The sequence below is a fragment of the Talpa occidentalis genome, unplaced genomic scaffold, assembly GCF_014898055.3.
Source record: "Talpa occidentalis isolate TD23 unplaced genomic scaffold, MPIMG_talOcc4v2.1 talOcc4.7, whole genome shotgun sequence".
NCBI lineage: Eukaryota > Metazoa > Chordata > Mammalia > Eulipotyphla > Talpidae > Talpa > Talpa occidentalis.
Genome location: NW_023605083.1, coordinates 102,813,917 through 102,920,234, shown reverse-complemented (window position 1 = coordinate 102,920,234; position 106,318 = coordinate 102,813,917). Strand labels below are relative to the sequence as shown.

General features: G+C 44.6%; 5 protein-coding genes across 12 annotated transcripts; 1 reads left to right on the top strand and 4 right to left on the bottom strand.

Moving 5' to 3' along the window:
- The first annotated feature begins 4,495 nt into the window (after window positions 1-4,495).
- Window positions 4,496-13,300, top strand: LOC119232540 (putative serine protease 47). Its single transcript, XM_037494586.2, has 6 exons — window positions 4,496-4,704; window positions 4,835-4,855; window positions 5,568-5,754; window positions 7,128-7,405; window positions 9,211-9,374; window positions 12,788-13,300. Exons 1-6 carry the CDS (start codon window positions 4,533-4,535, stop codon window positions 13,079-13,081), a joined length of 1,116 nt encoding a protein of 371 aa, XP_037350483.1. The 5' UTR covers window positions 4,496-4,532; the 3' UTR covers window positions 13,082-13,300.
- Window positions 13,301-15,059: 1,759 nt separating this feature from the next.
- Window positions 15,060-22,788, bottom strand: LOC119231531 (NUT family member 2G-like). Its single transcript, XM_054688937.1, has 8 exons — window positions 22,757-22,788; window positions 21,850-21,959; window positions 19,975-20,686; window positions 18,313-18,441; window positions 17,773-17,912; window positions 17,039-17,325; window positions 16,298-16,414; window positions 15,060-15,939 (listed from the first exon to the last, which is right to left on the bottom strand). Exons 2-8 carry the CDS (start codon window positions 21,860-21,862, stop codon window positions 15,184-15,186), a joined length of 2,154 nt encoding a protein of 717 aa, XP_054544912.1. The 5' UTR covers window positions 21,863-21,959; window positions 22,757-22,788; the 3' UTR covers window positions 15,060-15,183.
- Window positions 22,789-27,188: 4,400 nt separating this feature from the next.
- LOC119232488 (zinc finger protein 169) lies at window positions 27,189-82,006 on the bottom strand. 6 transcript variants are annotated; one of them, XM_054689584.1, is made up of 6 exons: window positions 60,057-60,104; window positions 55,215-55,303; window positions 51,673-51,799; window positions 51,123-51,218; window positions 43,755-43,839; window positions 27,189-27,883 (listed from the first exon to the last, which is right to left on the bottom strand). In XM_054689584.1, exons 2-5 carry the CDS (start codon window positions 55,263-55,265, stop codon window positions 43,802-43,804), a joined length of 312 nt encoding a protein of 103 aa, XP_054545559.1. In that variant the 5' UTR covers window positions 55,266-55,303; window positions 60,057-60,104; the 3' UTR covers window positions 27,189-27,883; window positions 43,755-43,801. The 6 variants fall into 6 exon arrangements, with proteins under 6 accessions (XP_054545559.1, XP_054545558.1, XP_054545556.1 ...); XM_054689583.1 differs by lacking the exon at window positions 27,189-27,883 and adding an exon at window positions 38,677-38,716; XM_054689581.1 differs by lacking the exons at window positions 27,189-27,883; window positions 60,057-60,104 and adding exons at window positions 38,680-38,719; window positions 81,931-82,006.
- ZNF169 (zinc finger protein 169) lies at window positions 36,172-38,675 on the bottom strand. Its single transcript, XM_054688613.1, has 2 exons — window positions 37,645-38,675; window positions 36,172-36,181 (listed from the first exon to the last, which is right to left on the bottom strand). The coding sequence occupies exons 1-2, from the start codon at window positions 38,640-38,642 to the stop codon at window positions 36,172-36,174; spliced, it is 1,008 nt and encodes a 335-aa protein (XP_054544588.1). The 5' UTR covers window positions 38,643-38,675.
- A 3,950-nt stretch (window positions 82,007-85,956) lies between the features above and the next one.
- On the bottom strand, window positions 85,957-102,216 carry LOC119232278 (tripartite motif-containing protein 54). Of its 3 annotated transcripts, none has more exons than XM_037494251.1 (4): window positions 102,020-102,216; window positions 97,166-97,324; window positions 94,816-94,986; window positions 85,957-86,686 (listed from the first exon to the last, which is right to left on the bottom strand). In XM_037494251.1, the coding sequence occupies exons 1-4, from the start codon at window positions 102,191-102,193 to the stop codon at window positions 86,057-86,059; spliced, it is 1,134 nt and encodes a 377-aa protein (XP_037350148.1). In that variant the 5' UTR covers window positions 102,194-102,216; the 3' UTR covers window positions 85,957-86,056. The 3 variants fall into 3 exon arrangements, with proteins under 3 accessions (XP_037350148.1, XP_037350149.1, XP_037350150.1); XM_037494252.1 differs by having other exon boundaries at window positions 94,882-94,986; XM_037494253.2 differs by lacking the exon at window positions 102,020-102,216 and adding an exon at window positions 101,746-101,976.
- Window positions 102,217-106,318: the final 4,102 nt, after the last annotated feature.

The following is a 106,318-nucleotide window of genomic DNA, read 5'->3' as shown; positions in this document are numbered from 1 at the left end:
CTAGATTGAGCACCCTGAGGCTTCTGTTGTCCTCCTGGGGTGCAGACACAGACCCATATCAGAGAGGGGCCCTAACCCAGGTCAGGAGTTAAGCTGGCAGGAGACCCCTGCTGTTTCAGCACTGCCCTGAGCCCCCCTCCCTGTACCCAATTCCCCTCATAGGACATGCACCCACCTCTCCTGCCTCTTCCTTGAAGCTTCCATCCCCAACAGCAATGTTCAAATTTGTGGGGACATGCTATTATATGCAGGGTACACAGCTGAAAGGGAACTGCTAAGATAAGGAGATCTTTCCCTGTTAAAGAGTCATAGACCTGGAAATGTAAAGCAAATAACATGTTTGCTTCCTTAATAAGCATATCTAAACAAGGTCTGGGAGCCTGCTAGGCTGATTGATCTCCATTCCCCTTTTCCTGTGTCAAGGGTTTGTATACTAACTAACCAACTTTATCAATGTAAGGTGGTTGTGTATAAAAGAAACTTTGTCTCTAGACCATTGCTCAGACCTTATGGGACTACCCAGGTCTGAGACCTCGTGCATGAGTAATAAAGCTTCTCCTGACCTCACCCTTCCTGAAGTACCACTTGTTCTTCCCCTGCCTGGGTAAAAGGCTAGAATTTATTTCTGCAACACAGCCACCTGCCAAATGATATGTGCTGTTTTGAGTCACAATAATTCTCAGAAATTTGTCACCCACGCTTTCAGAGTCAAAAAACTCATTATGGTTAGAGTCAATTATTTTCCTCTCTGTGGTATTTGTAGGGATGCTTTCGTGGAAATATTTCACTAGGAAAGGTCCTTTTGAATAGCAGCACCCAGAGAAAGGAGGCTAAAAACTAGGTCTGGCCATAACATGGAATCAGAATATTTTCACCTTCATTTTATAAAATAATTTCAGTGGGTCCTTTGTATGTTATGATGCGTTATTTCCTGTAAGTAACTGCTTGGTTGATTTCCAATAATATAATTTTGGGCTAAAAGCGTTTGGTGTAAGCTGAGACCTGAGAGTCTTGTGATCAAAGTCAGATATAAAAACCCAGCTAGAGAATCCATTTTGTTCTTGGTGCTCACTTGCCGGAGTTGTCCATTCCCATCCTGATCTATGGTCATTTGTTTCTGATCCTGGTCAAGTGCCTGAGCCTGGTTCCAGCCCAGGTGGCAATGGTGCTTCAACTTTATGTCAGTTATCTTCTGGGAGGTCCAGTTCAGAACAAGGGTGCTTTTTTTTAAAATAGGAAATGTTAACAAATGACAAGAACCTGCTCTGGTTCTTTCTAGTGGGGTTGGAGGGAGTCCTTGACCTAGTGGTGTTTTCAAAACACAGCGTTTCCTGGTTGGTGGTCATGACGTTTGATGCCTTCATTTCTGGGAGCGTATGGTGGAAGGAATCTCTTACCTATTTGGCATTATTAATGAGAGTTTTAATAAATTCCTGTTAGTAAGAGGTGATACTACCTTTGAGAGGACTGGTTTCTAGGTCCCTTCAATTAAATGCCTAGACTTTCTATTAATTATTTCAAAAGGAAACAATGGGTGTTTGTTAAAATACAAAGATCTGGTTTTATTATCATCCCAATATTTCTTTAACTGGAATTATGCCAACACAATTATTGTAAACCTTTATCATTCAAACAGTAAACCATCCCACGTGAATAATATTCATATGTTACAGCTAATTTTAGAACTAAATTAAGGATTTCAAGCACACTACTTAAAACACAAATCTCACTTTTTCAAGTCTTCATTTAACTAATTTTCTTCATCTTTAAATTTAAAAAATGCATGTGCATCTACATCATTAAAAGTATGTATGAATGTATGTATATCAACTTATCACCTTAGATTCCTGAAAAGGACTGAAATGTTCTCTAAGATCTAAAGATTATTGCCCACTACAGAGTCACATTTTTTTTAGCATTTATTTATTTATGCATACAAGAACTGGTGTAGGCCAGAGGTGTGGGGGGTGAGAGGATTCACCAGAGACAGAGTAGGGAGCAGAACAGGCGCATCTACTGAAATACACTGCTGAGGGGAGCAGTGGGTGAGACAGGAGAGGTCTGCTGCACCATGTGGGTCAGCTCCCTGGCCTGGGATCTAACTCATGCTGGCAATACTTTGATAGTGCTGTTTCTTTAACCCTTGCATCACCCAGGAGGCCCCAGAGTCACATTTGACACCATTATGACTTCCTTCTCTTGCACTTTGTTAGCACTTTGTTTCCTTAGAGTAAAAAAAAAAAAATTAATTTTAAACAATGTTTCAAATAAAAAGTTATTAAAAACATTATACAGGACATTTAAATTGGGGAATTTCATAGAATTTCCCTACCATATTAATTCCTATTCAAATATAACATCAAGAAGGCTTAGTATTTACTTTTCATCAGACCATGTTTTCTATTTAATTTAATACATCAAATAAACCCAATTTATTTAATATTTATCTTTTCAGAAGTAGCAAGAACAATTCTCTTGAGATCATTACAGGGGACCTTCTGGAAAAATCTTAAAGTTTGTTTTAAGTCAAAAAGATAATATTATTATTAACTTGATTTTGGGAAGTTTGTCGAATATTTCAAAATATTTTAAATGCTTACATAGGTTAATATAAATAATACTTAATTTTTCATTTAATGAAAGCGACAAAAAATTCAAAAGTATATATAAAAATTCCATGACTACAAACAAAACCTATTTCCAGAGCAAGAAGATTGGCTAACTTAAGCATTTAAGGATCTGATAAAAATGACATGAAATGAAGTTTAATCACACACAAATCCTTGCTTTAAGGTAGCCTACTTAAACAATTCACAATGTTTTCAAAAGCAGAGCACAGTTCATGAATACTTTTGTCTTTTTTGCAGAGGAAAAATAAGTAAAGTTTGGTTTTATGTGAGTATAGGATTGATATCAAAGTTTAATTACAAATCCTATAACAATTCATGTGATTTTACTTAGCTTAACCCCATATAAAGTTCCTTTCTTAAGTTTCCTTCCCCATAAGCCACTGCTGCTTTCCCAGACATTTATGACTTGCTATATTCATTTAGTTTTTTGCCCTATAGTTCATTCACTTTGGAAAAAAAATGACTGTTGTCTTTTCCTTTATCAAGAGAAAGCCCATGTCCTTTATCCTGTCTTATACAGAAATAGTCTCCGGCTCTCCTTGACTGCTTTCCATTTACATTCATTTGCTTTCATTCTTTAGAATCCTTAATTTCTAATGAAAGCTTGAAAGTCAAGGGAGATTCTCTAGTAATTTATATATTTTGACAGACTCTGTCTTAATTTTTTTCTCTCTTCCTTCCATTTCTTGGGCAGTGTCTTGGTTGTCCCCCGGGTGGCTACATGCGGGAGACTGAATGGTGCTGCAACTTCCAGAAACAGAGGAAAAGTGCATGCTTTCCTAGGAGTATCAGGATATATTTTTCTATTATCATAAATCTAGGATAACTGGTATTAAAATGTTTCTCTTTCCCAGGGATTTTTACCTCTCAGCCTCTTAATCAAACTTTTGTTTTAAGTGCTTGGACCTTAATTTATAGCTTGTATTTTCTCAACTTTGCAGAATGGTATGTAAGGTCTCCAATCTTTTAACTCTTGTTTCAGCTAAAACTCAAGCTTAATCTCTAAATGGGCACCCACCATCACTTGAATTGCCCACAGTAGAGGCCAGTCCACTAAGACAGTCATTTTCCCTCCCTGCCATAGGGAAACTGAGAGACTGTATCTTGGATAGCTGCAAGATGAGTAGTTTTGCATATCATTCCCACCAAATCGTAAAGCTTTATAGAGGCTTTGCTATATTCAGGCCTGTATGCTCTCCAGAAAGTCAAAACAACATATTATATACTTTCTCCAAGGTTGTATCCTTAAATTAACTTCTGAGAATACACATTTTAGGGGAGGGGAACGAGAAGCCTTAGATTGTCTGAGTTCAGCTTGTAGGTCAAATAGGCAGTCAACTTCCTTTGATTGCTTTTCCCGGCACAAGCTGGATTGAACATTTTTTCCTTATTTAATGAATCTTTTTAATGGTTCATTAAACCATTAAATAATTCTCCCATGAATTATCGTTTCATACTCCTTCCCATTTTTCTATGCATAATCTACATTTCCCCCCTAATTAATTCGCAGAAACATTTGATTGCCTTTTGGTCTCACTGTGCTCAGGCCGAGTCTGGCAGGGCATGGTTGAGGTCAGGAGCAGGTGGAGGAGAAGTCAAGGCTGGGGTCGGGGTACGGTTAGACTGGGGTCAGATATGGGGTCAGCGTGGCCTTGGAGGGGGGGTAGGATGGTGGGAGGGTGAGGGTTGTTAGTCCAGGGTTGGGGTCAAGGTGGGGTAGTGTGAGGTCCAGATTCCGTGTCAGAGACGAGTAAGGCAAGGTAGACGCTAGGGCCTGGGAGGGGTCTGAGGTTAGGTTGGGATGGGTCGCGGCACCGATTCTGGGAGGAGTCAGGGGCGGGGCCGGCCTCGGGAGGGGGGTCGAGGTCGGGCGGGGCCAGGCTTGTTTCAGCGACCCTGACAATGGGCACCAAGGCGCAGACCCACCTAGACTGCGGCCTAGGCGAAATGGGGTTCTTGCTCTGGCTGCTGCTTCCCGTAATGCTACCTGGGCCCCGGAGTGTGGAGACCTTGACCGCCGCTGTGGGCGTGGACCGTGGAACAACCGAATTGCCAACCGTGGCCAGGGCTGCCGGTGCGCAGCGGTTGGTCCCAGGAGCCACAGGACCCAGCCGGATCGTAGGGTGGGATGGGTCGGGGCTGTTACCTGAGGTCCCAGAAACTGACTTCCATTTTCTCTCTGCCCTCCTTTCCCAACCGGGCAGTCAGAGACCAACTCAACAGAGGTGAGTCTCAGGCCCCCAGTCTGGGGTGGCTTGTGGGTGGTGGGGCACTGCCCCAGGACTTGGCTGGGGGCCTAGGTGGAGGAGAGCAGGCTGCATGAGGGCCCTGAGTGGGGCCCAGAGGATACATCCCCCTTCCTGAGCTGGGAAGCACAGACCAGACCAGGATGCTCCCCTCTCAGGTTGTCTGGACCCAACTGCCCTCCCAGGTGTGACCCTACAGCGGGCTGTCTTTATTAGCCACCCCCACTCTTTTAGAAGTGGAGTCCCCTGAGTCTGAGAGGGGAGTGGCTCTCCCCAGGTCACACAGCACCACAAACCCCCTCCTGAGACACCAGGGTGCGGTGCAGGGCACAGCTACTTCGAAGCCATGGTCTAGAGCATAAGCATGGTGCCCCTGAGGCCCACAGAGTAGGAGAAGAGGTGTGCAGTTTCTGGGTTCAGGTCTGCATCTGTGAGGGGCCCTGCCCTTGGCAGGCTCCCCAGGAGTGGGTTTCCCTGAGGATGCCGCTGTGGTGGCTGTGCCACAGACCCCTGGGCCTCATCCTTGCAGGGCTTCTCCTGGGCTCTGCCACCAGTCTCCTGCGGCAGCCAACGCATGCAGTCTGGCATCTCTGTCACTTGTTGAGGTCACTTGAGCCTTGACATTCCCATTGGTGAAGTGAAGGGCTTTCCCGGAAATGGCATTTGGGGGTATCACTGGTGTCTATCGCAGGTGGAACCAGGGGTGTCTCTGAAGTGTGTGGGAGGCCCAACGTGATGGGGAAGATCTACGGAGGCCAGGACGTGGTAGCTGGCCAGTGGCCGTGGCAGGCCAGTGTGCTGTACCAGGGCTCGCATCTCTGTGGAGCAGTCCTCATCGAGTCCCGCTGGCTGCTTTCCACAGCTCACTGCTTTGTCAAGTGAGTCCTTCCTGAGTTCCCTGCAGAGGGGCTGGTAGGGGAGAAGGGGGAGGGGAGAAGAAAAAAAGGGTGAAGGGTATCCCACACCACTCCTTGAGGCTTTGCTCTGGGGCAGTTCTTCAGCTTCCAAGTGCATGTCATTCTGCCTTTGACTTGTGTCCTCCCCACCTGGATCGTCCTCCCTGCTCACGTGCTCAGATCCTCCTCATCCTCCACCCTCACTCCTGTTGTCCCCTAACACAGACCTGAGAGATTGACAGTGTCCATCTTGGCCACTAAGTGATATAGACCGACTCTTTGCTCCTACCTCAGACCAAAGGTGGGCAAAGGTCCTCACTGTTCCAGCATTGCTGGGTGTCAGACTCTGGACAGGGGCCTGGAACTGCTCCCACAGCCAGCTACCGGTGATGCTTCTCATCACTTCTGCAAAACTATACCCCAGGGAGGACCTGGTACCTGAGTGCTAAGGTACATGGAGAGTGGTGTGGGTCTCCTTGACCTGGGAGAGCCTAACTTCTCTGATGCCCCTGGGCCTGGCCCAGTGCCAAGTTCCTGAACAGACAAGGAGAGGTCCTCAGGGAACAAGGGAACTGGAGCTTGGGTGCTGACTGACTCAGAGTCAGAACCCCGTCAGGGACTCCGTGCTGCACTCCACGTACACATCTGTGGCATCAGGAGTGGTGATGCCCCAGCCTGCTGAGTCACAGCCTGTCAGGAGACAAGGCCCACAGTGAGAGAGAAGGATGAATCTTGAGGGAGGGAGAGGCCGAGGGTCTGTGCACCAGTTGGCCTGGCACAGCAGCGGGGGGCTTGCGGAAGGGAAGGGTTAGCACCTGGGGAGTTTGGGGAGGGTTGTACAGGTGGATGAGCCATGAGTACAATGCCAGAAACGTGGGATGTTTCATCCCTCATGTTTAGGTAACAGGACAACCTGCATCCATTCATTCATTCAAATCTTTTATGGATGCTTATAGGCAAGTGGGTGCTTATAAGCCATCGTGATTGGAAGGCATGGAAAGAAAAGGGGGTGGGAAAGGTGGTTTGAACCAGAGGGTGGACCATGGGGAGCCCTGGGAAGGGCCAGGCTTGAGCTGGGTGGAGCCAGTGCTCCTGTGTGCACAGTCAGAAGGCCAGGATTCATAGGCTCTTGCAGCCCTTGAATCCCCACTCCTTCAACTCTGGGGTGTGATGGGGAAGCCAAATGTGCTGACATGAGTAGAACAGCATCTAGCCTCAAGAAAGAAGGGTTATAAAGGGGGAAACTGGGTGGGGTGAAGGGCTCCAGAGCGGTGTGCGTGGTCAGGTGAGGATGTGGGGCAGGGGGAGCGCAGGTCTCACTCAGCCAAAGGCCATAGCTGCCCTTCTTCCTCCAGCAAGTCCCAGGCACTGAAGGACTACTGGGTGGTGCTGGGCAGCACAAAGCTCTTCCAGCCAACCGAGCACACGCAGAAGATGGCCGTGAGTGGCATTATCATCCACCCAGACTTTGAGAAGCATCACGCTTTTGGGAGTGACATAGCCATGTTGCAACTGTATCTGCCCGTGAACTTCACTTCTTATGTGGTCCCTGCCTGCCTCCCAGCCCCCGGCATGCCGCTGCCCAGTAATGTGTCCTGTTGGATCACTGGTTGGGGGATGCTCACCGAGAACAGTGAGTGACTGGGAGAGGCTGGCGGTGAAGTTGGTCATGGAGGAAGGGGGAGGGAAAAGGGAGATCCCTGGGCCTTGGCACCCTGAGTCTCACTTCCAGAGACCTGGACCATTCTGGGTCAAAGTCTCTGAAATGTGTGATTCTGATGCTTCAGGGTTCCCTGCATCCAAGATTCTGAAAATCTGGGAAGCTCTGACTTTGGGCATCAAGAATCTAGGTACTTAGAGACTGCTTGATTCTTGATTCCAAGGTGTGAATCAGCCAGGGATCTGAGATAACTCGATTTAATAGAACAGTCATGCTTGGGACCTGGCCTTTCCCACACCACTGCCAAACTCCCTGGTTTCCCACCGCCAAGGAAGGGGCCTAGACAAAGTGGAAAAAAAGTACTTTATGGCTTCTGTCTCTGAGCCTACAGGATCCAGTTAGAGTAATGATGACTTGAGAGCCTCTTAACTCCGTAAACTCGCTTTGTTTCCTCCTGCAGGTCTCCTGTCTGTTCAGCTTGTTAGGTGAACTTAACAATACAGGGAAAACAGAGGAACAAAATTTGTGTTTTTTTGAGATTGTAAGAGAAGAAATATAGCCAAGACTCTGAAAGACAGTGTTTATTAGAGAAAGGAGTGCTTTTAGTTTGGGGAAGTGCTTATGGCATAGTGTTAAGGAAAAGGGAACATGTCATTATTTGTAGGATCGTAACTTGGTGTGGTGTTTCTCAACAGAGCTGCAACAGGCATTTTGGGCAGATCACTTTTTTCAGCCCTGCATGGCATTAGCCCCCGTCCCTCAGCTTCTGCCGCATCTGCCCACTTCCCATACACACCTTCCAAGCCACAAGCCCCCTTCCTGCCTTGAACGTGCCACGGCAGCCTTACCTCAAGGCCTTTGTGACTTTGCTGCCTTATCTTCCTGGGTCTCTCCCCAGCTAATCTCTGCACGACTCATTTCTTCTTTACTTTTATAACTTACTCATTCTCTGAGAAGTTTTACTTAATCATGTGAGCAAAGATAGGCACTCCCTGCTATCACATATCCTGGACTCATTTCCTTCGGACCACTTACTAGATCAAAATAATTATATTTCTTTAGTTACCTTGTCTCCTCAAACTAAAAATATTGCCCTTTATCAGTGTCTTAAAGAGCGTAGCAGAGGACGGATGAGTGATTGGCTGAGAACATGGATGGGGAGGGCAGCTCAAGGCTGAATGGGTGGGTGGAAGGGGAAGTGAGGAGCAGGGTGGTGGGAGGTGGGCATATTGCAGGGTGGCTGGATGTATTGACTGGCAGAGAGGAGGATAGGTAGGTGAATGATGCAGGGGTGGGTGGAGACATGGCTAAAAGTTGGGTGGGTGGGTGGTTGGATGATGGATGGAAGGGCACATGGGTGGCACACTGGGAGACAGGGGTGGATGGATGGAGGAATGGGTGCATGGAAGAACAGGTAAAGGCCAATGGCAGCTGGATGGCGAGTGGACAGGATGGTTCATGAAAGGATAGAGAAGCATGTAGTAAGCCCCAGTGAATGGTATGTATGGTGGGATTTGCCTTTTATCTTTGTAGAGTAGGAGAGGTGTGGTCTATTGCTATGGGAGAGGTGGAAGGAATAGGGTGAGCTCGGGGAAGTTTGAGGAAAAGGAGAGAAGCATCTTAGGGGTGGGTAGAACACCAAAGCAGCGCTGAGAGCTCTGCTGTGCTAACAAAAGCCTGTGCTGGGGACAGTGGTGAGTATGGGGCAGAGTGGGAAGCTGGGTGGCCTGGGGCTCCTGGCCAGCCTGTGCTGTCACTGGTCTCCCTTATCCCCACAGCACCCATGTCCCTGCCCTTCCATCTCCAGGAGGGTAAGGTGAACCTCATGGAGAATAAGTTGTGTAATATGCTATATGGTCAAAGAGTTAACAAAGACAACGACCTTGTGTATGACGAAATGCTGTGTGCCGGGGACTTCTCGACAGGGAAAGCCATCTGCCAAGTAAGTGAGGCCATTTCTGTTCTTTCCTGGCCCGTTTTGGGGCCTCAGTTTCTGTGGGAGAGGCCATATTATCTCTACTGTCTCTGTGGAGGCCCCTGGATCATCACTCTGCAGGGTTCCAGGGGCTCCATCCCAGGGCTCTAACAGACACTGCTCTACTGTGCTCCCCTTCTGGTGGCCTTTTCACCTTCTCCTCATTCTCAGTGCAGGCTTCTGAGACCCCCCTCATGGGATTATTGAAAGGAGGGTAGAGTAGGTTGAACTGTGTCCCCTGAATTCATGTCCATTGGGAACCTCAGAATGTGACCTTATTTGGAAATAGGGTCCTTGCAGATGTACTTAGTGAAAGATTAAAGATGAGAGTCAGCTGGATTTATGGTGGGCCCTAAATCCAACAGCTGGTGTTCTTATCGGAGGGAAAGACATAGAGATACTTGATCTCAGACTTCTGGCCTCTAGACCAAGAGGGAATCTATTTCCATTGTTTTTCTTTTCTTTGAAGATTTATTTTATTTATACAAGAGCTGGAGTACAGGCCAGAGGCAAGGGGGTGAGAGGATTCACCAGAGACAGAGTGGGGAACAGAACAGGCAGACTGACTGAAATACACTGCTGAGGGGAGCAGCGGGCGAGTCAGGAGGGGTCTGCTGCGCCATGTGGGTAGCTCCCTGGCCGGATAGGAATTGAACCCACGCCGCAGAGGCTGCAGACATCTTCACAGTGCTGCGCTTAACCCGCTGCACCACCGGGGAGGCCCCATTTCTGTTGTTTTCCCAAGCCCCCCAGTTTGTGCAGACACATATGACAGCCTCAGGAAACACACACAGGAGGATGAGATGCCCTTGGCCCATGGGAGGGCTCATGATGGTTCACTCCTCCCCGAGAGTGGCTGGCCAGAGGGAGGAAGCTGTCCCACTGCTTTCCTGGGAGCAAGGAGACCAGGTTTCCTGGTCCCCATCAGTAGCCAGTGGTGTGTGCTTTCTGACTGTCCTGTCCATCCTGCTCACAGTCAGCAGCTCCCAGATGAAGAGCAAAGGGCTCAGCTCCCGAGTCCCCACCCAATGTCTCCTCCACCCCCCTTCCAGCCTAGTCCTCAGTGCCTTGCCCTGCCGAGGCCATGGCTGTGGAGCTCAGGGCTTGCCCTTTGCCTGCCTGCCAGCCTGCTGACATCACAGCGCCCCCGGATGGCACTCCTCCTCCAGCTTGTCCCCAGGCTCAGGACACCCCTGAGCTGGCCCTTGAGAGTCCCAGCACACCCCTCCATCCTCTTTAACCTCTCAGTCACCACAGCTTGTCTATGAGATGCCACGTGCCTGCTCTGGCCCCACACTCCACACAGTGCTCTCTTCTCACCCAGAAGCGCCTTTCCCTGAGAGGGGCACCCAGACACCACTGTGAGGGGAGATGGACCCCAGAGGAAGTCAGCTCAGAATGTGGGACATGATAGACCCAGCTCCTTATTTGTTGGTTCTGTGACTTTACCTCAGCTTCCTCACTGAGCAAATGGGATTGAAAATGGTCTCCTCTTCATAATGTTGCTGTGGGAAATGAGCATGTGCCTGGCATTTAGTAGGTGCTTAAAGTGTGTTGGCTTCTTCCCCTGACCAGGTTTGGCTGCTGCTATCTAATATGGGCCTGTCTTAGACCCATCCTCTCACCCAGGGTGGAACTCATTGTCCTGACCCCTCCCCCCACACACACAAACACACAATTTGTTCTCACTCTATATTAGTGCAAACTGCAGCTAACTTGTCATGAGCTATGTTAGTGTTAGGGTTTCATCTGCCTTCTCAGAGTTTCCCAAAGGCCAGGGGCTTGTTAGAGGCCTACCTGTCTTCTCCCAGATAGGCTGATAACCCACGGTGATTCCAGTGAAAACACAGTTCATCTGTGTGAATTGCTGAGGCCTGGAGTGGACAGGGGCCACTGTCCCAGACAAGGACCAGGCCTCCCCTGGACTTGAGGACCTAGGGATTGATGCAGATTGGGAAAACCAAATACATTCCACTAGGAAGGGCTGAAACTACCATGATGCAGTTCCACTCTCCAAGAAGGCCCCAGCTATGAGCTTCCCAGGGCAGCTGTGACAAATCATGCCCTACTGGGTGGCCAAACGACAGAAATGCATATCTTTCCTTTCTGGAGGTCAGAAGTCTAAAATCAAGGTGTGTGCAAGGCTGGTTCCTCAGGGAGGCTCCAGAGGAGAATGTCTATTTTTTCTAGCTTCCAGAGACCACCTGCTTTCTTGGCTACTGGTCCCTTCTTCTGTCATCAAATTGTGTCAGGCCAGCTTTGCTTCCATCATCACATCTCCTTCTCTGACCTGACCCTACTGTCTCCTCTTCCCACACAAGTCTCCGTGGGGGGTTGGGGGGACAGATCCAAACCCCACTTCCTGTCTGTGCCCCCTCATTCACCACCAGTCTATGCTCTTCCTCCCACCTCCAGCACGTCCCTCCTTCCCTTGCCTGCCCTTACCACTCCCTCTGTTCCAGCACTGCAAAGTCAGGTTCTGTGTCCTGATTTGAGTCCCAGCTCAGGAAAAACTTCTGCTGCCCATGATGAGGCACTGATACTTCCCTGACATGCCCTGTCACTTATAGGACTTGTCTGCATGTGTCACATCTGAGATGGGCTTCTCGTCTTGTTTAGAAGTACCATGAGCGATGGAACTTGTGTTTTCATCCCTGTGTTTCTAAAGAAAGCCAAGGCTGGCTCTAGGATGCTTGGTGTGTTCTTTGGAGGGGTGGGTGGAGGAGCAAGCATTGCAACAGCCCCTTCTCCCCTGTTTTCCTAGGAGGAGATGCTCCTTTTGGCCAATGAAGTGCAAGGATATGTGCTCTGATAGCATTTCAGGATTCTGGTAGCTCCCAGGATCTTTCTTGGGGCCCCACATGCTCCCTGAGCAATGAGGGCTATCTTCACAAGGCCTGGATGTGGGCATTTTTGGAAGATGCTCACCCAAGCAGCTGAGAGCAAAACTGAGGCTTAGATGAATGAGAAAGGAAGGGACCCCAGTGGAAATGTGCTACAGCTCGGGGCCGCTGCAGGAGCCGGGTCTGCAGCAGCTTCAGCTGGCCACCTCCTCACAGAGGCTGAGGCCTCTTATGTCCTGCCCTCCCTTCCTGGCCTTGGGCAGTGCGTTCTTAGGCCAACGGCTCCTCCCTGGGCTGAGGGGCAGAGGCTGGTTCTGTTGATAGATTTAGATCTATGATTTTCCTGAAGGTCAGCTCTGATGTTCTTGAAACATGAAACTGCCTGCTGATGAGACTGGGAGGGCTGCAGCTGGAAGCTAATGTCTGTATGTTCACAGTCACTGGGGCACCAGACAAGAGACTCACCAGTCCCACCCAGCAACTTGGTGTTCTCAGAGATGCTTCAGTCACCCACACTAATTCTCCTGTCTTTCCTAGGGTGATTCTGGTGGGCCCCTGGTTTGCAACCTCCCCAGAGCCTGGGTTCTGGTGGGGCTGGCCAGCTGGGGCTTGAGCTGCCAGCACCCCGTCTACCCCAGCATCTTCACCAGGGTCGCGTACTTCACTGACTGGATCAACAAGACCCAGAGGCTCACTCCTCTTCCTGACCCCTCAGCTGCTCCTCCACCATATAAGCCTCTGCACGCTGCCAGCTCCCCCAGGCCCCAAACTGCCCGCAGGCCTCCACAGCTCTGGTTCCCAATGCTGTTGGTGTTCAGGGCCCTGAAGTGACCCACAAGTGCACTGCTCCTGCACTCTGCCTCAGGCCCTCGTGTCCTCACCAGAATGTTCCACACCTCCCCTCTGCCCATTCTCATCATCTTTCCACGGCCCCTTCTCTGTGGCTTTTCTGTCCATTAGCTCCAACTGCAAATAAGCCTGAAAAAAAAACAAAAAAAAAATTAAATAATAACTTGCCTCATGACAAGTGAGCTGCATTTTTGTGCTACTGTAGAGAGAGAAAGTAAACCATGGAGGCAGTTGGGGGAGGCAGTTCCACCCTGGGTGAGAGGACAGGTCTACCTCAGATAGTGGCAGCCAAACCTGGCCAGGGAGTAGAAGCTAACATGCTTTAAATGCATGCACAAAAAACTCGTACCAGGACACAATAAAAGACAAAGCATTTTAAAATGGGCAAAGAGTAAAAAGAGGTACAGATGGCCAAAACACACATGAAAATGTTGCACATAAAACATTAGGGAACTACAATCCCAAACTACAGTCAGGTGCTCCTTAGAAGCCCTTGGACCACTATTATAAAAAAGACAGATGATTGTAAGTATTGACCAGAGTGTGCAGAGAAATTGAACTCTCTGCCCTGCTAGTGGAAATACACACCATGTTTCCCTGCTTTGGAAACAGTCTGGCAGTTCCTGAAAAATCTAAACACACTTTCTGCATGACCCAACAATTTCACTCCCAGAATATAGCCATGAGAAATGAAAACATACATTCCCACAAAAACTTGTACAGAAACACTTATAACAGATTTATTCTTTTTTTTAAACTTTATTTATTATTATTAATTTTTTTTTTTTGTGGGACCCTCGCCGGCGGCCGGGGAAAGAACCGGCGCTGCAGAGGCTGTGGGCAGCCTCGCAGCCCAGCACTCAACTGCTGCGCCACCAGGGGAGGCCCCTAAACTTTTTTTAAAGATTTATTTATTTATACAAGAACTGGGGTACAGCTTAGAGGTGTGGGAGGGTGAGAGAATTCACCAGAGACAGAGTGGGGAGCAGAACTGACAGACCGAAGACATGCTGAGGAGAGCAGTGGGCGAGATAGAAGAGGTCTGCGGTGCCATGTGGGAATCTCCCTGGCCGGCTGGGAATTGAACCTGTGCTGCAGAGGCTGCAGACAGCTTCACAGCACTACGCTCAACCCTCTGAGACACTAGGGAGACCCAACAGATTTATTCTTAATAGGAAGTAGAAACAACCAAATGCCAATTGATAAATGGATGTAATAGATTGTAACTGTAAACTACAGTTATGGGCTAATGTGGATGGGCCTTGGAAACATTTCTAGTGGCAGAAGACAGACATAAAAGGCCATATTTCATTTGATTCCATTCCCATGAATAGAATATGGAAATCTACAGAGGCTGAAAAAAAAGTAGTGGTTGCTTAAGGCTGGGGAGCAGGGGGAACTATGTGGCTTCCTTTTTGAAATATTAAATATTAAAAAATGTATTGTGGCAGGTTCTAAATTCTATGAATATGACAAAATCCATAAAATTGTACACTGGGTAAATTCCATGCAATGTGAATATCATAATAAGCTTAATAAAGGTTATATTTTTAAAATGGTCTAAGGCAAATACAACAAAATGTTGACATTGCAAACACCTAGGGGCTGGTGATGGATGCAGAAGTGATCAAGCAGTCTCCCTCAGATTTAGATGATCATCAGACAGCTCCTCAGATACACAACTCTCACAACACACACAGCCCCTGAGACGCCCATTGCCTGCTCATCTCGGGTCCTTCTCCAAGAAGCAAGAGTAAGAACAGCAGCCCAAGAGCATATTCCAAAAAACTCTTTATTTACAATTTACATCCAATGTCCTAAAGGTGCTTCTCATACCTCCCACCCACCCACATCCATACCCTCCCCCCAGGCCCTACCCTCCCTCCCTTGCTGTCCCAGACACACCCACCCCCCAACCCCAGACCCCCAACCCATCCCTCCCCATCCCACCCTTCCGGTCCAAGGACAGCTAGTTAATAACTGAGATGAGGAGGAGTCCCCGAGGATCCTCCACTGGGGAGAGCAAGGACAAAGTCAGAGCCCCCACCCCTGGGGGGAAACATGAAGGGGCCTCCTGCTGCTCCCTACTGGCTGCAATGGCGCTTCCTCCTGTGCCCTGTGAAAAGAGGAGCACACCTTCTCTTCCAAGGAATTGAGGGGCCAAGCAGCTCCAGTGGCGAGGCTGGCCTCCCAGACACCCCCGGGTCAGCCCCTGGGAGGGGGCTCTTGTTGGCAGGAGCTGGGCCCACACACAGAGGGCGCTTCCTAGACTTGGCCCCACGAGGCCCAGCTGGATTGAGGCCCCGCCTCTGAGGACAGGGGAACTGGCTTGCCTGCTGACCACCAGAGCCAGTAGTGGAGGCAGGGCCAGGACTCTGGGGGAGCCCCCAGGGCAGCAGGCTGTGCTGAGAGGCCAGGAGGAAGGCCAGACTGGGGAGCTCCTCCTCATCCTCCTCACTGGACCCATCCGCTGGCACATGAATCCCCCTGACTGCAGAGGTCTGCCCCAGGACGCAGGAGTCTCCACTGCCCAATCTAGAGGAAGCACATTTCTGAATCTGTGGGGGACAGGCGGGGTGTCCAGCCCGAACTGGAGGGGGCTCTTGCTGTCCCGAGGAGAAGGCAGCGGTGCGAGGCCTGGACAGGCCAATGTCCACTTGGCTGGCTCTTGGAGGGGCCTTACAGTCAGGGTTCCCGGGGCGCCCGTCACCACTGGCCCTTGGCTGGGAGCCAGGTCCGTCAGACTTGGGGGACTTTGAGTCCACTTTGGGCGCACAGTGGCTTGGGACGTCCAGCACGGCCCCTTCCTCCTTCAGAGCCAAGAGCCGCTTCTCGACCAGCTGGGAGAGAGAGGGCACAGTGACTGGGTCTGCAGAGCAGGACAGGACAGGCCCAGGGCGGGGGTGCATGGCACTTGAGAGGAACGGGGGGTGACCTACTGACTCATCTCAGAGATGGCAGCAATGCCATGCTCTGCACCTTCTCCCCAGCTATGTGTCCTCCCCCAACTCCAGTTCCCACAGGCTCCTTCTCAGTCCTACCCTGTACCCCCAAAATGGGCAAGCCACTATCATGCCTCTCAGGCAGAGGAGGGATGCACAGAGCAACACAGGGCTCCTGTTCTGGAGATCTCCCCTACCTGGATGCAGAGGGTGCCTGGTCCCCTGGCTCCCCTAGAGTGCCTTGCCCCCTGCTCACCTGTGCCAGGGTCAGTCCTTCCTCCTGCTCCAGCTCCGCAGCGAGGGCTGACAGATCCAGCTCTGGCTCTGGGGAAAGCAGCTCTTGCAGGAAGCGGGGGTGAATGACCGCCTCCACCTGGGACAGAAGGAAGAGGGGCTGAGCGTGCTTCAGGGGCACCTGTGAGCAAAACTGAGCTGCAAGAGTGGAGAGGAGAGACCCTTCCACCCTCGTGCACAAGGCAGGATGCTTCAGACCATCATGGCTGCAGGTACACACACGTACAAACACAGGCACACACACACCAGACACACAACTGGGCACATGGATGGACACAGGTAGACACAAGTGAGCATGTGAGTGCACACATGCATGCATTCACATGCACATGGACACACACACCAATTCCTGGGTCAAGAAGGAGTACACACGTAGGTACACATGTCTGCACATCAACACACGGGGACACGCGTGCACCCATTTGCACATAGAGAAACACCCATGCACACACATATGCACACACACACACAGCCCACACTCACAATGCACACGTAAGCACACACAAGGAAGATGGAATCACGTGCACACACACACGCAGGGTGACACATACCCACAGTGAATATGTACACCCTGCACACTGACACAGACAGGCAGGTGAGGACCGAGGAAGAGAACTTAATTCCAAAGGCCTGGGGAGAACCCACATCTGGTCCTGGCAGAACCCTGGAAGCTTCCAGGACCCAGAGCTCTGGGGCAGCCCACCTTGGTGACAAAGTGTTGGTCGGAGCACAGCTTGTCAATGTAGCTCAGGAGCCCCGGGTCAGGGTAGTTTCCCTCCTCGTCTTCCTGCTGCTCCTTCTCCGCCTCAACGCATTCTCCCAGGGGTTCCCCCGAGAGGAGCCCCAGCAGAGCGTCCATGATGTCCACATACTCGTTCACGGCCTCAGGGGGGATCTCCTTGGGTGCCTTGGCCTCACGGGGCCGCAGGGGGCGGTGTGGCCGCTGGCGGGCGGCCTGGGCCCTGGCACCGGCCTTCCTGGGGCCACATGCTGAGGCAGGAAGCAAGAAGGAAGGGAGCATGAGGGCCTCATCCCCATCCCAATGCATGGCCAGGGCACAGGGCGGGGCAACAGTAGCCCGCACAGCTACTGCTGGGTCAGGACACCGAAGCCCACACGCCACAGGGGGAGAAAGGGGAGGAGAGCATCCCGGAGGGTCGGTGGGAGGATGTGAGGCCACAGCTTCCAGGGGCTCCTCACGGCCCTCTTCCTGGGTGAATTTGTGATGGGCCTTGGGGCGGAAGGGGGAGAGTCCTGAAGCAGGGGAAGGGCCCTGGCACAAAGGGCAGCTGAGCCTGATATCCAGGGACGGCTCTGGGTGAAAGAGCCAGCGCGCCCCGCAACCACCACCTGGCACTGAAGGGACCCCCATGGGACAGGGCTTTCCTCAGCCGTGGCCTCTGGCCATCAGCTCCTGAGGTAACAGGGGTGCCATACCTGGCTGCTGAGCCAGCGGTGGGGGTGGGGGGCCCCGACTCTCAGGCTGGGGTGGGGCAGGAGTTGGCAGGTACCGCACCCCCATCGTGCTCTGTAAGTTCTGCATCTGCATCTCCTCCTCTGCTTCAAATTCCATGAACCTGGTGAGTGGGAGGCGCAGCCATGCTGAGAGGGCCCAGGCGGAGCCCACATGGGCCAAGGGGCAGCGGGAATGGGGAGGCTCTGCTGGCACCGTCACGGCCACTCACTGAGGAGACGGGGCCCGGGGGCTGGACAACAGGCCCTGCGCACCCCCAAGCAAAGGGCTACCGTACAGCCCCAGTTGTCATGTCAAGGTTTGGGGGCCGGGGTCGGGGGTGAGTGTGGGGGCTGAGTGGGAGGAGGAGCCCAGCACACAGGGCAGGGAGAAGTTTGGGATGAAGGAAGAGCCCCGGGGCTGTGGGCCCCTCGCCCCGCAGCCTCGTCCTCCGTTGTCCCTGAGGAGCTCGTCTCAAGCCGCCCCTGGTCTGCACCCAGCCTCGGCCTGTCGCCCCGACTCACTTGGCCGCCATCTCGTAGTAGATCATCCTGTCAAAGTTGCTCTTGGCTTGCCACTCCCGCACGGCTCTCCACAGGCCCTCCTCCAGCGTCATGGTGGGCTTCAGGCGGGACAGCGACCGAAGCACAGGGCTGCAAGGAACGGGTTAGTCGGTGTCTGCAGCGCACCTCCAGCCCTGCCCCCGGCACACGCCTGCCCACCACTTCCTGCCTCACCCCTTCCCTCCTCCTGACATGCAGGTCCAGCCCCAGGAGGCCCTTCTGCAGTAGTTGGCCTCTGGGACTCCCTGTGGGTCACTAAGTTACTTTGGCTTATGAAGTGAGGTCTGTGTCCCACCAAGTGACATGTGAGGCATCTGAGCCCCCAGGAGAGGGTGCTGGACAGCGGGGCTATGGCAGGTGGCTAGGAGGAGGGGTCTTGAGGTGGGGGGGGCTCCGCTTTGCCATTACTCTGCTTAGAGAAGACTGCAGAACGCCCTTTCTACCATGGGAGGACACGGTGGAAAGGTGACCACCTGCAAGGCAGTAAGAGCCCACCCAGGGCCAAATCTGTCAGCACCTGATCCCACACTTGCCAGTGTCAGAGAAAACGGACCCTGTCATTAAAGCCGCTGATCCTGCCGGCCGGGTATAATAGCCAGAGCCCTCAGACACCGCACACAGTGGCTGGGAACAGGGTTCAAACAGCCTCGGAGCCCCTGAGTGTGAGGGGCAGGGCCAAACACAGGGCCCGGGCAGCTGGCCTACCCTGGGCTGCCTGTCCACGGAGAAGAGATTTGCTCAAGTACCCAAAGCCTTTGCTCCAGGAGGAGAGGCCGCTTCTCCAGGGCGTGCACGCAGCCAGCAGCTGGATGCAGGGTAAGACACTGCCCTCGGGCTGGGACTCCTCCAGGAGATGCACTGGGGACCCCAGGCCATGCTAACATGGCTCTGCAGCCTAAGTGGGCAGGATGAAGCCGATGGGGTGGGAGAGGTGAGGCCTGGGTATGTGTAGGGTAAGTAAATGATATCAGGCTTTTCTGCCCTCCTGCCGTTAGGATTGATGATGGAACCCTGTGGTCCCGAATGCATGCCTGATGGCGGGCACCTGGCGTAGGGTGTGGGCATGCATGGGGGGATTCACCTGGGCGCATACTGCTCTTTTAAGGGAGGTGTCACGGGGACACCAGCAGAAGTGGAACCACGAGTAGAGCAGAGAAGCAGAGACCACCAGAGAACACTGGAGAGCCCAGAGTAAAGACTTTCTAGGGGCTGGGAAGCCTGCCAGTCTCCCAGCCCCCCAGCTTCCCTGCCTGCTGTGTACCTGGTAAATCCCAAAAAAAGCCTGAAAAGCCACCAACGGCTCCAGGACTCCTCCTTTACCCTGTCTGTCCGGGTCATAGAGAGCGTGCTCCCTGGCCCTTTCTGCCCCTTACAGTATGGAAAGCCCACGTCCTAGCTACAGTTGTGACTGCTCATAACAGATCAGGCTCAACTGGAAGCTCACGTCACTTCTCTTCTAGAGTTGGGGCATCAGCTGGGGGAGCTCTTTGTTCAAGATGAACCTTCCATCATAACCACTGCTATCATTTCAAGAGTGGGCCTCAGGCCAGACATCTGCTGACTCATAGATTAGCCCCAAGGATCCCTGTGCACAAGCCCTGGGCAGTGCCTGTGCTGACTCACATGAGGAAGCAGGAGAGGGCTTCCGTGTCCGGACTCTGAGGAAGGTGCATCCGGGCCAGGGCCTTGAAGCGCTGCCACCGCCGGAAGTTCTCGTAAACGCTCTTGGCATTGCAGGAGTCATCAGCTGAGGCATTGTTCTGGGTGGCGGCTGGCCCAGCCTCCCTGGAAGCCCCTTGTGGCTCTGGCCCAGTGTTCACTGGGAGCATGATGGGGGCCAGCTGGGCAGCGGGCGGTGGAGCGTGAGGAGGCAGGCCTAGGGCCCAGCCTCCATTGCCAGCCTGCGTGCCCACAACAACTGGGCTGGGCACAATGGTCTCAGCTGTAGAGGCTGCCACGAATAGGGGTGCAGGATAGCCAGCTGCCCCACAGAGGGTTCCTGGAGCACTCCAGGTGACAGGTGCTGATGAAACGACGAAGGTCTGAGTCTGGGGGGGCACCACTGGCCCTGCCTCGGACCTGACTTGCAGAAGAACATTGCAAGCCCCTGCCTCCTGGGGGCCAGGGCCAGGCGCTCCCACCACCAAAGGTGGCCTGGGGAAAGCTGACATCACCAGAGGGTTGGCAGGAGGGAAGACTGGGGTCATGAATGGGGGTGGGGGTGGCTCCCAAGGTGTCAGGTGAGGGAGGCCTGGAGTGGCAAGGGGCAGGGGATTGAAAGGAAGCATGGAGGGGCCAGGGTTGATGGTCAAATCCAGTCCCAGCATTGGAGACGCTGTGGAGAAAAGGAGAAGGGTGATGCAGGAGGCAGCCCTGGCAGGCAACATGATGCCACCTTTTTCCTGCAGGCCTGAGGCACTAGCGATGAACAAGGCCACTGAGCAGGAAAACATGCAGTGTGCACGTGTCCTCAAGTGTACATGGTCTGTGTCAGCCTGAATTAGTCGCCCGGGGACTTGCTCCCTGTTCACCAACACATGACCCCTGCATGCTGAGAAACAGCCTCCCTACATCCCTGGTCTGGCTGCCCCCCATGTCCCACTGCAGTCTCAGTTCTGAGCACATCTATTTGAGGGAAGCAGCCCCTTGTGGGTCACTAACTGATAGGGTCATATTATAGCTACAGAAAAGTCTCTTTCTGGGCTTTTCACCACCCCCCACTTAAAAGGAGTCAGCCTGCACACTCTTGCCAGGGGATCATCTGTCCCTCTGTGTGAAGCAGTGATGGACAATATTCCCACAAACAGGAAACAAGGGCTGTGGGCCACAATCAGGGGCTGGACAAAGGAAGGAAGTCAGAAGTAGTTTGCACAAAGGAGAACGACCCAGAGCAACTCGGGAGTCAGGCCCTACTGGTTGCACTCAACTGGCTGCCTCAGCCCCGTTGAATCCCAGACAACAGCACCAGGACTGAAAGGGAAGTGCATTTGGGCTCCAAAGAGCACAGCCCTGGCCCTGGCAGCTGCAGTGAACTCAGCCTGGCTCTGGAGAGGACATTTCATCGCCACCTTGGTCCCACAAGGGACTCACTAACAGTTTCCGAGCTTCGCCCCACCTCCCCATTACCCACTTGAGATCCACTTCACCACATTTCAAAGTCCTTAGGAAAATAAGGTGGGCCATTCCCGGGAGCCGAGTAATCAACACGGGGCTCAGCTTGCCCCCTTGACCTTCTCTGTGCCCCAGAAGAAGTCCCACGACTGCCCGTGAACATGTGACAAAGTGGCTTGTCCCCCTCAGAAAGCACCAGGGTGCCTGCTGCCTTCCTTTCTCCATACCCAGGGTGTTCTCCTGAGCCACCTGGGCCCACGGACTCTCCAGCTCCCGCTACTCCATCCAAACTACACGTCCCCAGCAGCAGAGTCACATCTGCATCTCAAGAATTGGAAGGGTGTTTGGGCCTCTGAACTCCCCCCTCCTCCAAACCCACAGACTGACCTCCAGAAGCCATCTCCACGGGCTTGGGTGCAGACCACAGCGGCCTGGCAGCCTCCACAATGACCTATGTCAGGTGCAACACGCAGAGACTGAGCTGGTTCCAACAGATGCTAAGTTGAAGTGGGACAAGTTTGAATTTAAACCTGGTTAGAATGTTGGAGTCAAGACATTCCGCAGTGGGGGAGGGGCCTGACCAGGTGGGCCTGGGAGGGGTGAGGTCTTGGGGGAACATTCCATGAAGGGCTCTGGCAGGAAGACAGAACCAGAACTCCTTTTGAAAGTATTCAGTGGCAATACAGTTGGCATGGGTGACCTTTAGGAAATGGAGGCACCGTTTTTTCACATTCCCAGCATAAGGTTTTACTAGTTATTTCTTTACTTCTGCTCTTATCCAGCAATATAGCTTTGTGTCCCCCAAACCACTCTGCTTACACCTGCAATAGCTATTCCCTATTTATCTGAGATTTGCATTGGACTGGTTTGCAGTATTTTGTCTGGCAGCACTACCAAGAAAACGTAACATATTGACCTATTGAACATATTGAACATATTGAACTAAACAGTTAATTACTCACCCTTGCAGAATGAGAACTTGGAGTAAAGTCATGCAAGTGTGCAACTGGGGTAAACCACCTGTTTGCTAACAATTGGACATGCACACAAAACCTGAATCTTTGGGTGTAATAGACTTTGTTGGAGTCTATGCAGCTGAGTTCTGGGCCTACTGTGGTAGGCACAGAAATAAGGCAGAAAATCTCTTTCCCTAAGTTCAATGGCCTAACACCTTAGAGCCTTCCTTGATTTGTCTAAGTGTTAAAGATCCCTAACCGTGGATGTGCTCCCTAGAGAAACAAGGATTCTCACCACCAATGTCCAAGTCCCAATGCACGACCCTCCTCCCACTTACCTTCTCATGACCATCTGAGCCTGGAAATCCTCATTGGCTGCCCAATTTCCAGTCTTCATTTCACACACTTGTTCTTTAGAATCCAGCCTCATCATCACACAAAGTCTCACCTGCATGAATTCCTGGTCATGCCTTAGCTTGGTTTCTGCCTTAGCTTCTCTGCCTGATGCAGTGGGTGTAGAGTTCTGACTGATGGTTCAGAGTTGGGAAGGAAAGAGAGGTTTAGAAGGACTCTTCTAACCTGTGAATATTCACTGATAATGTCTTTTGCTTGTGCTTAAGATTTTCTTGTTCTTTGGGAAGAAATGACAATTTGAATCATAAGGACAAATTGTATGAAAATTAAACAGTAGCTGAATTGAATAAATTGGCAGTAAATTGGAGGTAAGGTCCATACTACTTCCCATTTTGCCCAGGTTTTGCAAGAAAGTAATAGCTGAATCTGCACAATTTCCACGTGATTTCTATGTTTTCCCTGAACTCTCAAAGTGCAAGTTCCAGTGACTATTTGCACTGAGTAGTTCCAGAGTGCTTGACTGTCCCTCTGAAGGCTCTGACCTCCACAGTGACTTCCCATAGGAACGTCTGCTTTCTCTGTAGCATGGAAGTGTTTTCACGTACATGTCTGTTTTGAATATCTCTGCAGTTACTTTGTGCAGACAGTACCTTGAGGTGAGAGCTATACAAGGAAAATCATGGTGAACTTTATTTCCAAAATCACTGTTGTGGACTGAATAATCAACTGCAGAGTCTTCATGAGGGGAAACATTAGAAACTTAAGTAACTTCAATAAATAAGTTCTTATGGAAGGGTGGTGAGTCCAAATACTATGCACAAGCATTCCAGAAAGGATGGCTTCCTTGTTTGGCCCTCCATTTGTTATATCAGGTGATTCTTTATTTCCAAGTTTCTAATAGTTTTAATATAAGATTGGAATGACTCCCTTCAGAGTCATTGAGATAAAAACTGCATGGTGGGAAAATTGATCGCAGATGCAATTCTTTTGTATCACATCTAAATCCACACCCTAGAAGGAGAGATAATTAGATTAGCTTTAAAGTTATTTGGGTTGTGCAGCCAATAAAGGGAGTAGGTAAAAGTCTTTCACATTATGATGGCCATGCCTGCAGAAAGCCTCTGTGCAGGCATTGACTGATGGAGAAAATCTCTTTGGACATAGATCACATGCCTCAGAAGACCATGTCCAATCACAGAATGGCAAGATACTGTGTTTGTGTCTTGTGGAGTTTGCAGTCTGGGCATCTGGAGGTTCTTGGTGGTGTTAGATGTCAGGGGTCTTTAGAGTAATCTTGTGGAATGAGAAATGAAACTAAACTTGCATTGGCCTAAGATACAGAGAGGATGTGATGATTGTGGAGTTTCTTTGGGAAGCATCACAAACTCAAGTCCTAAATTGATTTTGCTATGACATGCTTTCCTAAATTACAAAAAAATAGCAGGGCTGAGGGACTGAAAGTGTGCCCAAAATCCTTGCTAGGTCTGAAATAGCCCAGACTGTCAAATCTTCGTTAAAGTTATAATTAAATTTATAATTAAAAACCTTATAAAGATCTATGAATCAACAACTATGGAAAAAGTCCAAGCATTCGATAAATGCAGTCAGAATGATAGTGTAGTGCACTAATTGCATTTCAAAAAGCTCTGGAAATGCACTCAGGGCAAAGCACTTCTTAGATTGTTTGCCAGATCGACAATTCTCTGCCAGAATTTTTTTTTAATTAATTCATTTATTTATACAAGCACTGGGTACTGTCAGAAGCGCGGGAGGGTGAAAGAATTCACCAGAGACAGAGCGGGGAGCAGAGCAGGCAGACTGAGGAAATACACTGCTAAGGGGAGCAGCGGGCGCGGCAGGAGAGGTCTGCGCGCCACGTGGGACCCTCGCCGGCGGCCGGGGATCGAACTGGCGCTACAGAGGCTGAGGACAGCTTCACAGCCCAGCGCTCAACCGCTGCGCCACCGGGGAGGCTCCGGAACTGTTCTTTAATGGAAACTTCAGAAATGGCCGGGAAAAGCACACGCCGTTTTGAAAGGCATGAACAAGAATCCAGGAAATGCACTGCAAAAGGGTTTGCACGCATCTGCCCCAATTTGCTTCAGGGTAAAGCTCTGCAAAACATTCCCCGGTGTCACATGAGCGCGTGAAGTGCACGCTTGTCATTAAAATCGTGAGTGCTGCTTCCACTCGCGCTGGCTCTAAGGAGTACGGCCAGCAGGAAAGTTCTGGGGGTAACTGGCGCTGGCGCCTGCGGAGCTGCCACGACGCCCCGGGGCGCCCTGGCTTTCCTCCCCTGCAAGGGCACCTGGGACTGTTCCCCGCCTGCCCCGCGCCGCAAGCACGTGCCCGCCCGCGGGGGGCGGAGCTGTGGAGCCCGAAACGTCATCACCCAACGGCTCCCAGCGTCCGTTGCGGCTGTTTAGTGCGTGAGACGCGCATGCGCGCTACCGGGGGCGCGGCCACAACGGCCCTTCTTTGGGGGCGGGGCCTGGCAAGATGGCCGCCTCGTCGGTTGTGTCAATGTGGAGGTAATGGGCGCGCGGAGTGTCTGGCTCTTAGGTGTGCCGCTCTGTGCCTGTTGTTTTTATGTCAGATTTCTTGTACTCTGTCTGTGTGGGGACACCCCACCAGTGTTTGTGTGCACCCCCGTAGCTCGGTTGGGGGGCTTTGATACCCCCGGTGGGCACCCACCTCACTCCAGGGGCACTTTGGTTCAAGGATGCTTGTCCAAGGGGCTTAAATGATACCTGGGTTAAAACAAGTCTTGGTGTGTTTGTGCTTTCTGAATAATGTAAAAAGCCAGAGGGGAGTACTTCCAGATTTCAAATCATTACCTCTTCCCAATGTAGACACTCAGGTTATTGTAAATGAGTGACTCTACATATGTCCTTCCTCACAGTTTTTTTCTTAATAACATAAAATCATCAACCATTGGGCCTCCCCGGTGGCGCAGCGGTTGAGCGCTGCGCTGTGAAGCTGTCTGCAGCCTCTGCAGCGCCGGTTCGATCCCCGGCTGGCCAGGGAGATTCCCATATGGCGTGGCAGACCTCTCCTGCCTCGCCCGCTGCTCCCCTCAGCAGTGTACTTCAGTCCTTCTGCCTGTTCTGGTGAATTCTCTCTGTCTGCCTCTGTCTCTGGTGAATTCTCTCACCCTCCCGTGCCTCTGTCCTGTACCCCAGTGCTTGTGTAAATAAATAAATCTTTAAAAAAAAAATCAGCAGCCATTATGTCCTAACTGCGCTCTCTTCTCAGTGAGGCAGCAACTTTGCTCAATCCCATCGTAATCAGGCGTTAATCATGCTCTGGTGTTACCAAATGATAATGGAATTGCATAAATGTGTGGGCTGTAGATCCAAGAGCAGCTGAATCAACAAAAAACGTTAAGAATTGTGTAGATGAAATTTACAATGGAGAGATAAAGAATGTATTTTATTATCCATCAATTACGTGTCAATCAGTGGTGATATGGTTAAAATTAATTCTGTATGTTTATGTGTATTTTTATATCCTACTTTCTTCAGAGTGAGGTGGCTCAGGTGGTTAAGTCTTTGCTAGCACAACACTGTCTGTTCACTTGGGGCTTTGGAGGTTTTGTGTTTGTATTCTGTGAAGTCACTGTGAGGGTGTGTTTGTAGTGTGAGCTACATATATGTGTGCTCACAGGCTTGTGCGGTTCAGTAAGTTTTATGGTTGTTTTTATAGATGACAGTTGTTAGTTGTTGTGTGTATCTATAAACCTAAGTTGTATATGCATATGTGTGGATCTCCTGGAGATTGTGATACTCACGGCAGGGTTATTTTGGAAATGTCATGATTTGGCAGACACATGAAATGTGTTTATGTGAATTCCTCATTTGGGGCTTATTTGTGTATTTAATTAGTAGTGGGAATATGATGAGTGTATTTGTATAGGTGGAAATGCCTGTGTGGATACTTGTGGTTAACTGGTAGTCATGAGTGTGTTTTTGTTATTGGAGTTGAGTTATTCAGAGGGTCTGAGTTGTAATTTAAATTTACTTTTGAATTTGAGGTTATGCATTTGTTATCTAGGCCTTTGCAAGATGTTTGTCTGTGCATGTTTTCCCCAGAATTTTGGAAGTTTGTGTGTAATGTGGTTTGGCAGGGTTAGCTGCATGTGTACATTGGCATTGTTGGGGGAAGTCCTAGTGGTATAGGGTTGTTTATTTTGTATGTTTTCAAAATGTACTCAGGGCATGCTGTATGTGTTTTATGTATGTATGTATTTTATATTTTAAAAGGACAGGTTTATTAGGAACAGAAGAAAAAGGCACCTGCAAAGTCACCTGTGGGTACAAGAGCAGCTTTATTTCCTTTGGTGATTTTCAGTAATTGTTAATTGCATTTGCTTTTTTTTTTTTTTTTATAATATTTATTTATTTAATATATGCACTTGGTACAGTCAGAAGCTCAGGAGGGTGAGAGAATTCACCAGAGCCAGAGCGGGGAACAGAACAGGCAGACCAACGAAATACTGCTGAGGGGAGCAGTGGGTGCGGCAGGAGAGGTCTGCCTGCTGTGTGGGACCCTCGCCAGCGGCTGGGGATCGAACTGGTGCTGTAGAGGCTGTCTGCAGCTTCGCATCCCAGCGCTCAACCGCTGTGCCACCAGGGGAGGCCCAATATGCATTTGCTTTTGTAAAACCCCATTTTATGGAAATTATGGTATGTGTAGGTCAGTGGCTTTTATGGAGTGGAATTTATAGGAATCTGTATTTTGGACAATGGTGAGGTTGTTTTAGTGTATTTGAGAGTGTGGATTATGTATATGTAGGTGGTGTGAGCTGTATGTACTGGGGGATATAGAGTAAATGTTCTCATAATTGTAATGTGCTGGGAATCATAGGTATTAATGGTTTGTGGTGAGAATCATATATTGAATTTGTGTGTGTATACAAGGAACATGGAAAATTGGATAAAAATTTATAGGGTATATTTGCATTTTCAGTAATGGGTTATTAGTGTCAAAGATTCAGACTAAAGTAAAACCAATCAATCATCAAAGTACTGTGGACTGAAAGAATAATCCTTGTCAGAGCGGTCTCCCCTCTGTAAAACTGCTGAGCTGGCCCCTGCAGATGCTTGAAGTCACTAAAAAGAAAAAAAAACATATAAATACAACTTTTACTGTGAAGTACATGCAGCCCAATCAACACACCTAGACCCATTCCCCCAATTGTCATGTTTTGACATGCAGAAGGAGATGAGCTGCACAGCTCTGTCTTCATGTCTGCAAACCACACTCAAGAGTAGAAAAAAATTTTCTAATCCCAGGTCTTCTGCTATTCCCACCCCACAGAGAGATAAAATCTGACTGCAGAATAAGAGCAATTTTGATTATACATTCCTTTTTCCTGGAACCAGAATATAACCAGATGTCTCCTTTACCTGTGCATGGAAGAAGTATGTATCTCCTCCTGGGCATGTAGCCCAGCTGCACAAAACTCATATAACAGACCAGAACATGTAGACTAGCACTCAGAGACTATCTAGTGCTGCATCCTGGGGTTGAATCCTCAGTTTGCTCTGACTAATCTCTTTAATAAACTTAAACATTAGTAAAAGAGTTTTGTGCACTCCAAAAGGACAGTTTGCAAACTGGGAGAAACCATCCAAAACATGGGATGAGGCTTTGGTGTAGATTGTTATAAAGTAGATTATATCATAAGGAAGCAGCATTCTTCATAGTGATTGGTAATATTAGAAGTTTCTTAAATGATAGTGAATTCATTAGTGGTTACCTCATATCAATTGTGGAAACAAATACTTGCTTATGATTTCCAGAGAAATGAAGAAATGCCCCAGATGAAGTTAGTCTTGACCTAGCAAAATAAGCTCAATTAAGCTTTCTTTTCTATGACTAGACTGGTTTTGTCTGCTCAGGAATTAAGACTAGTCTTCATTTTTTAAATTATTTATTGAAGTAATATTGGGTGTGTAACATAGGTTTCAGATGTACAGATAAATATCAATGTCTGTATAAATTACTTTGTTTATCAACAAAAGTATAGTCTGTACATCACCATACAATTGACCCCCCCTTTTTTTTAAAGATTTATTTTTTTTATTTATGCATATAAGAACTGGGATGTAGGTCAGAGGTACAGGGCATGAGAGGATTCAGCAGAGACAGAGTGGGGAGCAGAACAGGCAGATCTACTGAAATACACTGCTGAGGGGAGCAGTGAGTGAGACAGGAGAGGTCTGTTTCGCCATGTGGGTAGCTCCCTGGCTGGATATCGAACTCATGCTACAGTGGCTGATGATAGCTTGATAGCACTGAGACTTTAAACCCTGTGTCACCAGGGAGGCCTCAGTTGACCCCTTTTACATAATTTACCATTTCCCGTCTCCTTTCCCTTTTGGTAACCACTATTAAGATCTTGTAGTCTTTTGTGTCTAGAAGATGTGCCCTGGACACGAATGAAATGAAATCAGTTCTGCATGTTGTGTTCTCCGTGAACCCACGCTGATGACTAAAAGTCACTCCGTGATTTCTAAAATGCCAACCAACCACCTATTTAATAATACATTCTAGCGATAACCAAAATAATAAGGTCAACAGAACTCTAGCAGCAAATAAGTATATAACTTGACCATCTCGAATATTCTTAAAACCTCTCAAGTGTTGTCAATGGTAAGAGAAGTCACTACTGCAAGTACCTTTCATAGGCTGGGATAAGATTCATTGGGATCTAAATACCAAAAAATCACCTACAAGGGGTAGAAGTGCTCCTGCTAACTCATCGCAGACCTTCTATGCACATATTTTCTTTTCATGGTTGATATGTACTGCTCAGGCAGCCCCAATGAACAAGCAGCAGCTCCAATAAGTGAGTCATCATTACCTCTCCTTTGAAACATAGTGAAAACTACTTCCTCTGCCTGAACTGTGCCCCTCTCTCTACCCAGGTCCCCGCTCTGTCTGGCTAATCCATAGGCATCACTCCAGATGCAGCACATGTGCCCCATCAGCTGTGTGAGCAGCTGCTTTCATCTGTGTTAGAGGCTTTTCTCTGGAATTGTGCAGCTCACGTTTTCCCTACATCACAGAACTTATGAACCGTACTGGAATCATCCTTTTCTTGCATGTATTCTCGGCTGACGGCATGCAATTTGAGGGCAGGAACCAACACTTATGCTCTTTGTCATATGCACTAGTATATAATATAATCCCCGGCATGTGTGACATTACGAAAATTGGCTCTGGAAAACCTCCCACAATGCAGAATCAACCTGATTTTAAAAAGCCAAGGTAATAATCATAGATGTAACTGCTGATTTAATCACACGGATGAATAATATTCATTTTGGGGGTATATTTTAACGTTTCACTAATTGTATGGTTATTAAATGCTTATACATAATGATATAATAACTGAATGGATATATTAATGCATAAAATAATTTTAATATTTTCAATAATGAACTTTGAAAATGATTTTGATAGCTAATAGAGGGGAATTTGTGAAGTTAATCACAGTGCATCAATAAAATAGGATGCATGTATATGCAGACTTTTTGAAAAAAAAAAAAAAAAAAAAGATCTTGTAGTCTAAGAGTTTTTGTTTTGTTGGTTCACTGTTTCTTCACCTGAATGAAGTAATATGTTATTTGTCTTTCTCCATTTGACTTATTTCACTTAGTATCATACTTTGTGTTGTTGCAAATGGAAAAATTTCATTTTTTTAATAGCTTAATAGTATTCCATTGTGTATATATACCACATCTTCTTTATCCACTCATCCTTTGATGGGCACCTTGGGTTGTAACCAACTCCTAGATATTGTGAATAATGCTGCAGTGAACATGGGGATGCATATACCTCTATGGTTTAGTGTTTTCATATTCCTCAGATAAATACCCAGCATGGGAATACTTGGATTATACAGTATTTCTTTTTTTTTTTTTCCAGAAACTCCATATGACTATTTTCCATTTGGCTTCTCTAATCCATTTGTTTTCTATTTTAACAATCATTTCCACCCTTTTGGTCATTTTCTGAGACTGAGAGTATGAGCAGCCAGAATACTGTTATCCTGTTACCACATATTTGTTTCCTTTAACTGAATTGGCAGACCAGAGGGCCATGTAGTCACTTTTCATCTTTTATGTCATTGTTTATTTCATCCAATAATTTAATCTCCTGATGGATACTGTTTGATGTGTGACTGGTTGCTGACAAGCATCTAAAGCCCTTGAGAGTATACAATACACTAAAGAGGTTGCATGATGACTATAAAAAGAATAACCAGGTCTTGAAAAATGTCCCAGAGCAGACTGCCAGGAGCCAAGATTTAAATGATCAAACCAAGTAAGTCATAGTTAGATTCAGGTGTTATTGTTGTAAGTCAGTCTACAATTTTTTTAGTTATTTGCACAGGCATAACATGATGTATTAACAAACACATTCTCAAGATTACTTAGAACAGGGTGATTATGAGGCTATTTTATGAGGCAGTTTTGCAGGAGAGCTTCAACCTAAGTTAGGCCTCTGGATAACTGAAGTGAGCAATTAGGTAAATTAATGAGAAACATCTATGAAAACAACAGAAAAACAATGGTTAATTGTTGAACATATTACAAATTCAGTTTCTGAGTTTGGAGAGTAGCCAATTGAGAAAATTTCTAGATTTGAGTTCAAAGCATTTTTGGTGGAATGCAGAAGAGGCACTTTCAATCTGGTGCATTTTCCTGGTTTGTTATTTGACTGTCTTGGATTTATGTTATCAGGTATTCTGTTGAATTTTTCTGAGTGGCCCGTACAGCAATAGGTATGGAAGCTGTCCCTACGTGGTCTGTTGTGGTGATTTTCTTAAGTTTTCAAGTAGATAAAACCTTAAAGACAATTAACAGGACTAGATTCTGATAATACATTATAGTTTTCAATTGAAATACAGCATTTTTTTTAAGCCATCTTTTTTTTTAAAGTCACTTTTTCACAGTATTTACAGTGAAACTCACTGATTTGTGATATAAATCTAGTTTATTACACTTGGCTTATTTACATAGATATAGTGAGAAAATGCTTCTATGCATATTCTCAAGCATGAATTTAAATCAAAGCTTCTGTGAGTGGTTTTATTTACTCCATAAAGACAACCTTCATTCTTTAAAGTTGTCTGGTAATAAAGAATCACAGATTAGACATTTAAAGTCTCCTTAGGCTCAGAAGCCAAGTTTAAAAAAAAATCCATTTATAATTGCTTAAAAAAGAATTAAATACCTCAGAATCAACTGAGAGTTTAGTGTGCGTTCCACTATACAGTCATGCACAGTGACATTTTGGTCAAAACAGACCACACATATGATGGTGGCCCCCAAATTCCTATTGCCAGTGAGACTGAAGCCATCAGAAAATCATGGCAGCAGCTTCATAATTTGTGACATTTGCATAATATGCATAAAAATGAAATTGTACAAGGATACATTTCTCAGAACATACCCTCATTGTTAAACAACACATGACTATGTAATGAGTCATTTTTCTCTTGCACCTTTCAAAACTATTTGTCCTTGATTTTTGACAAGTTGATCATACTGTATCGGGGTGTAGTCATCTTTCCATTGGTCCTATCTAGCAGTCTTGACTACCATGAATCTCAGTGACTCACTCTTTCCTAAGATTTGGGAAATTTTTATTTCCTAAGTAAATATTATGCCCTATTCTCCCTTCCCCTTATGGGACTCCAATAATACATACAGTGGTTCTCTTGATATGGCCCATAAAACCTGTAGGCTATTTCCATATTAATTGTTTCCTTTTTCTCCTTAACTGGATAATTTCAAATGTTCCATTTTGTAGTTCACAGAATTTTCTGCTTGATGGAACTACATTGCATTTTTCATTTCATTCACTGTAATCTTTAGCTCCAGAATTTTTTTTTTTTTTTTTTTTTTTACAGTTAGTCTCCCTCCCTTTTGGAACCTATTCATAAATTGCTTTCATCCATTTGATATTTTGTTTATTTGTGTCCTCTTTTAGCTTGATGAGTTCCTTTAAAACAATTATTTTAAATTCTTTGGCAGGTGATTATCCTTGGATAATCACTTCCTTTAGGCAAGTAATTGGAAATTTATGATTCTTTGGTGAAGTCATTACTTCCTTGGTTTTTCATGTTCCATGTAGCCTTGCATCGATGACTGTACATTTGAAGTAGTTACCTCCTCCAGACTTTATGGACTAGTTTTGGTTAGGAAGGATCTTCATATTTAGGTGAGTGTAAGTGCTATGATTGGGTGAGACATTATTGCTTTAGATGCAGGGTGGCACAGCAGTGGTTCTGGCCCCAAGGTATACAGCTTTGTCCGCTCAATCATTATCAATGACTGCAGGTGTCCATGGTGATGGCATGAACTACTGGCATCCTTCTCCTCTCCTTTTCTCCTGCATGAGATGCATGAGTAGTGGCATGGGGGTTTGGGGCACAGGAATGCACAGTAGTACCAGGGGGATACTGGTACTGTGTTGAGATTCACAGCATTGGTTTCTGTTTCAGAGGAGCATGGTGCAGTAGACTCTGGGCAGCTTTATCAACTGTCATCATCCGTGAAGGTTGCTCTGGTCCTCAGTGGTAAAATGGGCAGGTGTCCATGGCATCAGTAAGGGCCACTGAAATCTTCAGTAAGGAAGGCTGTTCTGGTCTCCTCCCTCCCGGCAGAGGGAAATTACTGCCAAGGGGCTCTTACTGAGGAAGTAACTGTGCTGGCTTAGAGGTTGATGTGACACAGGTAAAATGCTCCCTTCACTTTTCTGTGCAGCTATCCGTGGCTTTTCCTGCCTCATTCTTTTTCTCAGCTACATTTTACTCCATTGTGTTTACATATCAGCTTACTCAATTTCCTATGTTTAATCATTCAAGCAATTTTCAGTATTTTGCAACTATAAATAATGCTGAAAAAAATAACCATGTGTATGTGTATATTCACACACAAGTTGCAAGTGAATCTGCGGCATAGTCTCTTAAAAGTGATTGTTTGCAACAGGTATAATCTTATTAAATATTGTCAGATTCTCCTCTATAGGTTTTAAACCATTTTGCATTCCCACCAGCAATGTATGAAAATGTTTTGTGCAGCCTGATCAAGATAAAAAATTCTCTTAGCTTTTTAACTTTTGCCAGAGTGATGAGAAATAGTATCTTCATGTAATTGTGATTTGTGTTTCTCTTACCATGAGTGAAGTTGAACTTTTTTTTTTCATTTGTTTATACCTCTTTTGGTAAACAGATCTGTCTTTTGCCCATGTTTCCTAGAACTTCTGGCCTTTTTCCCTTTGTTTTTGAAAGTTCTTAAAAAATGGGGGAAGAGAAACCCTTTATGTGTAAAATAATGTGTTACTTTTATTCCATTTATTTTTTGATATCACTTGTGGTATTTTTGCTGTGCAAGTTTTAAAATTATTATATACTAAACTTTAATTGTCTCTGGATTTTAAGCCAGGGAAGTCCCTGGGTCTGGGGAGAATGACCAGTAGTGTCCATTTGGTGAAGACACTATGGCCAGACTAGGGCTGGATATTTTTCAGGCACTGAGACATTTAGACCCTGGAGACTAGTGTTAGAAGCAGTGGCTAAAGGGTCAGTCCCTTGGACTGCTTATAAAGGTGGGCGCTCCAGAACTTAGTCCCTGAATGAAGGACTAAAGGGCTGTGGCTGCAACCCCTGAGACTTGGGTTAGATCACTGGCACACGTGTGGGAGTAGCTTATAGGACGGGGCCTCAGGATACAGGGATTGATACTGAGAGATGCCTGTTTAGGAGGCCAAGTATGTGACACAGGACTCTTATTTGGCTGTTGAAGTACTCTGGAGGATGTGAGGATGAAGGCTATTATGTCACTTTCCCCGCACTCAAGACAAGAGTTCCAGAATGTATACAGTAACTCCCCACAAGGTTGAATAGTTTGGGCTCTTGAGGGATGAATAAGTGAGGTACAGATACAGGTGTGCAGCTTTTATAAAGTTTATTAAAATAAAAGGTCATAAAATATAGACTGCAACTTAAAAAGAAAACTTCCATAAACCAACTCTTATGAACACTGAAATAAAGCAATGTTATTTTTCTCCATTCCATTTCAGGAAAGTGGAACATTTCCTACTGATTTCTGCCATCTTCTTATTCACGAGGAATGGAAAATCTTAATACCCCTTAATGACATGAATTCGTGGGCAGATATGAATTGTGGGTGGCCAAAGGTGAGTGTTATAAACTGAATCCCTCCCCCCAAAGCCATAGGAGGAAGCCCTAACTCTAAAATGACAGTATTTGGATACAGAACTTATAGAGGTAATTAAGGTTAAATAGTGTCATAAGGGTAAAGCCATAATCCCACAGGGCTGGTGTCCTTACAAGAGTAAATCTTGAGTGCTTGCTTGCTGGCTGTCTCTTGCACAGGTACAGAAGAAAGGTCATGTGAGGAATTGCAGGGCCCCAGAATCTCATCCTTGTTCGTTACCTTCCTGTTGTTGAGTTCCCAGGCTAACAGGGACACACAGTACCCCAGCCAGCCAATCACCAGTGAGAAACAGACCATCCACCCTGCCTCCCTGCCCTGACACTCAACCCTATAATGCCAGAACCCTCGCCATTCTCAGAGCAACAAGTATGGTTCATGGCAATTGCTGCCCCTTCCCCATAGTGCGATCCATAGTAAACATTCCTCACTTGAGCCCTATTATTGGCTCTTTTAAAATGTGTGCGGGATTAATTGGTGGAAGCCAGGCAAAGACCCTTTTTGGAATCAGTAACAAGGACATTGTGAGAAGGAGCCAATTGTCTGTAAGCCAAGGAACGAGGGTTCAATAGAAGATTTTGCCAAGTCTTAGACTCCAGTCTTCAAAACTATGTGGAAATTAATTTCTATTGTTTAAATCATTTAGTTGCTGGTAACCCTAGCAAGCAAATACAACTTTGTATTTCACTATTATAATACCTAAAAATGTAAAAGCAGCTTTGAAACTATGTGATTGACAAAATCTTGAAGAGTTTTGGGGCACTTGTTTAAAAAAAGCCTTAAATAAATAAATAAATAAATAAATAAATAAATAAAGCCTAGCTTGCCTTGAAGAGGCAGCTCGATTGGTAGAAATACGGACATTAAGTGATTCTCATGTGGCCTCAGATGGGATGAGAAACTTGTTACCAGAAACTGGAGGAACGGCAATCTTTTTCAAAAAGTGGCAAAGAACTTCGCCAAACTGTGTGCTAATGTTTTACAGAAGATAGAACTTGTGATAGTGTTTAGCTGAGTAGATTTCTAGGCACAATGTTGAAGGTCGGAACAGTTTAGCATGCCAGTCTATGTTGCAAAATTGAGAACACACCGATAGTGTGGCTGGACAACTATTTGGTAAAAGAATGGTTTGTAAATCAACCATCTCAGCAGAAACTGCCAGGGTAAAATAAAGACAGGCTGTCGGATCTCTGGGATTCTTGTGTTATCCATCAAGAAAAGGAAAGAGTGACCCCAGATGAACCAGAGATCAGGTAGGTCTGCCATTTCCTCAGCAGGCCCAAAGTAGTAATAAAAATTCAGGAGACCTGTATGTGTCTTCCACCGCCACCACTCCATTAGGGCCAGAGTGCACAGCATCCAACCAGTAATTATTCTCAAGCCTTAAAATCTAAGAATGCCTTGCTGAGTTTTACACCTGCTTGGGAGTCATCAATTCTTTCTTCCTTCCACTTTTGGAATGGGAATGTGAATTCTGTGTTTGTCCTATCATTGTCTCTTAGAAGCAGATAAATGGTTCATTGTTTATGGCTGGAGAGTTTTGCTTTGCTTAAGGATGAATAGTACCTCTAGTCTTATCCACACTTGATTTAGATGGTATTTAGATATTTTGAATATACAGTCAATGCTGGAATAGATCAAGACTTTTCAGGATGTTAAGTAGGGGTGAGGTGGTGGTGGTGAATGTATTTTGTGTGTGAGAACATGAATTAGGGGAGTCCAGAGAGCTGAGTGTGATGGACTAAATTTATTCCCCCAAATTCCTATGTGGAAGCCAGAACCCACAACATGACCTTTATTTGGTGAAAGGATCTTTAAAGATAACTGTTGAGTCATAAAGTTAGGGCTCTAACCCAGTATGTCTGGTGTCCTTGTAGGAAGAAGGAGAGACACTAGAAAACACATACAAGCCAAAAAAAATGTCTATTCTTTCAGTCACCAAGTCATGGTATTTTGTTTTGGTAGCCCTAGCAAATTAAAAGTTATTGCTAATACAGAAAGTAAACTATGAATCAACTATCTTATAATCACTGAAAGAAAGCAATATTTTTTCCCCATTGCATTTGAAGGAAGTGGAACATTTCCTAGTGATTTCTGACATCTTCACACTCGGGGAAAAGGAAAGGTCAGGAGAACAGCTCTCGTGGCAGAAGCTGATGGCCAGATTTGGTCCTCCTATGTCTGTGGAGGTGAGACTTCTGGCTGAAGCCACGACCACACTCCCTACACACATATGGTTTCTCTCCTGAGTGGGTCCGCTGGTGTCTGATGAGGGCTGACTTAAACCCAAAGCCACGTCCACACTCACCACACACACATGGCCTCTCTCCTGAGTATGGCCTCTGTTCAGAGGTGAGGTGTGACTTCTTGCCAGCTCCTCGCTCACACGCTCCATATACATCAGCTTCCTCCTCCCCTGAGTGTGTCCTCTGGTGTCTAGTGAGGAGTGACTTGAAGCCAAAGGTACGTCCACACCGAGGACACAGGTAAGGTCTCTCCCCTGTGTGGGTTCTCTGGTGTCTGATGAAGGTGACCTTCTGACCAAAGCCACGCCCACACTCAGGACACACATAAGGTTTCTCCCCTGTGTGTGTCCTTTGGTGTCCCATGAGGGAGACCTTCTGGCTAAAGCCACGTCCACACTCAGGACACACATAAGGTTTTCCCCTGTGTGTGTCCTCTGGTGCCTGACCAGGGTAACCTTCTGGCGAAAGCCATGCCCACAGTCAGGACAGATATAAGACTTCTCCCCTGAGTGTGTGACCTGGTGACTGAGGAGTAGTGACTGCTGCCTGAAGCCACGCCCACACTCAAGGCACAAGAAGGGCCTCTCACCTGAATGTGAGCTCTGGTGTTGGAGGAGCGATGCCTTCTGGCAAAAGCCTCTCCCACAGTCAGGACACACAAAGGGCTTCTCTTTCATGTGTGTCCTCTTGTGCAAGATGAGGGCAATCTTCTGGCGAAAGCTTCGCCCACACTCCAGACACAGAAATGGTCTCTCCCCAGAGTGTATCCTCTTGTGGTTAGTGAGCGAGGATGTATACCTGAAGTGTCGCCCACACTCCGTACACATGTACGGCTTCTCCCCAGAGTGTTTCCTCTGGTGTATGTTGAGAGAGGACTTCCGGCCAAAGCCTCGTCCACACTCCTTACAAATGTAAGGCTTCTCCCCTGTGTGCGTCCTCTGGTGCTTGATGAGGTCTGACCTCTGGCAGAAGCCTCTGCCACATTCAGGGCATACATGATGCTTCTGGAGGCTACCAAGGCTTGATTTTGTGCTAAGTTCTAATCCATATTTTCCACATATGACTGCTTCTGACTCTGAGATGTGTACTCCTGACAATAATGTGTCTGACTCCTGAAGGCTCATCCTCTGGGCTGGATCGTGATCTGTTCCTCCATCTCTGTTGCCTTCCACCCAGTCTACTTGCTGACCTTGAGATGGGCTGAAGAATGCCCTTGAAGTCCAACGCAGCTGCAGCCTCCTGAACAAGGTATCAAGTCCTTCTCTCTTTCCACCTTCTTCTTTTTCACTTGAGCAGTTTGCAGCTTCTAGTAAGAAGCGACTTTCTGCAGATGAGCTTGGGAAGATCTGAGGGGAGTGACAGCACAGCATATATTGTCTGAGGAACCGTTGACTTGAAAAAGTCGCTGGGCAGGAGAGATGGGGCTGGAATTCTGTCCTTGGTTCTGCTGGAGAAAAATTCTGGGTCAGATTCACCAGAAGTACTTTGTGGGTGGTAACACTTATCCAGTAATAATTCTAGATATTCACACAACAAAGACTTTCTTTAGAAATCTACCTTCCATTGCATAGTACTACATGAAATATACTTTTACTGCAACAGAAAATCTCCATGATGAGCCAACTCTAAATACCAGCCCCCATCTCTCCCCCCTCCAAAAAAAATAGTTTTAAGAAAGTATCACAGGGAGAAGGGTTCAAGATGGTACAGGAAGATTCTGGGTTCACCTCCTCTCAAGTCCACATCAAATATACAGCTACATATGCAACAATTCCCTATGAAAAGGATCTGAGAACAAGCTGACAAAAGGACAAGGGACAAAAGGACCCATCAAAACAAGTAGGAAATGCAGGCCTCCCCGGTGGCGCAGCGGTTGAGTACTGGGTTGTGAAGCTGCCCACAGCCTCTGTAGCGCTGGTTCAATCCCCGGCTGCTCCCCGGCCACTGGAGGAGGGTCCCACATGGCGCACAGACCTCTCCTGCCGCCCGCTGCTCCCCTCAGCAGTGTACTTCGGTCCTTCTGCCTGTTCTGCTCCCCGCTCTGGCTCTGGTGAATTCTCTCACCCTCCCACGCTTCTGACTGTACCCAGTGCTTGTATAAATAAATAAAAATAAATCTTAAAAAAAAAAAAAATTAGTAGGAAAGGCAAAGACTTGGTTTCACCAAGAAAGCCTACCCCTGACATGGTGACCTACAATTAGGAGGAATCTCAAATATGAAGCTTCTCCCTGAGGAGTGAGAGGTTCATGCCCACATTAAATGCCCCTTAGGGCCTGTGGTGGAGAGAGAGGCCTCAAAAAACATCTAATTTCGGGGCTTCCACTAGGACACCCATGAGGCAGTGAGTAATAGATAGAGACTCCACTTTTAAAAGCACATTCTCACAGACTCGTTTATGCTGGCACCTAGTACAAAAGTAGCAATGTGAAGAGTGCCTAATCATTCATATAGGAGACACATGAGTTAAAGTGTCTGCCAGGGGACAGAGTCTGTTTTAATTTTCTCTGGGATGGAGAGACTTGCAGATGCTCTCTTTGAACTTTCACCCCACCTTAGCTGTAGCTGCCAGTACTATCATAAGACACTGGCTATCTTATGCCCCTCTGCCCTGTGCAAGTCTAGGCCCCACTGAAGCCAGAGGAGTTCTTGTGGAACACAGGTTGGGGACAATATATTTGCCTTCTCCCCTTGGTTTAGCTACAGCTCACCTTTACCTCCATAAAGAAGCTTATATACCTGCTTGGGAGTGCTGATTCTTAAAACTACAAGAGAATACCTCCATACTGCCTGGTCTGGAGGCCAGCAGGATTTATAACTATAGCCCTACAGGAGGTTCTGGCTTCCACTCAGGCTGACACCTAAGTGCTGAAAGAGACTCCTCCACTTGGAACACAAACAGGTCTTAGCACACACTCAACAATGGGGAGCTATCAAAAATAAAGCAGGCTGCATAGACAACCACAAAGGTACAAGAAACAGCCAACAGGTAGGGCAAAGCTGAATGATAAGGTTCAATACCTACAAAAGGTCCCACAAGTAGTAGTTGTTTTGCCTAACACATAGAAACAGAGTTTCAAGTAAAATGAGGAAACAGAGTATGTTCCACATGAAAGATCATGATAAACCTCAGAAAAAGACTTTAATGAACAGAGATAACTGATCACTTGATACGAATTTCAACTTAATATTCAAAAGGATGCCTATGACTATAGATCAGTGAAACAGAATAGAAAGCCCAGAAGTAAACCCACACATAATGTTTAATTTATGACAAAGGAAGCAAGAATTACTATACAATAGAAAAAGGACAGTCTCTTCAATAAATGGTATTGATAAAACTAGACAGCCACATGTTAAAGTATGAAACTGGACAACTACCTTATACCACACACCAAAAAAAAAAAAAACCTCACAATGGAATAAAGACTTAAATGTGAGACTTGAAACCATAAAACTTCTAGAAGAAAACATAACTGGTAAGCTCCCTGACATCAGTGTAAGCATTATTTATTTTTTTGATGACTCCAAAAGCAAGAGAAATAAAAGCAAAAAAATAAACAAATGGGACTACATCAAACTAAAAAACTTCTGCACAGAGTTTTTCTTTGCACAACAAAAAAAGACCACCTGCTAACCAGGAGAAGCTGTATCTAATAAAAGTATTGTGCGCGTGTGTGTGTGTGTGTCCTAAAATTTAACTGGAAATACAGAGGACTTACATTATACAAAACAAAACAATCTTGGGAAAAGAGGGGGAGGGAAAGGACTTAGACTGTCTAACTTTAAGCTTTCCTATGATTTTGCAGTAACAGATAGTGTGGCTTGATTTAAGAATATACATATTCATTGTTGGGTTTTCAACAATAAAAAAATCCAATGAGAGAAAGGCAAGTCTTTTCTAAAGTAAACAGTGCTAAAGCCACTGAGTATAAAAGAAAAATAAACATTGATCCCACTTCAAACCATAGAAAAAGGTTAATTCAAGATGGATGGTAGTGTAAAAACTAAAACAGATTATCTTTATACCTACAAAAATTAGAGAAAAATTTTCCTTCCTCAGAATTAAACATCTGTTCATCAAGTTATTGCTAAAAAAAATGAACACAATAGTTGTATATTATGAGAAACAATTTGTAAAATGTATATATAAAACTGGTATTTAGGATTAATAACTCATAGAATTCAGTAAAAAAACAACTCAGTAAAAAATAAGATACGAAGATGGCGCATACGATCAATTGCACATCAAAAGTGCTTAACATTACTAACCATCATAGAAATAGAAATCAAAACCCCCATTAGGTACCACAATGTCTCCATCACAACACACACCAGGAAAAATGTCAGAGGATATGAGTCAATAGGGACTCTCATATATTGTTCATGGAAGTGAAAAATAGTATAATGTCTTTGGAAAAGAACTTTCTTATAAAAACTACACATACAGGGTTGAACAGTATCCCACCAAAATTCATGTTTACCTGGAAGAGTAAATGTGGCTTTTTTAAATAGGGCCTCTGTGGATGTGACCAAGTTAAAATGAGGTCATAATGAATTAGGTTGAGCCTTAATCCAATAAACTGGTATCCTTACAAATAGAGGGAAATTTGGATATAGAGACAAAGTAGGAAGAAGGCTAGGTGACCATAGAGGCAGAGGCAAGAGTGACACAGCTACGAACCAAGGAATGCTAAATATTACCAGCAACCACCAGAAGCTAGAAGAGAGGCAAGGAACAATTTTCTCTCAGAATCAGCAGAAGGAACCAACCCTGCTGACAGGCTGATTCTGGACTTCTGGCCTCTGAACTGAGGGAGAATAAAATTGTTATTTCAATCCTCTCAGTTTTGGTAATTTGTTACAACAACCCTAAGTTATTTATCCAAAGGAAATGAAAATATATGTTTACCAAAAAAAAAAAAAAAAAAAGCAAAACAAGAAACCCAGCATGTTAATAGCTTTTCCAAAATAACTGTAACTGGAAGCCGTCAAGGTATCTATCAGGAAAAATGAGAAAATGGGTAAACAGTTGCACCATCATATGATGGAATGCTAGTGAGCATAAAACAAAAGACTACTGATGTAAATGAAGCCCCACACAAAGAGTACATAAATGTGACCCCATTCATGTAATACTGTGCAGCAGAAGGCAAAATTAATCTGCAGTGAAATAAAATCAGGCCAGTGGTACCTCTGAGGAATAGAAGCATTGTTTACTGAAATGGGTCACAAGGTAAATATTAGGGATGATAGTAATGTTCTTAAGTTCTGACTGTAGAGATGTATATGCATTATATGAAGTCACCTTTAAGTAAATTCCATGTAATAAAAATATTTTAAAACTCTAGATGACACCCATTACACCTTTGGCTAACCATTATTTATGGAGCCTGCCCAACTGAGAGGAACTGCCAGTTGTGTTTCAGTCATAAGAGCTCAGGTGAGGCCCACTAACTGGTTCATCTCCTTCCTCCATCCCACTCTGGTGTTTGCGCCATTTCAGTTCAATATGATTTTCAACTTTATGATGGTGCAAACGCATTTATACATAGTCAGTAGGAGCTGTAGTTTAAATTTTGGTCTTTCCCAAGACTAGTGACAAACAGTACAGTACTCTCTCATGATGCTGGGCAGTGACAGCCACAGCACCCAGTCAGCCATGTTGATTATGAGAGTAACAAGAAAATCACAGGTTCAACTATCATGTTCAGCAGGTTATGTGTATTAAATACAGTAAATACTTACAGTATTTTCAACTTATGATGTGTTTATCAGGTTATAACACTATCGTAAGTTGAGGAAGATTAGTTAGAGCCTAAAATTGTAAACACCCCAATGTTCTTGAATATGTAAATGAGTTCACAAACTGTGGTACAATCACACATAGAATACTACACATAGAATACTACAATAAAAGGAATGAGGTGTCAATACCTGCAACATTTTGGAAGGATCTCAAAGGGAATTAGATTGAATTATAAAAGGCAATCCCAAAAGGTAACAATCTTTTTATATAACATTCTCAAAATAACAAAATTAGAGAGATGGAGAAAAGATGAGTGTTTGCAGAAGGAAGAGGAAAGGAGGGGAGGAGTTGGCTGTGGCTTATAAAGGGCAGTATAAGGGATCCCTGTTATAGAACTCTTCTGTAACTTTGAATGATGGTAGTTACATGAGTCTACATCAGTAAAATTTCATGAACATAATAAACATATACACAAAAGAATGAAAATAAAACTGGTGAAATCTGTGTAAGGTCAGTACTCGGTAGTAAGAGAAAAAATAGCTTAACATTACCAACAACAAAATAAACAATTCATATTAAAAGACTAAAAAAGAAAAACATATAACCATCTTAAAAGAAGCTAAAAGCCATTTGACAGACTCCAACATCCATTTCCAATAAAAACTCATCAAACAAGGAACAGAAGTTTGTCAAGCTGATAAAGAACAGCTATTAAAAAAAAAAAAAAAAACTTACACTTAGGAGGAAAGCATTCCCCATAAGATCAGGAAGGATGTCCATTCTCACCATTTAAATTCATCATTGCACTGGATGTTCTTGCCTGTGCAATGAGGCAAGAAAAATAAATTAAAGACATACTGAAGGGAAAGGAGTAACTATACTTATTCACAAATACATGATCAACTAAGTAGTATATCTTATAGAATTTATAAAAAACATACTAAAACTAAGAAGTTTTGCAAGATTACCAGATGTAAGATCACTACATATAAATTAGTTGTATTTTTTTTAAAGATTTATTTATTTATGCATACAAGAGCTGGGGTGTAGGCCAGAGGTGGGGGGGGGTGGTGATGAGAGGATTCACCAGACACAGAGTGGGGAACAGGCAGATTGACTGAAGTACACTGCTGAGGGGAGCAGCAGGCAAGACAGGAGAGGTCTGCTGTGCCATGTGGGTCAGCTTCCTGGCTGGGGATCGAACTCATGCTGCAGTGGCTGTAGATAGCTTCATAGTGCTGAGACTTAACCCCTTGTGCCACCAAGGAGGACCAAATGAGTTGTATTTCTATGTACTATCAACAAAAATGAAAACTGAAATTTAGAAACTGGTGAAATAGTATCAAAAAATTAAGTACAGAGGTACAAATTTCATAAGAGGTGATCCCAAAAGTTAACAATCTTTTGTTGTTGCCTTTAATGACCTTATATGTTAACACAAGAGGTACACAATATTTGTATACTATAAACTACAAAACTGCTGACAAAAATTAAAGAAGTCTCATATAGAGAAAAAGATACTGAGTTTATACATTAGGTGACAATAATGTTCACATGTAAGTTCTTTTCAAATTGATACAGAATCTACTTAATATCAATCAGAACATGTGTGTGTATGTGTGTGAGAGAGAGAACTGCCAAGCTGATTCTAAACTCCATATGAAAGTGCAAGGAATCTAAAATATTGAAGGACTTATACTGAGTTCCAGACTTACTGTAAAGCTATAGCCATCAAGACTATGATATTAACAGTGAGAGACAAAGATAGGATTGGAAAAAAATAGAATTCACATATAGACCCATACACACACGGTCAGGTAATCTGATTTACCACAAAGCTGCATAAGTAATTCAGCAAAGAAAGAGTTATCTTCTCAACAAATATTGTTGAACTGCTGATGGAAATGTAAACTGGTATAGCCACTATAGAACAAATGATTCAGAAATTCCACTTCTAGCTATTTATGTAAGTCACACATAGACAAATAACGTATAATCGCAGTCATATAAAGTGCATTCTACATAAAAAACCAAGCTCATAAATAAATAGAACAGATTGACCAGCAGTGGGAGGTAAGTGAAATAGACAAAGTGGGTCAAAATGTACAAACTTCTAATTATGAAATCACTAAGTCATGGGGATGTAATATATGGTGTGGTAGCAACTGCATATTTGGAAGCTGCTAAATAAGTCACTCTTAAAAGTTCTCATCACAAGGAAAAAAAAACTTATAACTGTGGTGATGGCTGTTAACTAGATTCATCATGTTAGTTATTTCTCAATATATAAACAAATATAGAACCATTATGTTGCACAAGTAAAACTAAGATATGTCAATTATAACTCAAAATTAATACATAAATGGTGCTAGAAAAAAGTGAGTATTTGTGTGTATTTAGATCCAGACCTGGCACCAAAGACAGTTTACTCAAAATAAATTATAGACCTAAATGTAAACTCAAAATTATAAAACTTCTAAGGAAAAGATATATGGAAATCTTTACTACCTTAGTTTAAGGCAAAGATTTCTTAAATACCCCACCAAAAGTGCAATTCATGAGAAAATAAAATTAGGACTTAATCAAAAGTATGAATTTCTCTTCGAAAGGCACTATTAAGAGACTGAAAAGCAATCCTCAGAGAAATTATTTATAAAGCAAATGACTGATCATGGACTTCTACATAGAATATATGAACTTTCAAAATTTATTAGTAAAAAACAGGACAAATTTTTTTAATGGGCAGTAGATTTCAAAATACACTTCAAAGAAGAAATACAGATGGCAACTAAGCAAAGGAAATGTCAAATAAAGCCATAATAAGATGCCACTAAACAGCTATGATAATTTTTTATTTTAATTTTTGACAGTTTACAAAGACCTAGAGCTTCGGGAACTCTCAGATACTGCTGGTCAGAATATGAAATGGTGTAGCCATATTGGAAAACAGTTTTTGAATTGCATAAAAAGTCAAATACACACTTTATCTTACAACTCAGTGATTGCAGTTCCAGGTATTTAACCAAAAGAAATGAAAGCAAACTACACAAAGACTTGTAAATGTTTATAACACAGGGTTTATTTGTAGTCATCAAAAACTGGAGATTACACAAATGTCCTTTAATTGGTGAATGGCTAAATCAATTGTGATATATCTGTATCTGTACCTATTTAAAAACTTGCCAAATTCTATACTTATTACACTTCAATATATCTTGTAATTATTCCTTATGTATTATGCCATAACACTTTATACCAATAACATTTTATATTATCTTTCATACCTTATATATAATAGATCTTTAAAAAACAAAACAAAACAGGGAGTGATGCCTCTAAGATGGTGACATAGGCTGTTCCTGACTTTACTACCCCCTCAAAAGTAGAAAAACTGGTAATTCATGATACTACGGGAGTGAAGCTGAAGACCCTCCACCACACAGACCACGACAGACAGACTGCATTAAAAAGGTGAAAGGAATGGCAGCACTCTAACCATGCTAAGCACACTGTGTATCTACCAAGGCCAGTGCTGTACCATGCCAAGTCCCAGGTCCCATCTGAGCCTAGAGTTTTTCTAGTGGGAAGAGAAAGTCCAGGGTAACATTCACCCTTTCCAGCACTGCACAGCAGTATGTGGGAGGCTCTATTCTGATCTTTTATCATAGGGATTGCAGAAGAACCTGCAAGACTCAACCACTAGAAATCTGATTATGATGGGGTGGAGAGGGGATGCACTTGAAACAACCAGCTCAAATCTTAGTAGACCAGGTTCCTGCCTGCAAATCCCAAGCAGTAATTCCAACCAGTGGATTTGCTCCTCTGCAAAACCAAGTCAGTGGTGTACTCTGACCTGGGATCTCAGCAGGACACAGGACCTACTTTGAGTAGTTTTGCTGGCCCTTGGGCCTGGTTTGCCCTCAACCAGGCACAACAGCTGAGTTATAGTTCCCCCTTCTGTGAAGAGTGGCTTCCAGGCCCTCCCAACCAAAGAACCAAAAGCCAGTAGGAAGGAAGGAAGGAAGGAAGGAAATAATAAAAATTAAGGGCAAAAATAAATGCAATAGTAATTTAAAAAAAGATAATCCAAAAGATTAATGAAACCAAAAGCTAGGTCTATGAAAAAATAAAATAGACAAACCTCTACCTAGGCTCACAAAAAAGGGGAGAAAACTCAAATAGGATCCAAAATGAAACATTACTATGAACATTTATCTTCTAATAACTTAGTTGAATAACCTAGAAGACATGGACAAATATACCAACATCTAAGACTGAATAAGGAAAATATAGCAAACCCAAACAAACCAATTACAAGCAAGGAAACTGAAGCAGTAATTAAAAACTCTCCCAAAAAACGAAAGTCCTGGACCAGATATTTTCACAAGTAAATTATACCAAGCTATCCTTCTCAAACTCTCCCACAAACACATTTATGAGGCCACAAACACATTTATGAGGCCATTACCCTAATACCAAAACCAGACAAAGACAACATGTAAAGAGAAAATTAGACCAATTTCCCTAAAGAACATAGATGGAAAAACCCTCAACAAAACCTTAGCAAACTGAATTTAACAATGCATTAAAAGGATTCTACACCATGACCAAGTTGGACTTAGTCCAAGAACACAAGAATGGTTCAACATCTGAAAATCAACATAATTCACTGCATCAATAAAACCATATTAGCATATCAAGAGATGTCAAGAAAACATTGGTAAGATTCAACACCCATTTATGATGAAAACGCTCAAAAAACAGCATAAATGGAACATACCTCAACATAATGTTATATGTGACAAACTCATAGCCAAGATCATTCTCAATCATGAAAAACTGAAAGCTTTTCCACTAAAATCTGGTACCAGACAAGGATGTCCACTTTCACCACTACTATTCAACATAGGATAAAAAATTCTAGCTAGAGCAATTAGGCAAGGGAAGGCTATAAGTGGAATTCGAATTGGGAAAAAAAGTAGTAAGTCCTTAGTTACCAAGCAACTCACTTTAGCCTTAAGACTCATGCTAATGGTGAAGGGATGAAAAAGATTATTTTAAGGCCATTTATTCTGCTTTAGTTTTCTGTCTAGATGATCTAGCCAATGATTTAAGTGGGAGTGTTAAAATCCCTTACTATTATTGTGTTGTTGTCATTTACTTTTCGGTCTGTTAATATTTTGTCAATCTGCTGTTCCTTTTGTCTTAGCTTGCCATCTTTATATGTGTTGTGATATCTTGTGATATCAATATGCTTTGCCTTCTTTATCATGTCCTTTTCTGAAATATTATAGGATGTTCCCTTGTGGCTATCCTAAGACTTATATAAAATAACTCAAAATTAAACACTTTAAAACTAGTAACAACTTAAATATAATTCCAAGATTTACACTTTTATTTCTCTTCCCACTCACATTTGAGGTTATTGATATTATAATTTATACATTTTTATATTGTTCCTAAAATATATCTATGGTTATTTTTATTACTTAAACTTCTAAGTTATACATTAATTACACTCTACCACTAGCATACAGAAACTATGACTATATATATCATTACCAGTGAGTTTTACTCTGCTATTTTATGATTTAGTTAGCATTCTTATTTCCCATTCAGTGATTCCCTTTAGTATTTCCTGTAAGGTATATCTAATGGTGAATTTCCTAGTATGCATCCTGAAAGAAAGTCTTTCCATGTGTTTCCAAGGAAGTAACACATGGATATAACAAATTTAATAGTTATCTACCTGAAATAAATGTCCAAAAGAAGGGAATAACTCAACTGCATTTAAAAAATACTTAATTGTAGGGCCTCCCCGGTGGCGCAGCGATTGAGCGCTGGGTTGCGAGGCTGCCCGCGGCCTCTGTGGCGCCGGTTCGATCCCCGGCTGCTCCCCGGCCACCGGAGGAGGGTCCCACATGGCGCGCAGACCCCTCCTGCCGCCCGCTGCTCCCCTCAGCAGTGTACTTCGGTCCTTCTGCCTGCTCTGCTCCCTGCTCTGGCTCTGGTGAATTCTCTCACCCTCCCGCGCTTCTGACTGTACCCAGTGCATGTATAAACAGAACAAACAAACAAACCAGCTAACAAATGAATAAAGTATGCCTCTATTAAAAAAAAATAAATAAAAAAAAAAATACTTAATTGTATAAGCTTTTAAAAGGTATAAACTAGGGCCTCCCCGGTGGCGCAGCGGTTGAGCGCTGGGTTGCGAAGCTGCCCACAGCCTCTGCGGCGCCGGTTCGATCCCCGGCTGCTCCCCGGCCACCGGAGGAGGGTCCCACATGGCGCGCAGACCTCTCCTGCCGCCCGCTGCTCCCCTCAGCAGTGTACTTCGGTCCTTCTGCCTGCTCTGCTCTCTGCTCTGGCTCTGGTGAATTCTCTCACCCTCCCGCGCTTCTGACTGTACCCAGTGCATGTATAAACAAAAAAAAAAAAAAAAAAACAAAGAAAGAAAACATGCCTCTATAAAAAAAAAAAAAAAAAAAAAAAAAAAAGGTATAAACTAAGCCTACACATTTTAGTTTTCTTTTCCTATAAACAATCCTTTAGTGAAGAATGTAAACCCAAATCCAGGGAAATCTTAATTTGGGAGACCTTTTAAGTTATTTTTTTCTTTGCTTCCTGCTTTAAATTCTTCTACCTGATTAATTCTATTTAAAGCACTTTCTAAATTTGTCTGTATTTCATTCAGAATCTCTTTGTATGATTTTTAAAATGTATTCAATCTCTTTGGTGAAGAACTCTTTGTTCTTGGATCCCCTTCTGAGATCTTGCATCTACCTACCTGCCTTTGACTGACCTTGCAGTATCTCATTTAACATTTTTAATATTGTTGTTTTAAAGTTGTTGTCAGATAGTTTGTCTATTTCTGTCTCCTTTACATTTGTCCCAGGACTTCTGTCTTCTTTTTTCTATTCCATTTTGTGTTGAGTTATCCCTTGATCCTAGGAATGTGTGTTGCCTTGTTTATAGCTATTTATGCATGTGTATGTGGTTGGGGCACTGGAGATTTAGCATTGTTTTTACCTTGGTGTACCTTGGTGTGAGGTAGAGGGAGGAGGGGGTTCTGGGTCTTTAATACTCAATCTCAGTTTCAGAAATGGCATGTTAGGTACCTCTAACCTACTTTGGTTCCACAACAAGCTGGATTCCACACTTAGATTATCTTCACTTCCCACCCTGCCTTCCTGATTTTCCTTTCTGCCTGAATCTCCCAGTGGGGAGACCAAGGGAGTCACTCTCTGGGATTAATTTGCACTTGACCCAAAGGTGGCACTCGTGTGCTAACTTAATACTACGGTAGCCTGCCCTGCTCTTGCCTCAGCTGCCACTTCTGAAGGCTGGGATATACCTGCCCTTTGTTTATTTTCCTAAAGTATTTGTGAGTTAACTCTGAAGTCCTCCTTTCTGCTGTTAGGCCAGGCTCAGCCTGGCTTTTCTTTGATCTCTTCTGGGAGGGGTGGAGGAGGGGGCTTTTGGAGCCCAAGCCATCCCAATAGGGAAGTTCTCAATTTTCTGGGTCTCAGAATTCTTACTGCCCAGGGTTAGGTCGGGCCACAGCCAGGGAAGCTACAGGGATTGTCAAATGGTTTCAAAACTTTCTTTTCTAAACTATAGGGAAGGCACATTGGCACTCGTTGTATAATTCTTTGTTGTAACCTTAAATAATCCATCATAAAAAAAAAGAAACAAAGTTATAGACATTTACGGGGTAAAACGGAGCATACAGGTTACTAGATTGAGAGCAGAAATTGGACAATATCTACCAGAGACAGCTGCCTTAGTCTCAGAAAGAAGTGTATGCTGAAGATCAGGTCTACCAATAAAAGCCCAGGAATAGAAAGAATCCTAAAAGTGCTCAAAAAAGGAAAGCCATGTGAACAGAGTGAGATCTCCTCAGAGAAGAGGTAGGTGGAATGCCAGGGAAGCTCTCCCTGGGGTGCACATAACAGTTTGACAGGGAGGCGACATTCTGCAGCCTGTAACAGCAGCCTGAGAGGCTCAGAGAAGCCTCTTTAGGAGCTCATAGTAGCTCTACCTTTTCAATTGCCAAATGCCTCTCTGCCCACTCTCCATGACTATCTGTTCCTTCCCACTCACCAGGACAAAGGTCCAGAAGACATTCAGTCTCCTCTCTCCAGGGCTCGTCCCCTTGCTCCAGTTGTGTAATGAGCTTTGGCTTGGAAAATGCAATTCCTATTCACAAAGAAAGAAATCAAGGTGACAGTGGGTTAGGTGGCTTAAGAGACTTATCTAACAGTCAGCCAGGTAATGCAAAAACCTATGTAACAGTAAGGAAGCACAATGTGGGGCAAAAGCACTCTGAATACTGACAAAGGATGCCTGAGGTAGGGAATGCTGGCTGTAAAGGCAGTACACAATCCCACCATGTGTTTGCGTGAATACAAATACTCCCCCATTTGAAGAAAGATATCTTCAGAGGAGGGGCCTGGCCTGGGAAGGGATTTAGACTGCAGTATCTGATACCACACACACAACTTCACTATTTTTAACTGCACAGAATCTAGACATTCTCTGGAGGTATAGGAAAAATATTGTTTCCTTTCTGAGTCAAAAGTATGGTGGCTGCTACACAAAACCTTTAGGTGCCCCCTGGCTGAATCTGAAATCTGAGACAGGCCATTCTTACCCACTGACACCAAGTGGCTGTAGTTCTCCAGCATTACATCCCGATATAGAGTCCTCTGGGCAGGACTCAGCAGCTTCCATTCCTTCTGGGTAAAGGCCACAGCAACGTCCTTGAAGGCCGTTAATGCCTGTAACAAAAACACATTGCTGCTCACCTGGAGCCAGGCACACCCACTAATCAACTTAACTTTGTCACCAACCAGGGCCAAGACAGCAAGAAAGATGGCATGGCACACCCAGTGAGATTTATGAATCTTGCTTTTAACTTGAACCCTTGTGTTCAAGACTATTAATCCCCTTCACATATTGCTGGTTAGTCAATTTAGGGGTCCTCTAGTCTGTTCTATTGATCTATAACGGTGTAAAAAAATCTTGATTACTGTAGGCATATATACATATATATACACGTGTGTGTATAATATACATATATACGTATATATATACACACGTATATATACGTATATACACACACACACACACACAATGTTAACTGATTCCTCACACTTTATATTTCATTTTAAAGGTGAATTCAGTTTTTCTAGGGCATGTATTGGCCCATACAAAGTTTAGAATAATCTTATCCAAATCTACAAAAAAACCCTTGCTTTAAATTTTTACCTGATTTGCATTAAGCCTATCTATCAAATACACACGCAAATTCTTGTTTAGTTATGGGGATGGATGTTAACTAGACTTATTGTAGTCTTTTTTTTTTTTTTTCATTTTGCAATATATACAAACACTGAATCTCTGCTGCACACCTTAAACTAGTGTTTTATATCACTTATACCTCAACAACAAAAACCCTGGGATTTAAAAAAAAGCAAACCTATTTAGAGAGAACTGACATATTAACTATAACTATGTTGGGCCTGCTCTGCTCCCCACTCTGGCTCTAGTGAATTCTCTCACCCTCCCGCGCTTTTGACTGCACCCAGTGCTTGTATAAATAAATAAATAAATCTTTAAAAAAAAAAAAAAAAACTGTAACTATGTTGGCTGTTCAAATCTATAAACACAATGTCTTTCCATTTATTGAGATGTTCTTTGATTCCTCTCATCAGCATTTGTGGTTTTCTGCATATAAAATCTATATATGTATTATAAGATGGACATCTAAGAATTTCTTTTTTTTTTAGTGGTTAATGTTAATTGTATTTTTCAATTTCGGTGATCAAATGCTCATCACTATGACACAGAAACTTTAAGTGAAATAACTCAATTCTTTCCCTCCTGTGTTTCTTTCCTATATCTCCTTTACTTACTCACATAGAACACTCACACTTCTGACACTCTCATCACCAAATGTATGGAGGTTTTTCACCACACCAAGCAATTCTCTAATACCAACAGGGATACCTACAATTTAACTTAATTCAGATGCCACAGGTTAAGAGCACAGTCCCACAAGACTCTCCTCCTCTCCCCTTACACACACACGCGCATTTCAGACACCACCTGCAAGCCCTGGTTATCAGTAGCACTTCAGATCAACTGGCTACAGATCACAAGTTTCAATGACCCCGCTCCTGGGGTTCAATTATTTTGCTGGAGAGGCTCACAGGACTCAGTGAAATAATTAACTTACATTTACCAGTTTATCAAGGGATATAAAAGATATAAATTAACAGTCAAAGAGATCACATAAGGCTAAGGCTGGGACAGTCCCAAGCCCAGAAGTTTCTGACCCATGGAGCTGGGATGTGTCACCCTCCCAGGGTGACTCTGTTTGCTTCCCAGGGTGGAGTTATCTATTGTGGTAGAGATTCTGCAATAAGGCAAGAGAAGAAATACAATGCATTCAGACTGTAAAAGAAAGAAAACTGTTCCTATATGCAGATGTCACAGTTATCTGTGTAGAAAATCTCTAGGAACCCAGGACAAAAAAATGAGAGCTAATAAGTGAGTTCAGCCAGGTTGTAGGATTGAAGATAAATGTATAAACAACTGTATTTCTGTGAGAGGACAGATGATGTTCTCTGTCCCAGCTATATACACAGGGCTCCTGAAAGCCTTTTAAGTTCCTAGGTGATAGGTGTTCTCATGAGGACTTCTGTGGAGAGCCACAGAGGCAGGGTTGTCCCTCCACAACAAAGGCATGCTGCCAATCCAGTGGGCCTGGAGCATACAGTTATCAAACCAGAGATAAATATTCTCCAGCCTTAATATCTAATAGAGTTTACCTAGCGAGGTTTTGGACTCATTGGGAGCCATCACCCTACCTTCTTTCTGCTTTCTGCCTTTTGAAATGGGAATATCTAGCCTATGCCTGTGCCACCATTTTTATTGTATCAATTATGTAAATTGTCTGGTTAGAAAGGGATCACAACTGATGTGGAATTTTGCCTTAGGATGAATGGTATCTCAATTTATAGCTCACCGATACACTATATCTTTAGATGAGATTTTGGACTTCAAGGTCTGGTGCTTCAAAGTTAAGACTTTTGAGACTGTGAGGATAAAATAATGTATTTTCATGTGAGAAGGCCAAGGATTTTGGGGACCAGGGGTTGAAATGCTATGGACTGAATTGTGTTCTCCAAAATTCATATGTATCATTTTCATGTTGTGATTAATAAAAATATTTCTTTAAAAAAGTGCCTACCTGGCATCTGTTGAGGTGGTCAATAAATACTAAATTCAATTTAATGTATCAATTTACTTGCTGCCTCATCTTAAGAAATAGAAAATCTTTCTTTTAGGACAAATATTCAATTACTATTTACTTCCAAACCCTTGATTTCAACATAACAAACTCCTTAAAATCCTTTAAGACCCAGCTTGCTCCAAGGTCAAGTCCACACTCCTCAGTGTGGCTTTCAGGATACTCAGGAATTGTCTCCATCCAGGCTCAGAAGGGAAAAAGGCAAAGCCTCCAAGGGTTGAGCAAGTAAGAAGTAACTGAAGCAGGTGCTTTGACCTTGGGTTCAAGGGAAGATAGTGGGGTGACTACACTGTGAACATGTTGTGTGATAGCAGCATAGTGATCTATTCTCAAGGAAATTGGCAATCTAAATATTTAGGTGTAATCTTCCAATATTTAAGTGTGGAGACTCATTTAAAGTGTGGGACGGCCAAGCCAAATCTATCCATGTATCCTAACTGGACAGCAAGTTAGCATCCTGACCTCCAGACATAGAAAACTGACCATAGGACACTGGCTATTTCATGCCTCACATTGTGAGGATAACCTGTTGCTCCCCAGGTCTCTGAGACACACTAGGCTTCCTGCCGCATTCCCACAGGTATGTCTTCCCTCAGCCAAGTCCTTCAGAGTCAGCTCAGGAGGACATCCCTTGAAAGCCTGTCTTTGCTTGTGCAGGTCTTGGGAACCACTGAGTACATAAGCAAGAACATCCTGTATTTTATTTCACTGCTTAGTTATTTAAATGAGTTCTAAGCCACAGATGGCACAGAGGAGTCCAGCAGAGGCACCATGTATGATGGAACATACCTCCTAGACCAGAGCTAGATCAAGGCTGCTCACAAACGAGAAAAGACAGTGGGTATATCCTGCAAGAGCTAGGAAATTTCTGGGCTTACCTCATCCCTGGTTGTCAGGAACCCAGGAGCCATATTCCTGATCTTTGGCATGCTCTTTTCTAGAGAACAGTCAAGTTGCAGAGGCAGATCTAGAAAAAGAGAAGTGAGAGGGGTACTTAGAAGGACCCTTCCATCCAGCCTCCCACTTCAGCAGGGTGAGGGGAAGCAAGGAAGGTAGATTGCAAGAGAGCATCAAAGCAGCCTCTGCTTACCCAGTATCCTGTAAGAAAGACCCATAGATCTGGGCTAGCAGTGGCTCAGTCCCAATCTCTGGTTGGGAAATGAAGCCCCCAACACTCAGCGGTTGGATAAGACTGTCACTGTGTGTACTCTATTAAGACAGATAAGGCCTCAGAGAGCCACAGATGAACACTAACATAGAAAAATAATCTTTCACAGTGAAAGCAGAAGTAGCCCATCCACATCTGCTCTGAGGCCAAGGACAAACCCAAAATTCAGAGCAGAAGTGCTACAGGACTATGCAGAGTATCAATAGAGGGAAAGCTCGAAGCAGGATGGAAGTTATAATCTGGCTGCACCCTTCCCTCCATTTCCATAGCCAAGATTAGGGGACCAAGATTTGAAATGACTTGGCCCGCGTCTTCAACAAGTCAGTTTCATGAAGAAATTTTTAATTGGGGAGATTTCTTTAATGAAAAGATATTTAAGAGGTAAATCATCTTAAGATATCATTGATATGCCTAGTGCACAAATGATGTATAAAAAACATTTGGGGGACTACAAAAAGTTGAACTAGGATTTGGACAATGTTAGGGATTTATTGTGAATATCATTAGCTGTGATTACACTATTCTGGATCTAGATGAAAACAACAGTCATTAAAAATTGATGAAGTATTGAAGAATAAACTGACATACCTGCAGTTTTTTAAAAATGCAAAGCCGGGGCCTCCCTGGTGGCACAAGAGTTAAGACACAGCACTATGAAGCTATCTGTAGTCACTGCAGCACCAGTTTGATCCCCAGCCAGGGAGCTAACCCACATGGCACAGCAGACCTCTCCTGTCTCACCTGCTGCTCCCCTCAGCAGAGTATTTCAGTGGATCCACCTGTTCTGCTCTCCACTCTGTCTCTGGTGAATCCTCTCACCCCCTGCACCTCTGGCCTGCACTCCAGTTCTATGCAAAAATAAAATCTTTTTTTAAAAAAAATAAGATAAACTATACAAAGAATTAAAAAGTCAGGGCCTCCCTGTGGCGCAGGGGTTAAGTAGCAGCACTATGAAGCTGTCCGTAGCTGCTGTAGCACAAGTTTGATCCCTGGCCAGGGAGCTACCCACATGGCGCAGGAGACTTCTCCTGTCTCAACTGCTGCTCCCCTCAGCAGTGTATTTCAATCTGCCTGCTCTGTTCCCCACTCTGTCTCTGGTAAATTCTCCCCCACCCCCACTTCTTGCCTGTACTCCAGTTCTTTTATGCATAAATAAATAATCTTTTTTTAAAAAGAATTAAAAAGCCACACTATTTGCAAATATTAAAATTGCTAGGATCCTTGAGGGTAAGTGGTGGCCACTAGTGCCAGGTTGGGACCCATGAGCTGAACAGAGTCTCTGACGGAGCTAGCCCAATCTTCTATCTGGATTTCTGCTTACCTGCATGAGTCTGAGGGCAGAACCATGACGAAAACTGGGAGGAGGTGAGAGGAGGAAGCCCTAGCACCCAGGAAGCCTCTCCCTGTCCCGGAAGTCTGCCAGCCTTGGCCCCAAATGACCCATCTGTGCCTAAACAGCACTCTCTTGGAGATGCTATATGCTAAGCAGCTATTTCTCCTGAGAAATTCTCTGTGTTCCAGCAGGGACTAGAACAAAGGCCCAGGAAATCAGGGAATCGGTGACAGCAACAGCAGAAGAACCCAATGAATTGCAGTTTTGTTGTTCTTGCCTCTCACTGTACCCCTTGCTACCTTTCACCACTTCCAGCAAGAATGCTTCACTCTGTGTGGCAGAGAATGTGATCCTTCTATTAGGGAACTTGGCTTATTTCAGACAATTTCTTTTTAGGCTATTTCTCTGGCAGAGTGGAACATATCTGCCATATGGGAGCCTTGGAAACTCTTCTTCCCTTATATTTCCTCTGAGGTATTTTAAACGTTTTTCACCTGACCCACACCTCAATACTTCACCGGGCTTTGCTTCCCGTATCAAAGGCAAGCTCTGTTTTCTGTCTTGACCAAATGTACTTTCCCCCTTAACCCTAGCTGGTACTTGTGGCTGGTCATGCCAACCTTTTTTGGTTTGGTTTTAATCCGATAAGGAGTGGGAGACAAAGAAAATGCTATTTCTTTGTACTTCATATAGCCTGGCCTAAGAGATTTTTCAGGAACCTTATGTGTGGTATTTTATAGGGCCCCTAGGGCAATGTACTTATTTTACTCATTTAATTCAGTGCTTACTGTATGCATAAAACTAGACTATAAACTCCATGAAATCATAAATACATAATAAAATAAAATTGCTAACCCCCAGGTCTGAAACTATAAAACTTCCTAGAAGAAAACAACAGGAGAAAGCTTCATGACATTGGAATAGGTAATGATTTCTTGGATATAACACAAAAAGTACAATATAACAGGCAAAAACAGAGGCACAAAATAAAGAGCCCATTAAACTTAAAGACTTCTGCACAGGCCTCCCTGGTGGCCTAGGGGTTAAGACTCAGCGCTATCACCACTAAGGCCTGGGTTTGATCCCCAGCCAGGGAGCTAACCCACTTATGGAGCACCAGACCTCTCCTGTCTCTCCTGCTGCTCCCCTTAGCAGTGTATTTCAGTAAATGCCTGTTCTGTTCCCCACTCCTTCTCTGGTGAATCCTCTCCTCCCCCTCCCCCACTTCTGACCTACAGCCCAATTCTTCTACACATAAATAAATAAACCTTAAAAAAAAAAATACTTCTGCACAGCAAAGGAAACAATCAACTAAGTGAAAATGCAACTTACAGAAGGGAAGAAAATATATGGAAATCACAAGTTAGATATGGCATTAATATCCAGTCTAATATATAGAACTAATATATAGATCTAATATATAGTTCTAATATATAGAACTCCTACAGTTCATTAAAAAAAACCTATTAATCCGGGACCTCCCTGGTGGTGCAAGGGGTTAAGCACCACACTATGAAGCAATCCGCAGCCTCTGCAGCACAAGTTCGATCCCGGCTGGCCAGAGAGCAACCCACATGGAGAAGCAGATCTCTCCTGTCTTGCCCGCTGCTCCCCTCAGCCTTGTATTTCAGTCCTTCTGCCTGTTCTGCTCCTCACTCTGTCTCTGGTGAATCCTCTCACCCCTCGCATCTCTGGCCTATACCCCAGTTCTTGTATGCATAAATAAATAAATCTTAAAAAAAAAATAAGCCTATTAATCTGATATTAAAAGGATCTGAGTAGAAATTTCTCCAAAGAGATACAGTGGACAACAGCATGTGAAAAGATACTAAACTTCAAATATCATCAGGGAAATATAAATAAAAATCACAGTGTGATAGTACCTCATAGTATTAGAATGGCCATTATTTAAAAAAAAAAAAAGACAAAATAACAAGTTTTGATAAGGATGTAAAGAAATTGGACTTCTAGTGCATTATTGGTGGAACTGTAAAATGATGCAGTTGCTATGGAGAACAGTATGAAAGTTCCTCAAAATACTAATAACAGAACTACCAGATGATTCAACTATTCCAATTCTGGGTATTTATTCAAAGGAACTGAAAACAGGATCTCAATTATTTGTACAGTCATGTTTGTCAAGACTCTGAAACAATAGAAATTTCCATCGACAATGGATATATGCATACCACTTTTTCTTTATATATATGCCACATATAATATTACTGTGCCTTTAAAAAGGAAATCCTGACACAAATTATAACATAGATAAAACTTGAGGATACTATGCTAAGTGAAAGAAGCCAGTCACAAAGACAAATACCGCATGATTCACTTATTAAGGTATCTAAAGTAACAGAAACATAAAATAGAATGGTGGTGACCAGGGGCTGGAGGGAAGGGGTAAGGTCATACTGTTAATACTGTATTGTACGCTTAAAAATTGTTGAGGATAAATGTACGTTGTTTCTTACAAAAAAATGAAAATCAAGGCTGTTGATCAAGCCTCAAAATTTGTGAAACCCCTAGGAAATGTGATTTTTAAAAACGAGACCTCCCAATGAGATGACACTTGACATTGTGGATCTGGAGATAAATGACAGGCTCTTTGATAAGTGATGAATCTAAGGGATGAATGAGTACGCGGAACTTCACAGCTACTTTTGGGTGTCTGCAGTATTTTCTTAATGAAATATCAAAAGAAAGAACTTAAATCTGGATGCCTTATACTACTCAGTCCTCCCCAACCCACTCCCGCCCCTGTAATCCAAAGGGTGAACCAACAGTGCCCTGGGTTAGGGGGCTGTTTCCCGCCCCACCCGGTGCTGAAAGAACCCCCAAGGCCAGAGGGCACCGCCCCTCTGCACACGCCGACGCCGGCGCAGCCCGGCATACCCCACCCAGCCCGGTCGTTCGGCTCACCCAGGAGCCCGTGGGCCCGAGCCGTCCCGCAAAGATGAGGCAAGTCTGGGCTTTTGGCCCCCCGCCCGTCCTTCCCCCAAACCCGGGCCTATGGGCGTTGCCGCAGAGACGGGGCGCGTCCCTGCCCTGGGGATGTTGCTGGCGTCCCAGCCCCGGCCCGGCCCGCCGGGCAACGCGAGCCCAGCGGAGAAACCAAACCACCGTCACCCCCAGGTCCCCCAACCCTCCACACACCCCGGTCGTCACCCAGTTTTCCCTTTGCCCCTTCCCGCGGAGCCAGGCGTCGGGCTCGCTCACCAAGGCGAGGAACGACGGCCTCGCCGCGCCGCGCAGCGCCGGCGGGGCGCAAAAAGACGCTACCCACAATGCCCCGGCGCAAGGGACGGCGCTAGCGCAGCGATGGGTGAGACTACACTACCCACAATGCTCCGGGGCGAGGGCTGCGCTGCCCTGACGGCCCCCAGGGCCCGGGATCACCACCGCTCCAAAGCCTGGGGCACCTGGCTGCAAGGCCCACAAAGCGGAGGGAGGGGGACCTGCCCTCCCCACTCACAGGACGTCAGCTTGTAAGACCAGCTCTGGTGTCTGCTCCTCGGCTCCCACTGGAATCCACCCTAACTAAAAGTATTTTACTGGTAACAAAAATCATTTAGATATAACAGAATAGAAAGCTCAGAAACATCAGTCTTTACAGAGACTGACACGCTTTTTCTAGGACTTTGACAAAAATGTTTTCAAATTACTTCCTAGTTGCTTCTGCTCGAATTATTGAGAACCAGAGTTGGCCACCTACCTAATTTGGCTAGTTTACAAAACAAATGTAAAAAGAAATCAGAGACATAAGACAATAAAATACAAATGATTGTGAAAGTCATCTTGCAGTGTGACAGGTCTTTGCAATCATTAAATCAAAGCAGAGACCATCAAGAAAACAGTGCCTTTTAAAAAAATGCCTTAATACAACAGTGCTAGGGTAAGAGTATCCCTGTTCATAGGTAGAGATCACTCTTATATTGAGAAACAAGAAATTCAGCTGAAGTGACTGAGCCTGCTATGGAGAGAGGAAAGGAACAGTTCCACAAATTCTTCATTGGTAGCTTAAGCTTTGAAACCACAGCAGCTTTGTTACAGGGCAGCCCAGATATAAAAAGGGTTGCCTGACTGTGGGTCCTCACCTGCGCACTTAAAAAGGACTTAATACTCCACTGCAGGCACACACAAAAGGTTAATAAAAGATTTATTCACAAGGGAAGGGGGAAATGAGGAAATGTACAACTCAAGGAGAAAAGTGGGAGATAAAGTCTTAAATGTGTCCTACACGATCCACAGATCTGGAATCCCAAATGTCACTCTGAGAGCTGGCGGTGAGCCAAGAGCTGGGAGGCCAAAAGGCAAGAGCCGGAGCCCAAGGCCCACGTGTCTGGCTTTTATACCAAACCTGGCTGCTTAACTCCACCCTCAGGTCCCAGCAACCCTCCCTTTGGTGATGATGGGATTTGTCTTTCCCAATGTCTTGATGGCTTTGGTCTGGAGTGGGGGTGGAGTCCACAAAGCCTGTATGGGATTAGCTCAGGACATCCTTTCCCCCAAGTTTAATTAAGTACCATGAGTCATGGGGAAAACTTACAGATTGTAAGATCCCTCACTAGTGATCCTGCAAGCAACACATCAAGGTTTTTTTGGTTTTGTAACCTTCCTTCCATGGCTGAGGTTGATGCCCCCATGGCTATAAGATCTAATTCAACTAAAGGGTGTGTGTCTAAACCAAGACACACTGTAGCAAGACAGGAACCTGAAAAATGTGATGTTCATGTCACTGTGAAGAAGTAGTTTGTTGGGGAATTAAAGAAGATACTAAGAAACATCACCTTGGAAGATTACTTCAAGGAAGAGGAAAGTTGATACCACTTGAGAGGCAATCTGGAAAGAAAAGAGATACTACGGCTTTATCACTTTTGATGACTGTGATTTTGTAGATAAAATAGTTTATGAAATACCATACCATCAGGGGTCAGGAGACTGTACAGACAACAAATGCAAAAAATCCAAAGTTCTAGGACTGGCAGAGGAAGCTACTCTCTTTGGGGGGGATTCATACAGAGGTAGTAGAAATTTTGGACGAAAGTCAGGAAGCAACTTTAGAGAACAATCTATCTGATGAATAGGGAAGAGGATGTGGTTTGGATAATGGTTACAGTGGGTACAGAGGAAGATGTGGAGGTGGCAGTTTTGGAGTCAGCACTGATTTCGAAGAAGGAATACAGAGTGCAGTGGAGGACCTGGATATTGCACCAGGGTAGGAGCTACAGAGGTGGTTATGACACTATTACTACAGAGGAGGAAATGGTGGAAGTGGAAATGACTTTGGAAATGATTTTGGATATTTTGGTGACAGTAGGAACACGGGGACATTATGGTGGGGGAAACTATGGTCCAGGAGACAGTTATAAAGGTGGGTGTTATAGGGAAGGAACCAATATTCAACTTCCTCCTATTTCTCATGGGCTTCCCTGTGTAACTCGGAGAGGATGACAGCCAGAAGTAACAGAAGAGTTTCAGGTTTTCAAAATAAAAATGTTTAAGGAACTTATTTCTAAGACATGCATAAATATGCAGTGATATGGTAGAAGACACCATAGAGGCAGAGAGCTGCTTTTTTGAATGACTTGAATGACTTTTGAATGACTATTAGTGGGATCATTTCTTACCTGTTAACTGTCATTTCTTTCTAGTGGTCCTTGTAAGACAATGGAAGCAGGAGTTCCTTGACAATGTTAAATGGGTAAAGTTCAACTGTTTTGTGAAAAACTTTTAAACAATATTCTCAAAATATTGAAAAACTGCTAGCCAGGATCATGTTTTCCTTTTAAAATTATGTGTGTATCTATAGTCAAGAAGCCTTTTTACACTTGCTTTAATAAAATAGCTATAAGGGAAGAAAGTACCTCTGGAATTCCAGCCAAAATAGAATAGACCCCTTCCTACCTTCCTGCCAGGCTCTCCCTCTTACCACTAGAAACCTCTGTACATAACACAACAAACAAGCATAGACAAAATCTGAATGTGAAAGCAAGACCCTCAATGGGCCATGGGATTTGAGCAACCACACAGTTGTGAGTTCTCAATATTTCCAAGTGCTGGAGAATCCTCCAACTAGGAACAGCCTAATAAGCATAGACCAAAAGAACCCTCTAAGAAACAAGAAAATTGTAAGTTATATGGTACTTACATAAAATTAAAATATTGGGCAAACTAGCTTTCCAAAATGGCTATACTAATTTATATCACCACACTCTTTACAATTTACAGTTCTAACAAAAGCTAAATAATATATATTCTTTTTTTTTTTTTAAAGATTTATTTATTTATTTATTTATACAAGCACTGGGTACAGTCAGAAGTGTGGGAGGGTGAGAGAACACCAGAGCCAGAGTGGGGAACAGAACAGGCAGACCGACAAAATACACAGCTGAGGGGAGCGGTGGACGTGGCAGAAAAGGTCTGTCGTGCCATGTGGGACCCTCTCCAGCAGCGGGGGATCGATTGAACCCGTGCTGCAGAGGCTGCAGGCAGCTTCGCAGCCCAGAGCTCAACCCCTGCGCCACCAGGGGAGGCCCAATATATATTCTTAACAATATATATTGTTCAATTTCTTTAAAGACTTGAGCAAAATACACTTCACCAAAGAAGTATATGATGCACAGCATCAATCAAATGTCAATCCAAACCACAAAGAGAGCACTATACACCTACTAAAATGGCTAAAACTAAAAAGACCAGTTGTACCAAGTGTTGGTGAAGGTTTGGTACAACTGGAACTCTCATTGCTTGTGGCAATATAAAATGTTGCTTCAGAAGACAGTATGACAGTCTCTTTTAAAGTTAAACACTCATTTACTATATGACCCAGCAATTTGATTCCTAGATATTTATCAAGAACTGAAAGATTAAAAAGTTTATTCATGAAAGCTCCAAACTGCAAATAACCCAAGTATCCATCTAATAGTAAATGGATAAACTGCAATAACATCCCTAGAATAGACTACTACTTAACAGTAAGAGCACTACTTTGATATAAATGTGTAAGAACATGGATAAGTTGTACATTCCATTTGCCATGTGAAAGAATCCAGGCTGAAAAGATTACATTCTGTTACTATCCCATGTATATATTGTGGGAAAATGACATTATAAGGACAATAAACAGATCAGTTGTTATCAGAAGCTGGAAGGGATGGTGAGAGGATTAGCTGCAAAGGGTCATGGGGGCACTTTAATGGTGACAGAAATGTTCACTGGTGGCAGTTACACTGTTGTATATGATTTTCAAAATTCACCAAATTGTACATGTAAAACAGTGACTTTATTATATGTAAATTATATCTAATCTTTTTTTGAAAAAGATACTCCTTATCTATCACAATTATACCTGCATTTAATTTTGAGCATTTACTGCATTTACTGCAGTAAATTACTATTTACTGCATTTCAAAAAGTTATTCTACAGAAAGCTTGCGCATAAAACAAAGTGTGTGCAAGGACTACCATGGCATGCTTGTGATGGTGCACTAAGGGGAATGCACTTGTTAGGGTTGGGAATTGGAGGGAGATGCTCTGCTTTGGTACTTTTTGGATTTTGAATATATGTGTTCATTGTATGGAAAAACAAAACAAAACAAACAGCATTCTTTAAAGTGATTTCCATGGTCTGGGTGAGAGATGCCGGTGGCCTGGTCAAGGTCTCCTCACCTCTGGGCAAAGGCAAGCAGGCTCTTGCCTCTGCATCTCCACATCTGTTCTGAATGCCTACCCACACTTCTATCAGCCAGGAGTTTTCAAATCCAAGGGCATTATAAGAGTCTTATCCTGGGACTTTGAGCCTCTGAGTTGGAATATGTCTGCCTTCCTTTGCTCTCACACCAGGTCAAGGGCCCCTTGGGGCAGGAAGCAGGAATTTGTGTTTAGGAGTGAGACTAGTCTTCCCAAGGGTGGGTGCTCAGGTTACTTAATGGCATGGCCGCCAGATGGCAGCCTAGCTCCATTCTCAAGGCTAGTTTCAGACACCAAGTCTGTCCAACAAGGTGGCCGCAAGCCAAATGACAGGCACTGAGCACTTGAAAGCAGCCAGTCCTGATTGTTTTACAAAACATACACAGATTTTAGAGATTTAGTATGGAACAAGAAGAAAATGTGGTTTTGTATTGGTACATGTTGAACAAGTATTTTAGAGATAGTAAAATATATTGAAATGATCACCTATATTTTTAAAAAAAGATTTACGTATACAAGAACTAGGGTGTAGGCCAGGGGTGTGGAGGGTTCTCGAGGATTCACCAGAGACAGAGTGGGGAACAGAACAGGCAGACTAACTGAAAATACACTGCTGAGGGGAGCAGCAGGTAAGACAGGAGAGATCTGCTGCGCTATGTGGGTCAGCTCCCTGGCTGGGGATCAAACTCATGCTGCTGATAGCTTCCTAGTGCTGAGACGGATGCAATGCATTGCCCATGCCAGCCAATATGCTACACTTGATATGTAGTCACTCACATCAATCCAATTCAGTCAAAAACTATGGGACAAGGAGAGGGCCCTGCCCACATTCCCCAGGAGTGACTAGTAGAGCTAGCTGTACCCAGATATCGCTAGGACAGACCTTCTCTTCATCACACTGCCTTCCTTGGAGCCTCTTGGGCCTTCCACCTCCTTCCTGATGTGTTGGTAATCCTGACAGCAATTCCCTTCATTCTGTCCTGTTCTTCAATCACCTCCGCTTTCTTGAAAGCACAAATTGAGGGGTTCACTTCCCAGGCAATGGCCACACAGAGGAGTGAGGATGTTGGTTTGTGTCTTCACATCATGCTTGTCTGAATGGAATGTGCTAGAGGGAAGACTCTCTGAAGGTTGCCAGGACAGAAAGCTTTTGTGGGGGCTAACTTTGTGCCAGACCTGTGCTATGCACTCTTCTTATATTGTCTCATTTAATTCACAAGCCACCCCCCTGAAGTAGGTGCTATTACCCCATCTTACAGTCGAGGAATCTAAGGCATAGAGATTTCTCTGTGGACAAGAGGTCTTGCAATCTATTCTATGTCTTTCTTGGGTCTTCAGTTACAATATCTCAGTAGTCTGACTGCAGACAATTACCTTTCTGATGATGGGGAGCCTAGGCCTCCCAGAGGCTGCAAGGGGAATGAGTGGGAGAGCCCCAAAAGTCTGACTGATATGAGACAATTGGAGTGAAAAGAGGAACAAGATGCCCTGGAGGAGACATAGTCATATCTTTACCTTTTGTGGATTTGTGTTACCTAATGAACAAGAAATCTTACACCAGCAGTCATGGGCTAGGCAGTCCAGGTATGGCTGGTAACCCTCAGCATCATATTCTACAACGCACACCTTTCACCCACCTTCAACAGCCTGCTCACTGCTCCCACACATATCACCCTGCTGGCCCGTCCCCTGTCCTTTGCTCCTTTCCCCGCTGGAAACACCCTTCCCCATACACCCTCCAACAGCCCTCTGTCTTTGCCTGTCCTCATTCATGGTACTGAGGTGAAGACACAGGGAAGTTAAACACAACAAAGTTGTTTAGTCTGTCAGGAGCCTAGAATGCTAGGAGAATTAATAGAAACCTGGAGAGAGTTCCTGACACTGAGGAGAAAACAAAGGTCTTGGGCGAAGGGAAACCTGAAACAAAGGTGAGGTAGAGAAGCCTAAGGAAAATATTTAAAGACCATGGATTTCAGTGACTACCATAAGTGCCTCGGATGCAAATTAGCCATGCAAATGGCTTTGGACAAGTCACTTCCAGCGTGCCTGGCAAACATCACAACCTTAGCGTTTGATTCTTCCAACAAAGTGGGATTATGTGCTACTCTATCCCCAGTTTGCAAATAAAGAAACTGAGGCATTGGAATATGACACCATTTCTGAACATCACACAGCTAGTATGTGTTGGCGTCTGGGATCCAAGGACCAGATCTGTAACAAGGACAGTACAGATGATTAAGAGCTTAGTCAAGGCATCCATCATGTGTAAAGTGAGGATTCAGGGCCCAGTCATAACATGGAAATAGTAACAGGAAGGAGAAACTAGATTCCACAGATACTGAGGCAGCAGAAAAACAGGATTTTATCACAAGTAGTAACATATGCATGGTGAAGTGTACATTTTAGAGCTCATCCAATCCATTATTCCAGGAGAATCTCCCAAGGGACTTGTAAGCAGAGGAGGGAATTTTACCTCATTTTGCAAGTAAAGAAACAAGTATTTTTCAGTCATTAAACAAAAGATTGCCATTTGCAACAACATGGATGGACCTCAAGGGCATTATGCTAAGTAAGATAAGTCAAGACACTATGATTTCACTTATATGTAGAATCTAAAAAGGCCGAACTCAGAAAGAGAGAATGGTAGTTACCCGGAACTGGGAGAAATGAGATGTTGTCAAAGGACACAAGCCTATAGTGATAAATGGAATAAATTCTGGGGATGTGGTTTACAGTATGGTGATTAGTTACAATGCTATAAAATACACTTTAAAAGTTTCTATAAATATTAAAAATGTTTCAATAACAACAACAAAACTGTAATTGTGTGAGGTGAAGGATGTTTTAACTTTTACTGTGATAAAATTTTGCAATATGTAGGTGTATCAAATCATCACATTGTATATATCATTTATACAACTTACACATCAACTCAATAAAACCATTGTGGTGGGGGACACGATGAGGTACCATCCAACTCATGTTGGATGGTGTCATCAGTAAGGCAAGACATAACAGATATTTGAAAGGATGTAGAGAAAGGGAATCCTGTACATTGGTAATGGGAATGAAAACTGCTATAGCCATCATGAAAAACAATATAGCAATTCCTCAAAAATTTAAAAAGAGAACTATTCTACCATACTCAGCAATTCTACTCCTAGGTATTTCTTCTACAGATGAAAACAGATGTCCACAGAAAGATATGTATGCAAATATGTATAGCAGCATAAATTGAGCCAAATCTAGAAAAAAATTCAAATACTCACCAATCACTAAAAGGATAAACAAAATGTGGCAGAGCCATAAAAGAGAATATTACTCAGCAATAAAAAGGAACAGGGCTTACATATGCTAAGTGAATGAAGTCATACTGAAAGGACCACACACTGCATGATTCTTAGGAACTAGGTCACCGTTCTCTCAGTCACAAAAGAACTGTGTATCCACAGGCTATTATTTTCAAGGGCTTTTCACTAACTGGAATTCTTTTTCCCACTATTCATGCATCCTCTGCTCTGCCATTCACCATAACCCGTCCCCTTTGCACCTGTGGTGGGGTTCCCAAGGTATTTTTAAAACCTTCAGAAGATTACTTAGGAACAATATTTAAAATCCCGGGATTCATTAGGCCAAAGTATTGTACCTCAAATTGTGTGCATCTTTTCAGATTTTCTCAGCCACCTCCTTTCTCATTTTGGTCAGTGTCCCACCTCTGCTGAGTCACTTCTGCACCAGATTTAGTGTTAGGCTTCCCGTGCAGCTGCCAAAGAACTGGACAATGCTTCCTGGAAACTTAAGAGGATTAGCTCCTTGTGAGGATCTAATACCACAGGGATTCTAACTAATGGGAAGCAAAACATGGAAGAAAGCCAGAAAAATTTAAAAAAGGATGCATATATATGGAGGGACTTCCTGTTTAGCACAGAAAGTGTTAATGCAAACTTGTTAATACTGGAACCTTGTTCTCATTTATAGTTCTCTGCTAGGCAAAGGACACAATTCTTACATGTGTAACTGTTAACAAGCAAGGACTCCAAGTATATGTATATGCATGCACATATGTATGTGTATAAATAGATATGTACACACATTTATTGAGATCTCATATGAAACATGTTCATGTTAAATACTCTGGATAATATACCTACATGTATAAAATGAGATACTGCAAACTGTCTACATCACCTGTGACAAAGTTAAGCTATACAGCTTGCTTTCAAAAAGCTGTTTCTGTATCAGTATTTCACTACATGTGAAACTACTTACGAATAGTTAAGTTTCAGATGATGGTAATCGCAGAGGTTCAAATCTTGCAATTATCACTTAAGAACACAAACACATAACAAGTTTTTTAAGTTCTGAATACCTTGAGCCCACTAATGGCAGAAAACTGAAGTATCATCTTGTTAAGGTAACTGCTTTGAGTTAAAGTAGTTTTATGAAATACTGTTTAGCTACCAAAAAAAAAAAAAAAAAATGAAATCCTGTCATTTGCAATATGAATGGGCCTAGAGGAAAAGTCAGTCAGATAACCAAAAACACTATATGACATATGGTAGAGAAAACATGAAATGAAACAAAAGCTTCTGAATGGTTACCAGAAAGGAGGCATGGGGAGGGAGGGAGGGCTGTGCAATTTGGGGGAAAGGAGAGAATGGTGTGGCGAAAATGTTTTTTCAGCGGTGAATTTAATGTAGTATATACACATGTTGATTCTCAGCGATGCACTTACATATTATGATGCAAGGTTACTTCAGTTTAAAAAAATTAAATGGTAATTCAGTTCCAAAGAACATACAGGGCCTTCCTGGTGGCGCAAGGGGTTAAGACACAAACTATGAAGCTATCAGCAGCCACTGCAGTAGGAGTTCGATCCCTGTCCAGGGAGGAGACCCACATGGTAAAGCAGACCTCTCCTGACTTGCCCGCTGCTCCCCTCAGCAGTGTATTTCAATCTGCCTGTTCTGTTCCCCACTCTGTCTCTGGTGAATCCACTCACCCTCCACACCTCTGGCCTATATCCCAGTTCTTGTATGCATAAATAAATCTTTAAAAAAAAAAAAAAGCATACAATGAAAACTATTCCTAAATGGGTAAAATCAAAAAAGTTGTAGTTTATCCAACTCAGGATTCTCCCCCCTACCTCTTTTCTTCCCTATAGGTAATCCAATTTTTCAAAAAGCTAACATCTCAGTACCAGGGAGATGTCCGGCTCTTGTAGTCTTTGATCCTTGCTGGCCACCATTAATAAGATCCACATTTCTGAAACATTGCTCAGCTACACCCCCCCTTCCTCTCCACCACTCCTTACTTATCATTGGTCTGGTCATAACCCTAGACCAAGAATTTGGGCTCCTTTCCTGAAATGAGGATTCATGCCTCAATAAAAAGTGTTCTCTGAGCAGGATGTCATGTGGGTGGACCTTCCACAGCACCTCCCTGTCCAAGTTACAGTACTCCTTCCTCACCCCTCACTGACAAGGTGTCATGCTCACCATGGATTTCCCTAGATGTATGATCTTCCCAAGTAATGTCAAACTAGTCATCCTTGCTCCCAGGTCTCACACCCCATTTGATCTGGGGAATCGCACCATACCCATCCCAGACTGCTGAGCACTGGAACTCCTCCAGTACTCCCCAAAGCTGACCTCAGCTATATTCCCTCCTACCTCACTGCTTGCTGGTAAAACCTTCTTGGGTAAATAAAGTTCATCATACTGTTTCTACTTCACTGCATATAATGCAACTTATTGTCCCCAGCCCTACAGGTTTAGCTCTTTAAGTTTATATAAGATTAAAAAAAAGTTAAGTATCTCCTACTGTCATTAACTTTCCAATTTTATAAGCCTAAGCAAGAATGTGTTCATTAGTTATTGCTAAGTTACGTGTCTGTCCTTCCATTTGGTCATACTAAGCCTCTTAGCCTAATTCTACAGTGAACTTCAAAGGGAAGGGGGGAAAAGTGTTTTTATTAAAATGTCCCACTGTGGTCAGGATGTCAATAATGGAGTCACTTGGGGTGGGGGTGGGGAGTGGTTTCAGGGCAAATACTTCCTGTCCAATTTTGCTATGAACCTGCAACTGTTCTACACAACTAAGAAAAAAGAAAAAGGTTTTATTAGTTCTAGTCTGTAGCAAGTCCTGTGTTAGAGGTGATGTGTTAGAGGGTCCAAGCAGACCTCAGCAGCCCTCTCTGCTGAGCTGTAAAGCCCCATACAACATCCCCTTTGGACTGAACTTCAGTTTCAACTGAGAGCTTCAAGCCCAGAGAAGTTGGAGGGGTCCCAACTCAACATCCTTTGAGGCAGCCCCAAGTATTGACACAGGTGGAATAGAGCCTTTTGATTTCATGTTTTTCCCCAGTGCCCTCTGCTATATAGTTGCTTGAACACTTCCATCTCTCCCCAGTCTCCTTACTAGTGGCGCCATTTCTGTTCAGCCTGGCAATCAGCCTGTTAGGTTATTTTCAGCCTCCTTGCAGCTACATCAGCTTAGCCCAGCAGCTACTGTTGAGACACAAAGGAAGCACTAGCTTGTGTTGCTGCGAAGACCATTCAATAAGATTTGATGGTTGACGTGTGCCTACCCTTACATCTTCATGCCTTGCAAAAAGGGTGATGGCCATTATAGCCATCATACTGTAACAGAGGTGGCGTTGAGGATGGAAATCATGTGCCAGAGATAGCAGAGAAACTAGAACGTAGGACTTTGCTACGCTCCATACAGCACTGTACCATCTCCATGTTTCTTTGAAATGGTCCTTCCAACATCAATAGCAGTTCAATGCAGTCACTCCATCCCCAGGCTCTTATTTTAGAAAAATAGCCTTTATGTCAAATTAAAACTTTTTTAAGCTAGTTTTCAAGCAAATGGGACTTGAGAACCCCCCAAGGAGTTAGCACACAGCAGATTTCCTCAGGCCAACCATTCAACCAAAAATCAATGGCTAAGGTACTGCTATCCAATCCCCAAGGGCCCCTCAGTTGTCTCCCTGTCCTTCCCCTAAGACCTTCACAGTGAAAGGCAAAATAGGAAACAAAATTGGGAACAGCGAAGAACCTGGAAAATTACTTCAATGGCATGGGGACTGAGAGCTGGCTGGTGTGGACCAAATATTTTATTAAGGATGCTTACAATACTTTTATAAACGAAAGTAGAGAAAATTTATAATTGATCAAAAAATCTTTCCCAATCCTACTAGTCAATATCACTTTCATATCCTTGCTCTTTTCCTAAAAATGAAATTGATGCAATTTTGCCACCCAATTGAGAACTTCCTTTCACTATGAAATCTTTAAATATATTACCGTTCAAAATCATTACCAAAAAAAAAAAAATTAAAAGCACCGTTGGTATGCTAATGCACACACATCTCAGTGAGCACCATTTTTTTTTGGGGGACCCTCGCTGGCGGCCGGGGAACAAACCAGCGCTGCAGAGGCCGCGGGCAGCCTCACAGCCCAGCGCTCAACCGCTGCACCACCAGGGGAGGCCCCACCATTCTTAATGTGATGTATCTGTGTTCAACCAGACTGGGAAGCAAAATGAGATGAGGGAAATTTCTACAAGGTAATGTCTGCCTGAACTCAAGGAATGAGAATTACCAGTGGAAAGTGTCCTAAGCAGATGGAACTGTGTGTGTACAAACACTCAAGCATTTGCAAAAAAATGAGTTGAGTATGGTTCAAATTAGTTTTACTGACATACATTTGTGAATAATAGTACAACCATTAAATCATGGCTAATAAAAAATTAACACCTTGAAACAGATCTTAAAACAAGTCTAAATATTTTTAAGTAAAAAACATCTAACTGTAAGGATCAAAAGGAGGGTTAAGAATAATTTAAATAGCACAGGTTTTACAGTAAATGTATTTTTATTGAAAAGATGTTTAACAAATTACAGTCAACTCCACTATCTCATCAACAATTTTCACTTGTTTACTTTTCAGTCCTTGTACACATTAAACAGTTCAATCACAGGGCTATGTACCCTAACAGGTTCTCAGTGTAATGTACAATTTCCACAATATACAATACCACCCCCTAAGAAATGCTCCCAATTTTAAGTTCAGAAGACAAAGAAACCCAGAAACTTCAGACAAATCTTTACAAATACAGTGTAAGAAACAGCAAAATATCTCAAATAGTTTTATTAAATATCTTCTTTCAGGTGTAGCAAAAACTAGAGGGGAAAAACTGACAGTCTCAAGATCTCAGAAAGGTGAGCAAAACCCCCCAAACTCCTATGCTTTCCAAAACTTTACAGGGACCCTGAAGTGGGACACCAACAAAGTATACCTCAGAAATCTTAAGATTCTCACTAGTTGACCATTAGTCATCAATGATAGCGCCATGCTGCTGTTTATAAGCATCACTTTCTTTGATATTCCTGCAATGTTTTCATTTATGAGAAAATCTGGAGAAAGAACTCTGCTATCATCAAACAGGTTACCGTAGAATAATAAGGCCCTAAGAAAGGCAGCAGGTCGTATAGTTACCTCCTTGTGGGCAAAATCCCTGCCCTAAAACTATGCAACCTACTACCTCTTCCTAGGAACCCATTTTTTTTTCTTGCCGGTCTTCTACTTGGAAGATGCACTTCAAATTAACCTGTTAAATTAGGTCATATTCTTCATGGTTTATTTCAAATTCAAACCAAGTGGAATTCTTTCACTGATGCTTTTGAGAAGTTACTAGCCATAACTTAGGTAATACAAACTACAGATGTATTAGCTTAAAAATCAAACCTCAGGTGCAAGGGTCCCACTTTAAAAAAAAAAAAATAAAACTTTGTCTCCCACTTTAAAAAAAAAAAAAAAAAAGACCTCCTGAGCCCAGATATTTAAGTTTTTGACTAATGAATTAAACAGAAGCAAATTCTGATCATGGTATTTTAAAACAAGTTTTAAAAGTACTTTTAGGTACCTCTTCATAAAGGTGCTTTTAAGGGTTTTTAGAAAACAGTCATTTTCCACAAAATGAGTCACTTACTAGGCTTGGTTAATAAGAATACGAAATGGTTCCTTATGTTATAAAAGATATACATTCAATTGCTTCTAGACTTCAGTTAGTAATTACATTAGGCTAATTTTCCAGGTACAACATGGTGATGACATCCACAATGGAGGCACGTGCAGAAAAACGGTAATGCTCCATGACTATACTTGCCACACAGTGAGCAAGTGAATTATCCAACTTGTCAGTTCAACAAAGATCAAGCCAAAGAGAATTCCTTCAATATTCCCAATTTTCGTTGGCATACCAAAAAGTAACAAACATGAACAAAAGTCTCTCACCCTCAACGTTTCATGTCCAGTTTATAAAACAAAGATCAGTTCTGGACAATGCAGATGTCCATCTATATACCATGGATAAAATAAAAAGCATTAAATCAGTACAGGATAAATCACCTAGATTGGGCCTAATCAGAAGAGAATTTGATGTTTTCTTTCATGCAAATTTCCAGCCAAATGGTACAACATTATGATTATTTTAGATGTTAACATTAAGGGAAAACGGAAATATGTGGAAGAGGTGACTTCTTTCAGGTTTGGGGAGGGAGCAAAGTTGCAGTCTCAGTGACTTACTAGGGAAGAAGGATAGAACCAAAAGCACATTATTCCTTTTTAGGTCTAAAACATGAAGTCCCCCAAATCAAAGTAACAATAAAGCAGCGGTTACAAGACTGCCCAAAGCCACCCCAAAACCCAAATTGTGGAATAACACAATCGACCTGACTCCATTTTAGCTCAGACCATCCAGGATGTGGGTGGTCGTGTGTGACAGGATGTGGGGGCAGTGAACCCATTTTACAACCCTAAAGAGGCTGGGTCCCTATTAAGATTGTCTGAAGGTTAGTTAATCTACTCTTGGGTGATTTTCACTTAATTTCTGAAATATACCATATATGGAAATTTAAAATGGTAGGTTACTGTGTCTACTGTAAATACACTACATTTGAAAAGAAAAAAAAAAAATCAGCAATTGACATAAAGTATAAATACAAATGAAATCAAGAATTTTTTTGAGTTTTAATATAACCTAGATAAAAACAAATGCAGCAAGTATACTCCTCAGGGAAGGCAATAGATTGTATAGTTATCTCCTGAATAGGGTAAAATCACTACCCCACAACTATACAATCTACTACCTCACTCTGATAGAGCAATCTTTTCTTCTGGAATGGAGAATACATACTTTTTCAAAAGAAAAACTGAACACAGAATTATCAACATCAGTCACAACACTATTCTGACATACAGAAAAAAGTACACCACTCATCCAGACTAGAGGTTAAAGCTTTTAGAACGCAAAAGAATCAACTTACACACAATAAAGAAATGCTGCACTATACTATTTTTATATATGTTCATCTTAAACTTTGTACTAGTTATCAAATTTCTACGAGGCCACCTGGATGCAGATTTTTCTATCACCTTAGGAAAGACAGTAGATTGTATAGTTATCTCCCAGTGGTGGGTGTGACCCTAAAACTATACAACCTACTACCTCATCCCACAGTGAAGAGAACTCCCAGAGCAAATGCTGAAAGGGACCACAGTTGAGAACCACAGGAAGAATTTCTATTCGGCAATCCTGGTTCCCTGTGTGAATAAAGGAGAGAATAAAGAAGTATTAGACCACTATTATTCACTTAACTTGAAGATTTCCTTCCAAACTAACAACTTAAACTTTAGTGTATATATATGAGCCACACTGTACTTTCATTTTATCTGTTTAAAATTATTATAAATACTTAGTCATCTGAATCCATTCTCAGTACCGTAAATTTACAAATCACCTTAGCACATCTTGACTAATCATCAACTTTCAGTTTTCTTACAAGCACTAAAAATGAGTTCATAACTTATCCTTCCTTGAGAAACAAACAAAATCCATTACAAAGGAACATGAGAGTATCTAATGAAACCTAATGACTTCAAAACCCCAAAGTCATGTACATCAATCACAATCCACAGTTGAATGTGCAAATGTATAAGGGATATCAAAAATTACAAAGAGAACCTAAATTTTAAGTTAACTTACCCATGTATTATTCCATGCCTGCAAATACTAAAAAGTTTAACAATCAAAGATAACCTGAATCTGAGTTAGAAGGAGCATCCTTCCTGGGCCTCCCCTTGTGGCACAGCAGTTGAGCACTGGGCTGCGAAGCTGCCCGAAGCCTCTGCAGTGCCAGTTCAATCCCAGGCCACGGGCAAGGGTCCCACATGGTGCGACAGACCTCTCCTGCCATGCCCGCTGCTCCCCTCGGCAGTGTATTTTGTCAGTCTGCCTGCTCTGCTCTCCCCTTTGGCTCTGGTGAATTCTCTCACCCTCCCGCGCTTCTGACTGTACCCAGTGCTTGTATGAATAAATCAATCTTTAAAAAAAAAAAGGGCATCATCCTTCCTACATAGATAGAAGGTGCCATGAGGATTAAAGGCAGGGACCTATGTTTTCAACAACTTGGTACAATACCTTCTAAATTAAGTAATGTGATGTTTAGTTTTGTAATTAAAATTGTAAAACCCAAATTAATCTAAACCACATCAGCTTTGGTTTACACACCTCACACTTAGGAGGTACCTAATACAGGCTGATGATTCAGGGTATGCACTAACTTTATGTCAAAGAAATTTATGAGGTAGAGTAGGAACCAAAACGTGTGACAAAAACCACTCTTATGAAATATAGCTAATGTACTAGATTCAAAGTCCAGAAACAAACACCATACATTGTGTCAAATGATTTTTAATACTAGTACCAAGACAATTCAACAATGAAAGAATAGTTTTCACCAAGAGTGCTAGGACAACAGGATGTTCACACACAAAATTAATTTGGACCCCCTACAAAACACCATATATAAAGGTAACTTAAACCAACCTATATACTGGCCCTCCCTGGTGGCGCAAGGGGTTAAGCACCACACTATGAAGCAATATGCAGCCTCTGCAGCGCGAGTTCGAGCCCCAGCAGGCCAGGGAGCTACCCACATGGCAAAGCAGACCTCTCCTGTCTCGCCCGCTGCTCCCCTCAGCAGTGTGTTTCAGTCAGTCTGCCTGTTCTGTTCCCCGCTCTGTCTCTGGTGAATCCTCTCACTCTCCCCCCTCCCCCACCCAGCACCTCTGGCCTACACCACAGTTCTTGTACACATAAATAAGTATATCTTTAAAAGAAATAAAAATAAAATATTCATTTCTTCAGTTTTAGTGAGAGTAGCATACTTACTTTGTAGTATTTTTCTTGGTCCAGGAATGAATATAGGTGCAATATTGATAGAAAGCAACGTACATGCCAAAGGTTATTCAAATGTTCAATGTGGGGAAATATATATAAAAACAATCCAAATGTTGATTGTTTATGGGTAAGTGGCAGTAAGAACAGATTAGAGCAAATTTTGGAAGCTAAAATCTAACTGCTGAGACAATGATCAGCTAAGCAACTTTTCAGAAACACAGAACACAATCCACATACAGCAGGGTCTTTTGTTCTAGGTCATTCTGTTATAATGTTGATGAGAAAACCAACATCAAACAAAAGGACAGTTATTCTAGGACCTGGTTTCATTACATATCATTTCACTTAAAGCTGCAGTTTCTGAGCACCTACTGACTACGTCCAATGAGGGCTTACTGTACTAAATTCTGAATTATGAGGATCCCTGGAAATGCTCCCTGAGAAATAAGGTCAAGTAAACCCCTAACAAGTACACTGCTCACAATTATACAGTGTAAGGATACGAGGACAGATAAAGTAACTAGTTAGTGTGTTTTCAGTTGCTATACTTCAGAATCAAGAGACCTGGTTTGAATTCTGGATCCCTATTTATTGTGTCTTTAGACACATCATGGAATCTCTGGCTCTATTTCTAACTTAAATATACCACACAAATCCTACCGGATTAAGAAATACTAGAAATAAAATACTAAAAGCTCCAGTAACAGATGCTCAGTATCTTGGAACTACAACCAATGATAATAGACATTTAAGTAAAACATTTTTTAGACAAGATGCTATTAGCTGAAACTGTGAAAATTTGATCTTTCATATAACTTTTACAGTGACTTTTAAATTTCTTTTCTATTCCTATTCACATACTACTCCTCAATCTACAGCTTGAACAGCCCAGTCCCATTAAAATTATGTCATGAATAGAATGGATCAAAAGGAACTCATTTCAGCATTACACAGCAGTATGAAAAAGGAGTTAAAGACTGAGGCTTGGAGTTAAGCGGCTACTCAGTCACTGTTCTTGGCAACTGTACAAACTCCCCCCAATCCCAATTTTAGTTATCGCCCTCAACAGCCACACCTCAGAGGGTTGTTTTAAGGATTGGGACCGCATGGCAAAGCACCTCCATGACCCAAAATTAAGTATTCAACAAATAGCAACTATTCTTAGTATATTAAAACAGTATGAGAATCTGGGCTTCCCTGGTGGTGGTGCAAGGGGTTAAGATGCAACCTATGAAGCAAGTCACAGCCCCTGCAGCACACGTTCTATCCCCGGCCGGCCGGCCAGGGAGCAACCCACGTGGCGCAGCAGACCTCTCCTGACTTGCCTGCTGCTCCCCTCAGCAGTGTGCTTCAGTCAATCTGCCCAGTTCTGTCTCTGGTGGAGCCTGTCACCCCACCCTACACCCCCGCTCCTCTGGCCTGAACCCCAGCTCTTGTATGCATAATAAATAAATCTTTTTCACAAAATGAGATTCTAAGTAATTTTACTCTCTCAGATAAACTTGTGACAGCCAAAAATACTTACCTTCAAATCAAAAGATGCTAGCTACAAAAACGCAAATGTACTTATTACAAATAAACCTGCTTGTCTATATTTGTAATTATATCAAGTACAGTTCCCTAACATTCATTCCATTACTCATATTTTAAAATCTACTTGTATTTTAATATGACAGTGTATGCTATCATATATAACACACCTGTACAGTCAATACCTGCATCCTTAAATGTCACTAGGGAGGATTGTCGGTAACACCCAGAAATTATATATGTGATTCTTCGGCAAGTGTCCATCGCTTTTATCAAGTATATGACCAAAAGCAGACTGAGTGTCAGGGTCCAAAAACACATCTTTAAAAAAGATGTCTGATGCGAACTTAAACCCTAGTAAGCCTTTGTAAATTTTCTAACACAAATAATTATTCTAAGCCAACTTCCCTGCACAAGTGATAATCGATGCTACGCCTCTATACTTAAGAAACATAGATTCGGCTCCAAGTCCACTAATGAACACAAATATTTAGGATGAGGTGTATGCTACTTCTTGGGTAACTTAATGGTCGTTTTATATATACACACAGCATTATTTCTCAATCCTTTAAAATCTTCAGCTTTCCTACTTTCCATTATACTGATTATGTTCCCAGATAGAAAAGTCACTAATTTGCACATCCCCAAACCAAGAAAAAGTAGATTCTAGTTAATCTAGACTCCAGTTTACCTAAAATTAATTCTATCCTTAGTAGACAATTCAGTTTACAATGTACCAGCGTGGATCCACCAAGAAAAACTAAAAAGTTCCCTCCCAGGCACTATTTATATAACCGACTCCCTAAAAACTGTGGGGGAGAGGAGGCCTCTCAAGTGAAAAAGTAGTGTAATTTCACCATCATGAAAACTGACACAAAATACAGAAGAAACAAATTTCTCCCAAAATGTATTTAGTAATATCTGTCATCTTTAAAGAGATCTAAAGTCCCTTAAAATATTCCTAGAAAAGCAAAGTCAACACTTAAAATGTGTAATTGCAGCTATCTCATGACTTAAATGGCAGATAGAGAGCCTGAGAAATCGCCTGATGCAATTTCCTTGCATTTGAAGTTAAGTTGTGGGGAGAGAAGGAATATCTTTGGCTAATATAATCTGAAACTGCAAACATTCAGCTGGAGCAATCTAAATTTTGAAAAGCAGTCAAGATAAGCCACAGAATGATATTACCCACTGGTAGCTATTACCCATACCCCACTACTGAACACTGGAAATAAAACCAGCCTAGAGAGAGATGTGCTTTAACTGTAAAACTGGATTTCAAGGACTTAGTATGAAAGTAAGCATTGGCTCTCATTTTATCTGGCTATTAAGTCCACTCTTAAGTGTGCATGGCTTAGAACACCAACACAGACAAAGAGCAGGCAGTAACAGGTCTCCTTTACTCCAGTTCAGAGGTCACATGAGGCAATGTTGACAACTCATTACTGGTGATCCAGATACTTCCATTCTCATCTAGGCATGGAAAAATCATTGGCAACTAATAGTCAAGGCTGGAAAAGATCCCCTACAGTCTAAGTAAAAGCTTGTCACGCTATGAAAATTAAGTGATTAAGATGTATGCCAACTCCTGAAAACTAAAGCGGGGGAAACATGTTCCACCAAATATAAATATAAATAAACAGGTCTGTTTTTACTCTTCGGAGAGGACCAGTGCCATCCATACATGAGAAAAATACCCTTTGGAAATGTTTCTCGAAGTTTTTTGACACCCTCAGAATAAGATATTTTGCTGGTATATACATGCATAGCTTCATCAATAGTTTCATTTAACACACTAATATTTTCAATTTTAGTTATAAAAAATTTTGATGACCGCCAACTACTGATTTCATGAGCCAGTGAGTCAGGACCGACCTACAGTTTGAAAGACTGAATTTGTGCTTTTAATACTAAGCAATTTCTACTAAGCTTTACTCTCAGTAAAACTACTACTGTATTAGCTATCGAAAGAAGAAGTATACAAATATTTAGTATGCTCTGCTCTACACCAGGAAATTCTAGTTAATGCTAATAGGAATAAAATGCCGTTAAGTAAATTTGTACTTTGTCAATCTCTTCACCCTTAAGTCTGAACTCAGTGACTTACATACTTTCACCTTTTTATAAATATGTTGTTTTCCTCCACTTTAAAAACCTGCAAAATTGCTGAGTTTCTGCAATTAAGGTTTCAATTTAGTGGGGAGTGGAGAAGACCCACAATCTGCTTCGCGACTGCATGAAATATTTTCTACGTGTTACTGCAATGTAACTACCCAAAGGGTTCAATTCCCCCCACACACCAACTATAATTGTACCCCAAGTGTCACTTTTTAATTTCTATGGAATGGTAACTAAATTAAGAAATGGAGACATTTGTTTACTTTCAAACACCTTGGACGTTTCGAAGTAATACTTTCAGCATCTATGTATGAATAAAACACTCAAATGAATATCCACGTTTTTACTTCCTTAACGACATACTCCCAAAAAACTACACATACTAGCAGAATTATGTAAATTAGACTGCCGAACAGCAGAAAAACCTGGATAGAAACAATTGCTATGTCTTCTAAACCACATATAGATGCAGATTTTGATATGAAATTGGCTTATACTACTGATGACGTTAAGGCTAATAGAAACAAATGCAGCGGAACGCTAAAGGAAATTTTAACTTCAGGAACTGAGTGCCGGGAAAGCACTGCTGGTCAGGGAAGGCAACTCATCCAATGTGTGTAACAATCTGTTCAAGTCTCCGCCGCCTTCTCCCCGTTTGCTAAAGCACTCTCATCAATGAGAGAAACGGGCGATACACACACCCTCCACCTGACACACGAGGCGGGTGTCAGGTCCGACTGTCAAAAGTTGGGACAGCCGAGGGCCCAGGCCGACCAAGGGCAGAGAGGTTACCGCGGTGCCCACACTGGCCGCCTTCGTGCAGGCGCGCAGCTAGCGCTCAGCCTGCCGCTGGCGGGAACCCAGGTCGCAGCACACAGGCCCGTCCCCCGAGCCTCGACTTCCGCCCGCTCCCCTCCCCCCAAGGACGGCGTGCGGCGGGCCGGACGCCCGGGCGCTCGGGGCCACAAGGCTGCGCTAGGCCGGGCGAACAAGGACAGGCAGCATGCCCCCAGGTGCCGCCAACTGGCCTCCCCGCACCCCTAGCCTCTACTCTGGCACCCGGGCCCCCAAGGCCAAGGTCTCCCCGGCCCACAAACCTGATAGCGGAAGTGACGTCAAGGGAGCTGGCAGCACCCTCAGCCAGTCGCGCCACAGCGGGAGGCGGCGCCGGCCAATGGGCGCGGCCCGGAGGGTGGGACTTCCCCCGCCCAAATTTGATTGAAGTGGGGGGAGGGGCGGGGTGAAGAATGTGAAGAACGACCCCTCCCCCGCCGGCCCGCGAGGCGCTGGCGGGAAGCGAAGGGGGTTGGGGCCGACCCGCCACGCGGCGCCCAGCCCCCGCTCGCGCCGCCCGCGACCACGACCTCCCTCCGCTGCCGGCCCACTAGCAGCCCCAGGCCGCCGGCCGCCGCACTGTCCTTCTCCCGCAGCCGCCGCCGCCGGCGGTCTGAGCGAAAGAAAATGGCGACGGAACCGCGCTCACTGTCCCACCCGCCGTACCCACCTCAGGCTCGGAGAGAAGGCTGCCGCCCGCCGCCCGCTGCCGCGGCCTTCCACGGGGACAACCCAGCCCCGCGCCTGCCGCCGCCCGCCACCGCACGAGAGCCGCGCGCGGGGCCCGGATGGAGGCGCGGGCGGGCGCCGCCGCGGCGGCCTGAGGGAAGGCAGCGCGGGCGCCGGGAGGCCGAGGCGGGGGCGGGCGCGAGACCAGTGCACGAGCCCATTGGCCGAGCCGCCTGACAGACGTGCGCCTCGCCCTTTCGCCTGGGCGGATACGGGCTCTCAGGGACGCCACTGGAGGACAGCAGCTGGGACCGCCCCGCGCTGGGTGGCACCGCCCACCCTCCCCGGATCCCGTCTCCCATAGGGCAGTCGGGAGAGTGGCGGGGGCGTTTTCCCGCCCTTCGCGCGTGATCTACTGGCCGGGTCACGTGGCTACCTGGCGCCGCAGGTGGCCTTGCGCCCGCCGACGCGGAGCGGGTTTTTCCGTAGTTTATCCGGCTGTAGACGAGGGGGTGCTGTTGGCTGGCGGCGCCGTGTGTCGGTGACGCCTGTCTTCAGACGCTTTCCAAAGCTACCCTCGACGTTTCTACCTCCAGTGATCCAAACCGTAGTTGCTCCCGTGCTGTGTCTCCCCAAACCCGGACCCCCGAATTCGCGGTCCGTCCGCGCCAGCTGCTGCCACCGGGGCCCGCCGTTGCCACTGGCTCTGCGCACGGATTAAAGGCAGAAACGCACGTCCTCGCGGGGGTAGGGCATTCGTAGCAGTCCGGCTGCCCCAGGCCGATCGGTTGGCTTACTTTTTTGGGGACAGGCCATGGCTGCAGACGTGGGAGCAGGCCCCGGGACGGACAGGGCTGGGGACCCTGGTGGGCTCGGTGTGCAGGGCACACAGAGCAACCCCAGACCCCTGGTGCATGTGACCGAGGGAGGCACGGCTTCCTCGGAGATTTCGGGGTGTTCCCACGGAAAGCCTGTCTGGTCAGTTCGCTGGGTATGTTCCTTCTGCATGTGGGTGCTTAGCAGATGAGCAGGGCGTTTCGTGGAAAGAGCTGCAGCTTGTTTTCTAGCACAAACAGGTAAAAGTCCCAGCCCCTCTTTCCAGGGGCACTGGGGCTGAGAATTCCCACCCGAGATCACAACAGGGAGTGACTTGCACTGACCAGGTGATAAATACAATCTGGTTGTTATTAATCATCCTTTTAAAAGAGGTGGCAAGGGACAGAATATGTATTTGAATCTTTGGTGGAAGCCTCCTCAAACCAATGGGCACCAGCCCCAGTAATCCTTAGGTTCGAGTCTCAGCTTAGATGCTAGGCCTCTGGCCCTGCACCTCAGGGCATACCCTACTTTGACTAATTCTCCAAAAGCTTGAATGTACAACCCGCCCCCAATCACCCCTCCATCCTTGTCCTCTGGCTGGTCCTTGTCATTTCAGGTGCCACTTAAACCTGCTCAGTCTTTCCCTGACCCCCCACACCCCCCAGAATCAAAGTCCTATAATCACTTTTAGCATTTTAGCACTCTGAGCCCGTTTCACTTGGTTTAATAGCTCTTCCCCCAGGGAAGTAAGAACCTGTTTGCATTGTCTTGACTGTGCCCCTGTATGCTAGAACAGGGCCTAGTACACACAGTACCAGCTGTACTGTAGGGTATGCCCTGAGGTGAAGGGCCAGAGGCCTAGCGGCTAGGCTGAGACTTGAACCTAGGGGTTACTGGGGCTGGTGGCCACTGGTTTGAGAAGGCTTCCACCAAAGATTCAATAAACATCTGTTAAGTGTGAAATCAACAGTAGAGACTAGAGCAGTTCTCAGAGGAGGCTGAGCTCAAAGGACATGAAGGGGTGGAGGACTATTGTTGGCACACTGTGTGAAGGGTAGAGGGAGCAGCAGGCACCAAGCCAGGAAGAGAAGACACCAGGTGCTGAGAAGACATGTTCCCAAAGAAGCCATACCCTAAAGACCACAGAGGCCCATGTCACTGAGGCCTCCCCATCTTTGATATAATTCCTTTCCAGGCAGCCTCAGGACAGACCTCTCCTTCCATCTTGTTTTTCTGCAACCAGAACAACCCAAGTAAACACACTCCTATGCACGCCCTCTGACCCCATCATCCTTACCCTTCTTGGGTGAGATTTTGGGTTCTAGGTGTGCCTTCCCTGTGACCCTCCACTCAGCATGCTGAGTCCAGATGACCAATTTATACCTTAGTCTCCCTGCTCTTTATTCCCTGCCCTTTCTCCTGGGTCTCCGCTGCAATTGAGATAGGTCTTAGTGTGGGGATATATGAATTTATTATCAGAAGGGTGATGGTTGAGCCTGGCTTCCCAAGATCTTCCCCCACTGACTGCTGGTGACTCCAGTGCACCAGGGAACGCTGCTGTACCTGAGTCACAGTGCAAGGAGAGAGCACCAGGCCCTAAACACCCCCACGCCAGCATGCCTAGGGCAGAGCCAGCAGTTATTGCCCACAGTAGACCACCTGACCAAAGGTTACAAAATGGCCATGGCTCAAAAGTCCCATCTGGTTCATAGAAGTGTTTTTTATACCCACTCAGTATTTTCAATTAGCTGACAGCATTCAAAAAAAGAACCCTGGCATCTGTGGCTACCCTCAGACAACATTCCAGCAGGACAATATTTTCTTTATGTACAGCGTGGGTTCTGCTATGTGTCATGGTGCCCCTGGTCTGACTGTGAGTTCAGGTCATCTATACTGTCTACACCACCGCCTCTTAGGACACTGCTCCTGCTCCAGTTGGGCCTACGTTATATTCATTGCAGGACCTCATCAGAGAGGTGAGTCGGTGACAAGCTACAGAGACTGCCCTAGATAAGGCCAAGCAGAATCCCTTCCCGGGAAAGCATTAACCAGGAATTGGGAGGCGAGTGCTCCTTAACCTCAGACCCCAGGTATAATGGCATGTGAGAAGAGATCACTCTGTTCAGCAAGACAAGGGTTGGAAAGAGAACAGAGAAGGGATTTCTGGTAGCACCTGGGTCTCTGGGTCCTCTCATCCCTGAGCCCATCCCACCTTCCTCAGTGTGTTTCACAGGGTGGCTCTTTCCCAGCACCTCCTCGGTGGGGTTTCTGTCACTGCAAGCAGCAGCAATTGTAACAGGCAGATGAAAGGAGGATAATTGGAATCCATTCTCTACCCACGCTGCGATGTGACCTTGGGCAAATTTCTGACCTCCTTCTCAGTGTCTTTATCTGTGCATTGCAGATTCTACTGCTTCCCTACTAAGGTGAAGTGATTCCCATAACGTTGCTTGTGTAATGCATTAAATGAAGTGCTTCCTGTAGTCAGTGCTACCAAGGATTTCATAACATTGAATTTTACGATAGGTTTTTACTAAAAGCTGGTGGACTGGAATTAAGAGTGAGTGCTCTCTTGAAGAATGGTAGCAGTGTTCTTTAAGGAGCGAGATTTCCAAATCAGTCCTGCCTTCAGAGACCCTGGCTAGGCTGTTAGAAGCCTGGCCTCCTACCAGATGCACTTCGATTTGTGTACGGTCACCGCTTTCAATGACTGTAATTTTGGGCTAGTTATTTAAATTCTTTGACCCTTTGGTTCCTCCTATAAAAGTGGAGAAAATAATTCTCACTCAGTTATTTTGAGTGTGGAATTAACATGAAGAATGCCTAGGAATATATACTAAGTATTCAACAAATTATTAGTGTGACAGAAAAAAAAAAGACAAAGACCATAGGTGAGAGCTCACCAAAGGTTTCATTTCTGGGGAATTATTGCTATTGAAATTTCTCGTGTCTGAGGCTCAATTGAGCTAAAAACTGCACTGTAAGTAATCAGAGCACAAAGCTGTTCTGTTCAGATGTGCCAAGAGCTCACCTCTTGCACCACCCACCCTGAAAGCCAAGCCAGCAGCCCCCATGATTCAAAGCTCTCTTGTGTGAGCTCCCAGCAACAAGCTTCTAAAGTAGATTTCCGTTAACAAACAGAGAAAAGCTTTGGCTGATCAATTAGCTACGTAAGACTCCAAATCAAGACAGAAACCGCAATGTGGAAAGAATCTTTTTTTTTTCTTAAGAAGTGAAGTCTAGCAACTTTCAGGTTGCAGCTAAAATGGTAAAAGTTGTTGACATTTCAAAAGGCCAAAAATACTGCATTATACAGTAGATTCCCTAGAGTCAGCCTCTTTTCCTTGTGCCCCGGATCTGCTAGAGGGGGAATAAAATGGGTTCCCTGGAAGTTTTGCCTCTTCATTTGATTTTGGCACCCAGCCTGACACTGCCTTGCACAAAATCTCAACTGCTTCTTGGGACAGTGGACCTTGTGTCCAGCTCGCCTGCCAGGCCTCTCGGAGCCTGGCCGTGGGGACCAACATTTGGTCAGTCTCAGGAGGCATAAAGGCAGTAATGTCTATTCCCTTAATGAGCTTTTGAAAATAACTCCTGGTGGAAATATTGTCCTTGGCAGGAACCTGGGGGGACTTGCTGCCCCCCATGAGTCTCTCCATCTCTTCCTTGAGCTTTTTGTGCTCATGGAGAAACTGCACAGAGCTGGTGTGGTGCTGCAATAGAGCCTTCATCTGCTGGTAGAGCTGTCGGGGGGCTTGGAGTTCCTGCGCCACCAGCTGCAACTGCTTCAGCTTGGTGGACAGCTCGCTCTCCAGGTGCTGCTTTAAGGTGGCCACACGGCCTCTGATGCTGCTTAGCAGACTCTCTTCGATGGCATCCATCATGGCCCTGGTGTCAGCCGCACTGCTGGAGAGCTCCCTGATGCGTCTCTCTGTGCCCTGTGGAGGCAGCATGAACATTTCCTTAACAAAGACCCCTAGGCACAGGCCTGGCCCTGGTGTCAGCCGCACTGCTGCAGAGCTCCCTGACGCATTTCTCTGTGCCCTGTGGAGGCAGCATAAACATTTACTTAACAAAGACCCCCAGGCACAGGCCTGGCCCTGGCTGATACAGTTTCATGGCTGGCCTGGGTTGGCTCTTCTGCACTGAGCCAGGGTCAGCTGAGGGGTGGTGGTCAACGCAAGGTGTCTGCCCAGTTCCCTGGTATCCCTGCTTTCCTACACAGTGTTCAGTGTAGCAATGTGGGTGACTAAAAATGCCAGGTTCATTTCCATTCCCTTGCATTTAGGGGTGAGTAGGCAGGTGCGCAACAGAAGCAGAAGTAGGAGTTACGGGGTGGGGATTCTGGGCAAGCTGCTTAATATGGGCAGCCTTGACCTTGCCCTTCCCCTTACTCCTATGAGACATGAGGCATCCACCTCATCACCAACCAGGTGTTGACAAGCATATGCATAGCATGGCCAAGAGGAGGGCAGTGCCTGGGTGGGATGGGGGTGCCAGGGGGAGAGCCACACAGGCCAGCCTGGACCTCCTGCCTCTCGACTTTACCTTAAATGAGAAAACAGAATCCCTCATTTTCTAAAGCCACTGCTCACCAGTTTCTCAGTGAAATGCAGATCCTTATTGAAGGGAGAGTCAGGTGGAAGGAATTATCTGGATAATTTTGAAGGGAGTAAAACCTTAGCCTTAACCTTTGTGCTATTTCTCAAGAAAGTCAAGACCTCCCACTGCGGACTATGTTCAGCCGAAAAGGCCCTTCCCCACCTGGCTGGCCTGTTGTCCCCAACACATCCAGTGACTCTTAACTGGCAACCACTCTGTGAGCATGTCCACTGTCATGGGGAGCAGCACAGCGTGGGAGCCACACCATGATGGTCAGGGTATGCAGACCCAGGGAAGCCTTGGCTTGAACGTAGCTCAGGTGTCTACCTTGTGAACAGGACAGTGGTTCTGAAGAGAACCCAATGAGATGGTGACTGTGTCATACCTGGCACCAGTCCAGGCATGCAGTAAAGTGTACACGTTGGTCTTGCTTCCCCTGACTCCTGTCCTTAGGCAGCGGGGAGCTCTTCGCTTCCACATGCTTCTACAGGTCTTACATGTGTCGCCATAGCCCAAGCTCACATAATGGAAAGTCAAGCTAACGTTTGTGCCAACTTTGAAGTAAAATTCCACAAGTATCACCACTTCCCAAACCATGTTTTTAATTTAGCTGGTGAATACATGTGCTTGCCTGTCCTTTGTAGCCAGGAGTGGCCTGCTTGATGTGGGTTTTAGTGACGTAATAAATACACCACTGACTCTCACTTGTGACAAGTGCTCTGAAAAAAATGGAGGAAGGTAGAGCTGCAGGGTGAGGCAAAGAGCAAAAGCAGTGCTCTCATTCTGGGTGTGGAAAGGTAGCAGGGAGACGCTGACCTCTGAGGACAGGATCAAAGGATGGCCAGGCAGTGGTAACATCTGGGAGAGAGATTTTCCAGGCAGAGAGACAAGAGGACAAAGACCTGAGAAGGCACACCTGGCATGTGGAGCAGCAGTCAGGAGGCAGTGAGGCCCAGAATGGAGGGGAAGGTGGGGGGAACTTGGGACCAGACCATGGCTTTTGCTCGGTACCATAACTCTACCAGCTGAGGACTTTAAACAAGGGAAAGGCATGCTCCGAAGCAGTGGTCACTCTGGCTACCAATGGGGTAGAGTGGGTACAGGAAGCAGTGGGGGGAGAGCCACCACAGTGTTGTGTAGAAAGGGGAGAGCGTGGGAGAGGTGGGTGATCATGGAGGGAGGCATCTAGTAAGGGCACATGTGGTATAACCCCTTCTGAGCATGTGGGCAGTCATTGTGCCCATGCTCCAGGGAAGATTACAAGAAGCAGGTTTGTGGGAAATCAGGAATTATGTTTAGTTCGAATTACATCTGAGATGCCCAAGAGCACCCAGTGGAGATTTCAAACAGGCAGTTGTTCATGTGGGGCTGGAGCTCACGACAGTCGTCCGGGTTGGCAGTGAGATTGGGAAGTCCTCAGCACAAAGGGATTTTTCAACAAAAGGGTCTGGGGGGGATTGTGAGCAGAGAGCTGCGAGAAGGCTGCGCGGAGGCTTAGAGCCCACGGAGGTGGAGGCACAGCGAGGCAGTGCCTGTGGCTGTCCCGGGACAGTTGGGCGCCTAGAGGTCAAGTGTCCACATCACCAGAAAAAGTGTTACTGGCCGTGGCAACGAGTCTTTTCTGGGATGTTGGTTCATTGAAGAGAGAAAAAATGAATAAAAAAGCAAATCAGTGAGCTCATTTGTCTCCTTCACCCACTTAAGCTTTTTAAGATTTTAAATATTTATAATTTGAAGATTTAATATTAGTTTGGTAGTTCTTTAACTTCCAAGAAACTATATGGTCTATACTAGACAGAAAGTGTTCAGATACTACAAACTGTGGATTCCCCCCCCCTTATAAATGATCTATTTTAATGAACATAAAATAATGTACTTTGTGATAAAATAGTATGGAAAACAAAACACAAATACAAAAAAATTTAACATATGTTCTCACTAGTTTAAATGAGTGATTTGAACTTCTGTCTTTGTGATAAGGAATAGGTGACAGTAAAATTATTTTTGATTAGGACAGCTCCATGGAGAAGTTTACAAAAGAACAAGCCTGCTTATTTCCTCCACCCTGAATCTGGCTGAAAATATGCCTGGATCTCCCTATCTGTGGTTTTCCCAAGGTCCCTGCCGTGAACATGGGGTGAGCGGGGAGGGATACCCAGCAGAGCCATCCTGCGCAATGTATGAGGTGGGGGCAGCTCTCAAAACTATTTGTGTTTTTTCTCCATCATTGAATTTTAGCTTAAAACATTCCTGTACTTTTAACAGGAAACCCCTGCACTTGTGAGTAGCCAGGGCATAAATTCATTCTTCTCACCTTTGTATCCCACCCAATAGATATAAATGGATAATTCTTTCTTTACTGAAAAGTCTTATGCTTACCAGAGTTCAATTGTCACCGTGTCATCTAAAAGGGGAGATTCCATGTTCCCTGCCCCACGTATTGAAGTGTGGAGCTGAGTGACTTGAGGGGAAGCTAAAAAGGTCTTGGGAGAAAAGCCTTGGCGGAAGACCTGAAGGAGACACATGGAGCAGAGAGACATGTGAAGAAGGAGCCACACTTACTTCTTGTCCTTGGACTTGCCCCAGGGACTTGGGGGACATGAAGGAGATATTTGGACGAGATGTGGGTGAGAGACCAGTGAGAAGGCTGGCAAAGGCAGCTTTTTTCTTGAGTTGTACTTTGATTTTGCTCTTTTCCTTCCAGAGTTGCCTTGCTCCTGTGCCTCTCCTGTGGTTCCCTGCCAGAAAGTGCCTTAGATTTGTGGCAAGCTTTGGGGGCTCAATGGCCCCAATTTGTGCCAACCTTTGGTTGGGTATCTACCCATTAGGAGATGGGTAACTCTGGGGGTTTCATTGGGAAACTATATTCTTTCTGTTGCACACTAATTCTATTAAAGTTCTTTTCCATTGAATGTCTTATGCACTAAGTTTTGTTGTTATGTGGAAGGTGACAAAACCCATTTAGAGTGCAGGTTTGGGGAGTCCCAGGGTACCCCTCTGTCTGGTAACACAATAAGCCCAATGTTTCAAAATATAATATCATTTACATTTGTAAAACTGCTTTATTGAATATGATTGACATACAAAAGTAAGTGTACAATCTGAAGAAGTTTTAAAATTTGTTGTTTGGAGGGCCTCCCTGGTGGCGCAGGGGGTGAAGATGCAACCTATGAGACTGTCCTGCAGCCACTGCAGCACTTGAGTTTGATCCCCAGCTTGGGAGGAGACCCACATGGCGCAGAGGACCTCTCCTGTCTCACCTGCTGCTCCCCTCAGCAGTGTATTTCAGTCAATCTGCCTGTTCTGTTCCCCACTCTGTCTCTGGTGAATCCTCTCTCACACACACACCCCATACTCTGGCCTGTACTACAGCTCTTGTATGTATAAATAAATAAATCTTTTTAAAAAATTGTTTGGAAGTCACCATCACAATGAAGAGAGCAAAGGTAGCAATCACTGCCTAAAGTTTGCTCACGCGCATTTTAATTTCTTGCCTGCCACACATCCTTGACCTCTCCTCCCCAAGTAACCACTGATCTTTCTCTCATTGTACATTAATTTGTATTTTCTAGAATGTTATATAAATGGAATAATGCTCTTTTCCTTTATTAGGCTTCTTTCACACAATTTTCAGATTCATTCATGGGTAGTTCTGTATATCCATTTGTTAATCCATTCATCTGGACATTTAGTTCCAGTTATTTGTAGATTCCATTGGATTTTTTTTTTTTTTTTTTTTTACAGAGACCCTGATGTCATCTATGAGTAAAGATGATTTTGCTTCTTCCTTTTCTGTTTGGATGTTTTTATTTCTTTTTATTGGACACTCGGTTGGTGTTGGAAAATCAGTGAGGCTGACATATTCCTAGACGCTGAATTTCAATGAAAATAGAGCTTCCAGGAGCTTCCCTGAGTAGTGGTAGCTCTCAAAATGGGGATGCAAAGGATCACTTGCTTGTTTTTTCCCCCTCCCCACACCTATCCCTTTTACTCTTTTTCTCTCTCCCCTCCCCTATCCTTAACCTTAGACACAGCACTTAGCTTATCAATATTCACTAGTTATAAATATTTTGCTTCATCCGTTCATCCATTTTGAATCTTTATTCATATATGTGAAATAGTCCAGTATTGTCTTTCTGACTTACTTTTCCACACAAATTTCCCCTGAGCGCCTTCCATTTTGCTGTAAATGGTAATATTTCTTGTTTCCTTAGGGCTGAATAGTATTCCATTTTGTGGTTGTGCCAAATTCTCTTTAGCCAGTCCTCTATCAGTGGACACTTAGGTTGTTTCCATATCCTAGCTGTTACAAATAAAGCTACTCTAAATACTGTGGCACATATCATTTTTTTGAGCTAATTCTTTACCTAAAGTTTGATCGCTGGTGCATTCATTCTTAGTTTCTTAAGGTATGTTTAAAACACTTTCCAAAATGACTGTACCAGTTACATATCCACCAACCATGTATTAGGGTTCCTCTCTCTCTATAGCCTCTCCAGCATTTGTTATTGGAGGTCTTTTTAATGTATGCCAGTCTCACATGTGTGAGATGATATCTCATTGTAGTTTTGATTTGCATCTCCCTCATTAAAAGTTATGATGATCATTTTTCCATCTGTCTATTGGCTTCTGTATATCCTTTTTGGTAATTGCCTTTTTAGATCTGCTGCCCATTTATTAATTGGGTTGCTTGTTTTTTGTTAAGTTGGGTGAGTTCTTATTATAACTTGGATATTAACTCCTTGTCAGTTACATGTGTGAATATCTTTCCCCATTCAATAGAACATCTTTTTAATATGCTAATAGTTTCTTTTGCTGTGTAAATCTTTTCAATTTGAGGTAGTCTCAAGTGGTTATTTTTGCCTTCATTTCTATTGCCATATGGTTTTAGTCGCCAAAGACATCTATCATTGGTGTCAAAAAATGTATTACTAGTGCTTTCTCTCCTGTGGTAGGTTTTGTATCTAATTCTAATCATTTTGAATTAATTTTTGTGCATAGAGTTAGTGATCCAACTTCACCTGTTTACAAGTGTCCATCCAGTTTTGCTAGCACTAATTATTAAAGAATCTCTTCTTTTTGGCATGACTTCCTTGTTATAAATTAGATATTGATATATGCGTAGATTTATTTATTTATAATATAGTTTAAAATCAGGCAACATGAGGCCTTCATTTTTCTCTGGCTATTTGGTTTTTTTTATTGTTTCATATAAAATTTAGTATTTAAATTTTTAGTTATTTAATATTGTTTGCCTCTTGAAGAAAATCATTGGAATTGTCATAGCAATTTTGTTGAATCTCTTTATGTATTGCTTTTAGTAAAATAGTTATTTAGACTATATTAATTCTCCCCATCCATGAATATGGACTCTCTCTCCATCACTTTATCTCTTCTTCTATATCCTTTCATAGTGCCTGGTAGTTTTCATCATATAAATGTTGCTTGGGTTAATTCCTACATATTTACCTATTTTTGATGGAATTGTAAATGGAATTATTTTCTTAAGTTCTTTTTCTTCTTACTCATTATTTGTGTATAAAGGTGCTACAGATTTTTGTGTGCTAATTTTGTGAACTGCCGCATTGCTGCATTTATCATTTCTAATAGCTTTTGGAAGAAGTCTTTAGGGTTATCTATATATGTCATATCATCTGCAAATAATCATAGTTTCAGTTCTTTCCAACTTCGATTCCTTTTATTTCTTGTTGTTGATTGCTCTAGTTAAAACTTCTATTACTATAGGGCCTCCCCTGGTGGCGCAGCGGTTGAGCGCTGGGCTGCGAAGCTGCCCGCGGCCTCTGCAGCACTGGTTCGATCCCCAGCCACCGGGGCAAGGGTCCCACATGGCGCGCAGACCTCTCCTGCCGCCCACTGCTCCCCTCGGCAGTGTATTTCATCGGTCTGCCTGTTCTGTTCCCCCCTCTGGCTCTGGTGAATTCTCTCACCCTCCTGTGCTTCTGACTGTACCCAGTGCTTGTATAAATAAATAAATAAATCTTTAAAAAAAAACCCAAAACTTCTATTACTATATTAAACAGAAGTGGTCATATATATGGGACCTTAAAGGGAAAGCTTCCAGTTTTCACCATTAACTATAGTATTGGCTGTGGGTTTGTGATATATGAGGTTGATTCCTTCTAGTCCCTTTTTTTATCATAAATGGGTGCTTTTTTTTTAATCAAATGCTTCTGCTACATCTATTAATAATACCATATGTTTTTTATCCTTTGTTGATGTAGTGCATATATTAAAACATCCTTTGAGGGCCTCCCTGGTGGCACAAAGAGTTTGTGATATCTGCAGCCACTGCAGCACAAGTTCCATCCCTGGCCAGGGAGCTAACCCACATGGCGCAGCAGACTCTCCTGTCTGCTCCCCTCAGCAGTGTGGTTCAGTCAGTCTGCCTGTTCTGTTCTCCCCGACTCCAGCCACCTACCCCCTTCCCTCTCCTATTTCATCCTCCCTCCTCTCAGAACTCTCTGATTACCAGAACATTTTCCACAGCCTAAGAGTTTTATAAACTCAATTTAAACACATTATTTAGTATTGAGAAGATCTAGAAACATCATCTATGGAAGACACAGAGGAAATCTACCTAGATCCCTCTTTCCAGGAGTACTTCCTGCCTGTGGTATGACCAGCCTCCAGCTTTCAGGTCCTGCGCCCTCCCAGAGCAGCTCACTTACGGAGGCTGAACAACAAGATCTATAACAGCCTAACTGCTTCTGTGCAATATAGGGGGCCCTGATGGGCAATACTGGTTCCATTTTTCCCATGTGGATCAGGCTCCAGATTCCCTACCTGGATCAAATGCTGCTTGTCAGGGCTGCCGTGTAGTTTGCCTTCCCTCTTGTTTCATCTACTTCTTCCTCCCTCCCCCTCCCCTCTTTTGATAGGTATGATTTGGATACACTGCACTCCACACTCTGTCTCAGCTTCTGCTTCCTGGGATATCCACTCTTCGGGCGCTACTGTGGCCCAGATAGCAGTCCCCAGGGACCACTGCCCTAGCTGTCAGTTGGCATCCCTGTCTGCTTAGCACCAGAATTTATTTCTAAACCACAATATAGATTTCAGTATGTATGTATATATGTGTGTGTAAATCAGGAAATTTTGCTCCCTTTAAAAAATGTATCCAGATATTAATTCCTAAAATCTATATCGTAGGGAAGAAAAAGCTACAAATTAAAGAAAATAGGTCATCCTTATTCCTTAAATGATGTGACCATTAAATTGCCATTTTTAGAAGCCCTTAAAGCAATCAGAATTCACCCATTTCTCAAGGTGCCCATTTCAAAAGTTGATATGTTTGGGGACATGTTTAATGAGAACCGATCTCTAGAGAATGCAAAGTATACTTTTTCCCTCTGTCAGCCTAGTGCCCTGCAGAGAAGACTGTTTGAACTAAAAGCAAACATTGCCCTGCTGTTGTGTGGGCAAAGACATAAGCCCCCGAGTGTACCTGCATGGCCTGCGCTGCACGCTTGGATTTCTGCAGCACCAGCTGAATATCCTCAGCAAAGCTCACCTTCCTCTCTGCATAGGCATCAGAAATCTTGGCCACCTGGTGAGACCTGTGGTCCCCAAAGAGCTTGCACGTTCCACATATTGGTTCTTCATCACTTAGACACATCTGATTGATAGAAGGAAAGTAAATGGAATATTTGCCCTTCTGTCACCGTGTGCATTCAGGACCTGCCATGTCCCATGTCCCAAGCCAAAGATATTTGAATGAATGTATTTTTATTAAGCAGGTACCAGAAGACACAGGACAGGAGACTCTGGTGTGTAAAGGGCAAGAGGATGGTGGTACTACAATGCTGCACAGTGATTTAGCAAGTGCATATCACATTTGATATCTTCTAGACTCCTCATACAACCCTTTGGCTTAGGTAGTATTGTGTCCATCTTATAGGCAAGAAAGATGAAATGACTCTGAGATGTTAAGAAACTTGCCCAAGGACACACAGCCAGGAAGAGAAAGCACTGAAATTAGAAGATAGGGCTTTCTGACTCCAAGATCAAGGCCTTTTTGATTTGGCCAGCCCACCACCTTCCAGGGATCTTGTGAGGGTTAAATGCCACTAAGTCTGTAACAGACCTGAACCATGCCTGCTATTGCGAGGATATCACACCTGGTGGCTATTGATAAAATCAGAAGGACCTGGACAAATTTGACCCACTACAGCCTCAAGATAAGCTGAGTACACTTTAGGTGAAAGAGATGGAAGGTCCTCATCAGTGCCCATCCTGCTTGGACATCCTCTTCTAAAGTGGAGCCTTGGAATGAACACTCCTATCTTGGAAGGGGTGGTGACTGCAGAGGATGGGACAGAACCACTAAATATTCAGGGCAAACGAAACTGATTTTTAAAGACAGAGTCCACACAGGAATCCAGAATTGCATCCTGTTCTCTTGAGCCCTCTTAGTGGCTTGAGTTAACATGCCCAAGCATGCCACTTATGCCCTTGCAGGAGGGCAGGAACCAGATGGAACCAAGGCCAGTAGAGTTTGAGCATCTCAGAAGATGGGCTGAGGGTGGGAATTGCAGGGAAGCCTGCCCTGCCAGGACAGACAGAAGCCTGATATCCTGCAGTGGGAGCCTCTGGAGCAATGCAACCTCTTTCAGAGCTTCATCTGGGCTTTAGGAGTTGGCAGCCACATTTCAAGTTGGCACCAATTTAGGAAAACAAGGGAATATTTTGGACCTTCTCCAAAGAAATCACCAACTTAGTTTATACCTGACAATTAACAAAGCAGCCTAAGCTGGTGGTTGGTGCCACCTAATCTGTGAATCGTGGAGAACTCGCCTCATCCTGCCCCCACAGGACTCCTGGGACATTCAAGTTTTAGAATGAGATTTGCCAAGGGTGCAGAATTAAAGCTGTGGCTCTCTATCTATAATTCACATCTGAATTATATATATGACAGGGAGTATCTGACCAAAATCAGTGCTAATAGGATGATGACATACATCAAAGTACCTCTAAGATCACTTAGCTGGGAGCATGGGCTGTAAGTAGAATACACATGATCTGTTTAAGTCACATGTAGAGACGTGTGAATAAATGCACACACGGAACATCATGAGAATACAATAAAGGGTTCATAACACTTATTGGGTAAAAAAGTCATGCAGGATATTAAAAGATCAGTATCACACTCAGTTCCCCAATAGGCATTCAGGAAGCAAGAAGAAAACAACAGGCTTATCTCACCCCACTCTTTCTTTCTGGGGTGATCAAGGGTAGCTACAGTCTTATAATTTTGAATATACTACTGCACTTTAGCTATCTGAGCCCCTCTATCTGTGGCCCCTTAAATCTTTCTTTGACTGAAAACAACACACATGTGCGCATACACATATCCTTGGGCTTCATCATTAAGAACTAAGAATTAGGGCCTCCCCACTGGTGCAGCGGTTGAGCTCTGGGTTGCGAAGCTGTCCACAGCCTCTGCAGCATGGGTTCAATTCCTGGCCAGCCAGGGAGAAACCCACATGGCGCAGCAGACCTCTCCTGTCTCACCTGCTGCTCCCCTCAGCAGTGTACTTCGGTCCTTCTGCCTGTTCTGTTCCCCGCTCTCTGGTGAAATTCTCTCACCCTCCTGTGCCTCTGACCTGTATCCCAGTTCTTGCATAAATAAATAAAATCTTAAAAAAAAAAAAAAGAACTAAGTCAACATTGGTTGCGTGAATTTATAGTGGAAAGTAATCATCTGCTATGCTCCTGAGAAAATATATGCTTATTGATGAGTAATTGGGCATATTAGGGAGGTAGGCAAGAATAAAATTAAAAGTAAAATTTCATACCAGATTCATGATTTCTCCATGCTTTTTGCACATTTGAGCGAGCTGCTTTTGCTCCTTGGTGTGGAGTGTCTCAAGTTCTTCCTTGAACTTTTCCAGTATGTTTTCAGCCAGGATATTCCTCTGTAATCCATTTGTTCCCCTTCCTCTCAAATAAATGACCTGGAACACAGAGACAGCATGAGCATGTGGCATATTCCCCTGCCAATCGTGACATCATCATGGGGAAGGAGGCGCGCTCTCCATGACAGAAGTGCACTCTGGATCAGGGAGAACAGGAGACCTACCCTGGGGAATGCTGACAGGACTTCTCCTTACCCCTCAAAATAACCCCTCCCCCTCCAAAGCCCTCTGGCCTGGGCAGTGTGCACATTCTTGTACAACTACAAAGACAGCCACCCCAACTGCCTCAGCTGAGCTGGGGAGCTGCCTTTTCTCACCCACAAGTCTGGCTAGTTAGCACCTGCTCTGATTTCCAGGGAAGCTGAGTCCAGTGGGAAGAACCAAGACTGTGTTGATAGATGTGCAGGCGACCCGGAAAAAAAGCATTAAGTCTCCTTGAGGGTGATGGATATCAGGACTGGCATCTCAATGAGATGATACCCAGACTAGGCATTGGGAACCAAAGTGCATTGAGCACATCTTTTATTTTCTGTTTTCTGAGACTTTGGCATCTAGCATCTTGCTGATCCTCCAGGATGGCCCCTCCCAAAGTTAGCTAACTACTGGAGTCTCATTCTTGGGTCTCCAAGCAGACAATTTGTCTAGACCCTTCTGTCTTTTCTGACTGTGCCACTTTGGGATGAGGATGAATGAATAACTATGTATTTGTTCTTGCGTGGCAAAAACATACAGTATTTGAGTCCAGGAGTCTGAAAGGAAAAAATCCAAATTCAAGTTCCAGCTATGTGAAACTGGAAACTATCCAAATATCTAAGTAGTGAGAAGGAATACATAACTAAGTAGAGGTGCGTGTGTGTATTGTCAGTGGACTACCCCACACAACAATAAAAAGATGAACTACTGGTATAAGAACACAACTGCATCTCAGAGAAATTATATTGGGTAAAACGCTAGTCAAAAACAGTATGTATGATATGATTCCTTTTATGTAATTCAGGCAAAACTAACCCATGGTGGAAAAAGTCAGAAAGTCTCTAGTGCAGAGTCACTCACCAGGAAGGACATGGGTGAGTGAAATATTCTAAGTTGTGGTCTGGGCATATTACATAGAGATAAAAGTTTATAATTCATTAGATAAAGCTCATCTCAGATGCACACAGTCACACATCCACCCCCTGTGTTTATACCACTAGGAAAATAGCCCGTGCCTTAAACATTAAGAGTGGGATTGGAAACTTTGGTTTCATGATCCATAAAATGAGGATCCCAGTTCCGCCTCTCTGCAAGGCCTTACACTGCTGTACGGGAATGCTTGTAAACAATAACATCCTTTAGAGACGTAAAGCTATCTTTATGCTTAAAGTGACTTTTCTATTGCTTCTTTGAAAAATGAGTGCTTGTTTAAGCTTTTAGTGGGCTTGGATTTGAAGATCAACTTTCCCTGGTACAATAAATCTCTTTTTCTAGATGATTCCCTCTCTGGACCAGGAGCCGGCCTGGCTCGGCTCTCTGGTCCACGGGCCCACAATCCTGTTCCCTGAGGGTTTGCTCAGGATGCAGTGCAAGAGGACACTTTGCTTCCACCCCAGCCTCTGGAGTGAGCAAGAACTCAGCTCAAAGGGGCCACCTGCCTTGAACCCCAGCAGCACTCACTACTAAGGAGAGCGGTATCTCCTCAAGAGCACAAGGCTCGGGCTTCCCTGGTGGTGCAGGGGGTTAAGCACTGCACTATGAAGCAATCCGCAGCCTCTGTAGCATGAGTTCAATCCCCAGCTGGCCAGGGAGCAACCCACATAGCGCAGCAGACCTCTCCTGACTCGCCCACACCGGCTGCTCAGCAGTGTATTTCAGTCAGTCTGCCTGTTCTGTTCCCGGCTTTGTCTCTGGTGAATCCTCTCACCCCCTGCATCTATGGCCTGTGCCCCAGCTCTTGTATGCATAAATGGATGGGTCTTTAAAAAACAAAACAAAAGAGTGCAAGGCTCCCTCTACAGTGGATTGGCCAGATCCCCAGTACCAGTATCTGGCACCTGGGCCTTTTTTCTTTTCATATAAAATTGAACAGCAGGGAAATATCCTGGAGGCCCTGTTGTGGGGTAACTAGGCACAGGGTGGACAGGGGGAACAGGCAGCAGTGGCGGGCAGGAAGGTTGGGAGGTAGGCAGGCAGCCAAGACTCCCAGCCCCCATGAATCTTTACTTTCTCTATGTTCTCTTGCGGTCTCACCTGTCCTGTAGTCACTCGTCCTCTTGTAGCCATCCCCTCCAAGCCGTCCTGAGTGACGCCACCCTTAGAGCCCAGTCTCCAGGCTCAGGTGTGCACACTTGCGCATGCCCACACCACACTCCAGGCGTCCACAATCAGGCATGCGTGCCCCGCGCCCACGCTCCCAAATGCCTTCTGCATCAACCTGATCAAGGCCACAGTTGATAGCCACAGTGGCTTCGGGCATAAAAAGCCTGATTAATTTAATTTACCCTACAGGCCCGCCTTGGAAAGCTTTCCCAATGTCCTCTTCTGCCCCATGTCCCACTGGGACAACTCGAAGCCCAGAGGCTCTGAGCCCAGTGGGATGAGATTCTCCCATACTTGCTCAACACCATGCCTGCTTCTGTGGGCTGCACCTCACAATGGCCCAGCCCACAAATCCATGTGAACAAAGGCCACCAGGACACTACCAGAGCTCCTGAATTTTCCTCCAAGTTCTCAGAGTCTGCAGGGTCATGTCTGCATCTGGAGGAGGAACCAGAGTGGGGAGTCTGTGGACTCAAATGTGTTATTTGAAGTCATGAGAAATTGAAGATGGTGATGGAGCCCCTGTGGGTGAGCTGAGGAGCTGCTGCCATCGAATGCTCAGCCCACAGGCGGGAAATTCACGTCAGATGGGGAAAGAAATAGGTGGACGAGCACATTATTTACAGGAATGGAGGTAGCTGTGGGAAGAACTGCTACGGGGCAAAGGGCCTAAAACCAACACCAGATCAGAACTTCTGTCACTGGTCCTAAATCCAAGCACTTGCTGCCATTAATGCAAACAAAAGGTCCTTTGGTCTAGCAAAAGAGGGGGGAAATGATTTATTTTAACTAACAGGGAAGAAGAAGAAAGAGAAATAGCCAAGTAGAGAGGGAAAAGTTTCCACTACCGAGGATCATGTGAGGTGGAGCTGCAGCTACAGAGCTGGCTGGATGTGGCAAGGTCTACGCATCTCATGCCAGGGCCTGCAGCTCCCTGGGCTAAGTCTCATCAAGTCCTGCCACCACTGTGGGGACAAAGGCCAGTCACTGTGGTGGGCAGCTGCCTTCTGCAGCCATCCTGACTTTGGAGCCCATATGCATCCCTCCCTTTTAAGGTTTCCTCAAAGCGGCCAATCTGCTCCCCCACCTCCCTAGTAAACTCCTCTTTCAGGATGTCAGGGGTAGATTTCAGTGAGAAGAGCATCATGGTTTGTGTCCATCCTGGGAAGCCCCAGGGGTGCAGGACTCAGTTGCCCTGGGTTTCTCCAACAGAACCAAGTAGAAAAAGATCAGAGTTTGCCTCTGGGCAATGGGAATGTGTGGGGGACATGGAACCAGGCGCATGACTTTTCATTAGGAACTCTTTTCTAGGGTTTACCCTTTTAATCCTGTGTGTTACTGTAATATGATTTTAAAAGAAATACACAAATAAGTGAAAAATTCAAGTTGAAAAATGAAAAACATAAATAAATCCAAGCATCTGGCGCTTCTGAACTACTGCCCTGCTTCCCCTCATTGCCTCCCCACCCCTGCATAGCCAATCGATTACTGTTTTGGGGAATTGGGCACCTATTTCTCTAAGCAGCCTGTTCTCTGTTCCTTCTGATTCAGGATCCTGAGATAGCTTTCCTTTTCTTGCCATTGTTTCATTCTATATATTTCCTTCCTTTCTTCCACAAATACCTGAAAGATCTGGAGAAACACCAATCGTGGTTCCTATGTCCCAGATGAAGAGACACTATACAAGTCATTGCTCAAAAGGTTCCATGGCTATTGGGGCGCTGTTGAAGCCAACACTACCATGACCCTTTCCAGGCTAAACATTTTGCCTGGCTCCCCACTGCTTCCAGGAAAAAAAGCAAAATCCTTTGCATAACTTGTAAGACCTCCTTTAATATCCCTGACTTTCTTTCCTGGTGGGTCCCTTAGCGCACTGGCAGCCCCACAACCCTCCATTCAAACCTCCCGATCAGCTGGCCAGACCTAAGTAGCCATGGGTTGACAACTGTTACCCTCTTTTCCCAGAATGCCCTCTCCAGCCACATCTCCCTGCTATGCAGACACTCCCAGGTGTCACCTCCTCTGAAGCCTTCCTTGACTGCCCCTTGGGTCTCTCACTGTGTGCAAGTTGCCTGTTCCTGCAAGGACTAGTACTCATGTCTGAAGCTGGGGCCCCTACACAGAGATCAGGCCTCTGGTAGTAAATAACTAAACACTTTACTCACCCAGTGTGTGCTGATTAATGGCAGTGGGCATATTTTATCCATGGCCGGTCTGTTAGAAGCGTCTCTCTAGCAGTGAGCCAATCTGCATGTTGTCCAGTAGCTCCTGATAGATTGTCCAAGCTGCTCCTTACCTGCCCCCAACAGCACTCAAAGATGTGGGTTATGGCGTGTCTGCACTATACAAGCTGAACATCCTTCCCAGAGGAGTGGCAAGGACCACAGAGCAGAAAGAACTCTGCTGCATCAGATAGTAAAAGGCATGACCTTTTCTTACCTTCCGACACACGGGGCAGCAGAACTGTCCATTGTCATGGGTGCAATTCTGGCACACCAAGACCAGATCCAGGCACTGCTTGCAGAAGTTGTGGGAGCAGGAGAGTAGCAGCACAGGGGGTGTGAACAGCTCCATGCACACTGGGCAGGACAGCACCTTACTCAGGCCCTCCATGGCCTACAGACACCTGAGCCTAGTCAGGCTTCTAGAACAGGCATGGAACTCAGCTGTGGGAGACAGGTCACAATTGAGCCGCAGATGCACAGTAAGCCTACAGATACCTGTGGTGCCAGGATGGATGTGTGTGTATGTGTTTGTGTGTGTTTGTAGTTCTGTGAGTGTGTATGTTGTGTATGTGTATGTATGTAAACTGTGGCCTGCAATTAAATCCAGCCCACATCTTTTTGTCCTGCTTATGAACCACAAATGGTTTTTGCATTTTTGAGAGTGGTAAAAAACAAAAACAAACAAAAACCAAGTATATGTAACAGAGATCAAGTGTGACCTGTGAAATCTAAAACATTTACTTTTCAGCTCAGAAAATGTTTGGATCCTTTCTAAGTTAGAGGATAAGCATAACTGGGATCTAGCCCACCACCCATACACATTCAACTCACATCCACATTACGGGTCAGTGGAGACTGGGTGAGGATTGGGGTGCCATGGGCCAGCATGTACCAGGACTGCCAGCTTCATTCCTCCTATTGTCCATGAACTGCTGCATTAGGTCAGCGTTAATCCCTCCTGCTCTATAGCTCTGCCCAACCATGGTCTCTGGCATGTTCCTAGCTTGTCCTAACCCCACACAGTCTTTTGTGAAGTGGGGTGACTGTGCAACCCTTAGAGGCCGTGTTGTTTCTAGAAGATCAGTTGCTCTTATCCAAGAGCATTGACAGAGCACCAGGCTGAACAGGCAGTATTCACATCCCTTCTCTTTTATCCTTCAAGACTCTAAGAGCTTCACATCATTAGCTTTCCCAAGTCAGGGATTCTGAGACAAAAGAGGTTGGATGACTTGTTCATAGTAGAGCGATGACATGTTGTATTCCTTGCTCCTCACAGGCCACATCACCTCAGCGATGAGGTGAAAATGGAGGAACTGAGGGAACTGGGTTGACCTGGTTAGTAGGTTCTCACCTGTATGCTTAAGAGTGCAGGACATGACCAAAAAGCACAATGAGAAACAACTATTACAGGTTATATTTACACAGGATACGAGAAAGGGAGAGCTGAGAGAGAATTTATAGGCTGGCAAGTGCAGATGACAGCTGTCTTATCTCAGATAGCATCCACTGAGCACAGACTGAGGTCCAAGCTGAAGCTGCATGTGACTTGGAACAGTCTGGAAGGTTCTACCTTCTATCATTCAATTGCCTGTGAGCATCATCCACTGGCTTGGAGTTTGCTCCTCACTGTTCCTCATAAGGAATCCTGCAGATGTGAAAGTTCTGGTGAAATGTCAGCTTCCTCACACTCCTAGAGGTGCCATGTACTCCATATGTCACTAACTCCATATGTCCACTGGTGATTATATGCCAATTCATTCAATGACCAGGTTCAATAAAGTAGAGTTAGAAATTTATTGCTTGACAAGTAATAGAGAGGGAAGAACTCTCTCTAAAGCACCTTCTCACAGGGAGAGGCATGGTTAGGAACAAAGGAAGGGTGTAGTTAGAAGTGGGGTTCCCTTTGTAGGGGTAGGGTTCCCTTTGGGGTCCAGTCAGAGAGGTGCTCCATGGTGGGGAACACTTGGCCTCCTAGGCCTTACAGGCTTGGCGTGAAAAAATAGAGGGACTGAAATTTTGGACAAAGAAACTATTTGGAGGTGGGTATGGAGGAGGGGGGTTCAGAGGTATGAGGTCTGCTAGGTTCCTGTCAGGCCAGGCCCCAGAGACCGCAGGGCTCTGGAGGGGCTGGAAAAGTCAAGATGTGTCTGTTCAAAGATGTGAGATCCAAAGACTGTTGGAAGAGATGTGGGCAAGGAGATGGAGCTGCAGGAGTGTTGCCCAAGAATGACGGTACAAATTGGAAGACAGCTGTGGGGGGGGGGGGTCTAGGCCGAGATGCTGAGGATGGGGAGCTAGGGTCACTCTGCTTTGGAGTGGAGGCTGAGAAAGAGGGTCAATTAAATAGCAGCCACTTCTTATAAAGGTGCTCACCCACCCACCCAGCTTCTCTTAGCCTTGTAACCAATGGACTCAACTGAGTCCACAGGGACACAAACCCGAGCTTGTTGTATTGTCTTTGGTCATAACCGCCAAAAAGTAGAGCCAATCCGAATGCTCTTGAGGCAATGATCTGTCTGCATGATGGGAATGTCCTTGGCCCAAAAGTTGAGCAAATGTCTGACACTCCCAACAGCAGGGATGAATCTTGGATGAGGGAGAAGCCAGACACCAAAAAGGCTGGGTGTTGTGTAACATTCTGGAAAATGCAACACCAGAGAGACAGAATGCAGATGGGCAGTTGCAGCGGTTGGGTGGGGTGACAAAGGGTCCCACAGGCACTCCCTGTACTGACAAATGGTACAATGTCTCCATTGTGGTGGTGGTTACACCACCGGGTGTGTGAGTCAAAACCCAGACATGAAGAGCAGAGAACTTGACTCCATATTAATTATATTTCACAATATCTAGCTTTAAAATAAGCAGTCACTGGGGTGACCACCTTCATGGGGAAGGTGACTGACCAGTGGTGGCTGATGTTGTTGAGAAGCATTGAGGGATGAAAGTGGGAAGGGGTCCCCACATGAGTCTGGTTCTCTGAGCTGCCATCCCCCTTTCTTGCTGGTCATCCTGCCAGTGACAGCCTTGGCAACGACGACCCATGTCTGACAGCCCATGTGGGCACATTGGAGCAGGGAAAGCTCCTTGATCACTTCTCAAGAGTCAGGAGAGCTCCTTGAACATCCCAATTCCTTGGCCAGCTGAGACCCAAGGGACAGAGAAAAGTATTTTCCCTAGGGTGAAGAGATGATCCTAAGCTAGAGGTGAGGTCTCTGAGCTCTGGGCACAGTTTGTTCCTCAGGGTGTCTGTAACACAAATAACACAATAGCCAGCCTGCTTGCCATGAAATTGGGACTTGCCCTCTGGCCTGGCTGGAGACCAGCCCTCCGCCTGGGCCATGTGCTCCAGGACGCAAGTCTACATTTTAAGGAATAAGCTTTGTTGAAGGCTTCTGGTCCCAAGCCCTGTGTGCCAGCTAGGGGACACCATAACTGGAGGGTCCTGGGCTTTGGGGGACAGTGGACCCAGGCCCAAGGAACCCGCCCAACATCTCCCTGGTATAACAATGGGACCCAGAACCACTGAGAGCTGATATTTTAAAGCCGGGGGGAATATCTGAGTTGATTTCAAGAAGGAAAAGAAATGTGCTACTTCTTGCCCATCTGTGTTTATGGAGTTAAAAAATTACCAGGGGGAGGGCTCTTTGAAATTTGGCAACCAGAATGACCATTAGTTTTGTTTCTACTTCAACCCTCTCCTGCAGTTCAGGGACAGAGAATTATTTGTCAGAAAAAAAAAGGTTGCCTCCAAATAGTTTCTTTGTCCAAAATTTCAGTCCCTCTATTTTTTCACGCCAAGCCTGTAAGGCCTAGGAGGCCAAGTGTTCCCCACCATGGAGCCTCCTCCCTGCTAAGAGTTCACTGCCTGGCTGTGGCGGCCCCCAGGGCCACGGCAGGGACGCCCAAGGAGCTCCAGTGGGAACCAGTGACACCAGAAGGAAAGAATTTAGGTGCCCAAATTTAATTCAACTTTCTGCTCTGTGGCTGGGACACAGCACTTACTTTCTTTTTTTTTTTTTATATTATTTTTTTTATTTTTTACATCATTGTTCATTTTAAAACAATATTTGCTTCCCCCCACCCGCTCCCGTGTAGTCCCCCTAGAGTTTCCTTCCCCAAGGCCCCGTGCACCCTCACCTCAGTCCCCTGTGCTCCTCCCTCCCTCCCTCTGATCCCTCTCCCTCCTCCTCCCCTGCAGGATGTCTCTGATTTATAATTGTCCGTTTTTTGCTTTGTTGTGTTTTGTACTGTTGTTACTTTTTTACACTGATGTCCTATTTGGTTCCCCTATATTCCTGCTCTAAGTGAAACAGCACTTACTTTCTGAAGCGCCATTTCTTGTTTGCCTGAAGTTTATTTTACACACGGGGTTTTTTCATGACTCACAGTTCCTGGGTGGCAGCCAGAAGGTTCGTTTGTCAGAATTCCTGGGGTGAGCACTTTTGAACACCAAGAGCTTTTGTGGGAGGAGACAGAACTTTCCTCTGAAAGTTTTCTGAAGCTTCTTTAAAAA

Excerpts from the sequence above, each read along its gene's own strand:
- LOC119232540 (XM_037494586.2), top strand. The coding sequence starts at position 4,533 with ATGGGCACCAAGGCGCAGACCCACCTAGACTGCGGCCTAGGCGAAATG. Across the intron at positions 5,755-7,127 it reads ACAGCTCACTGCTTTGTCAA|CAAGTCCCAGGCACTGAAGG; the intron begins GTGAGTCCTTCC and ends TTCTTCCTCCAG. Across the intron at positions 7,406-9,210 it reads GGGGATGCTCACCGAGAACA|CACCCATGTCCCTGCCCTTC; the intron begins GTGAGTGACTGG and ends TTATCCCCACAG.
- LOC119231531 (XM_054688937.1), bottom strand. Across the intron at positions 17,326-17,772 it reads ACCGCTGGCTCAGCAGCCAG|CATGTGGCCCCAGGAAGGCC; the intron begins GTATGGCACCCC and ends TTCCTGCCTCAG. Across the intron at positions 15,940-16,297 it reads AAGGACTGACCCTGGCACAG|CTGGTCGAGAAGCGGCTCTT; the intron begins GTGAGCAGGGGG and ends TCTCTCTCCCAG.
- ZNF169 (XM_054688613.1), bottom strand. The coding sequence starts at position 38,642 with ATGCTGTGCTGTCACTCCCCTCAGATCTTCCCAAGCTCATCTGCAGAA.
- LOC119232488 (XM_054689581.1), bottom strand. The coding sequence starts at position 55,265 with ATGCCAAAGATCAGGAATATGGCTCCTGGGTTCCTGACAACCAGGGAT. Across the intron at positions 51,800-55,214 it reads TCCTGACAACCAGGGATGAG|GCATTAACGGCCTTCAAGGA; the intron begins GTAAGCCCAGAA and ends TTTTTGTTACAG. Across the intron at positions 51,219-51,672 it reads CAGCCACTTGGTGTCAGTGG|GAATTGCATTTTCCAAGCCA; the intron begins GTAAGAATGGCC and ends CTTTGTGAATAG.
- LOC119232278 (XM_037494251.1), bottom strand. The coding sequence starts at position 102,193 with ATGGAGGGCCTGAGTAAGGTGCTGTCCTGCCCAGTGTGCATGGAGCTG. Across the intron at positions 94,987-97,165 it reads ATGGAGAAATCATGAATCTG|ATGTGTCTAAGTGATGAAGA; the intron begins GTATGAAATTTT and ends TCTATCAATCAG. Across the intron at positions 86,687-94,815 it reads GTGCAGCGCAGGCCATGCAG|GGCACAGAGAGACGCATCAG; the intron begins GTACACTCGGGG and ends CTGCCTCCACAG.